Source organism: Cinclus cinclus, chromosome 2 (genome assembly GCF_963662255.1).
Source record: "Cinclus cinclus chromosome 2, bCinCin1.1, whole genome shotgun sequence".
Taxonomy (NCBI): domain Eukaryota; kingdom Metazoa; phylum Chordata; class Aves; order Passeriformes; family Cinclidae; genus Cinclus; species Cinclus cinclus.
In genome coordinates, this window is record NC_085047.1 from 27506657 (window position 1) to 27612808 (window position 106152).

At 43.0% G+C, this 106152-nt stretch overlaps 2 protein-coding genes across 2 annotated transcripts; both read left to right on the plus strand.

The window, feature by feature from the left end:
• Positions 1 to 3971: 3971 nt before the first annotated feature.
• SLC22A15 (solute carrier family 22 member 15) lies at positions 3972 to 34939 on the plus strand. Its single transcript, XM_062512846.1, has 12 exons — positions 3972 to 4058; positions 16580 to 16792; positions 19879 to 20011; positions 21017 to 21181; positions 22211 to 22340; positions 24055 to 24270; positions 25613 to 25753; positions 26502 to 26587; positions 28034 to 28154; positions 29039 to 29111; positions 31648 to 31836; positions 34853 to 34939. Exons 1-12 carry the CDS (start codon positions 3972 to 3974, stop codon positions 34937 to 34939), a joined length of 1641 nt encoding a protein of 546 aa, XP_062368830.1.
• A 17183-nt stretch (positions 34940 to 52122) lies between these two features.
• On the plus strand, positions 52123 to 67807 carry MAB21L3 (mab-21 like 3). The gene is made up of 6 exons (XM_062512860.1): positions 52123 to 52170; positions 56381 to 56521; positions 61105 to 61396; positions 63704 to 63885; positions 64614 to 64808; positions 67574 to 67807. Exons 1-6 carry the CDS (start codon positions 52123 to 52125, stop codon positions 67805 to 67807), a joined length of 1092 nt encoding a protein of 363 aa, XP_062368844.1.
• Positions 67808 to 106152: the final 38345 nt, after the last annotated feature.

Here is a 106152-nt window from a genome sequence, read left to right on the forward strand (position 1 = left end):
AAGAGCCATTTAGAAGTACAAGCACTCACCTTTATGTTCAGCATTTTTATCTCAATAATCACTCCCAATCACTGCTGGGGGGCCACAGAGGCGTATCTTGCTTCTTAAGACTACCCTGTTTTCTTCTTTTTCATTAATGTCTAATATTTTAGTATGTTTAAGCACAGAGGTGTGCTTCATAAACTCCTTTGCTCAACCTGAATCCCCTCACAGTGTTTGTGATGGAAGCAGAGCTCCCATCCCAGGATGGATACTGCAGGCAATGTCTAAATGATGGGAAACTGAGCAGAATTGAGAGTTACAGAGGCTGCTGGTCAAGAAGGTGTTGGACACAGATGTGCACTTTGGGACGTGACCAGGGGAGACATCCTGAGAGCAACTATCTACTGCCAGAGATACATGATATGTCAGCAAGCTCAGATTTCTCAGGAACTTGAACTGGATCTGTTTTGCAACAGACAACTGTCCATCTAGGAAGGGATAGAGAATCAGCCTTTAACATAATTCACAGTTCAGATAGAAATTCAGTATCCCCAAGCCTCATCTAAAATTGAAAAGTGCCTTCAAAGGAATTGTTTGTTGCTTTGTTTGCAGAAAGTGCAAACAACACATCAGAGAAGCAAAAATGCCTTGGTGGATTGTTTGGCTGCACACTTAGTCAGGGTATATTGTAATGAGCCATATGCTAGCTTTGCATAGTATTATGGGGTAAGCCAGCTGCAACGAGCAGCTGATTAGTCTGGCTGGAAAAAATCTTCATTTTCTGTAACAGGGGGCCAGCAAAGGCAAGCATTCTGGCAGATACTGTCAACCCTCTGACTGCTCCTGTCATCATGCTATGGACCAGATGAAGTTAAGAGATAAAGAGAACTTCTGCTTTATTTTCATCCTAAAGGAGGGACCCCTTCTTAGCCCTGGGCTTGTTTACTAGTAATAAGTTTTAGGAACCACGACCTTTTTATATTCTTGTGGAAGAGATTTCCACCACTCTTCCCACAGCTGCCATTCTCACTGCCACAGTCAGACCTCAGTCTTTTGCCATTCAGTGTTCAGCATTCAGTTCAGCTGATGTGATGGAAACTTCCTGTGAGGTAAGGGGATGGAGGCTACAAGGAAATGTGAACCTAATGAAGTGCAAGATCACAAAAGTGGCAACAGGACTACAAATGTCCTTTCTGGCCCAAATGTCATCTCTTGCTGTGGCCAAAAGCTAATGCCTACACAGGAGTATCACAAGAGAGGGTAAGTACTTCCTTCAGATACCAGCTTTGAACAATTTGTCTCCTGGGGACTTTTCAGAGTCAGAAGTGTTTCCTTTTTTAGATAAATCTCAGAGGAATTTTGTACTTGTTAGTACCTGTTGATCCTTCCCTTGAACCCACTTATCTTCTGTCATCTACAGTGGCCTGGCTACAGAGTTTCATATCTAACTCACAACAGCCACTCATGGATGACCTGAAACTTCCTCCATCAGGAACAGAGCTTCTTTCGATCTCATCTGTGCCAACTATTGAATCAACAATTTGTATGGATACCTTTGAATGGGTAAGAAATCCCCAGGCAGAACATGGGAATATCAAAAGTTCTTTTAAGGTCTTTTTAAAAACTACTATTGCTTGTGTTTACAAGGAAAAATTACCAGCCATTATCAGAATCTACTATAAATGAATATAGCAAATCTGGAAACACATCAGTGAAGCAGAATGAGTTGAATGAGTCTTTAGCTCTAAAGCTCTAAGATATAAAATTTCTTTTTTTAAAAAAAAAACGTGGCTTAGGGTTATCCCTTTGCATTTACATATACCTAGTACTTTGAATGCTCTAGGTCATCATTATGTAAAACCAGAAAAGGGCAGAATGTATCTGGAACTATTATTTCAGAAAGGCTGAGTAAGAAGCCTGATTTGCCCTCATTAAAAGAAAAATTCCCCACAAACAGGATTATTAAGAGTATTCTTATTTGACATGGTTATTAATGAGGAGGAGGAGGGAGAAGACTGTACATTAATGAACTTCACAGACAATAATTCTCTGGGAAGATCTGGGGGCTCCAGCAAGGACAGATCATTGGCTAAGTGGAGTGCAGTGGTATTGTTGACTGAAACTTCTAAACATTGCATCCAATCCTCTCCAAAACCACTGGCCTCATGGGACAGCGGTTTTTCATTGCCAGTGAGGTTTTTTTAAACTTGCTCCCATTGCCTCTTGTCCTGTTGGAAAGCAGCACTGAGAAGAGCCTGGGCTCCTCCTCTTCATTTCTCTCCATCAGGTTATTTACACACATTGTGAAGAGTCAAGGAGGACTAGGTGTTGATGGTGAAGATCTTTGTTGCTGGACAAGCTGGAATAAAGCTGTGTTTGCCACAGAGTGTGGCTGAACTGGCAAGAATGAGGGATGCAGGGGAGATGAGTGCAGAGCTCCCAAACACAAGGACATGTCCTCCACATCTCAGCTGAGCAATAAAATGAGACAAGTGCAGTTGGGTGAACAGCATAAAGGTCCTGACATTTCAGAAATCCTTTGCTGTTTTGCCTTTAATCAATCTGTACTAAGCCTCAAATATGAAAAGAAGTGCTTAGGGCAAAGGTGAATTTCATTTTAAGAGCAAATTACTTTGATGATTGTCGATTTGCCAAGATTTCTTCAGGAAAGAAATGGTATTATTTCCAAGCTCCTGGCATGGTCCTAAAGGTCACAGCTCACGACAACTCTCTTCCATTCTAATGTTCATACAATAAAAGCTAAAAGCATAAAGATGTTCCTGCTGCTTCTCAGTACCACTACATAAAAGTCTCAACAATTGAAGTTGTTTTGTGTTCCTGGAGCTTTATTGTAAAGGTGTAATGAAAATGGATCACGAAAAGCTCATTGCCATTTTGCAGGATGACCGTTTTACTTGTATTTATCTCCCTTCCCTTCTCTATGCAGTAGAGTTCATGCTCCTTCTCAAACCAGTCCCATCACTTCTAAGTGAGAACTTCTACCCCATGTTCACAATGAAGGCTCTCATAATTCTTCTCATAAAATACAGTACAACTAGAGTTTTGTGGAGACTGGTGTAATGGAGAGACGCATGTCCTCACCAGGCATTAAATCAAGAACAGTATGATTTGTGTGGGTCCAGAACTGACCTCCGGTGGCACCTACACAATAGCCTTATGTCAGATTCGGCTTTTTTTTTTTTCCCGACTATCGGCAAGTAGGCTACGAAGCATCATTACAGAATATTCCACAGCTGAGGTGTGTCATCATTTTGGGGTCCACCGTGAGCTGACAGATGCAGCGTGCACTGTTGTGGGCACAGCTCCCCGGGCATAGGGCTAGCCCTGATCAGTACGGTGCAAACCCGCTGAGCGCATACTGTTAACTCCACTGTGCTTCGCTGGATGAAACTGGGCGACGGGAGCCCAGCTGCTGGGTGGACAGTGCCATAAATCCCGGAACACTTCGCCAGCATGGACCCAGCGCAGCCTACTGGCCCATCCCGCAGGGCCGGCGCGCTGCCCTGCTCTAACCAACAGCCCAGAGGTAACAGCTCCGTGCCCTTCCCCTTCCCGAAGCTCTGCCCAGCTGTCACCTCAGCAGGCACATCGCCCCTGCACCTCGCACGCAGCTCCCCAGTGCCGAGCCCGATCACCGCGAGTGACCCGGACCGAGGCACCTCGGCGCCGCCTCCCTGACAGCGTTCTCACACAGCCCCTCATCCCGCACAGCTCCCATCCCAATCCACGGAATCCGGGCCGTGCGCCTGCGCTGAGGCCGCGCGCGTTTCCGCTTCCCCGGCGGCCGCTCGGGAAGGAGGGAGGCGGCGGGATCCCGGCTGCTCTCCCCGGAGCCTGCGCAGGAGCACCACATCGCGCCTCCCGTCCTCCTTCTCCTTCTGCTCCAGCTCCAGCTTCGCCAGTGCTCGACCGCCGCTCCGCTCCGCGCCCCGCCCCGGGGATGCGCTGCGCGGCGGGCGAGGAGCGGCATGGAGGTGGAGGAGGCGTTCCCGCTGGTGGGGCAGATGGGCCCTTACCAGGTGTACCTGTGCGTCCTGCTGGCCGTGCTCCTCCAGGTGAGAGGTCGCCCTTCCCGCCCGCTCTTGTCCCGAGGGGGAAGCAGTGCCGGGAGGGGAATGCTCTGGGTGCGGTGGACAGCTGTTCCCAAAGTGTTGGGTGCATGTTCCTTCGGTGAGTGCTGCACCGTGCGAAGGCTGGTGTGGGAGGGCTTCTGCTGGGGGCTGCTGGTGGCACTAACAAGTCTTCCCCTCTGGATCTGCCCTGTTGCGATGTGTTGCGGTCCTGGGACACAGGTGGCCTGTGCCCAAAGGCAGCGCTCAGTTCTGCAGAGTGAATGTGGGGCAAGCAGCTGATGCTCTCTGTGCCGTATTGCCTGAGCAGTTACACCTTGTGGCGCTGGTGGAGCAAATTAGGAGCTGGTCAGGTGAAGGGCTGAAGTTAAATTGAGGTTTCCGTGGCCTGGAAGATGTGGACTTCTGTAAGAGGCTGTGCTGGGAGTCCTCTGCAACCTAGAGTTTATGGGCTAGACTGGGAATTTCTAGGTTGCCTATGGCTTGATTATCACTAATAAAGTGGCAGGTGGCCACTGATACCTCAGTGTGCAGAAGCTCTCATGTAATCATCTGAAAGGAGGTGATTGCTTATGGTGCTTCGATTTGCCCTGACTTAACTCTTAGAATACAGGGGCAGTGTCACTCCATTAGGTATTTGGATGAGGCCCTATATTTTGAGTAGTCAGGTTTTTGAGATACGAAGCTGGAAACCTCTAAAACTTTGTGATAACAGTGGGGTCCAAATTAACAGTAGGGTGCGAGAAGAGAACACCCTTCTAGTGCTCTGGAAGAGACACACACTCTCTGGAGAGAGAGTTTCAGTGACTGCATGAGCAAGTGATGTGCTCTGCAGCCATTTTTGTCACCTTTCAATGTTGCTTCATCTTTGTGCATATCCTTGTGAAGGCAGGGAAGGAAGACAAGAATAATACGTGTACTCTCACAGTCAGGTGTAGGATTGAGGTATGGTTTGAATCTTGACAGAAGTCTGCTTTACCCCATGTTAGCATCAAAAACTTCATTGTCATGAATTCAACTAGGCTGACAAGTGCTGGGTTACTTCCACTGTGGAAATTTAATAGTTGCAGGAAGGAAGAGGGGAACTTAAATGTCCTCCCTCCTCTGTTGACCCATATTTTGTACTAAAGAACTTCCAGTCATGAGCTGTGAGACTGAAGATGTCTTCTCCTGGCAACCCCTGCTTCCCCTAGATTGGCTGAAATATTAAGAAGCTTTATGAGATGACCAGGGAAAATTCAGATGCCCAGTCCTGTTGGATGGGAGCTCTCCACTTGATTGTAAAGTTATGGTAATAAACAGCAAAAGCTTTCTAGGTTTCTATTTCCTTGCACTGGATTTTTTTTTATGCTGATGTAGCTAATTAATTCCTTAAATTTAGACATTGCTTGTTCTGCTGACCAGCTGGCTAGAAAATGTATATGTTCACTGAATATTAAGAATTAAGGTAGCAATAGTTATTTCTTCTTCCCGTGCTAGTCATGTTCTGGAATGAACTGCAAACTATGACAAGTTCTCTGAGCTTCCAGAGTTTTTAGTATGGGTCATTTGTTCTGTATTGTTTGTGTTCATTTGTTTTGTATTTAATGGATTGACTTGCATTTCTCATCAGAGAAGTAAGCAGAGAAATCTTTGCAAATCCTGGAACTAATTCAGAGTAACTAAAGAAGAAAAGATAGCAGGTTCGCAGGTCTGTTTTTTTTTGTCTCGTGTTATTTTTAGTTCTTGAACTTTACCAGTAAGTATCATCCTCTGACTGGTAGGGTTTTTTTTCACTTCAGATCATGCAGACACAGGAGTCTGTAAGGAGTTTAGATGTGAACCTTGTTGTCTTTCAGTTCATGAGTAGATGTGGACTTATCCAACTGGTTCCTAATTGGGTGGTTTTGTGTTCCTTTATTGGTGCCAAGTTACATAATGTGTCACTGGGATGTGCGAGAGCAAGACTGAAGGCAGGTTCCACAACTGGTGTTAGTCTTTTGTCTGATTTATCATCAACCTTTGGAGGATGGACTCAAGGTAAGTAATGTATCTTGTGTGTGTGATGTAGATCTAGGTAATCATGGGCTTCTGTAGTGAATTAGATGCAGCATATGGCAGCAGAATGAGAACTCCTGGTAGTCTGTATCACTGCTGTGCCATGATTATTTCATTTTATTGCTAATTTCCCTATCCCTTTCCATATGCTCCTGCAGTTGCCCTATATTTTTATGTTGGCCTGTTGGTATAAAAAATATTTTTACATTCTTAAAGGTAAGAATACCCAATGAGTGAAAAATATTTGTCTTGCTGTTTCAAGTCCCTTCATCTTTGTTGTCAATATCCAGATCTTAGACTCTGTGCTTTCCCTTTTTGGTAAGATTCCCAGCAGATGTACTTGCTTTCCTCGTAGGTTTTTATGCTTTTTCATCTCTGCATGTTGCTAATCCCTTTGAATTTCATACTTTATAAGTACTTTCCTTCATTTTACTGGTGGTTTTTTTTTAAAGTATGAATTTCTACAGTAAGCTACTTCTACCATGTAGCCTTAGTGATACACCAGTGTATCTGGTCTCTGAGTTCTAATTAGACATAGTTAGGCTCGTAGAACTTTTTTGAGTCAAGCTCTACCAAACACTTCTGTCTGTAGGGATGAGACTTTCCACATGTGTCAGTTTTCAGGTGGGCTTGAATGAACTGATACTTGATATGCAGAATGAGCTTGCTGACATTCTGGCAAAAACCTCCAGGTTGATTGTAATTCAAAAAATGTTCTTCTATGTTATCAGTGTAAAACTAGATTAAGTGTAAGTCTTGTGGGCTCCTTCTTTCACCTTCCCTGATTTCTGTTATTCCTCTGCTGCCATTACTCATTAACCTGCTGTATCAAGGCATGCCTAGCTTATTCACTACCAAGTTAATAGGAATTTGGAAGATTTTTAGTGTATTCTGTAGCAGTGGTTACTAACTTCATAATGGACTGACAACAGCTAATGTAGAGAAATGTTTTTTTCCAAATGACATGGAATTGCAGAAAGACCAGACTTACCTGAAGAATGTGAAGATTGACTAATGATGTGAAAATAAGACTGGATTAGTCTTGCATGTCTAGTATATCTTTAAGAAAGTGAGGAAGAAACAAAGGGAGCTGATAACTCTTAAAATACTTAGGACTTTATTTTGAGCTAAAAGTAAGTACTTGATACCTGTTGATTACCAGAAAAATTATTGCAACCTTTTGAAGAAATTACACTGAAGTATTATTAAAGAATCGTTTTTTGGTGTTTATTTAGTGTGTGTAGCAATATGAGACAAAATCCCACACCTTTATCAGATGCTTGAGAGCACACAAACATACTAAAAATGAAAAGTTTCTTTTGCTTTTGTGGTTCAACATATATGGTTGAACAAGTCTGACCTGTGCCAGTGATTTGGAGCTACAGGATTGCCCAAGCCCAGACTGGGAATGGAAATGTGCTTTTACTGTATCTCTACTGAAAGGCTTTAAAAAACACATTAAAATTTAAAGGGGAGTTCTTGTTTGCACAGCTGAAAAGTTAAGTTGAGTAATGTGCATTGCACAGTAATATGGATAACTACCAAGGGTGGTTCCCATCCATCTTAGGAGCTCTTTACTAACTGGAAGGAGGATGTAAAAGCAGTTAAGGTAGTTACATCAAGTTGCTTGAGATATGCCTTTGCCTTAAACTGTTTGTGATGCAGTGCAGCTGTAATGAGTGGTGTTGCAAACATCACTTTACTATTGACAACAATATCATGTACGACTTCTGTCATTACAATATCCCAGTGCAGAAATATGGTCTTTAATCATCCCATCTGCACAAGTGTTTTGAGGGGAAGCACATTCTGGAGCATGTGGCTTAAGTAATGCAGGCTCATTTCAAATCTCTAGAAATAATTCAGAAGAAATAGTGTCTGCCTTCAGTCAGGATGCAGATGTGATCCCCTATGTAGCCTTGCTTAACTGTTTCTTGACATTTCTTATCTATGCCCTGTACATACTCTACCTCTTTTAATGGCATGAGACATCACTTTGTAGTTGCAACGACAGTAATGAAGTATTTTGTCAGTGAATCTTCCTTTGCTTGAATCTTTTAAACTTTTCTTTGAACCTGTCAGAATTGATCATACATTGAACAACTTATTACCAGTCCTTCATGATGTGTACTATTTGGACTTTATGTGAATAGGAAGAGCAAAACAAACTAGAAATGTAATGAACAATTTAAAATTAAGAAAGGAGAGGGATATTTCACAAATTGCATTACAACTGTGGTGTAGTGTGCTGCAGTTGTTCCAGGGGCATGATGACAGGTATGAAGTTTACCCAAAATTACTTGCACTGTAACTTAGATACAGTTCAAGTACAAGTGTCTGTAAGGTAAGTGAGCAAGGTGGCAGATACAAAAAGGATTTTCAGAATTTCTGTTTAATCTTTTTGGAGTTTGATTCCTCAATGTTTGGTGTCTTTTTCTGCATGTGGGGAAAAATATAAGCTTTAAGTCTCTGTGATTCTCAATAAAGCAGTTGCAGAATGTGTGTTAGACACGTGCAGCCACTTCCGTGGAGGAGTTTTCAAATGTGGCACGAATATAAACATAAAAAGTGAGGACCCAAATGTTTTTCTTGAGGAAAACTTTCTATTCCTACATCTTTTTGTGCATTGTATCTTTCCATGTAAGTATAATGAAGGCTTTTGGAGTACTTGCATCACTGAACGTAAATCCTTGTTCTGGTATAACATACTCCTGTTTGGGAGGACAAATAAATGAGGTAGGTATAAGTATGTAAGGTATTGATGCATAAAAATGTTCTGCTACTCATTCAGCTAAGAATATTTCCATCTGAAAGTTGATGGAACTTTTAAGTGAAGACAAATCCTACCATTTGCTTTGATTGGGTGGGGGAAGTCTTTCAAGAAAAAAAGGTGGTACTTGGTTCACGTGTGACATTTGATTTCAGTGGTGCTAGCCAACAATCCTTGGTCTCTACATCCTTCTTTCAGATCCATAACTAACTTCCTTAAGAGAGACAATCACCTGCCTTTAATGATACTACATTTAAAACCTTAAAAACATGAATGCAGCTGATGCAGACATTGCGGTATTTTCTGCAGAAAACCTGAAATAACGGTGCTGGACTGTGACATGCCTTATTAGCAGTGGGGTCCTTAACTCTGAGATATATTGCAGAAGTCTGGATGCTAACAGTTGCTTCCTTACTAATTAATTTTAAAAATCTAACTTGCTTCTGTTTGTTTTTCTCAAAGAGAATCCCTAATGGAGGGAAGTTAGGAACAGGTGCCTACATCTTCATCTTTCCTTAAAGTTATGTTGTGTCTTAATCAAACCAGTGCATCATTCACATACATTTACCTGCTTTACATTTATCTGCAAGAGTATCATCAGAGCAAGCTTGAGGTAGAGAAGAAACGTGAGCTTTACCTTCAAGACCTTCCCTTCTTTAGCTGTGTCTGAACTATGTGAACTGCAAAGCATATGCAGCTGGGCTCTTATTTAGGTGTTTTTAAGTGCTGTTTACAGTTGCTGAATATTATTGCTCTTCTGATGGTCACAACATTCACTCTGACACTAAACCACATGTTCTAGAAGTGTATAAGCACCTCTACTCAGCTTCTGCAATTTAACTTACAAGGCTGGCTTCAGCTTCTGTGCAGTTCAGTGCAAAAAGATACCTGTTCAATGTGCTATTGTAAAGACCTTAACAGAACTACTGCTGATGGGCATAGCAAGAAACAGGAGTTTTGGGAGAGGCACAGAGCAGACATTCTGAAGGCTTACCAGCAGAGGGAAGGTAGAAGAGTGGTCTGCCTATTAAAAAAAAAAAAAGCAACCCCAAAAGCAAACTAAAACCCAACTTAAAAAAAAAAAACACAAAACAAAAAAAACCAACCAAAAAACAGAAAGGTGGCTACATGGTGTGTAAGGTGAAGTTGTCAGAAGGAACTCTCTCTGGGGCTCTTTACTGGAGCTGTGTCTGAATGCCTTGATTTTTGTGAAGTCTCTTTAACAACAGGGAATGGAAGGTGCATGCAGGCACTGTCAGTAGTAATCGTCATCTTTGTGTGGGCTGTGGGTGAAAGATATGGGGAGGTGTTTTCAGATTATTAATAATAAAGTAGTTATTACACAGAATATTTGGAGCAATGGGGTGGTATTTGGACTCAGTGGGAGCTGAAGCAATCCCATCTTCTGCTATTTGCCTTTCAGCTTTGCAAACTGCAATCCATCTAGCCAATCTGTCCTCTAAGCACCCTTGGAAGAGCAGCCTGGGAGTTAACAGGCATAATTCTGCTGGGTAGCAAACACCGTGAGTTCAAAATATTTGTATTATGATACATTATCTCCCCTTCCTTCTTTCCTGCCCTGGTGTACACAGAGTCGCTAACTTCTCATGTTTTATAGGCAATAGATTACCTGTGTTTTTCCACTAGCAATATCAAGGCACTCCTCACTGACACGTCTCCATTTTAGAGACTCTAAATTCCTTTTCTCTTGGGTGAGAGAATTAGTAGGTGTGTAATTGAACTCAGAATAGTTGTTTCCCATTTGGCATGAGATAGTTTCTCTTTATTTCTGACATAGATAAAGCTTTGTGTTCTCAAATGTCTTTGTTATTTTAACTGGAGTAGTTAATATAACTACTTCTTTAAGACAGTGTTTCTTGTGTACTGTTTGCATTAAACAATACCTCTTTGTTTTTTCCAAGTGTTAGCCCAGTGGGACTGGAGTCCCTCTGGAGCAATAACGTTTGTTTTCTAGATCTTGTCTGTTTACAGTATGATCTCTGACTAAGCTTGCAGTTTACCCTGGTTAAACATTGTATTCACCTGGTCATTTTTCTAGTTGTGGTGGGCTCAGGGTGAAAGGGTGTCAAGAATTTGCCTTGGAAGGCTCCATGAAGTTTTTGAGATCCTGGTATAAGGAAAGATGGAGACAGTTGTTCGTGTAGCTTGTAAAACTTTGTAGTGTGATGTTTAGTTACTGGTGTCTTAAAAACATAAAAATACCAGAGTTCTTTAATATCTTTCAATTTGTAGACCCCTGGCAGACTTCCTCCTGAAGAAGTTATGCCCTTTTACAGAGAATTTAAGAGTGCTGAAAAAGTTTTGTAATTTTTAATTACTTTTCTGTGCACTTTTAAGAAATAATTTAGAGAATTCTGAGGCCTCTAGGCTGTAAGCTGAAAATCAGTGGTTTAACAAGTTCCATGATGAAATCGGGAAAATGTATTTTTTTCAGTTCTGTAGCATCATGTTAGTCTGAAATAGTAGTAGACAGAAGACATTTTTCAGTTTAAAAAACCCCGTAATCAAAATACAAGTGGATTTAATTGCTTACCCTCAGGCAGGTCATTAAAATGAATAAATAAATGAAAGTAGCTTATACAAATGTCAGCATTGTCTTTTAGTCTGGATGCTTAAACATAAACTTTTGAAGTAATCAGTAAAATTACCAAGCTAAATGCTTTAGCCAAAAATATGCTTTTCTTATAGTCTTAGCAGAACTGCTTCTCTGAGACCAAGATGCTCACCCAGTATTCCTTGGCAGTGTCTTAAAACGTCATGCAAAGATGAGGACTTTGATCTCTTAAAATACTTCCTGTGACTCAGATAAGTTTGTAGCCAACACACGCTAGAAAGTGCAGAGAGAAAGAGGGGCAAACATGAAATGCAGACAAAAGAATAATCATGCCTGTGGAAGCAGGAGACTAAACCCTGCCTCATACTTGTCAGCCCACAGTTCCTGCTTTTTTTGCCAGCAGTTGCTGACTTTTTTCATGTTACCCTATAGTACCATTGGGATGGTACACTCCTGGGCTGCTTTGCATTATATTAATGAATTGGAATAAGAATTTACAGCACTTACTTGTTTTTTCTTTTCTAAGTCCTTTTCCTCAGGAAAGAGTGAAGTGGCACTTTGGATGTGATATGGACGAAACTATGTACCTGGTATTTGACTGAGGAGTTGTGGCACTTGATTGCACATTAACGTAATTTGATTTCCTTAAATATTCATGTTGAAGCAGAGGTAGTATTAATAGTGCTTTTTGTAATTTTGTTTCATTTGTATTGCATTGGTTCTTTAACTTACCAGTCTGTGAGCTTTCTTTTTGCCTTGAGTTTTTAGAGGCAGAAAAATAACACTTCCAACTTCATTATTCATGTTCAGAGACCTGTCAGCCTGTGCTGTGAGTGAGGGTGCTGTGTTCTCGTGGCCCGGTCAGGCAAAGGTGTGTACACAGGAGTCATTTGGACAGATGTTGCAGAAGGCTTGTACAGTGAAGGTATTTGCTCTTCAGATGCCAGTGTTTACCTGTGAGAAGTAAAGCAGCCCTTGTCTATGAATTGCAGCAGTCACCTGACTCCTGGGCACCCACGCTGAGCAGGAACAACAAACCCCTGCTGCTGCCACTGCCCACACAATAACACTGGGCATGAAACAGAGCTGAGAGGTGTGTGTTTAGATTATTTAGAACAGGAGGGAGAAGATAGAGGGGCATTTTCCATAAACCTGTAGGAGGCGAGGCTCTAACAGTTGTGGATTACTATGCAGTGTTTGTCTTCATTATAGATACTAAAGATTTCCTAGAATGAAGGTTTTTTTCTGTGGGTTCTGGAGGCCAGCAGCTTCAGGCTTAAAAACTAAACTGTGTAGGTTTTCTCTGTTTCTCTTCAGAAACCCTAAGTTCTTTGAAAATAAGTGTCCTTCCTGTCATTGATAAATAATGGGTAATAACCAACATTGGTTACATTCTGCATGGGAGGTAGTTCCTGTCAGAGTGGATGTGGGCTAGGTAAGTAACTGAGATGCCATGTTCTTCTGCACATGGTGATTCTTCGTTTTAACTGTAACAGCTTTTCCTTTTGCCTTGCAGTGTTCTCCCTCCTACTGTGCCAACAGGAGGGGAAGGATGCTTTCATGGAGGAATATGTTGTCAGCAGTAAATAATAACTTTGCAGCAAGAAGATGTTGCAGGGCTTTTCTACGTAGGAGTTATGGAGGATAAAACAATAATGTGAATTTAAAGCCAAATCACCCTTTGGAGATGACTTAGAGCAGATGAGATCATCAGATTTTCAAAAATTAGATTGCCCTCCAGCTTCTCAGCTGCTTGTCATGGGTTCAGAAGAAATTACTCTAATCCTGAACTGTACCCATCTCTTTAACAAAAGCTTCTACAACAGCAAGATCATTCATTGCTCTTCCTTAATTTCTGTCTTTCCTCAGGGTGCAGTTTTAATGTTTCTGTATTTAAAAGATCAGAAGCTACTGTCTTACTCATTATTTTGTTCTGCAATGAGTGCTTCAGCTGATACTTGTCTAAAATGACCAGGCTAGTTGGGAGTTGCTGATGAGATGACTAAAAAAGGTTGAAAGCTCCTCTTCTTAGAATTGAAGCCTTGCTTTTGTTTTTTCATTTGTGTTTCATAATGGGTAAATTATGAGGTCTAAAAGAGTTTCTTAAATTATTTTTGTGTTTATTTTCACTATACACAAATGAAACTTTAAATGAATTCTCCCCCTTCCTTGCTAGTCTTATAAATTCTACATCTTACTTGGATGTAATTTATTATGGAAATGAACATCTGGAAAGCTGGTCAAGACATGGCAGGGACTTCTATTGACGTTAATTTTATGTTAATTTCAGAATCTGTTAGTGAAATAGCTTTAACTGGCTAACTAAAATCCCTTCTACTTAGCAGGGAATGTGAAAGTTTACAGATTTTTAAGGCATTGACTTTTAATAAATTCTCTTCCACCACAGGCTTCTAATTTAGACAGACTATAAAATTTTAACCTAAAGAGAGTATTAGCAAACAGGAGAAACCTCACCTAACAGAACTCTGAGCATCTCATCATCAATGACTGGGAGCTGGTGCCTTGTCCCTCTGTGCTTGGAATTAATTAATACAGATCAGTGCTGGGAATTTGGTAGGGAACTGTTAACATCCATATAGAGCCAATGAAAATGTTTTAGGAGCAGGAACTATGCACTAAATGACATATATTTGACTTGGGTTATATTTCTATTTGATTTGTTACTGTTTTATGTTGTTCACTAGTCTGCACAACTGTGTTACTGTTAAGTGCAAGCATTTAGAATTCTTAAGGGAGGAATCTTCAGATTCATTAACACAACTCTTACTTAAATGAAAACTTTATTTTGTAATTAAGTCTAGGGTTTCCTTCATCATGTTTTTAAAATAATTTCTAGAAAATGTTTCTGACCTTCAGAATTATCAATGAATTTTGAGGGGTGTTTTGTGGGCTTTTTGTTTCCACAATGAAATTAATGGAGTTTACTGTACCTCTTACCCAAATTACAAGGCAGGTGCTCACTAGGAAGGAGAGTTTTGTGTCAGCAGTGACTCAGTGAACTTGAGTATAAAACAATACTATTTAATAATATCAAAACACATCTCCACCTTCATATGGTTTCCTGATTGCACAAATTAATTGAAAGTGTTTGTATCTTCGTGATATCCTTGGTTGCCGCACCCACTAGGATGCTGAAGGCTGATTGTTGGGGGTGTTTTTTATTGAAAAAACCCTATAGGGTTTCTCCATGTGCCTGCAATCACTTATTTTTCTATTCAGTTTTCTGTAGCTGGTTTTACCTGGTGCAGAAATGTAAAGTGTTATGTTTTCCTTCTTGAAACCAAATGCCTTGAGGATTTAATTTCTTGATCTACTTCAAAAGTATGTCTATTATTTCACAAAGCAAAAGCAAGGGTGTTATCACTTAGTCCTGACACGTAACTGTCTGAGTGAGTCAGAGGGATGCACCACACATCATAATTCACCTGTAATTCTCTTTTCTCAGTAATTTCAAGCTGTTCTTGAGAGTACTGTATCCACACATCCCTAGCAACATGGCCACTCAGCTTTTTAAAACCTCTTTTCTCATGTGATCTTAGTCATTGCCTTCTTTCCCATATGAGTTCTTTTACTTTTCATTGTTGTTGATCTAGAAGTTCTTTAGCTTAAATAATAAGTTAACTGTATTTTTCCAAATTTCTTCTGATATTTGATAATTTTAATGGAAAATAAAAAGAGAAGTATTTTTTTAAAAAAATATTTACCTCCTGCCGCTAAAGTAGCAGTTTATCATGTAGAATACAAAGAGGAGCTGATGTGAAAAATTGCTTTCAGGTAATAATTTGGGGCTCTGTTTTAGTTTAGTAATAATTCTTATTTAGATCTGGGTATAGCTCCAGCTGCTCAGCTGTTGTACAGAAGAGAGCACTAATGTCTGGTGTTGCTTGCATCAGAATTTGGAGGTCCTCAGGCTGCTTTTTTTTACCTATGGTTCTCCTAGTTTTGTGAATTATTTGTGATGTGGCCTTCTGAGAGAACACACAACCTATGGGTATATTCTTCCCAAGAACGTGGGGAGGAGATGCTGGGAGCAGAGCAAGGACTGTTCAGGGGATACCTAAGTAGGGTCTGAAGCATGGAGAGGCATGAATGAGGGTTTTTTATGGAGGAAGGGGTTTGTTTGTTTTGTTAGGAACCACTGTGCCGAGTTACAGTTCCTCAGTGAGGGCTTGAGATGAAGCTGTTTTATTTGGAGAGTGTGTGGGGTTATAACTAGCAATGCCTTTTGTCTCTCTGAAGACTTTATGATCCATCTTCTCTTGCAGGATTTGTGCCACTTCTGTGTTCATACAGGTCTCAAACAATGGGGTTTTAAGCTGTAGTTGTAATGTGACCTATGAATGTTCTTCTGAGCAAGCAGCAGCAATCCAGCTCTAGACCAGGCTTGAAATGTCCAGGTTTCCAGAAGTTTTATTTATTCTTTCCTAAACAAAAGCGGCTGTTGATCACTGTTTAGGCCTTGTGCCTATTTGTGTAGGCATATTGTGTAGGTATATTAAAAATACATGTGTGTGTGTAAACATGGTTGTCTCTGTCTCTAAGAGTAAAACAGGTCCAACAGAAGGTAGAAAGCCAGCAAAGAATTAATTTTGTCAGCACTGGGAAAGATTAGATATGAAACCATGAGGAGGTGATCTAGTCCAAATTACCAGATTAGAGGAGTGAACAACACAGGTGGGAGAGGACGTAAGAGTAGTATACTTACATTAAAGAAGAGGGGGTTTCTTCTCCTTAATACATCTAATAACTTTTCCTCCATCCATTATCTGTGCCTGCTATGGGTGTGAGTTTGAGGCTGTCTGACTGAGGGAAAGATGTTAAGAGGGGGACTTCTTTTCTCTCAAATATCCCTTGCATAAAAAGTGCAAGAACCACTTTGTTAAAGCTGCGGTTCTTCAGTGTGTGCTGTTTGGTAGACAGGGGCTACCAAATGAAAGCAGACATGTTGTGTAGACAAAATGTCATGTAGATGTGACATTTCATAGCGGTAGAAGGCAAATATAAAAATAGGGATATTTTTAATACTGATTTGATCTGGCTGTGGAGGAGACATTGCTTGGATTCAAGCTGAGCATCTCTGATGTTTTTTGTCTTTCATGCCAGCTCTATGTGGCCACTGAGGCCATCCTCATCGCATTGGTGGGTGCAACTCCTCCCTACCACTGGGATCTCCAAGGACTCTCAGCTAATCAGAGCCATGGCAACCATTCCGTGAGCGAGCAGAGAGCTTTTGGGGAATGGCTTCTGACTGCCAATGGCAGTGAGGTGCATAAGCACATACACTTCGGCAGCAGCTTCACATCCATAGTCTCTGAGGTAAATCTGAGATGTGTTTTGCAGCCTCGTGTGTGAGTAGTAAATCCTACTAAGATGGTTTTGGGGGTCTCCTTATACTGCTTTTTTCTTGCACAGTAGTGCATGTTTTGATTAGTAAATGAAATGTGCTGCTACAGTTACCACACAGGTGATGTGCTTGTGTCTTTACTGAGCTAGCTTTATATTTCTATGCAGATCTTGACCAATGTTCTGTTCCACCCACCATTTCCATGTGGAGGTTATATATTGCATCCTGCAGCCTGGTTCCACATTTGAGCTGGAACCATGACATTCATTTTACTAATTTGCTCAAAATCCTTTATGGACTCCAAGCTCTTTCTGGCCATCCCCTTGCTGAGCTCCAGTGCATGTAGCACATCCATCATGCAATTAGCAAGCACTGGAGGAAGTGACTCCTGCAGTCTTTGTGACTCTAGATGCAAGAAAATGGGCAGTGGGGGGGTCAGGTGGACAAAGCAGCTCACTCACATTCTATTCCAAAACAAGCTTTGGCTTTATTGGCATGGCCTCTGTTTTTAAAGTGACTTCTTTCATGGTCTAGCCACAGTCCCTGTAGGAATGATTCCAGACTCTGCACTGATGTGTGCAGCACCTGCCCTTCCTGGGTCTGTCAGTATCTGTTAATGTCAAATCGTTCTTTACAATGGCCCTGAGTGCATTGGTTACAAGGCCTGAATATAGAGCTGAACTGTGGAGTCAAGTGTAGTGCCCCTTGATAGTTCATGGCTATTGTCCAGAGATATTTATGCTATCTAAATTACTCATGTAAAGCAGTTTATTGGTTAGGAGCATGTTAATAACAATGGCCAGCTTTGGAGTAGTACCAAGCCGTTGTGTACAAAAGGCATTGCTTCTTATTCTGGCAATGAAGAGGATATAAGTACTTCTGATATAATTTAAATTAAAATTTTAATCTATAGTAGATTTCTTAAGCATTATTTAAAACTCAGTAAAGTTTTTTAATTTTCTCTGGGTTTTTTTGTTTGGCTGTTTTGTTTTGTTTTTAAACTTGCCCAATCTTTTACTCTCTTAAACATTCTTGTAGAGCCTAGCGTATGACATAGATTTTATACATATCTTTATACATTTTTGTTGCATAAATTAGTAGTGAGGTAAAAAATAAAACCTGCTTGAGCAATAAAATCCCTAAAAGCACTCCCAAACCAAAAAAAAAAAAAAGCAAAAATCACCAACCCCAAGGCAACTTGTGTAGATTCTGCTTTCTAATTCTTTAGTGTATGTTTCAGTAGAGGCCCATTTGGATAAAATCTTTTTCCCTCCTCTGTTTACCTCTATTAAAATGCAGTTTTCGTGAATCTGTTAGCTGAATGTTTGGCATAGTTGAAGGTTATGTGCTAAGCACAAACATTTTGAGAGAGAACATACATATCTGGAGAATATTTCACCACTAATTCATTATTAATCTAATCTCATGATTGATGGTAAAGATGTTTATTCCTACATTTAAAGAGGCTGTGTCAGTGCTTAACCTTGTGGCATCACTGATAACATGGCCATTACAAATTTACACTGAAAAATACTCTGTAAGAAGCTTGATTTGTGAATAAGCATATATGGAGCATGTTTTTACATAGAAGAGAAAAGCCTTGAGCTCTCTAAAGGGCTTAGAGGTTGAGATAAATGTTGAGAACAAATTTTACTTTGCAACCAAATTATTCCCTGATCACTGAATGATTCAGAAAGCATCTTATGTCAACAATTTTCATGTTGGCAGCTTTTAAAATTTTTATACCAAAAGTTAGGGCATGATTCGTGTAGCTATTATAAAACAAACTGACCCTGTTATTTCAGGATAAAATTAATCTTGTATTCAATTATTTTACAAATGTATTTTTCTGGGAACTATTTTTAAAGTCTGCAAAAGCTTCAAAGCTGATTTATGGTCATGTGGTTAGTTTCAGTTGAATTTTGTCAGTCTCTGCACTTTATGGACGTACTTCCTACTATTATCAGTAACCCTCTCCCTGTTAAAGTAACAATTCAAAATGAAGCAGATATAGAAAGTAAGCAAGTTATTTTCTTGGAGCTTATGAATGATGTTTTGTTAGCATCCTAATCTTTGGGAGGTTTAATTGCATGGCTCTATTCTCATGCTGAGGTAGTTTATAACTGAGCTTTGAAATAATGCAAGCTTTGCTAGAAAGGATATTTAATGAGATTTTGGTAGAGGAAGAAGAGATTACGAGGAGAAGATTAGAGAGTTATTGCAGGGATAATGACATAATCACCATCTTACCAGCACAGGATGAAAAGTTGGTTGTCATTAAAAGGAAACATTATCTCAAGGTGCAAAAGGAATAGAAAAAGAAAAGAACAGAAGATGTGAAGTGTTTAGAATGCAAAAGGAAATAATTTTTGAACACTCAGAGTGTGGCATATTTTCATTCTGCACTTGTGTGGGGCAAAGAATTTTGTCAGGTTCAACTTGAGACATTAAGTCTGTAGGAATCAAACATATCAAGATCAACTTTGTATTTGGGATTGAAAAGAACTGGAAATGATAAAGTACACTAAAAAAAATGAGATGTGCAGAAAACCTTACTAACCTGTCTAATGCTACCAAAGTATTGCTCAGGGACAAGACAGTTTATAAAGAGGGGCATGTGCAGGAGTATCTTCAGACATAAACCACAACTATTTTTTCAAAATGTGTGTTCTGCACACTGCAGTGACACAAGTCAGTAGGTAGAACCGAGTCTATTTAGGTTAACAGCTTTATGCGAAAGAAGGCAGAAAAAGGGAAAGTGGGAGAAAGCTGCAAAAATTAGAGTATTGTGGGGAATCTGGTTTTCATTTCAGAATCAAAGACTGCATTTGATTTGGGAGAACTGCAATTGTTAGTATCCTGCAGTGAGTTTGGGGGACAGCAGTGGGGACTGGTGATTTGCTGAATATGATGCTTTGGAGATTCATGAAGCATTTGATCTTCTTTAAAATATGTAACAACCCACCCAGCTATTAGCTGTTGGTGAACTGTTTGGATTCTGATTAATTTGCCTTTTTGCTGGTTTGTTGTTTCTGTTTTTGTCTTCCCCTCCATCCAGTGGTTTTTAATTGGCAATGCATCATACAAAGTCAATGCTGCCAGTTCTTTCTACTTCAGTGGTGTGTTTGTTGGAGCCATCTCCTTTGGCCAGCTGTCCGATCGCTTCGGGAGGAAGAAAGTCTATCTCACAGGTAACCCCTCAACAAAATGAATGACATGAAGATGTCATGTCCCTGAAGATCAGTGGCAACAGCCAAGTTTCTGCTGAGAGTTTGATACACAGCTGTAAATAATATGCTGTGCTTTTGTTTGGTTTGTTTTGGCATTCCAATATACTTGTGCTGTAGAAGTTGAGACAAGAAATTAATATTTCACTGTTTAGTCACCATTTGAATTTCTCGAGGTGTTCTGGGTTTGTGAGTCGTGTTTTAAAGGTTTTCACTCATGCAGCGTTGTGCTCATGGGATCTTTGCAAATTGCAATTAGTAGTAGTTCTGTAACAGCATTCTTACCTGTATAACCTGTTAGGAATTTGTGGCAACTTTTATCCCCTGTCTGCATGATTAAATTTTTATATATTTGTGATCCTCATACTGTTTTGAAGCTCATAAGCTTTCTAACTGTCCCTGGATCAAAAAACATTTTAAACTGCATGTTTTTGTATAAAGTTGTGTGTCAATGGATGTGCATGTGGAGTTTAAAGAAATGTTTTATGCTTTTTGTTTTTATTTTAAGGAGCAACACTTGTTGAAAGTACATAAAGGTGGTCTGCATGCAGACCCGCCATGTATTGTCCCCAGTGATATTTTTCTTCTCTGGTTTCTGTACACTGCTCTCTAAAAATGAGGAGAGATATTTTTTTGTATATTTAACCTGTGGCTTCTGTATCAGGGATTAATATAAAGCCATCTTTGACAGGAGTCAGACAATGGTTCTGAGTGTATAAAAAAATTGTCTGCTATGAACAGAATTTAAAGGTTCAAACTGCAAACTATGGATCAAAAAACCACTCCTTTTGTGTCTCCTCCTTTTTGATACTGGCTCTAGGTATTTAAATTTCTTTCCGAACTTCTTGTGGTGGTGTTGGTTGTGGTGGCTTAGGACAAATGCCAGTGGGCATCAAGTAAAGATACCAGTAAATGCTTCTGTTTCTTTAAGTACCCTTCTAAAATGAAACTTTTTGCCTTATTTTCCAGGTTTTGCACTTGACATCTTGTTTGCTGTTGCAAATGGATTCTCACCCTCGTATGAATTCTTCGCCATTTCCCGATTCTTGGTAGGGATGATGAATGGTGGGATGTCACTGGTAGCCTTTGTTCTACTGAATGAGTGTGTGGGTACAACCTACTGGGCATTAGCAGGTAAACTGCCTTTGTTGTCAGAATTCATAGATTTCAATCTCACACACCACTTGAGGCACACGAAGCAGTTGCAAATTTAGCTCCACTTGAGCATATCTGTGATCACAGTCTTTGAACTCTGCTTGTTTAATACAGACCTTAGAAAAGCAGGGTAGATGACTTGGGGGCCATTCAGATCTCTCCATCACTCAAGTTGACAAAGATCCATCTGAGACATTTCCCATGAATGTTACCTGCTAAATACTCATCCAACTTTGTCACAGCTAAGCTCTATTAATCAGAATGTTGGACTCTGCTAAACAGAGCCAAGCGTTCATATGTTAAATATAAATTCTTTCCTTCCTGCAAAGAAGGAAACTTCCTAGCAGTTCTTAAAAAGAGATCGAAAGTGCTTTTATATCATAGGAGGATGACAAAACTGTTGCTTATATGTTATTTAAAATGTTATCCCATTTAGTAATTATCCTTAGAATTTAGAAGATACAGACCCCCTTAACTGTCCTGATTGCTAGTGTTGGACCTATCCTTCAGAAATATGTGTAAACTGTACTGCTCCAGGGTCTGATTTACAAAGCCCAAGAAGTGCTGTGCTGAAACTGTTTTAAAATAGGGTGTCTCACAAATTATGTGAGCTGCATATGAATACTACACATTCCTAAAACTACCAGTTTTTCAATGTTTTGTAGTATTTTTTTTACACATACAAAGGTGCATACTTATTCTGCATACATACACATACTTATATTTGGAATTAAAAGACTTCATTGCTCACAGGGCTTTGTTTGGTGTGGAGGATGTAGAAGAGCACTTTTGAGGCTTTTATTGATCTTTTCAATTAGATGTAATACTTCTGGTCTGCATGAATGAAGGACAGGGTGTTCTTTGGTCAAAGAGCTGTGGTTCTGCCTGAATTGCTGAATGAATTTTTGCTAATGAAAAGTTAGTTCTTGTCTGATCACATTTGTTGAGATTTGCTAATGTTTCTTACAGAAGTGATAATGTTTTATTATGTTTTTAATTGTATGTTAGGTTCTATTGGTGGCTTGTTCTTTGCTGTGGGAATTGCCCAGTTTGCTTTGTTAGGGTATTTCATTCGTTCCTGGAGGACTCTGGCTGTTGTGGTTAATCTGGAAGGAGCGGTCATCTTTCTTCTCTCTCTGTAAGTTGTTTTTTAAACCAAGTTCCATAAAGAAAGATGTAAAAAAAAAAAATAAATCCAACAAACCAAGTACCCAAACTACTAAGTCAAGTTGCCTTTTTAGGGTGGCATGAAATTGTGTAAATAAGGTATTTCTCTCAACTTGTACACCCCCTTCCCTCCCCACATGATCTGTGGTTTCTTCAAATAGGAGTGCTGCAATGTTTGAGCCTCTAAGTCTACACTGTACTGTGTGTGCAGTATTACTGTAGATGGGAACAGTCTCTAGGGTGGTAGAGAAGCATATCCTGTTCTTTAGGTGTATGTAGATGACCTAAACTGGTGTGCTACAAGGCACTGTAAATATATGCTAAAAGATACAGGAATGGTTATTTATGTGGTGTCATGATGGTTCTCTTGTGTTTACGCAGAAGGAACAGCATCAAAATTGCTTGCCTGAGCAGTCTTAAAAGTGATATGCAAAAGAAAAAATGGGCAGCTCCCTTTAATTTTTCAAAAGTGATCTTTTTGGAGATAGTAGCGTCTTTGTGAATTTCAGCTCTGAAAGCTCTGCGATGCAGTGTGGTCATCTTTTCTTACATGTTTTCTGATATCTAAATCTCAGTAACTAAAAGAGCAAAATTACTTTAGCTGCTGTTTAAATTAGAGGTCTTTGCCTTTCCAACCTCTGTTTCACTTCAGTAACTCTTTGAATAAAGCTTTTGCTCCTCAAAAAATCCACACACCCATTCAAAGGAAGCATCAGAACTCAGGAAAGGGCCTTTGAGGCTGTTCATGTGGTGAAAGGCAGAGATGACACTTTGGGTATTTCAAAACCTTGTGGTGATAGGGACCCTTGGGAAAAAAAAATAACTTTCAGATTTATAGGTACAACTTTTTAAAGTGAGTTATGCTTGTGACTTCAGAGCTGTGCTCAAAAGCCTGTCTTTCTTGTAAGAAAAGAGGTTTTTTTTAAATTCCAAATTTAACACTGCCTCCCTGCCACATTGCTTTAAAATTACTCAATGTAAAAAATACTATCAGAATTTTATCCTTGGGAAGAAAATATGTTCCTTTCTAAGCTCTTTTTTTTTTTGGTGAAAACAGAATCACATTCTTTTAAACTTGGTGGGAAAATATAATTTTTAATCTGAGGAAAAAATCTTATAAAGCTTCTGGCAAAAGACTAAATTTAAAATTAGTTCTGGAAATCTGAAAATAATAGAAGATTTGTGTAATAGACACAAGCATTGGAGTTACAGACCTGTCAAGTGAACAGTGCACGTGAGGAGCATGAGTGTTTGCATAGTTTCTGCCTTGTCTACAGGACAGAATTTGGCAAAAAGCTGAAAAATGGGAAGTGGAAGTTGGTCTTGTGGAAAATAAGAAATGGAACTAGTGGGCCATACAAAAGCATCCTGTGCTACTTGTGTGCCTCCTTAATTCTGAATTTCCATAGATGGGATCCTAATCATACTGTAACTTGTAATGTTGTTCTTTCTATGTGTGTATATATATATGTAAACACTCAGTGTAATTTCTTGGTATCAAAATTATGTATGGCTTACATTTCCTTTCAACATGCTTTGTTTCTGTCTCAGTAGGTGAATTTTATGCCTGCAGGGCTGTTTGAAAACTCTTCATTATACTGAAGTGCATTTCAGCCTTATTCATTTAGACAAGTCCAGCCTCATCGAGAAGACAATCCCTAAAGGGCTGTGTGTGTGTGTTTCAGATTCATTCCTGAGTCCCCCCGCTGGCTGTATTCCCAGGGCCGTCTGAACGAGGCAGAAGATGCCCTCTACCTCATTGCAAAGAGGAACCGCAAGCAGAAATGCACTTTTTCATTAAAACTCCCAGCAGAGAGGAGCTCCAGAGAGGCTGGCAGCTTTCTGGACCTGTTCCGATACAGGATTCTCCTGGGACGCACCTTGATCATGATGTTCACCTGGTACTGGAAATACTTTGTAGGCCCAGCTGTGCTACTGTGACCTCTTTAAGTCTTTCAGAGAATGTGGTGCTGAGAATTGCCTCGTCCTACAGATTGTTGGGGACACTGTACCTAAAAAGGATCCTTTATGGTATTTAAGTATCTATTACAGTATTTCCTTAGTGCATTTCTAGCACAAAGCCATTTTTGCAGTCCAGTTCTGAGGTGTTGTATATCTGCATTTCTATCTTGTGTTTTGAGTCTCAAAACAGTGGAGAACTACCCCTTCAGTTCTGACCCACAAGGCTGCTGAGATTAGTCACAGTGTCCTCCTCTTAGGCCCAGAGCTGTCAGTATATCTTCACATGGATTATTCCTTGTTTTGTGTGTAAGGAGCCCATTACCAGGTGGGTGGCCTACCTTGTCTAATGAGTAGGCATCCTAGGCAACAGTTCTTAAGAGGAAGTTCTGGCTGTTGCTGTAGTGAGGAGCAGGAGCCTGTGATGCTCCCTCTAGTCACTAGCAGAAATTTAACTCCAAAAGTGCCTGGTTTGTTTTTTTTTTTTTCAGATACCTTGCTAGTCCTGAGGTCTTTCGCTGCTACTTCAAAAAACCTTATGTATGACATGATATGCAGGTCCTTGAGCATTGCTGCTCATATAGTTGCTTTTATAACCTGTATGTTTGGGAAAGATGTATCAGTTAAGAACAAAATAAATGTTTTTGGCAGCATACAGCACTGAGCTGTTTTTGTGTTGCTTTTCCAAGTGCTTACTGCAGAGTAAATAGTTTTTCTGTTCCTTAAATGAGAATTGCTGATATGCTGCAGAATGAATTAGCAGCCAATTTCTTTCCTCTCTGTAAAGACAATTCCCTTTACAGGGGTTAATATAAGGTTACAAAAGAAAAGTTGAACAGAGTTGGAGAATCAGTGAATAAAACCAGACCAGAGTGTAGAAACTAAAAGAAGGTCGAAATGTTGTTTGAACTGCTTGAGAAATTTGGTTTATAAACAATTGGAAAAACTGTGGATGAAAGTGTAACCTGATAAAAATGAAAGAGACAAAGACATTTCTGAAATTAAATAATATAATCATGATGGTGTTTTAACTTTATACTTTATGCACACTGTTTATAAGTGTAGTCTTAAATTTTACTCAGTAGTAAGTCAGGAATTGGGTCTTTGTGAAGACAAAATCATTTATTTGCCTAGAAGGCATCATATGATTACAGAGAAACATTTTAGACCTATCTGCTGAAATACTAAATATAGTTTTTAATGTGTTGTGCCAGAGCAGTGCTTTAGTTTGGCAGGCTAAGTGTCAGCTCTGATTTTACTTTTTTTCCCTCCTGTCTTTTGCAGGTTTGTCTGCAGCTTGGTTTACTACGGTCTTACCCTTAATGTGGGTGACTTAGGTGGAAGTATTTATGCCAATTTAGCCCTGTCAGGCTTGATAGAAATCCCAGCGTACCCAGTCTGTATTTACTTGATTAACCAAAAATGGTAAGTATGGAATTTATTAACCCATTCAGGATTTCCTTGTAGCTTTTTTCAAGTACAGGTTTTCTGCTATCACATCTCCTAGCTTGTATCTGTTGAGTGGGGCTTCCTACTTCAGTGTGAAAGTGTCATTGATTTCTCTCTATTTCCAGTAGCAGTTTAGCTTGTTTTGAGTCGCTCGCCTAGAGGTGAGCCGTCTCTCTGGCTTAGGTGGGGTGGATATAGCTCGGAGGAGCCTGCGCTGCCTCCAGGCTAACACTAGATAGCGTCCTTCCCACCGCTGCCCGGTGATCCCATCCTCGCTGCTGAGACAGAGCTATCCCGGCTCCACTCTGCTGGGGCTGTCGTGTGGTCTCCTGCAATAGCAGTACCCGTGTGAGCTGCTGTGTGAGCAGAACAGACATTCAGCCTTTGCCTGAACTACGATACTCTGGACAGAGCCTCTCAGTTCTTTTAGAATTTCTTCCCAGTCTCTCCTCTGTGTCTCCTGAGGAGGTTTACAAATGTCACACACAATGGGAAGCAACCCCAAATCCTGGAAATTGTCAGCTGCTGTATAAAGTTGGCGCTTGTTTTCTTAGGTGTGCATCAGAAGCTTGTTTAAAAATGGTGTGAGAGGAAGTGTTGGTGGAAGATGGTATTCAGAATTCCCAGCTGCAAATAAAGAGTCTGTGTGAATTCAGAGGATTCATTGCTTTGCAACCCACCAGCCTAATGCAGAATAGAAACCTTTGTTGTCTTTGCATATCAGGTTTGGTCGGAAGCGAACATTGAGTGCATTTCTGTTCCTGGGAGGATTAGCTTGTCTTATTGTCATGTTTCTGCCTAAGAAGAGGGGTAAGTATTTTTTTGTTTGTTTTTGGAGTATGTGGTCAGAATTGGTAAAAACAGCATCCTACAGCATAACAGTTTGAAGGCTGCTGGAAGATTAGGCTCATACCACACGTGAGTGAATTTTTGGAGCCAGAGAAGTCAAATCAATAAAAGAATAAGCGGTAATCTTCCTAAGACCTCAGAAAAAACTTGTTATTAAGGTTTTGATTTGAATTTTTGCCTTTGGGTTCTGCCTTTTACTTCTGTTCACATTAGTTACTACTTTCCAGTGTTTTTAACATAATCCAAATGAATGATATTTTTTGTGGTATCTCCAATAGCTAGATCATAGGTTAGTGTAAGTAGTACCCATGCAACTTGGATGTATCTCTCCAAGCAGAAGATCAATGTCAGAAGATCTGAAGAACTGAGTGATGGAGCAAGTTTCCATCTTTCCCATACTACTTTGTAATGTTCAAAAGTAGTGTGGTTGTGGTAATGGTAATGTGGCCACGTAACTTAGAGCTCAGAGAGCATTCTGATAAACTTCTGAACTGAGGAGGTCTTTAAGAAATGTGAAATTAAGCATCTTTTGTGTAAAGATGCACTAATTTTAATTTTCAGATCACATAATAATTTTTCTTTTCAAAACCGAATAGATAAATTCACCTTGCTTGTAAGATCTATGGATATATATTATCTTTCATAAAGTGAGAGAATGTTTCAAACACTTGAAGATTAATTCAAGAAATTAAATATATATGACAGTACAGAATTTGCTCTAGATGGCAGTGGGTCTAATAGATAAAACTTTTTTTAAAAGGGGTGCAACTCAAGTTTTCAGAATTATTCCAGGAGCTAGAGCATGGACACTTGGAAATACTCTGGTTTTGCTGGTACAAGTCATCAAGTATTTTTTGCATATCATTCCAAATGTAAGATGTGAAAAGAGAGGACAAAACTGTGAGACCCCAGGAAATCAGCTGGGTACTGAACTGCCCCAGTCAGGCACAGGTGAAGTGCCTTGAGAAGTGAATGGGCTCACTGGCCAGAAGGAGGTGCCTGTCTTCACTAGGCACAAGCTCTGATTTGCCTGTTATAAGCAAATAAGCACTGGCTGTTCTGACAAACTACACTGGATGGGAAATTTGGTATGATTCTTTACAGCATGTTCCTTTCAAAGTAATAATGTTAGAAGAATACTGTCATACTGTAGAAATGACAATGGATAGGACTCTTGTTAAAAAAAAGTGTGCTCACTTTTGGAAAATATGTTATACTCTTCTTCAACTTTCTGATAGAACTAATTTAGCATTTAATTAGTGGTAGACTAAAAATACTGAGTTATACCTTCAGCTTTTAGATTCTTTACTAGATTCCATTTCCCACCATACTGTTGTGTGATTGAAATGATCAGAGGTGTATTGGAGTGCCCAAAAAGCCTTACAAGGGTCACATTTTCTCTCTCAGATACAGGAGTGTTTGCAGTGGTGAATAGTCGCTCTCTGTCTTTGCTGGGAAAACTTGCAATCAGTGCTGCTTTTAACATTGTCTACATCTACACATCAGAACTTTATCCCACGGTCATAAGGTAACACAAGTTAATTTTAAGTCTTCATTTTTCTGTTTCTCTTACATAATCATCTTTTATGCTCTTATTTGTTTTCTATTCCCTGTAATTTTTAATATAAATTGTTCAGTTACATATAATGATTAGATGTAGTTTTACATCTGACATTTCTTCCCTTATCATCTTATCACTCCCTCTTCATCACATTTTCAGTGTTCTCTTCAGACTAACCATATTTTTATGTAACAGTAAAATAGACCTTTAGCTGCTTGGCCTGCTTACAACTCCCCTTTTACTATTGAGGATGGCTATAGCATTGCTGATATTTCTTTTAATGAGTGCTTTATAAAATCAGACAACTCGATCATCATACATGCTTAATCAGGAACATGGATGATGACTGATCAATAAGCTTTGTAAATGTAACTTGATGCTTCACAGGCTGTGTGTGAGCAACCAGTAAGGTTTCACTCGCTATCAGCAAAAATACCCCCTGCTTGTGCTGACAGAGCAGAAGGAAGCTTCTGGCATGTGGGTGCATATGATGGTCAGCTGCCAGTGAAACTATACTGTGGTTTTTTGGTTTTTTTTTTCATGAGTGAGTAAATCTGATTATAAGTAGGATTTGAATAAATGAATTCAGGCAGAGTTTCAGACAGAGGCAAGATGCATGAACTGGAAACACACTTGTTTTGCCTAAGTGTGTATGTAAAAATTCTGAATATAAAGGGGATTTTTGCTTTATTTTAATCTCAAAAACATGCTTCAATCCTATCTTGGGATGCTTTCAGTACATTTGACTCTTCTTTGCCAGTTAATGTACTCAGGGTCATGATTGATGAGTCTTTTTCCTTGTTCAATAACACTTTTCAAAAGAATTAATGATTTTTTTATTTTTTTCATAGGAATGTTGGAATGGGTGCCTGCTCCATGTTTTCTCGTGTCGGTGGAATCATTGCGCCTTTTGTCCCTTCATTGGTTTGTTTGAACTTCTGTTACGTATACTTCTGTTTTGTGGCTCTGGTGTATCAGAGGCTTACAGAGATGGGAATGTTTGGTAAAATTTTCGTATATAAATTAAGATACATAAATTGCCTAATAAATCTTAACAGTGTCATGGTAGGCCAAAGGCATTGTAGTATCATCTGTGTGATTAGACAAGACCTCAACATTATTTAATTTAGAAGGCATTTTAGCTCTGTAGGAATTGTGGGACCTAGCTAATGGACCTTAAAATATAATCATTTCAAATCACCAAGATGGTGATATCAAATTTTAAACCATGCACAAGCAACAGCAAAAGATCCATGTGTTTAAAAGAGCTACTGCATCAAAATTAAGCATATGGGCTCAATAACTCATATTTTTGAGAAAAAGTTTGTTTTACTGTCAGTGCACTTCATTAAATATCCATGGATTATAAATATCAGCAAAGCAGTTCATCTTTTAGTAAATGAAGGTGATGTGGAGATCTGATACACTGGCAAGGCAAGATTCTGAAAAACAAAATATAGGGATGATACCGTTATTTTCCTGAGCTTAGAGTGTTATGTGTATGCAGGTAAAACGTGCGCCAGTTCTTCCCAGCTGTTTGCTTAGGCCCAGTGACAATTCCTTTAATGTGACATTTCATCTCAGGTGATTTTCCTCTCTGCCATTTGCCATTTACATGTGAGGCAGAAGGTTAGCAAAAGGGCAGGTGAGCACAGGGAGCCTTTGAATCTGCAGAACAAAGTGCTGGGCAGGTGAGAGTGTGAGCACCTCTGGGAAGAACAGGCAAAGTCAAGACTGCTGCCAGTCTACCAGGTGGATTTAATAGGCAGCTTTTATGTAGCAGTTGGGGCATATATTATATTGTGTGTGCCAGACATTTGATACTGCATAAGATACAAGTCTTAGATCATAATGTTTGAAGGGATTCTATGAAAATGAAAGTAGTTCTGGTTAAATAACAAATGAACCCTGATTTGAGAAAACAATCAATTATTTTTGTATTTTATAATTTTTGCCAGTATTTTAACACATTTTCAGTGTCTTTTGTCTGGAGATCTCATAATAGTAAAAATGGGAGAAGTTAACTGCTGAGGTAAGAGGGGAAAGTTGGTATTTTATTTGATCACAGCCTGTTATTTTCCTCAATTTAGCATTGCTCTCTACAATGTGAGTTTTTGAAACAAACAGCTAAACTTGTTCCCATTTTTAAAATAAGCCTTCTTTACTGTGAAAACAGGGACAGGTATCAGAGGAGTATAAACATTGCTGTCACAGGTGATGCCAGGAATGTCAAAGCTCAGTTGAAGTTAAAACTAGCAAGGAGCTAGTTATATAATTCCTAGGTAGCTATAATCCCTGTAAATAGGGATTCTGTCAGCTGGAGGAAATTCAGTGAAAACACCTTTTGATGAATGGGATGGGCATAGAATAAGCTGAAATACTTGTGCTCAGTCTTGAGAGACAAAGCTTGACTAATAGGCCAGCAAACAGTAGGAGGAGCAATAGGTCCAAGAACACTTAGAGCTGAAAGCTTTCCATTCCATGGGGTAAGATTCCGTAAGAATGGTTTTGATAGTGAAGCAAGTGTTCATCATCGGTGATGAACCACTATTGTAGTGAAGGATCACTGGTAGCTGGGGAAGGAAAAAGGCTAATCCTTTGTCTCTTCAGTACCAGAAAGTAGAACCTGGGTATTACAGGCTGAGCACCTCTAACTCAGTCTGTGGGAGGATTGAGACATGGCCTCCCAGAGTCTGTTCATAAGCATGTAAAGGCAAGAAAGGTAATTGGGATCAGTGATCATGGATTTATTAAGGACCATTCCTTGTAGCCAACTTGATTTGATAGTCAGCCATTGATCGCAGAAGGCAATATTAATGAGGAAAGGGAGGAGAGCAAGGAAGGCTTTTGTAAGGCTTTTGGCACTATCCCACATTGTTAGCATATTTTTATCACAAGCTTTGGCTTGGGGGTTAGATAAAAAATTTAGAAAATAATGTTTTTGAGAGGCTTAATGCAGCCTGGAACAGTCTACTTGGAGGGGATATCACCATCCTTGGAGTTTCTTTGATATTTGATTATGTGAAGCAGTGATTGATCTGAACTAATTGAGGCTGTAATTGTGCTTAAAGTAGGTGATTGGCATAAATGATCTCAAGAGATATCCCAGCAGCATGTCTGTGTTTCTGGGTTATCTTTTCCCTACTACAAAGGGATGTTGCTTTTGTTAAAAAGAACGTATGTTAGAGGCAAGAATTGAGTTCAAATTCAGCAAGTGTTTCTTTTAATGTTCATGACAAAATCTGTGGGTTTCTAATAGTATTGACAAAATACAATTGACAATACTGGTAGAAAACCCAACTAACCAAACAAAAAAAACCACGGCAGAAGGGTCAGTGACTTTTGTGCTAAGTAGGAACACAAACAATGCCAGAGGGAATGGTTGTAAAGGCTAGACCCTTTAATATGCAACACGAACTACAAGGAACCAATCTCAACCTAACTCTGTTATTTTTTCCAGAAATCTGTACAGTGGTCTCTGCCTTACATTGTGTTTGGAGCAACTGGTCTGTTGTCTGGGCTCTTAAGTTTATTGTTGCCAGAGACCTTAAACAGCCCTTTGCTAGAAACTATTTCAGACCTGCAGGTGTGCTCCTACTGGAGGCTGGGTGATGAAGCTATGTCACTGCAAAGCCTAGATGGCTTACAGGTATACTAATTTTTTTCCCTAGTACTTTTTGTTATGTTTATTTCAGCTGTCAGCATGAATCTGCCACTCTATATAGATTAGGATAGTGATTCTTGGCCTGTGGGGGATAGACCCCAAGGAGAAGATAATGTAGCAACCCTACCATCATGTCTGAAATGTTTTCTGGAAATTCAGGCTGAAATATAGCTGGATTAATTCATCCCTTCAAGGCCACAAGCTTACAACATTTCCCTTTGGAATGAGGTGATGTCTGTGCATCTCTAATCTCTAAGACTGACTGCTGCAGTGTACTTCAGCCAAAGCTGGACACTGAAGCTTGAGAAGCCTTAGATGTTAACAAAACCAGAAGCCTGTTTGTGAAGGGATGCTCTCAAAGGCAAGACACTACTTCTGACTTGCCCCAGCTGTTCTGCAATGCCAGTTACCAGATCTGTCCTAAACAGGCTCTGAATGGGTTAACACCAGACTAAACTCTGAGATCTCTCCCACTGTTCACTCTGGGAAATGAGATTCATTGAAAACATTGGAACTACAAAACTCCCAGGTACAAGCATAAATAGATGGGGCAGCAGGATGTTTTTCAATTAGGTTTCCTTGAATTGTATTTTTCAGATCACTTTATTTTGTTAAAATCATGGATGCCTCTCTAGGTGTCTATATCTTCCAGTCATGTGGAGGTTTTTTTGACATGGTTACTCCTCTGTGAATGAAGTGGGATTAGAAAAAAGTAGCTAGAGAGCTGGAAGTGGGTGTTTGAATTTGGATAAGTTTTAAAGTTTAAATCCTGATCCCAAAACTTTTAAGTATCACGGGATTTACAGAAATGGAATAACCAGTCAGAAGACTTGAAGGGAAACTCGTAACAAAAAATGTTTATTGGCCCATTAGGCTGAGAGATGAGACAGGATACTTTTAACGCCTTTACTTTCATTTGAATAGTAGTTGGTTGAGCTCTCTGAGAATCACAGGTAGTCATACTTATTTTCACAGAAATCATGTACTTCTAGAATAGGGACATTTGCTTTCTATCAGAAACTTCAATATGTTGCCTTGTTTACCAAGTTTAGCTGTAATAGTTATTGATGGGACAGCACTGTTTAGTAACAAAAGCATCCTTGAAGAAAGGCTGAAAAAGGCAGCCCTGTAACCATTAATTTTATACTTTAGATACTTTACATGCTTATTTTATAAATATTTTCAACCATACTGGATAATATGTTATGGCACCACATTCTTGCTGACTCCACAAATCCATCATATACATTTACATCAGCTGTTATTTTGGTAATTACATGATTATTACATCTTAATTGTTCAGATGGTTTACCAACGAAAGCAATTTTTGCAAGCAGTGCAGGTATTACAGATTAGAGATGAGAAGTCACATTTTAATTTTCTTCTTTAACCAACTCCAGTCGGTATTACCCTTTGAGGTGACAAGTATTGTCTGATAGTATTTCCACAAATTGATTTGCTTATGTCAGTCAGTCCTCTCTGGTTTAAGTCTTCTTTGTTTGTGCCTCTGTAGGCTTCTTAAAATTCCCAGCCTGAACAGGACCCACGAGAGGGAATATTGTTCCGGATGTTCTTCAGGAATGTTTTGCCCAGATGGATTAAAATGAATCCAAATGAAAAAGTCATTGGTTCAGGCCTTAACAAGGCAATGAGAGGTCTTATGAAGCTGTTGTAAAAAAGATTTAGGATTTATTTGGCTATATATATATATAATTTATATATTTATATATAATTTATATAAATTCATAAATTATAATGTATACATTTTATTTATATAATTTGTATTATAATATATATAATATTATAATTTGGCTATTTATTTGGGCCTGAATTCCCCCTGTGTAATCCATTGTCCTTTTGTACCATTTTCAAGATAACTTATTCTGATTGCCCAGAATGGAGGTTTTGTTCCTGTTAACATACATGAATGTGATATTCAAGTTGGACAGCATCCAATGATAGCCTGACTTTCCTCAAATAGTTTTAGAAGTCTAGGAAAAAAAAGCCTAACATGATTCCCTTTACATCTTCTGACAGGTCGTAGTGCTCAAACTGCTTGAAATTCCTTTGCAGTTAGCACACATTGCTGTAGCAAATCTCCTCTGGAGAGAGATCTAAAGCTACAGATTTTGCTTGCATGGTACTGTCAGTCAGGAGCACTATTTCCATTTCTCTATTTTTCACCCTCTGTCTCACTATTCTTAGCATATGACTAGACAGGCAGAGGTCTTAGGATGAATGAAAAATCCTAAATAGTCCAACTAAATGGAATTTATACTAGCAGCAGAACATTTTTAACTGGAAGCATTTGTGTCAGTTCCATGGAAAAATTATACACTGGCCAAATAAAAATCAGTTAGCATAATCGCTGACCTTATTTTGGATATATGGTATAAATTATGTTGTGAGAAGGACTCTGGCTGGAGTAGGTGTGCTATAATAAGGATTTTGCCTTCTGAACATACAGCGTGGTAATGGTTTTTCCCTTTTCCATAACACTTTTATTTGGTATTGCAGGGGTATCGTTTTAATTCAACTTGCACATTAAAATATCTGTGCTACCCAAGGAAAAGTGTTAATTCTGGATGGAGAAGTTTACCTAAACAAGTAATGTGTGTGTTCTGAGCTGTGGTGAGCTATTGTGTTTCCAGTAATTCTCCACAGAGCAGGCACCTTAGACTAAGTTTAAGAAAGTTCAGTAGATTATCACTTCAGAACCACTCTAGCCAGTCTCTCCTACATATGTTCTCTAGTGTACTGGTGGAGCAGAAAAAAGTCTATCCGCTACAACCCCATGTCTCTTAAGGATACTTTGAAGAATGAAGAATTTAAATCTGAATTCACATAATGTTTTTTACAAAGTTTTAATGCAGTGATTTCCCCTGTGTTTTCTTACTTTTTCTATACCAGCATTCTGTAGAAGTGTAATGGTTCATGCTCATGTATGTTGAGATTGATTCAGTGGCTGCAGTCTAATGAACTGCTTCCCTTTTGCTTGTAGTCTGGGGACAAAGACAGCTCTACAGGGAGTGGAAGTGAAGATGAGGAATTCTATGATGCTGATGAAGAGACTCATATGATCAAGTAATGAAAAGAAGAAACACTGACCTATTTTATGCCTCTTCTTGCCCAGTCAGTCCAGCTGTATGACGAGTACTGTGGACCTTGGTTGCCAGGCAATGTAACTGGGCAAGTGCCTGTGTTTTTCCTTACTAGGAGAGGAATTTGAGTACTGTTCAGACTGATGACATCACTGATACTCTCCATACGAGGCAGCTGTTTCAATTCTTGTGATTCTGAATGACAGTGCATGGACTGCATTCCAAGTCAGGTGAGACAGCAAGAGTGTGATGATGTATTTCAGAAACCCAGGAAATAACCTAGGCTTAGACAGATTTGGACAGATCATCAGTGCACATGTGTTAGCATTTTATTTTCAAGGTGGTGGATTTTGTTTCAGTACAAATTGGTAAACTTGGCATAAGGGTGAAAGTGGTCAGAGAATGTGTTGTGTGCTACTCCAGTGGGAACAAATTGCTGAAATTGTATGTTAAAATGGCTTTTGGATATTTGGTAGAGAAAAGGCAGCTGTGAACAAAAGGTTTCTCTGTGTGCACACCTGTGCAGAGTTAGAGGTGCAGCGGGTTAGTCATGAGCTGGGCTTTAAGTTAGTGATAATGGAAGGCTGGGAGGAAGGACACAAAAGAGCAGCCACAAAGCCTGTGAACATAAGGAACATTACTGACTTTTTTCCTTCATTTCATACACAAAGCTTTTTCTTGGTCTGTCTTGTGCATATGTTTGCCACATGTTCCCCACATCTCAGCATGGCTGTTCATAGCTTCAGCTACTTTTACCTTGTCCTCACTTTGCCATAACTATTGAAGCTCAGCAACTTCTCTGTAGAGTGAAATCTGTGATGAATATCATTTCCTGGGTGTGATAAAAGTGAGGTATTTATCACATACCATGTGTGTGTGGTGTGTTAGAATGTATAGTTCACTTTTCTGGACCTATCTGGATCTTTGTTTCTGGAAAGACTTAACTCTTGAATGGTAAGAGGAGCTGTGGGGTGCTCTTATATTTTGGGTGTTGTCAGGAAGCTGCTAGTGTTTATTTTAAAATCTTGTATGTAACTATGGTTTTCCTTTAAAATGAAAGCAAATCTCTTTGGATCTTTTTGGTTATTTGATGTTTTTTAACCAGTGCTTGCTCAAGCACTTGGTTACGTCACCTTGTTAAGGAAAACAACTTCACTTTCCTGTTTTCACTGAACTTTCGGTAAGTGCTTCATTAGAGGGATATGGAATCCTAAAATATGAAACATGAACATTTCATATGTTCAAACTACAAACATGAGGCCTTACAAAGATTCCGTTTTCTTGATTACATTGTCATCTTCATCCTCTAATCTGTGGCTTTCTCTTTGTTAAGATTGGTTTCCATAAGATGTTAGTCTTCCAACTTCGAGTTCCTAGCAAAGTGCCGCACAATGGCAGCAAATATATTTTCAGGTTCACGAGCCATTTTTTGCAGAACTTGGAATTAAAAAAGGTGGGTCTAAAAATATCAAAAAGCTGTCTGCTGAATATTTCCTGGTTAAACTGAGAAGTTCTTTTACTCTGGAAAGAAGTGAAAGTAAACAGCATTTGAAGTTTGCAGCTAGCTGCTTGAACTTTGTTCACTGGGAAGTGTAATGCTGAGCAAGGTGCAGCTGCCCTGGTTGGTGCAGAGGTCAGCCCAGAGTCTGCAGTTTCACACATGCAGCAATCCAGTTGGATCTGAAAATGATCCAGGTGTTAACTGAGCAAAGTTGGGAACTTCAGTCTCTATGGACAGCCTATCAGTATTGTGGTTTTTGCCTGTATTGTGAGTGTCACTGGAAGAATTCTCACTCATGGTCTTTGCTTTTTTTTATTTCCTCCCCAGACTGATGAGTAGTTGTTGTAGATGTGACACTTTTAACCCAAATGGGTAGTCTTTCTGCCTTATTTTGCCCTTTTGTGTATAGGAGAATTTCACCAAATAGGGTACTCAGAAATAGTTGGAAAAGTTGAATCTATTCAAATATTTTAAAATTTTTTACTCACACTTTAATTTATGGACAGCTGGGAAAATAACTTTTTATTGCTGGTGCCAAACAACAGTAAGCCTGGCAGTACTAAAATGTTGCCAAGAGCCAACAGTTGTTTTTAGGTGTTTGTTGCCTCTGTCCCTCTTTGGGCGTTGGGTGGAATAAGTCAAGGAACTGTAATTTTCTTCTCCTGGCAACCCTGTGTAGTAGCCACAAGACTGTCAATACAATTTTCATTAACAGTAGAATGCTGCAGTGGTTCAGGTGGAGAAGATTACTCATTACATGACTTGATTTTGTTAGTCTTCAACTAAAAATTAAATTTACCTCTTCACTAATGCACTTTTAGTATCATTGGTATACATACGTAAAATTGCAAAAACAAGAGTGAAGACATAATTAGTGAATTGTTGGCATAGGAATTTCTGCTCTTTTTTTAACCTTAAATATGTCCCATGTTTTCACATTTGGAATTTTGAAGGGAATATTTAAAAAGAAATTTTAAGTCTTCCATTGTTACTTTCCCATATCAGTTAATTCAGAAAGTTTAGAGCAGAGAATTCCAGCAGGAGGAGCTCATTAATGTAGCATAAGACTTTTCTCTCCAACTTTGTGTTCTGAAGTTCAAATCCTTTAGGTCCATAAAATTTCTTTTCTGCAACTGTTCATTTTTAGTATGAGCTGGCCTTCTGGTACAGAAGCCTGTCGGATCAATTTTCTTCTTACCCCATGATATGTAATGCTTTACAGTATTGAGATAATTGTATCTTTGTGTCTGGGTAGTAAGTTTGCCATGAGGAGCTGTTGGAAAGCAGAGGATGATGCAGCACTGAATTACAGCACAGTTTACTGCATGTTGTAGTGCTAGGAGTCTGAGACCAAGGTTCTTGCTATAGTTTAGTGCAGTATAATATTCTTCTGCCATGTTTTTGCTCGAGTAGACAGTCCTGTTAGCTGTTTTCATGTTTTGCAGGCTCTAAGATATCACTTTTCCCAAGATGGAATTTCTTGTCTGGATTCCTTGGGCTGTGTTTTTTTTGTTTTTTTGTTTTTTTTCAGGTAGCCCACTTAGTGGGATTATGCTAGAGAGAAAAGAGCCTTTCCTGTGGTGCTGATTTAGTCAGGTCTCAGCAGAATCCCAAACATACCTCACCTACCTGGGGAGCTCAAAAGTGATAAGTAAATACAGCTAAGAGTGGAGGAGAGTGACAGGTCATGTGAGGCAGCACAGAGGAGAATGAGCTGGAAGAAGTAGGGAAAAAAAAAAAACCAACAAAACTCTGAGGATTCAACTGAAAGACTTTAGTGCAAAGGTAAATAAAGCACAAAGTAGCAGCTCTTGGACAGAAATAGCCTTCTTTCTCCTTGTCTTGACTTGAAGCTTTTGCTTTCAGAGCTAGTATTGGTTCCAGGATGTCATATTGAGGATATCGGTTTCATAATTTCCTTTTTAATGTCCACTGTGTCCAGCACTGCCTCTTCAGTGATTAAGCATTTATTTGGATCAAAATAAAACGTGGCCTGCCTCTTTTCTTTTGGACTCAGCTTCTTTATGAAATGGCATTGCACCAGAATAATTAAAATTGAAAATCCCTGTTTTGGAGATTGTTGTATTACTAGTCATTATGGCTTAATTTCCCAGCTTTCCTTTAGGATAGGAATGTTAGAATTATTTGTTGTGTTTGTCATACAACCTCTTGTGAAATTATGCTTCAGCCTTCTAAAAGGATTTTACTGCCTGGATCTTTTGGTAGGCTGAAGAGAATACAATATAAAAGTGATTAGACAAGTTTATGTTTTTTTAAATTTTCCTGAAAACAAAGCTAGTGCTCTGTGTTTAGGAATTGAGAAAGTGCTGTTCAGAGACCCCTGACATACCAGAAATTTAGAAGCCATGTGTTAAAGGAGAGCCAGACATGACTCTCTGTTCAAGTCAGTGTGCTGAGTGAAGAACCTCTCCAGAGACATGTGGAGAAGGTTGTAGTTTGTGTCCAGCGTAGTCATAGTTAAGGCTTAAAGGATGGGAGCCACATGCTCATCAGCTCAAAGTGTGCAGTCCATGCCAGTGTTTCCAAACTGTGTGGATGTTCTGAGGTTAGTAGGATATCATTTACAAAACCATGGCGGATGCAGCTGTGCCATACATTTTACAGTGTATTTCACCTAAGCATATAAAAACAGTTTGCAAGAGAATGTTTTTCTTGCACTGAGGAAAAGGGAAAAGTGATTAATTTTTTCATGAAGTGTGTTAAAGGGGGCATTTGAGCTATAACTCTTGTTCCTGAGTCTTCTGAATGCAGATAATAATCACTGAATGCAGATTGGGTTAATAGTATTTTGTTTTAGCTGAAGGTTGTTGTACTATTTATCATTTTTCCCACCCTGTGAGAGTTTCTCTGGTCATGCTCTTTGACACAGCTGAATCTGTGACTGCAAACTGTGAGCCTTGCAGTAAAGATGTCAGAAAAGCCCAAGAGCGGTGCTGTCATTTGATGGTGGGAGTTAGTCTGGCCTGACACAATGCTTGTATCAGAAATGTCTATATTCAGCTGTTTACCAAACCAGAGACTTAGGTTATAGCTATATTTTGAGTCTCACTCACTCGTTGTATCTTACTGCAAGATACGTGGTAGAAAGACACCTGTGTAAGAAAACCTCTCTGGCAGATCTAAATGTGGAATTGGAGGGTGAATAAATTTATACATTATTTTTCCATGCTGTGTATTTTAATGTATTTTTAATTTTGTCTAGTCTGTTGTAGCCTTCAGATTTTCTAGGTGCTACTGTTACTTAAAGCTAGTAGAGCTGGGTAAAACTTTTTCCCAGATAGCCTGAATTTACTGAACTTTCTTGTCTTAATTTTGGTACTATTTTCTGTTTCTGTCATTCTGAAAAATGCTCCTGTATTGCCTAATAGGGAACAGATTTTTTTTGGTTCTAATTTGAAGTGCCTGTTTTACAAAAGTAGTCTTTAATTTCCCCAGTCAGTTTTATATGGGACTATGTGTAAAGTAGCATCATAGAATTGGATTATGTAAGTGCCAAAGACAGTTTTTGCTGGAAAGCAATACTCCTAAACTAGTTCTAGCTGCCTAGATTTAGAATTTATCCATGCAGCCTGCCAGAACTGGTATTTACAAGCATCCCTGAGACTATAGGGACCTTTGTTTGCTTGTCTTTCATTGCTCAGTTCACTTAAGTAGCTTTTGTTTCTGAGTAACCAAAGAAATTAAATGAAGGATTAAAGTGCTTGTTCTGTAGAACATTCAGAATTTTATACCGTGTAGCCATTACAGAGAAATGGGCAGAACCTGTTTGATTCTGAGTTGCAAATGTCAAAGTTTACTCTAAGACTGATAAAACCTGGTCAAAAACTGCACACTGGAATTTGTTAGTTCATTCATCAGTCTTACAAATTAGCATTGCTAGTAAACAGTTTGCCTAGAGTTTCATGAAGTTTGCCATGAGTTTCATGGTCTAGCAGATTTTTATAAAATGCACACTCTGTTTAAAGCATTGCTAAATAATAATGTATGGATTTTAAACCCCTGTTACAACTAATATTCACTGCTAGTCAGCCTTGTCATCACTGCATGTTTGTCAGCAAAAAAGCAGGTGGGTAAAACTTTGTACAGCAAGGGCTGATTAGGCCCAGAAGAAAGATTATTTCTTTCAAGTCATTCTTTGCTATTCATACAGAATAAAGGGGGACCACAGGGTGTTTACAGCAAGACTGTAGGATAGAGTATATTTAAATACTTGCCCGTGCTCATTCACTAAAGGTTTCTAGAGGAAGTCTGTCTTCATCATGCATGTTACTGCTTCCCACCAACACACCTGAGGTACTCATATTATACCTGTTTTGTCAGGAGCCAGGCAAAAAGTACAGTGGTAAGAAAACCTTTGCCAGTATTGAAAGTTGTATTTACTTGAAAATATCCTGGGAGAGGTATCTGGTACATTTTTCAAACAAAATGTTTTTAAATTATGGAAGCCTGGTTGGGAGACACACATTTCTGATATTAGTCTGTAGGAAAAATCAGTTTTGCAGGTGCTGATGAAAATTGTTGCAGAGCAAACAACTGCTAGGTGATTTGTGATGAGAGTTGTGTATGCTGTGATTTCAAGTATGCACCTAAAATACTGGTTTCTAGTATTTGATCCCTTTCACTCCTCAAAATCCAACCCAAATTTTATTTTTTTCTTGTTAAAATTTGAGTAATGTGGAAATGGGAGGTATACTTTTCATATGAATGGTTTTATTGCATTACCTTTGCTTCCTGAATCAAATACTATTTTGATTTTGTAAGCTACCTCTTTATGTTGAGCTTTTTTTTTTGTTACTTTTGTATTTAATTGATTTCGGGGAAACTACAGAATAATTCCTTTTTTTTGTTTGTGTAGGAATCCATGACTTAAAGTACTCAAGTCATCCTTCTCTTTTAAAGGTTTTGTCAAAGGCCTCTTAAATTTAGTTAAAAGACTTAAAACTGCCAAGGAGCATCATAACTGCACACTTAGAACATGGTTTTTCTGTGTATATTATTTCCCTTTGAAAGGGACAGAAAGCCCTTAATTTTATACTATTGTCAGCTGAAGACATGACTTTTCAGGGGCAGTAAGTTTTGAGTCAGGAGACTTTAATCAGTTTAATTTATTGCTAGTTAGAGTTTTTTATTACTGCTTTGGTATTGGAATTAAAAATAATGAAAACACTTAGGGAAAATACTGCTGCTTTTCTCCAGACACCAGTCTTCCTTCTCTTTCCCCATGCCATCCTCCAATTCCTTGGCTGCTTGTCATGCTCAGTCCCTTCAGCAAGGCAACAGGCAGTGCAGGAGACTGTGATCAGTCTGTTCTGCTTCTGTTTATTCGCTGTTCTTTGTTTCTTGTTCTGCTCCTCTCCCCTGGGTTTCATCACCAGCCTCAGTATCTTTAGATTTGTAGCTCCTTTTGAGTCTACTCTCAGCCTCTGCTTGGGCTGATTTTTCTTTGGTTTTCTCCTGCTTAGCTGTGTCTCAGTTTCTCTTGTGCTGGCATGGGCTTATTCTTTTTCCTCGTCCTGTTGTAGCACTGTAATCTCTTTTTCTTGGCATTTACAGCCCTGTCTTAAAGATGCTTTTGTCCATGTGCCAGCAGCTCCTCTGGCAGTGTTGGAGTGCAGTGGGTCAGTGCTCACTGGCCCGAGAGGCAATGGGCTCTACCTGAAACACAGGAGGATCCATCTGAACATAGGGAAGCACCTTTTTAATGTCAGGGAGATGGAGCACTGGCACAGGTTGCCTGGAGAGGTTGTGGAGTCTCCATGTGTGCAGATAGTCTGGAGTCATGGGGGACGTGGTCCTAGGCAGTCTGCTTTACTAGGTGGCTCTACTTGAGCAGGGAGATTGATCCGGGTGAGCTCCAGAGGTGCCTTCCATCCTCAGCTATTCTGTGATTCCTGTGCTGGCTGCTGCTGAGCTGTCTGGGACCAGCACTGGCAGTCCCTGGCATCTCCCCTCACAAGACACCCTGCAGCCCCTCACTGCCGAAGCGCTGACAGCCGTGCTTGTACACCACTCTACAGGGTTTTCTTGCAAATCATATCCTGGGCTTGGGCTGACAGGTGGTTGGTACTGTGTTGCCTTTCTGTGTTGCCTTTGTGTTGCTGTTGTCTTAGGTCAAGTAACTGAAACTCCTAAGGACATAAATGGACATTTATAGCCAAGGTCTGTGTCTGTGTGCATTTACATCCTTGCTGATTTCAGAAGACAGAACTGAGACCTCCTCTTGACCAGAGGACCAGCCAAAGGGGTAAACTACTTTTTTTGCTGTTCCACATTTCATCATCATGAAAACGAATCTTTGTCTAGTCTCTATATCCTGTAGACTTTTGCACTGTTTTCTCATTCCTGTTTAATTTGAACTAACAATCAAAAGTCCTTGCCAGTTGGGAGTTGAGTAACAGGAGATTGGTAATGGGGGCAGGGGGAGCAGATTCAGTTCAAAAATGAAATTGTATAGAGTTGATGTGTGTACTGTTAAATATTTAGTTTGGATTAAAGGAATAGTGAGTGTTACAAGCCTTCCCATGTTAAAATGAGGACAGATATATTTCAGAAGTACTTTCTCTTCTTTAACTGTATTAGCATGCTGTTGTTAACTCAGAGCTGTACTGTTGGAAAGTCTGTTTTTGTAGAATACTTCATCTGAAAAGTCACAACTGAAGACAGCCTAAGATTTTCCACAGACCTTTTATGGTGATCTATTCATATGTTCTGTGTTCATATGTTCTGTTCTATTTTGGATCCATCTTTTTAAGATATTCTTCACCATAGGTGAGGGACCATAACAAATGTTGAAATATTCAGAATAATTGCACTTACTATTCTGTTTTCTTAATGTATTTCCTATTCATACTGCCTTACTTGTATGTATTGTACTTTATTGGAGGTATTAAAAGTAAATGTCAGGTTCATAATTTAATATGTTTTAATATGTTAATGAGTTTTTAAAATAATTCTGTAATACTAAATATTTTCCATATTCAATAATACTAAATATTATTCTCTGTCTACTAAGAGAGGGTGATAATGGGTAAGCCCAGGTAAATTTAGTCAAAAGTTAATATTGGTGGTCTTTACTTTCTCTTTTAATTTTGGAATTATTTCAGTAATTTTAAATACATATTTTAAGAATTTTGTAGTGGCTAACCTATGTTAGTAAGCCAACTTTTAGGTGATTTGTAACAACTCTGATACTGCCTCTGACTCATGCAGTTCATCCGATGTCTTTGTAACTTATTTTGTGCCTTTTCTTCCCCTGACACAAAATGTCTCAATAAAAACAAGTTCTTTTGCAACACCACAAATCTATTTTATTGTACTGATTTTTTTCACTTGTCTGACCCGTTTGTTTTGTTTTCTGGAGAGACATGAAGCTCTCAGAATAGAATAGATATTTCTAATGGACACTGCAGAAGAAAATTGACAAGGTGGAAAGCAGGTCATTTTGGAAAGGCAGTGCTACAAAGCGCCTGGGAAACTGGGACTGTCAGTACTAATCAATATATTCCACCATATCTATCACAAATCATTTCTAACAAAAACTGGCACCAGTGGAATGTGAGAATCAATTTACCACTGGCTTCAGTTGTGCTGATTGATGTTGAAAGACTGGAAACACTTTGGGGGCTTTAGCATAGCGAAATATTTGTGATGGTGTTACTAATGTGTACTGGGGCAGTTCCCATGAGCTGTGGTTGTCTCTTATACACCCTTTCTTAAAGTGGGATGCAAATTCACAAACATAATCCCTGTCCTCAGTGTTCCTCCCAAAACATCTCGTCAAGGAATGGCAGAATTTGAACATTTATCTTCGTTACCTGGCAATGAAGTGATAAATAGCTTGACTGCATTTCCTGTTCCCTGTCCAGTGGCAAAGAAACTACTGTCAGAATCTGGAAAAATTGACTGTGGGGAATAAGGATCTGTGCTCTCTTCTAAACTGCCATCTGGTTGTTTTCTCTGCCAGCCTTTGCTTTGTTAGAGGGCAGTTCATGGAGTCCCTGGTAGCATAAACTGAATAACGTGTGCTCCTGTGAATGTTGTTCTTCCCTCCTGATCCAAACTCTCCCTCTCCCACCAGATGACATTATTCACCTCATTTTCCATTTGAAGCACATCTGCCCTTTTCCCTCCTTCCACAAAAACCCAAGGAGCAGAGAGATGGCTTGCTCCTTCATGCCCTAGCCTGGCCAAGCAACTTGCTCTGCACATTGCCAGTGGTTTTATTCCACTATTTGTTTCTATTCCCCCACTACTGTTTTCAGTGCCCTTAATCTGCATTTAACTAATTCTAGCCCTGAGTATCTGTCCCGTGGCCTGTCACTGCCTGGAGCAGATGCAGCACAAACGATTGACCCTCTCCCTTTGGCAGTTTAGCTTTGACTGCACAAAACAGCCAATAAAGTGGAAAGGGCTGGGCAGATGATTATGGAAATTTGCTTGACGCTGTATAGTTTTATGGGTCTGAGATGAAGGAGGAAGTGTTTGCTTAAGAATTAAATTGCTTGCTTGCTTTTTCCTGCTGCCTGCTCTTGAGGATGACAAATTTTCAGAAGTTATAGAGTAAAAGAATGGCCTATGTATTAGCCAGACATAGCTTGGACTGGAGGCTGTTAACTCATCTTCTAGTGACTGAAGCTGGAGTGTGTAGCTATGGAGGTCATTATCTGATCTGTCCAGAAATTCTCTGAAAATACTTGACTGAAGTCTCTGTAGAGGTTCTGACAAGGCTTGTTCTCACTAGTTTGCTGATTATCTTGGTCTGCATTGTGGTTCGTACCTCATACTTCTAATAAAAAGCAAATTATTTCTCACCTCTGCTGCTGCTCTCATTGTACAGTAATTGTTCACTTGTGGCAATTGTTTCCCTCTGGGCCCATGCATTGCAGAGTCTCAGTGACTCTCCTCCCCTGCTTTTTTCCCACAAAAAGCATGTAGTTGTCTAGGCCTTCCCCCATGCTTTTCTTGAGGCACTTCTGCAGGTATATTGGCAAAATCTTCCTTTAATCCTGGTTGCCTCTTCAGCTTCTCCTTTCCATCCTCTCCACAGTGCCATGTTAGTCTTGGGACACCTCACAGTGTCGAAGTTGACATATCTTAAGGATCACCTTGGAATTTTGGTATCTTTGACCTTTGTGTGTAGAGTGGCAATCTTAGGAGTTTGATCAGACAGCTTTTATAGCAGATTAGCAATACTGCAAACCAAGATCATACAGAAACACATTTGCTTTTCATGCAGTTTAGACAGAATGTGTTTGTCAGCTGTCTTCACTTTGCTGGGGGCTTTTGCTGGGTTTTTGTTTGTTTTGGGTGGGACAGGATGGGGGTTTTTTGTTTCTTTTTTTGTTGTTGTTTTTGGGGTTTTTTTGTTGTCATTGTTTTCTTTTTTGATTTAGCTTTTTTTTTTTTTTAAATCTCATTCTCTTCCCACACAACTATTTCTTCCACCACTCTAAAATAGCTCCCAGGGACCAGACTGTTTTGGGCCTGGGGACCCTTCCCTGTTTCCTTGCTCAGGCTGACCTGTTTGTTCTGCAGTAATTGTGTTTTGATAAGAGAAGGCAATAGATCATACGGGTATGTAACTATTATTGGCCTGTGATATATGAGACCTAGTTTCTAGCTCTGGCTCCAGTGAACTCTTGTACATTTTTTTTTATTAGTCAGGGATTGGATGAAGCACATAAACAGGGATGCCAGTCTGAGTCGCTCTCTCCCTAGTGCGTTTGTGTTGGAGTGACTATTCTCACTTAGCACTGGTAATTTACTCAATTTGCTTCAAACTGTCATGGACTCAAGCAATAAGTTCTGAATCAGATCAATTTGGACACAACAGCAAAGTGTAAAAATAATAGAAGCTAGCATTGTGCTCTGAGAGCAGTCACAAAAAAAATGCCAGCTACTGGAAATGCAGTAATCCAATCTCATTCAGCCCCTCTTGTTGACAGAGCATCATTGCAAGCATACTTCTTGGTTTGGATCTTTTAAATCTTGGGCTTGGTCTGTCTGTCCCAAGTTACTGTGCCTCTAGATTTAAAGTCCTTTTCTTGACACCTGAAAATAACCAGAAAACCTATGCTGAGACCAAAAATGAGGCAGCTTTTTCTCACCTGAAAAGACTTCCAGTGCTAAAAGTTTTCCCAGTTGCTCTGTGCTCTGCCAAATATGTTTTATCCAGATGCTGTTTTTCTAACCGTGTGTTTAAATCGGTGGTATCAAGTATTTCCTTATGACATGCCAGCTTTTTACCTCAGCATATAGATAAAAGTGCTGCAGGATGTTGGCTGCAGGTAGATTTTCAAGATGGTGGGACATCCTGATTGAAACAGCAGAACAATAGCTGCAGTTTAGTGATGGATAAAACACAGAGGAAAAATATCCTTAGAAATGCTTGGAGATTATCTAATGGAATATTTTATGTTTAAATTATGATGCACGGGACTTACACTATTTCAGTAAACTTTCAGTACCTGAGTTCAGAACTCAAAATGCCAGTTTTCCTGCCCAATCTTAGTAAACTCTACTGGAAGCCTCAGAGCTGATGCTGCCAGGGCTCCCAGCTCCTGCCTTTCCTGCCGTCTTCTGAGCTGACCATTTTAAACTTGGAAACTTCCAGACCCTGAACACATCACCACACTGAGTCCCAGTGATGTTGGCAATACTAGAAGCACTGCTGTATGACTTGTGTTTGCTGCCCAGTGGCTTTATGCTTAACAGCAGCTGCAAAATGGACTGGATTCTGATGAATTTCCTAGTTGAGGCTGGTCGGTAGTTAGTAGCAGTATTATAATCTCAGCATTTTTCAGAATTTCCCACATCCTCATTTCTTTGGAAATACTACACTGCAGCCTGAAAATGTTCAGGTTGTAAATAATTTTGTGTTTCAAATTTCTTCCCAGGTTAAGAGAACTCATTTCTAGCAAAAGCTATCTTTTTACCAGCCTTTTTCTGATGTGTCAGAATGGACCACAAATGGAAAAAAGATACCAGGTTTTATAAACCGCCAGACCTGATCCAGTGCTGTGCTTAGTTTGGAAAGCATATAGACCTTTAACTTGCATGATATGAAGTGCATGCCCAAGACTAATGTGAGAACGTGTGGCAGTAAGAACAAGCAGCATAGGCATTCAGAGCATTTTTGAGCCTGCCAAGTATTGATTGGTAACGGAAGGGAATGAGTGGAAAAGCATTTCAGTTTGGCACCCATATGTGATTCTGGTACTGTCACAGTGAATTAGCAGGACTTTCTTTTCCCTGTAGCCAATCCCAGGCTTTTGTCATTGCAGTATTGCCTTTGCTCATATCAACTTGTTAAAAGACAAAAGTGGAAGAAAACCTAAATAAATTCCCAGAGCTTTTGCCCCCAAAAAGCCTGATTATGTTATGCTGCTGTCCTCTGAATGGAGGCTGAACAGTACTAACGTAGCATAAATGTTGCAGGGGATTCAAGCTACAATTACTCATTTTGCACAGTCACTTAATCCACTAATGGGGAGAAATGGGACAACAGTTTAAGAAGGCAAGAGAACTGTCAGAGATTATTAAATCTGTTGGGATCATTCGGTTTAGTAGTCTGTCTTGACCCAAGTACATGCTTCAGCTAATGCAACAGACTTAATGCCTCCGTTAATTAGAGCAAGAAGAGATGGGTCATCATTAGCAACTAGAAATTCAGAATTGTATTTCATCTGGAAGGCAGTGTCTTCAACAGGGCTTATTTGTTGCCACTGCAGGATCATCTGTGAGTCACAAGTGGTACATTGGACTGACTCATTTGTGTGATTTAGCAGAAGCTTTTTAATACATGCTCACTGTTCCATATGAATAGTTTTTCTAAATAGTTGCCCAGCTAAGAAAAAGGCACAATATTGGACAACCTTGTGCAGTTAATATTACTGCTCTTATTTACAAGATGTTGGTGATTTATTTATTGTTGTGCAGTTCACAGTTCAGGTTACTTTTGATTGTAGATGTGAAATGTCTTTGTCATATCTATGAAAGTGAAGAAAGGAAAGCCAAGCAAGCATGCAAAGCATCAATAATTGGCATCTTCAAAAGATACAAGACCCAGTCTAATACCATTCAACACATATACTCACAGAATACTTTTACAAGGGTTTCACAGATCCAAAATCATATTCAGTCCTGCATATTGCCAATAGCATGAATGAAAATGATACGCCACAGACTTAGTGTTTTTGAAAATACTATGAAATTTCTAAATCCTCTTCAAAGAGTACTGATAAGTAAATGAAGATGCAGTTACAAAGGAAATTAGCCGCAATCTAAACTCCCATTACCAGGTACTGTGAAGTGGGAATTGAAATAATATAAAGGATGTGATGTAGCTGAGTCATTTCATATGCTCTTATGCAGATCAGCAGTCAGGGAAGTGTGACTTGAGAAGACCAAAGTATTGAAGTGTGGCAAGAGAATGCTTGAGAGAAACTGTATAAATGAATGGATGCTCATCAAGCAGGATTTGGGTGCCTGTGGTTGGCTAGTTAGATATGTGATGCTGAAAACCTCCTCAGGGACACCACCAAAGAGGGAAGGAAAGTTGCAGTGCTTCAGCAAGAACTGTTTGGAGAAACTGTCTCTCAGAAATATGCCCAGACACCAGCAGGGGTTTAAGGCACTTCTAACAATCACAAGAAAAGAAAGAGATTCAGAGGTGTCAAAAAGATAGCCATTCTCAGTGTGGATGGGAATCTCCTTAAACAAGTATACTTGGGAGTTTAATTTGCCAAATTAATCAAATTCAAAAGTTCTCAAAAGTGCTCATGTCCATGATATCTGATGGATTGTGAGCTAACTAGAACTGAAGAGACCTGTGGTTTGTCTTCACATGGTTGTCTGGCTTCAGCAGAGTGCCTTTTATCTCCATGAAGCTGTTGTGAGCTTTTCACAAAAGAATGGGTCATCTGGTCCAACCTCCCTGCTCAGGCAGATTCATCCCAAAGCACATGGCACACGATTGCATACACACAGTTGTGGAATATTTCCAGTGAGGGGGATTCCACAGCCTCTCTAGGCAACCTGTTCCAGTGCTCAATCAGCTCCACATTTAAGAAGTTCTATCTCATATTCAGGTGGAACTTCCTGTGAATCCATTTCTGCCCATTGCCTCATGTCTCGATGCTTGAAACCACTGAGAAGAGCCTGGCTTCAACCTCTTGATGCCCTCCATCTCTGCTTTTTGAAGAGTGAGGAAAAAGATGTAGCCATTCTTCACTCCCTCTTGCTGGTGTGCCTGGGCAATTAAGCTGTTGTAGGCTCAGAGGAAATATTTTCTCAGGAGACTGTGTTTATCAGCCTTTGGAAATTGGATCCATCTCAGATTTTCTCCACCTTAGTCTTACTTTAAACAAGCAGTCATGGTAGAAGGTTCCTGAGAAGGACCAATCTGATGGCAGTTTCTCTGAAGTAACACTACATCAGCTCAGTAGACCTCACTGGAGAAGCCTGGATTCTTCCCACTTTGTGTCTACATGCTCTTTTATCTATGAAGATGTTCCAATTTCTGCACTGTTCTTTCTCTTTGCTCCTTCCTTCTGATGCAGGTTCTTCCAACAGTAACATTCCCTCTTCACACATGGCCATGTGCCTTTTCCTTTCTGCTGTGTTCTGTGCTGTCTGGTCCTCATGTGACAAACACAAGTTCTTGTTAGGTCAAGACTATCAAGACTGGCTGCTGCTTCCTATACCACTCTAATCTGTATTTTGCTGGTGGTGTAAAGGCCTTTATCAGTTGCAGTGTTTACCATCAGGCAAATAGTGCTCTTCCCATCCTATAGGTAGCATAATGTGTGCTACTTATAGAATGGACATAGTGGATGGATTATAATAATAAAGGTTATGAGCATAAGGTTTGTTATTATATAAAATAAAAATTACCAAAACCACTTCCTCTCTGCGAGCACCATGTCTCCGGACAGCTGTCATGAGGAGAGACCTTATAGGTGCAAGAAAGAGAGACCCTTAAATCTTTCCGTGCTACATAATAGATGTCTGAGGTTCTGAGTATTGAAGTAATGTGTGGTGGTGTCAAGAGTGTTAAGGAAATTGTCTGCTGTATGTGCAGCTGATGGTCTGAAGGGGCAAAAAGGACTTAATGTTTTAGACACATGCTTTTAATGGAAGCTGACCATTTGAAAGGCTAATTCTCCTCTCTTGTACACTCTGCTTGGATATAATCCCATCCAGCCTGCCCCTGCAAGTTCCATTCAAACCTGTTGTCCCACTTGCCTTCTTTCAGACCCTGCCTTTTTTTTGGCCTCCCTAGCAGAGCTCACATAAACCGCTGGCCCCTCAGGGGAAAGATAGCCAGTAAGTCTTGAAGTGAGCAAGAATGTGGTATGAGTCCCTAAACACTGGGGAACCAAGGAAAATATTTTCTAGTGCCCAACTCCAGTGGAAGCTGGTTTGAGAAGTAAATGCCTACACTATCTTTGGGAAGTAGTCCTTCAGCAAAAAGATGAAGGCAGTTGTCTGGCAGAAAAAGGTTTGCTTTGTAGGTGCTGGAGAAGCAGATGTCCTGCAGGTATTTGTGCTCCAGTTAATTACTTAAATTAATGTACTTTGTATTTGACTTAATGAAGGACATAATGAAGGACAGCTAGCAACAGTGCTTGTCCTGAGGTAGTATCCAGTGCCCACACAAATACTGCCTTTTGCCAGCTGCTGCAGAGGCAGTAAATCGGTCAATGGATGTCAAAGTTCATTTTCCAGGGGGAAATAGTGATTTTACTCAAAAGTTGAGTGTGCCTTCCTTAATAAGGAATGCTTATCAGCATGGGATTTCATCTCTGTCACTCCCTTCCATGTGCTGATGTACCCTTCTTTCTAAAAGCCACCAAGCTTCACTGGATCAATGAGGCCTGATCAATTGTTTTTGCCTCTGAATCATCCATATGGGGTTGTTAGCTGAGCTGCTGGCAGAAAATGAGTGGCAGCTTTCTGTCTGTTTACTGTAAAGAAAGCGAAGCAAGCTACAGGAGGGGACGGGCTGCACAATATTTACTGTCAATACAGCCAGAGAGAGAGAGGAGATAAAAGGAGAAGGGAGCAGGGGCTGCAGACTGCAGCCCTAGTCAATGACCTGAGTGTAAAAATACCCACGCATTTTCAGATGGAAAGAGAGTGGGTTAGTCAACAAGGAATAACTGAGAGCATTTAAGAAAGGGTGTAGTGAAGGTCTGGTGAGGCAGAGACGTACTAGTGGCATGCAGAGAATAATGCTGTGTATGAATGTACTGAAGCTGCACAGCAATCTGAAAAGCACTTCCAGATTTGCCCTGAGACAAAGCAATTGCTGGGATATTTTTGTGTATTCCTGCTTGCAAGATCCACCATTTAAAAGTAGTAAGATGAATAATAGCAATTGAATTGGAGAATAATAGTGTAGCTAATTTTCCGAATGAGCTGGATGTCACCATTGTTGCTCAGAGCAGAAAAAGAAAATTATTGAAAATAGGCATACTTCCTTGCTTCTCTCTCCTCTTATTCATCCACAGAGGTATTAGGTGACCTGAGCTTCACAGGGCAAGAAGGCTCTGAGCAGCTCTCTCTGAGTGTTCCTCTACTTCCAGAGGCAGGTGAACAAGTGAAGAGTGAATTTACACTTTAAAGAGCAGCAAAGACCATCTTGCCATGAAACCATTCACAGATGAAGATGTAGAAATCTACATCCAGAGCAAGGTAAGACTTTATCTGACCAGATTTTCTGTCTCCCACACTAGGTGTTGATTCTGAAGGGTGCCAAATTTGACAGTTAGTTGCTCGCCTGCTGTCTTCACTTCTGAGACAAGATTGGGTGAAGTTTCATGAGAACTGTATTTCTAATGAGATTTCTAGGTTTCTGTTGCAGAGCTTTATCTGCTGGTAGCCTAATTTTTCAAGGTGCTTGTCCTCTCCTTCTAGGTATCCTGAATTTTTGTTCCTGATCTGGAATCCCAGATGTGAGACTATCTGTAATTGCCAGCATTTAAATCTAAGGAAAGGTCCTTGCCTCTCTCCCTGTTTGGTGGTCTTGGCTTGACCGAAACAGGACAGATACCAGGCATTGTCTCTAAGAAAGATTCATGTAGGAACTGCAGAGACAGACTGATATTGTTAGAATTCAGTCATCAGTCTGTCACCTCATCTTAGGATACTTCTCTACATACCATGATTAAAATAACATGTCTCATTAGCACATGCAGACTGGAATCTCATTTTCTAAGATATTCCAGCACTCAATTTTTTCTCCCATTATGAAATGAAATAAAACAGAATAAAATCCTCTGTAAAACGATACTGTTTAATAAAAGCTCTAAGTGAGCCATAATATTTTTTGAAGCTGACATGTTTCATGGCAGTACTTAGCTAGATCTTGTTTTACGGTCTGCTTTCCCCAACAAAAAGCAAGATACCAAAGTGACAAATAATTTCAAAATCAGAAAGTGTAAGGCTTTATTTTCCATAAAGGATTACCTGTTCTAGTACAATGAAGGGGCTGGTAAGAAATTGTCTCTGCGGAAACGTTTTGGTGGCAAGTATGAAAGTTCTCACAGAAATATGCTTTCTTCAGGCGTGCAGTGTTGTGCACAGGAAAATGATTCCATGAGAATCTGTTCAGTGAGCTATAACAGTGAATGCTTCTCTTAAGATTTAAAAAGCAAAGTTACAAAAGGAGGGAACAGAGGGAAGCCATGCACAGGAAGATACTCATATGACAGCCATAGGTACAAGGAACAGAAGCAGACTGTAGTTAAGTGAGGCTCATAGTTGCTGGTAATTTAGGTTATACTGAAAGTCAGTTTTCTAGCAGCCCTCCAGCTCTGGTAGACTCTTAGTTTCTGCCTGCTCCCAAGCCTCTTGTCCAAGTGATGCTGCCTAACCTTCAGGCAGTTCAGGGCAGTTCTTGTCAAATGCTGGCTGTTTTTGAAAATAGGTCCACCACCTGGTGCAATGAATCTCAATAATACCAGAGATTTCATCCTTAAGCCTCTCATCAAAGGAAAAATTTGAATGCATATGGAATGCGGCTGGGTAAATAAGAAAAAACCCAAATGTTCTTAACAGTTCCTAATAAATCCCAATCCTGCTTCCTTCCCCCTTAATAAAACCTTAATTGACATTGTTATTCAGGTTTTGTGCATTTGTTTTGGCACAATTCCCCAAGTTAAGACCTGGTAAGAGGAATGCCAGACCGAAATGACTGTCCAACAAAGACCTTACAATGTCTCTTCTCCTAGTCTGTCTGTGCTGGTACTAGAAGTATCTGATGCCTTGGCTCTTCAGACTCATGTTCTGTTTTCTGGTTTTTTTGCCCTCTCTTTTATAGGAAGGTTATATTTTCCAACAGGATGATTAGGGAGTTAATTATGGTTAGCTAATTGTAGTGAGCACTCTCTGTCAGTCACATGCCCATTGTTCTTCTATCCTTGCTCCAGTGATGGGGAGTACACACTGAAAGTGGTGTTTAATGGTACTCCCTCAGCTGTTTTTTTGAGTGTGTACTCTTATAAAGAATTCATGACAACTGCTGTAGCCTAGTCAGTAGTTGATGAAATGAGGCCAGGCTGGGTTGAATTATTCTCCCTGGATACTGGAGGTGGCAAAAAATGTTTCCAGCAGGTGCTCCTTAGAGAGAGCAGAGCATGAGCAATGCATACAGAGGGCCCTCTAGGTCTCTGTTTGAGCTGACCCACTGTGAGATTGTATATTTTTTATACTTTTCCATTTTAAAAAGACTATTTTTTTTGTCTAAAAGCTCTTAGAGATGGACAACTTTCTTTGCCACTCACCATTCGCTTGCTGGAGAAACCATTAGGTATCTTGTTGAGCAAGACAAGCTTACTGGACTGTTCTAAAGGGTTGTTCTGGATGAACAAAAATAAGGTGGAGAAAATAGCTACACTATAGTACACCTAAAATCTTTCAGTGTTTTGGGGTTTTTTAAGTACATGTAAGTAGTTAAAACAACTCTTAGAGAAAAAGACTAATTGGAATGAGGAGGATGGTGAATTACTAGGGAAATTAAAGGTCATTATATAAACAACAAGGACTAGGTGGAGTTAAGATAGCAAAGAAACAGGATGTCAAGGGTGGATGAGAACCCAGTGAAGGGAATATGATGCTGCTGTCTGACATATTTCCCACTTCCAAAGCTATTCAGGCTTAGTAAAAGTACTGTTTACTTCATTGTCTGAAGGAGGAATGTATTCAAACTCTGCTTATCTTCAAGTTCAGTACTAGTCAATTGCTGTTCACTGGTCAGTGAATGTGAGGCAAGCCCTAATCCACTTTAGAGCATTGAATGGTTTCTTGTTATGAAGAAGTGAATCTATTTGACCCCTTCCAAGGCCTGGGGACACATTTCAACACACTTGAGTGTTTTTTGGCTGATAGTTCAACATTTGACATAAAGGTATCAAAAAAGACTTTTGAAAAAGTACTTGTCAATTATATTTTTTTAAAGAGAAAAGAGCATTGTTTGGATGATGAGTAAACAGGACACAGGAATTTTAGAAAGCCATAGGCTCATTTGGGTTGGAATGCCCTTTTAAAGATCATATAGTGCAATTTCCGTGCCATGGACTGTGACACCTTCTACTAGACTGGGCTCAAAGCTCCATCCAGCCTAGCCTTGAATACTTGCAGCAATGGGGCATCCACAGCTTCTCTGGGCAACCTGTGGAAGGGCCTCACCACCCTCACAGTACAGAATTTTTTACTTGCTTTTGCTTCCTTTTGGTGTTTGATAATAACAAAAGACTGTAGCAATTATGTTTGACTGTGGCGATTATGCTTTATCATTCACTTTAGCCAAGTGATGAACTCTGTTTCTGGTTTCTTTTTTTCTTGCCTGCAAACAGTAAGATTTAGTAGAATATGGTGAGGAAAAAGAAGAATCAAGAAGAAAGCAAAAGCTGCAACCAAATGAGATGAAGGATAGGATCCAAAAAAGAACAGTAGACAGTCTTAATATTTCACTTTGCATAAGTAGTACTGGTTGTATAAGGAATGACAAATATGTTCATGAACTTCATTAACAGTAGCTGAATCTCCTCACTTTGGTAAATGTGTAAGGATATTTGGGAAACATTAAATGTCCTTTACATGGTTCCTTCATGTCCCTCCTGTTGAATCTCCTTGTTCAGATTGTGACAGTCCCTTTATGCTCCCTTCATTTTTAGTCATAAGTGAATCTTCAGGTTCATCTTATATTTTTCTGAGTTGTCCACTCCTCACCTCAGTCTTTCTAAGACTCAAACATTTCACTGAAATAATTTTCAATAATTCATTATACTACTACTTCTTGAATTGAAGAACCACCCTTTAAGCCACATAAACATCTACTTCCCAATGGGACCAGCTTTGGAAAGATGCTTTCTCACTATCTAGGAGTAGAGTCTCATCTGTACTTCAGCCATAAAGAGAGTGTAGATACATTCAGAGTATAAGGTAGGCATCTAAATGATGCCACATACATCTACCACCTGACTAATGGACAGATCTGTAACTCTTGATGTCCTGTCAGTTCTTGGAATGAAACGTATTCTGGCTTTGAGAATGGCTACCACATGCAGGGGAGTAACTGGTATTCTGCATCAAATGGATAAAGAATTGGGACTGTAGCTGTAGTTGATAACAAATTTATCTGTGTTATGAACTCCTTTCCTTCCATCCAAAGGTGTTGGCATGGAAATATCAATTAATGCTCAATAGTCTTGAATATTGACCCTTTGGTGTTCACAGCTCTGTCTCATGGTAAATTGGTTGCAATACACAGGGAAAAATTTTTATTCCCAGTGCAGCACAGATGCAAATGCTTCAGGATGCTTTAAGTTAATTTGTCTGCTTCCCACTGGACACAAAGACTGCAATTACCTGTAACTTGAAGTATCTTTCCTGGAACTGACAGGTGGAACGGCGGCATTACCTGGTTTCCAAAGCAGTGGAGGAGGTGCAGAAAATCATTCAGCAGCTGACTGCAGAAATCAGCTACAAGGCAGTGCGATTTCAGGCTATCTCCAACTCTGGCATTCACAATGAGAACATTAAGGTATGAACAAGAGCTCTAATGCACTCTCTGGCAGCCTGTAGGCAACCAGAAAGTGATTTCTCCATTATGTAAGTGTTTGTATGGGCAGGTGCCTCACTCAAAACACCATAGCGATATATTGACACTTCACTGTGGAGTTCTAGTGACTGGGTCATTGGCACTCACTCATGGACATCTCACAGCCAGAGGAGCATCAAAGAGAGATGGGTAAATCAGGCAGAGCATCTTCTTAGAGCTGCTGTGTTTACAAAGAGCACCTATCGCCAGAGCTGTCAATCCACAAGCAGGAAACAAAGCTCTTTGGGAGACAGAAAGAAAAACTTATGCAGCAATAATGTAAGAAAAAATGCTCATGCCTTCATGAGCTGTGACTCATATTTTTCACAGGTGCAAAAGCTGTCAACTCACTAGAAAAAAAGATAGAAAAATTAGAAGTCCCTCTGCTATGAACATTAGAAAGCTCCTTCCGAAAAAGCTATTCTTTTGTTTTTTTCTTTGTCATGGACTGGAATTTCTTTTTTATTGGGAAAAAAAATGCTTATTAGTGGGAGAAGTGAAATACCTCCCCATTTTAGACCTTCAGATGTGAAAATAATAATGCCCTGTCCCAGCTGTGACAGTAGAAGGCTGATTATTTCTTGTGACTCCATTAAACAAAAGTAACTAACTAGTAAAGACACAAACAATCACAGCAATGACAACTTCAGATGAAAACAATATTTTTCCTCTGAACTAGTAGAAATACTAATGTCAACTGTTATCCTAAACCACAGCCATTTACAGATCAAAACACAGCAAATATGTAAAAGCATGAGGCAACTTTTGCAGCTCTTTGGGACTGAAAGGGAAGAAGTCTTTGTATGAAGCTGCTGGAAGGTTATGGAGGTGGAGGCAAAATATAATCACCAAGTCTGAAATGTGACTATTGGCCTGGGGACAAAGACATCCAGATTCATAGCTTTTCTGGAATTTTTTGTATCCCAGAGCATGTGGTCTTGCCAATAAGTATGGCCACAGTGACGTAAAGCAGGGCCACATCCTGGTCCACAAGTTCCTTAGTGCCAGAGTCTGCCAGCCACCTCTTGTGCTGGAACAAATCTGCTTGGCTAATGAGGTCTGACAGGACCAGGGTCAGGATGAAATTGGTGCTCTGGAAAGCAAAGCAGAACAAAACCACCAAGGCAATCAATTATGAGCAGGAACTTGGTGTTATAGTATGCAGATCTGAACAAGTTCTGCTTGAAAAAATCCTCAAAATTATTTTCTTAAAAGCGGCAGATCTGTTGTTCATGCTTAACTGAACCCAGTGGTACAAATCTGTGGACGTAACACTAGGAGGACCTGACTAACTGTTCTGTATGTATGAGATATGAAAGAATGGGTCGGTGAGAAATTATTTTGGTTTGTGCTGTCTACTTCCAAAAATTGGAAACTTTAATACCATTGCTGACATACTTCAACATAGAGGACACTTGTGTCCGAGGAAAGTCAATATATTCACTATTCTATGTTTAATTTTGCAACATCTTTTTTTTCTGTCAGTTAAATCTACAGTGATTTTTCAGAACTTTCAGCTTCTGGCTAAAATGAATCAATTTAACATGGTGAGGGATCTATATCTTGAGAAACCTCAAGCTCCCTTCTAAATATGAAGGGCTGAGTGGAGAATAGTTAAGAAAAGTCTTTAGATACTCAGTGTTTTCCAGTGACCCCTGTAGCAAAAAGTCATGTTTTAATGAAAAACCTGAATTAAAATTCAGATTAATGATACAGATTATTTAATTTTTAGAAGTTCTAAGTGGTTTTTTTTTTATTGTGGCTTACCATTTTTGGAGCTGTCAACGGTGCAGGGCTGATGCAAAAGCTGTGGAGGCTTCAGTAAAGTTATAATGAAGAGGTCTAGACTAATCACTGGTACTGCACTGCCCAATGGCATTGCTAAGTGTTTAATCAAGGTGGGGGCAATGGGGGGGATTTTCCTTTTACAAACTCTGAGCATCTAAAGAAGCTTGCAGCTTTGCTCTTTGAATGAATGACCTAGCACATACTTTCTCCCTGTTCTGTGTACTTCTTGTTTTCCTTTCTGCTTCTCTCAGGATCAACCAGCTTTACTGGCCAAGTGGTCAGCTATGCTTCGGAGGAAGCGCCCATTCCACCCATCCATCCAGGTACAAAGCCTTCCTGGTGCCTGAGAATCCCTGTGCTTGCTTCCTCCTCACATACCCTCTTCTCCAGATGACTTCAACCAGCAGACTGATCCTTTCATGACTGTTTTGTTCTCTGCACAAGAGACCTGCTCTTTTTTTTTTCTCTCAAAGCATAATAATTTTCTTTCTAACCTAATGCTTCTGCCTCCCTGGAACAGCCAAGCCAGGTTCACAAGAATTAGGTTGTATTTAATTTGCCCAGTGTACTCTAGACAGGATTTTAATACAGCAGAACTGGCCACAAGTTTGACACCCCAGAACTGGAGACTCTTGGTCAAGCCTGTGACTTTCTGGGGCCCACAGCCTGCACATAGTGTGTGAGACCATCGTGTGGCAGAGCACAGGTGGGACTGGGGTTTGTTTAGGCCAAAAAGACACCAACTGCCTAGCTTTACAGTGCTATTTCCAGCCTTGTGTATTCTGTTGTTTTCTGGTAAGCCCTAGGTGGAGGACCCTTGTGACTTGCCTTTGCAGGCACTCACATAACTTGTGCAGCTCTTCCCTTTACGATCTATTGGATGCTAGTGCATACAATACAACATTTTGGTATGGTGGGGAATGGTTGTTTACCTGCAAATGTGGCTGAGGCAGTGAGAAGAGCAGTAACTGCATGACAGCCATTGTATTTTTTCCTTATGGAGCCTACTATGTTTATGAACAGCCCACAGGATTTCTCAGCCCCACCAAACCTGATGTGTGCAGGTCAGCTTGATCTGCAGTGTCATCCTTTCAGCATCCTCCTGCCTTTATGGTTTATATTTGACAAAAGAGCAGCTTCCTGGTGTTTTCGTTGCTATTTCTGTTCTTCTGGCTGGCCATCTTTTGTTTTCCAAATCAGAGAAGACCAGCTGCTCCCTGTGAGAGAGAGAGAGAGAGAGAGAGAGAGAGAGAGAGAGAGAGAGAGAGACAGGAGGTGAGCGTAGCAAGGCAGCCCCTGTCCTATGGTCCCTGAGTGAGATAGACACAAGGAGGGCAGCTGGGTCAGCCAAGAGTCTGGATCCTCAGGAAAGTCTGCGGCTAAGTCCAGTCTGAGGTCAAGCCATTCTCCCACTCACTGGAGCCCAGGGCTAACCTGAAATGGGTGTCCCAGACCCATGGGCAGAAGGTGTGGGTAGAAGTTCCAGAAAGACTTCTTAGGGACAATAAAGCCTGTTAGTGCCCTCAGGACCCTGGCACCTCTGTGGTAATACTTTAAATCAGCTGAGCTGAGCTGAGCTGAGCTGAGGAAGGCTACTAGAGTGTTTTGGATTATTATAGGAGAGTGACAAGTGTGTTTTGTTCACCATGGATGTAACCACCTCACAGCAGTAGCTGTCACTTCACATCCTGCTCATGCCACAGCTTCACCTTACTAATGCCAGTGTAAGTTAGGCTTGGTAGCAAGTGGACTTGAAAAGCTTCTAAGCCAACATGGTAAATATCTGAAGGAATTTGAACACCCCTTCTGGAGCCACAACTGCCAGATGCTTCCAAAGCACTTTGACATGTCTGGCTATGCCCAGGGCCAGACAGATAGTGTTTTGTGGTGTTTGAGTCATCTTATTCTTTCCTTGCAAATACTGTCTCAGAATTGGCTTTTATTGGAAAATGGTTGTTCCCCAAGTGAGACAAATTAACTGGCTTGCAAACAAGCCTGTTTAAGGCTTCCTTGTCCATTGGTTGCTGCCTCCATCCTTACACTGTTTCTGTCATGCTTATCAGGACATGCAGTTCCATGCATGACAGCTTACCAAGACCTGGATTTATTTCTGAGGGTGACACTGCCTCTGTAGGTTCAGGCCTATTTGCCTTATGTCTCTGTCCCTTTAAAGGCCTGTCAAGCAGAGTGAAACACTTGTAAAATTAATGGGTCATAGCCTTATTTTGCTAATGTCTGTAGTGGACTTTGAAAGAGATCAGGAAGGTGCATTTTTTGCCATAGTTATTACTAGTATTGGACTCTGGGCTTATCTCAAGTAACAGTTCTGAGATAACAACTAGCACTATTTGGGTTTCCCTTCACTGGATCTCAAAACATATTCTTTCATGTGTTCCTGCTCCTTGGAAGCTTCTGGTTATTATACCTCATGCAATTGCAGACTTGAAATATCAAGAAAAGGGGGAAAGCATGGCAAGTGTGGTGGCAAATCAGCCAGTGAGCTCTTATCTTCTAAGAGCTTCACATCAGACACCTAAGATAATTTCCTCGTAGTCTGCATGCCTCCAAAGTAACTCTTAGACAGGTCCTGGCTGTGTTCAGTTAGTCCCATCATACCGTGGTTTCTCCTTCTTTTCAAAGCCCCCAGTTTTACCTAGTACTTCCTCAACCCTGTTTTCCTTACTTTAGTTCATGGATCTGCCCTTGTCTCCTCTCTCAACCTCTGTGAACTCTCCTAGGTCTTAGCACCCAGCCAATTCCTCATCACAGTTCCTCTGCGTGGCCTGACCGGTTACAGGGAATCCCAGGTACGTCACTGGCGCTATTACACCGTGAATGGAGCCAAGCTCCTCTCCTCCGTGCGGGACCCTGAGGAATTGCATCAGTGGCTGGAGGTGGAACAGTTCTCAAAAAGCCTTCAGCAGTGGCATGAAGAGGATGTGAACATCGAAGGTGATCTGGTTCCAGCGAAAGTCCTTGTTGTCTTCCGGGAGCTGGTGGAGAAGTCGATCGTCTCCTGTAACCTTTCCAGTGAGTTTGGTGGGGACAGGTGTAAGGGAAACCATCACGCTCACAAAGTGTTTGGCTTATGTGGTCAGAAGCTGAGCAAAACCCTTCAAAACCAGGAAGCCTTCAAGCGACTGCAATGATGTAAACAGACCTGCACTGAAGATAGAATTCAGTAGTTCTTGGGCTCTTTGTACTCAAGATGTTACTCCTTTCTTAGGAATTTGGGTAGGGTCTCCAACAACATCACCCTCACAGTTCAACTAAGCGGCCATCCAGATTTTTAGAACATTTAGGAGTTTGTTTGGGAAAAAAAAAAATCTTTCTCTAATACAGCACCTGCAGTATGTTTAGATTATCAAGGAAGGTAGTATAAGAAAATTGGATACCAGAAAGATGCATAAGTCTGAGGAGAATATGTTTGAAGATATTTATAGGGCAGATAATACTCTGGGAAAACCTTAGCTGCCCTCAGCTTTCCACCATGGAATGGTGGGAACTATGTAGAATTCCTACTGAAGCAAAGTATGTTGGACAAGTGCTCTTTCCCCAGTGTCCAGGCTACTCCTGTGGTGTCTCTTCCCATAGCATGTTTCCGGGATTACTTTATTCATCAGTAGCCTAATGGGTCTTCTGTATTTCTGAGCAATAGAAGCTATTTCCACTCAACTGATCTCACATGTTAAAGTCAAGTTCTGCTAGATAATGGCATTTTTTTCAGGAATTACTTGTTATTATAGGAATGGAAAGGTGGATAGGAATGAAATTTCACCACAGAGGTTCAAAAGAAGGGCCAGCTGGAACAGCCTTGCTTCTGAGGCTTTACTTATGTGGAAGTTATTGTGTTGGGCAGCAGTCACATCAAGGTATTGAGTGAAAGTTGAGTGTTGCAGGAAAGGTACTTGCTAGGACCCCAGAGAGTGATGTTTGGGTTGATGATTCTGATGCCCTTTTTGTAAGGTCCACTGGAAGGAAATGAGCTAAGATGAAGTCAGGAGAAGCAATGGCCATTTTTATTTGTTTCTCTGAAGAATGGGCTTCCCTTCATCCCCACAGTATGGCTAAAGTTACAGAAAAACTTCAGTGATTTTTTTGCTTCACTGTTTTTTTAATTCTTTCAGAACCAGCAAAATCAGTTTTTGAGGTGTCTCACTTTTCATTAGTGGAAAAATAGGTATAAGCATTGCCAATGCTTTTGGAAATCCCATGAACATACTTACATGCTGATACAGTGGTTGCTCTAATATTTTTCAGCTGCTAGGGTTCCTTGTAGGGAGCTTGGAAACAACAGTTCCTGTTTTGATGCTAGGCTTGGCTCAGCAAGGAAATAGCACATAGATTTTCTGAAGTTTATGAAGTTCTTCTTGGGATGGACTCTACTCTTTGCAAGATAATTCACCTCATGAATTGCTCCTTGACCCATGCCAATCAAAATGAGGTGGTAACACACTGCTCTTTAAACTGCTTCTGTTCATCTGGACAGGCTTTCACTTCAGTGGGTCAGAGGATGAACACACAATTGGCTCAGATGGCAGAGCTGAAGGGACAGTTATCCTGCCAGAGTGACTGGGACAGAAACTTCTTCTATGAACTCAACTGGACCTACAGGAAACATCCCACAAAGTCCATTAGTTGCAGCTTTCCTTTCCTGTACTCTTAGAGTGTGTTATTCCTGGAGAGGACCCACTCTTCTTTCACACTGAGGAAATTTCTTTCTTCCAAATTATCTTGGAACTAACTCTTCTTAACACTCAGCATTTGCAGTGATGTAGCAGTTAGCCTTTTCTGTGTGACTGCTCTGCACAACAGACTATAAATCCTGGTATGGTCTTCTGTACAAGTGCATCTCCAGAAACAAACCTTACAGATACCCCACAAAACATTCTGAATGACTGGCAGTGGTAAGTGTGATCTGCAAGGGTCTGATCTCAGGTTCTCTGAAGGAAGAAGAACATCTTTAGATAGGATGTGTTCATCTGGTCCTCTCCAATAGTGAGGAGATCTCCTTGTAGCATACCATTAGAAATGTTAGGTTGCACCAGTTATCTAGCTTTATTTTTAAGAAGCTGATCCCAGGGTTTAAGAGGACCAACAAAGGAGGGGAAAAGTGTGAAAATTGAGTGTAAAGTTAAGAACTTTGTTCTTTCATCTTTCTGTTCTCATCCCCCAGGATAGACTTACATAGATTTAGGTTTCTCTTATATTCTTCGTGTGTTACTGAAGAGAAAGTGTTAAGATAGACGAATAGAACTGCAGGGTCCTTGACACCCTCTTACTTGGCTTGTGAAAAAGGACCTTTTATTTATATTTTCTTCTCTTCTTCTTTCACAGGTAAAGTGACAGTGCTGGAGAGTTTCAGCTCAGTGATCCGGTTGGCTGTGGAGACGTCAGAATCCCAGGTAGAGGTGGAGCTGGTCCCTACTGTGGAGATTCCAACTTGCTGGCCCGAGAAAGCTCGGTGGCCTCGTTGCCTTAAGCGCTGGCCTTCTAAGGAAAAAGTGCAATGCATCAAGGTAAACAGTGTAAAAAACGCCCTTAACTCTGGAATGGAATTTTCCTCTCAGGTGTCTGATGGCGTTTTCCCAAAGGAAGAACTGCATGGTGATGGCAGCAGGGTTAGAATATGTATTCTCTAAAAGAGTGAAGCAGTGCTTCAAAATATTCTGTAAGATTTTATTTGGATTTTATTTCCCCTCCCTTACAGCGGTGAATTCTATAAAAAAATCTGAGTTAACTTTTTATTGTGTGATGTTGATGTGCATCATTCTTGTTCTGCCTCATGTATGACTTCAGCAAATGCACTTCTGTCTTTCAGTTTTCCCTCCAGCTCAATCCCATCTTTCCATGGCTAGATTCTGGCACTTCATCTGAGCCCCAGCTGTCATGTTCCTGCAGGTCCCATTCCACCTTCCAGTCCTGCTCCCCTTTAATGCACAACCTGCTCCACAGGAAATTGATTGCAGAGCTGCACCTCTGCTTTAGTGGCACTGCTGGTACTGTGCCTTATGGCTCTAGAACAGGATCTCTCTGCAGTAGCTGATACCAGAACACAAGGAAACAATGCAAAATGCATTGTTTCAACTAAGAATTAAGATGGGAGCACACCTCATGTTTGCTGCCTTTGCTAACCATGTATAGAATAGGTTTCAAGAGATGTCACACATGCTTTTGTAACCTCTCTGTGCATTGCTGGGAGAAGTTTGCCTCTGAACTGCTGTCACGCTTCCCTTGTTGTTCACAGTCGCTGGGTTTTGACCTCCTGGCCCGCTCTAATTATCACTGGCAGCTGTGCTTCTCCCGTGCTGAGCACATCCTCATGGAGGGACTTGATGAAGATGGTGGCTGTCGCATGAAGTGCTTCAGGGTCATGAGGCAGATGAAGGAAGACGTCTGGTGTGCTGGAAATAAGCCTGTCATCACAGCTTATCACCTTCAGGTAGGCATCACCCTGATACCAACATACAGCCGTGGGATCTGTTGCAGTGGCTTCCATCCAGTAATGTCAGAATGTTCTTGTGTAAATCAGTGTAGCATCTGTATAACTTCTAAGGTAAGTGTCAAAACTGCCCTACCTTTTCATTGCTTTATGGTGGCAAGGAGTTCACTAAATTTGTGTTCCAAACTTCAATAAGAAACTAAGGCCTGTAGGAACATTATGATTGCAGCAACATAAATAGAGCCTTTGCTCTGTTTTGGCTTCACATTGTAATGTTGTCTGTAATCCACACTTACTTCCTGCTTCTTGACTGTCCCAGCCGTCTATATCCATCTGTCTCTCTGGTGGAAGATAGGTGCCTTTTTTCTTTGTGGATATGCACCTAACAAAACTGTCGCAAGTGAGCATTATTAACGAATTAGGTGCAAACTACAGTTCTGGTGGTGTTTCACCTGGGGTAGGAAGGGAAGAAAGGGTTAAAGGGGTGGTGGCATCCATCCTCCCTGCACCTATTTCAGGCTTCAAAATGGTTTCAAACAAGATTTATGAAGAAGAGAGAGAAGACTCTGCTGTGACTGTGTCCCCACCTCTGACAGCTGCAGACACCGATGGGCCACAGACAACACCATTTGTTAGATTATAGATGAAAAATCCAGCTTTCTGGGACTCCATCCTCCTGGAGTAGCCAGAGAGAGGCTGTATTTTCTCACCTTGAAGCCTCAAGCCATTAGGTTCCTACAGTAGTTACTGACTGATCTTTTGGTGTCCAAAACCAGATGTAATGCTAAGATTTCTCCTAAAGAAAAAGCTGGTGACCATCAAATGCTGTTACAGTCATGGCACTACTGTAAGTAAAGATGGAATTAAAAAAAAAAATGGTGAGGCTGATTATAGCTTATCTGAATGCAAAACTCCTCAGTGCCTGTAAGAACAACCTGGTGGGAAAAGTGTCATATGTAAGACAAAGTGGAAAACTGTTTAACCATTAGGAACAATGCTTTTCCCCTGGCTGAAGGAGCAGATGTGCAAGAAGTGCTGTTGCACGGACTCTTGATCAAAGTAAGGAACTATTTAGAAGCGCTTCAGTTCTTTACTGTAATTGTACTTCCAGCTTTTACAGCAAGAGGGGATTGGTTTACCAGATAGAAAGAATTTTTCAAAATTACTTACATTAAAAAGAAAAACAGGAAAAAAAAGAAAAATGAGATAAACAGTCAGTGGGTAAACCACCAGTGAAACAGAGGCTTAGTGGTGGGTTTCTTCACATTCTCAGGTTCCCCCTGTCAGAGGTACCCAACAATCAGGATTAGACAAGATCCTCTGTGGCAGAGGAAATCTGCATCCCAGAAGCTCTGAAAGCCAGAGATGACCACATAACTGCCCTTTTGCTTACCTGCATAGGAATGAAATTCAAGACCTGGAATTTCAAAAATATCTAGGTACATTCTGAAAGCCAACTCTATGCTGTTGGTAGAGAGCTGGCAGTTAGGGACATAAATGCTGGGGATAAATTAACTGTTTGGGCACCTGACTGAAAAAGCAGCACTGTTTTCCTTGCCTCCAGAAATTTTCATTGCAACTGCTGCCTGCTGAAGTAATTCTAGTGTGTCAGAAGGTAACTGCTTTGCAAGTCTTCAAGGAGCAGCTCTCAGTTATAGCTTGAATTCCTCACTATGGCTTTGTTCCCTGGTGACATTCAAGAAAAGGCTTTATGGTTACTGCAGCTGTGGACAATATATTTTTCACATTTGAAAAACTATTTGTGAGAAATTTGTCAGCAGTACAACTATAGATTAAATTCTACCTCTGTAGAAACAGACAAGTTGAAGGCTATGGTTCTGCCACCTCTCACAGTGTCTGTGAGTCTCTATTTGGGTAGCTGAATTTGCAAAATAAAATTGGTATTCAGAGAACTTAGCAGAACTGTTGAACACAGAATAGGTGATTTCATATTTTAAAAAGTTATTTCAGGCTAACCAAGGCAACCAATATGACGTTTTTGGTACAGTAGGTCTAAGTTCCTTGAGAAAATTATTCTCAGTTATGGGAGGGTCTGAGAAAATGCAGCATGGGCAGTGTAAAAATAATACTGTAAGAGCAATAATCATATGCATTTTGTTATTTTAACTATGTATTTCTCAAATGTTAAATTACAAAAAATAATTTTGGAGGAATATAACATGAGACAAGCCATAAGTATCACATGTCAGAAAAAAAACAGGCAGCATTCGACCAGAAAGCAAGCCTTGCACCTGCAATAGCTTCTTGGGATCTCAAAATGTTTATGATGCAGATCTTTGTGTATCTTCAGCACAAATACAGCTGAAGCTTACAGATAATTATGTTGATCTCATTATGCTCTGTCCCTCCTTGCATCTACTGACTTCTACCCTTGCAAAATAGGTCATTTTCTACAGCCTAAAATGCCTGGCATTTCTACAGAGGCTCCTGCTGGAGAATGGCAAATAGGCCAAGGTTATTTTAGCAAGATCATTTTCCTTGGGCTCCTGGCTCAGTCAGTGGAGAGTGGCTCCTCTGGGGAGAGATCCTAACCAGACACCTCCGAGCTGCTCTCCCTGGTCCCCAGGGGAGATTTTAGTTGGGATCCCTCCATTGCAGAAATGTTAACACAGGGAGAAAGCAGTGCAAGTCTCTGTGATTTCCAAGGCTGTCAGCCATTTACCAGCACTAAAAGTGCCTTAGTAAGCTGTGTGAGCCCTCCACAGAACCTCTAACACATCTTCTCTCCCATCTGCTTCTTGCAGACAGTGCTATTCTGGACGTGTGAAAAATACCCACGCACCAAGGATTGGCGCTGCTTCCCTGAAGCCTTTCTGAGGCTGGTACAGAAGCTGCACAAGTGTGTAAGCCAGCACTTCCTCAAGCATTACTTTCTCAAGAACACCAATCTGCTCAAATATGCCAACACCAGTGACCTGGACCTAGTGGCCAGCAAGCTCACAGTCTTCTTGGAGAAACCTGTTTTCTGCCTGGACTAAGGCAGGCGTAGGTCTTGCTCCAGCCCTAAGTCAATTCCCCAGCTTCTCTCCCCACCTGTGGTTGCTGTCCATGTCCTTCCAGTAGATGTTGCAGCTGGCTCTGTGAGACAGTTGGCACATGCAGCGCAAAAAAAAAGTGTCAAGCTGGCAGCGGTGGGCGGTGAAAACTGATGGGAGGTATCACTTGATGCCCAGCTGATCTAATTTGCTTTCAACAGTGACAGCCTGCCTGGAAGCTACAGCTAGTGAAACGCAACTTTCTGAGTCAGTCAGAGCAGGCAACTGCCTTGTTCTGTGTCTCCAGTCTTGTGGCACCGAAGCTGAAAGACAGCAAAGGAGTCTCGCTCTTCTGCCTGTGTAACCTAGGACATGTATTGCTGCTGCACTCGCCTTTCTCACAAGGACAGCGGGTTTAATTGCCTGCTTACCTCACAGGCCAGCTCTGCAGAGGGACAGAGGAACACTTATGAGGTGTTTTGAAGCTGGAAGCTTTCTCAGAGGAAATTCAGTTCAGTGAGATCCTGCTCCAGTAGGATCCAGTAGGAATTTAACCACGCTGCTAGTGTTGAAAAGCTCAATGGAAGCAAGAAGAACAGTGGGTTTTGCCTCTTCATTTTTCTCTCCTCCACTTACATTTTAATTCCAGTTGCTTCAAAGATGCCTTTTTCATGTTTGCCTTTGCAAGTTGTGTTAGTGCCATGCAATCATACAATTAGGCTTTGGCAGGGCAGATTTCACTCCCATCCCTGGCTCTATCCAGCAGACTGGACGAGGAGCAGGTCTTTCCCTAGTTATTAACACCCACGTATTTTTGGGTGCTGTGCAGAAGGAGAATATTTTTCAAAGGCTCTTAGCTCCAAGACCCCCATGTGGATGTTTCAAAAGAAAATGGATTTTAGTATCTCAAAAGAACAGGGCTTTAGAATTAATATAAAGAACGCTGGGTTTGATGTTATTAAATTGCTGAAACTAAACCAAGATAGAGGGGATTTTGGGTTTGGTTTGGTTCGGTTTGGTGGGTTTTTTTGTCATATCTGTGCAGGAAAGTATATAAGTCCTTTGCCAAGGCAGGTGGCAGAGGTGGGATTTGCATGCTGTGCTCCAGGGAGCTGCACGAGGCACATCCGTGGTGCGGCATCTCCCCGTTGTGGCAAGCTGCAGTACAACCACGCATCTCCAGCGCAGCCTCTGCCTCTGGAGTAAGCTGTCTTCTGCGGTTTTTGAGCAGAGTAGACGTGGGTCAGAAAGGATCCCAGCTGTGTGGTCCTGGTCTGGTCATAGTCCTGTGTCTCCCGCATCAGATCTCACCACGTATAGACCTGATCCAACCATGTAAACTGGCACTCTATTTGCTCGGATCCTCAGAATACTTTCCAAGTCGCCTTTCCATATGGGCAACTGCGTTGTAAACCAGTTTAAACAGTAAACTTCTCTTGCTAAACCTTTGTTCTCCAGGCTCCCTAAATGGGACACAAGTGTCACCTCCTGTTCAAGTGTGGCTTTCCTGTTTCCTGTGAGCTAAGCCGTTTCAGTAAAGTGCAAGGAGATGCCAGTCTGCCTGGCAGAGTCAGGCAGCTGTGGCAATGAAGTGATGTCTCCTGTTTCATCTTGGTTTTGTCTTGTGGTTGAAGGGCTGGCTTCTGAAGTTAGAGAAGGGCAAAAACAGTTCAAACTGTTAGAGGACAGTGCAAAATATTCAGAGTTGTTAATCCCAAATTTGATATTTACTGCTCTGATGTATGGTCCTTTTGGGATTTAGTTGTGGCTGTTGAAGAATTTAGCTCCCTTTATAGCTAAGTGAAAAAAAAAATGTTTTGGTGGTGATACCTTAACTTGGATGTAGCTGTGTATCAGTCCTCAGCTGCTGGGGTTCACAGCAAAACCATGGGCATGCACCCTGTGCTGCACAGCCATGACATGGAATGTTGCACTGTTCTGCCAGAGTGGCAGCCTCTTACAGCCAGGAATGACTCAGCAAAGCCAGGAAATAATAACAGAATTATGGACCCCTGCTTTGAGACAAGAATGATCCATTTCTGCTCTATTTTATTCTTGCTTACACAAGCAAATGCATCAGCTAGCATATGCTGCTGCCAAAAGTATCCTTGTCACCACTGGAACATGGAAGGTACATTTCTGTTGACCTCAAAGACACAGGAACAATCCTGCAGCTTTTTCTCCAGAAGAGCAAGATGTGACACAGCTGGCCACTGGCAAAGGGAAAAGGCTATCAGGAAAGCACTAACATGTTCATGGAAGTAGTTGAATACAAGAATTAATTCCTTTCAGAGACATCTTTGAGATACTATCTTATCTTGTGCAGATCTGCTTGGGTGTGTAGGGTTTTGTTGTGAGGCAGGTTTTTGTGGCTGTGGGAGAGTTGTGCAGGAGGTCTCTTATTAAAAAAAAAACAAACTCACCAAATATATTTATCTTATTTCTTACCACAGTAAGCTTTCTGCAAATAGCTGTTCACTCATACACCAAGCCTAATCACAAAATCATGGCCTCATCCCAAGATTTTCCTCCAAAAAGAGATACTACATTGTGTTTTGGCTACAGAATATGTTTTATATTTCATATTTATATTTCTTCTTTTTTAAAAGTGAGCATCTGGACAAATACAGACTTTCTTGAAAAAGGTTTAATCAAAAGTTCTTTGTTCAGAACATCTAGAAGGAATGTGATTACCCTCTCCCTCTTTTTCATTGCTTTCAGGAGTATTTGCTGCATTCTCAGCCCTCACCACAGTCAGCATCACTCCATCTGTCAGAAATTTGAATTGAATGTGTTGCTCTGCTCTTTAAAACAGTACAAAATTCACGTTTTTAGTCTTCTTACACAGCCTACCTTCTAGTCACTAGAGGGCGATGTCTCCCTGAAGCACAAACACCGATCCAGGATCTTGCTCTTAAAATCAGCATCTTATTATCATCGAGCTGAGACAAATGAGCTCGATTAATTTAATGCTGAATTCTGTTCCAAAAATGATATAAGAGACCATGGCAATATAGCAATACTTGGGTAAAAAGTCTCTAAACTCTGGAAGCCACTCTTAGACAGAATATGGATTTACTGTTTCTGATGGTCTTGCAGTAATTCCCAACAGCCTTCGACTGGGAAACCACCAACAAGCAAAGTACAGGCAGGGTTCTGGGAAGGAGGGAACTTGCAGGAACAACCACTGCCCAGCTCCATTAGGGTCCTGCCCTCTTTTCGTGGGGCTAGGCCATGACTCCCACTTGTGCCTACCCTTCAGGCTCCTCTGTCTCCCTCTTTTTTCTCTATCCTCCAGAAAAAAAATAAATAAATTCTTGGAACAAGTTTTCTGATGCCACTCCTTTGGCTCTGGTAGGAATGGTCATTTTTCAATGCACATCAATTCTCTTTTAGTTCATGGGACTCAGGTGTACACAGAGGCCATTATGGACCATCTACTCACCCTCACTCACACTCCATCTTTCGTTTGAAATGGTGCCCAGCAATGAAGTTAGATCACCTTGCAAACTATGTTCCCAGTGGGAGCAGCCTGGCCTCTGAGAAAAGCTGGGATGTGGACAGTGATAGGCAGGATAATTCTGCCTTTACACTAAATATTTTTCTGCTTACCAATGCTAGAATTTCTGGTTTTGAGGAGAAACATATTTTTTTATTATTATATCCCACCCCCAATACTCATCTGAGGGCCTTGCAATGTCACGTGAGATAGTGACACAGCAGCCAGTGCTCAAATCATGGTAAGAGATCCCACTCACTCTACCAGGCCAACCTGTGCCATTACTGTAGGAGGCTGTGGTGCCCTTGACCTCCTTGGGATCTGACTTCTCTGGCTGGAATAACATGCTCAATTTCAAAGGAAATTAAACAGCTCCAGGTACCAAATGTGTTTGAGTCTGTTCTGGCCTAAAACATTGCAGCACAAAGAAATGGACAACAATTTCATCATGTCACAGGTTCTGCTCCAAGCAACATCTTTGAATTAAAAGAAAGCACAGGATCAGCACCTGGCTTTGAAAGCATCTCCTGGATGGGTGATGAAGAATGCACAGATGCCACCAGAGACCAAGCTATGGAGAGTACAGAATGTATTTTTCACAGGAAAGATTGTCTAATTTACCATTAGCATCTTCACAAGTACAAATTACAAGGAAATACATTAAGGAAAGAATTAATCAGATTGAAAGGCTTTGTAGTAATCAGAAAAAAGAATGGCATCTTCCTAGGCTCCCCTGGGTGGTGATAATTACCAGCTGCACAACTGTGGCTTGTGCCACTTAAAGATTTCTGGATTAAAATCTTAGTATAATTTTGTTTCCATTCTTAGGGAAGCCACTCTTGGAATCAGGCAGCAACACAGGCCAGCAGCTCCGAGAAGCATGAACTGAACCTGTTTCACCCTGGGAGGGCACCACTTTACATGCAGGGTAGTCCAGAGCCTGATCCCAAGCCATGGCTTAGTTGCATCTGGCCCAGCACATTTTTCCTGTTGCCTTGGAGGAGATGGGTACCATTTGTTATCCAGCAACTTGGATAGCCTAACCTCTTCTTCCACAAGTGCAGGCAGCCTTACACCCATCTGCTTCTGCAGTACATCCCAGCAGCAGAGGGCAGGCCATAACCCCTTCTGGTGACAGTATTGTCACCAATGCAGTTGGGAGACCTGAAGGGCAAGGCTGCATGCATTGCAAGTCCAGGGGACTAGCTAATGCATTCCAGGGAAAAAGTTTGATTAATTCAGGAGAGCTTAAGAAAGTCCGGTTTCAAGCTAGTAGTGAACCAAAACAAAAGTACAGCTCAGAGGAAATTTTTTAAAATCCATTGTGAAAATTGCTAAGGAGATGAACATCAGTGTTGAATTCCTGGGATCCCATTTTAAAAGGGTGAGGACATGGAGCTGGGAGGAATGTCATCAGCCACTGAATCCATCTGCTGCTCTTCCTGGTCCCTTCCCCCAAATTAAGAGAGCAGTTTCAAAGGTAGGTAGATACTTTGCTGGCTCCTGAGGCAGGCAGATTATTTCAGACCCACACAGATCATTAGGATCTTTCTTTGAACTTTCAGCCCAGATGTGTTCACAGCCAGTGCAGTCTGGTTTGTACCAGTACATATCAAGCTGCTACTCACCCTCCATGGGGTTTGCTGTCCACGCAACTATCACAAGTTCCCTTGCCTTTAGCTGAGTGTGATTAGATGTGCCAAAGTGTGGTCTCTTTTCCTCTGATAAAACCTCTGTTCCAGTCCTGCTCTGTACTGAGTGTAATTCATCTCTGAACAGATAACCAGGCTGGTTTGCAGCCTTCCAGATGAAGTCACGTCAGTATGTGCTGTAATGGCATGTCACATTGATAACACTAATCCATGCAGTATGTCACCTGTGCTGAAGAGGAAAGAACGCACAGAGGTCAAGTTCCCTTAAAAAACAACTGCAGCTTCAAAGAAAGAGTGACTGTCATCAGTGATTTCCTTGGCAAACCAGGTTAGGCTGGTTGAAAGGCTTGCCGTGGTCTAGTTGTCTTGGAAGTGAACTGAGGCCGTGGGCCAACAGCTTCATCATCTCCATAAGATCTGAGCTGAGGCCAGAATCAATGAGTCTGCTTCCCTGTTTCTCTTTGCCTTCCCCAGGCAACCACCAGCTCTGGCCTGTAATTCCCCCACACTTCTTCCCCTTGAGTTAATGGTAGACACCATTCCTCTTTGTAACACATATCCAACTTTTATCACTAAGCTGAAGAGTTTGGCTGTTTTCTAGCTGTGTCATTAGAATGCCATAGACTGGACAGGCAACAGGTCAGTGACTCGAGCTAATAGCAGCAAAAAGGATTAAATGAACAATGGATCTTGAGTGTAATTTATGAATGCCATTAGCCACTGAGAAGGAATTATGTTTTGGCTGCAGTTCTGAGGGGGAAGGGTGGGTCTTATCTAGGCAGGAAGAAAAAAGTGTCTGATTGCATTTGGATTAACAAACAACTATATTGATTTGCCATGTGATACATCTTGGGCTTTTATGTTTAGAGCAGATGTAATAACATCTGACCAAAGACAAACTGTATTTTCTCTGTTTTATATTCAGACTGTTGTGGCCAGACAACGTTGTGGTTACGTCTCACAGCTGCCAGTCACATAGCATCTGCCACCCTGCCTGATAGAGCACAGTCCTCCATCAAAACTCTTGCAGCAAGTCAGGTGCTCTCCTCTTAGAGAAGAGATTTAACATTAGTTTCAAGAATGTTTCCTTGTAGCCCATGCCCCACATCCTGGGGATGGGACTCAATGCCTTTGTCTGCAGTGTTTCTTCTGCCTTTCATTTGATAACTGACACATATCTCATTAAACCGCTTAGCTTGGCAGCTGGGGGCATTTGTTATGCGATATGGAGGATCATAATCACATTAAACCTCAGGATCATATTGTGGAGACAGAGATTAGACTGGATAATAAAGAGAAAGTTTAATTTTGTGTGACAGTGGGGAGTTGCCTCTGCTTGGGGTGGTGAGGAGGGTTAAAAGTTATTTTGGAGGCTAGAGCCTGAGGGGATTTGGTCTCCCTGCTCAGTTTTGAGCAGAAGGGTTTTAGCACCCACTTTGAAATAGGGAGTAGATCTACTGCTTTCTACCCCTCACTGCTTTCCTTGCCCAAATGAGAGCCTGAAGAGGGGGCTTGCATGGGAAAGGAAAGCTCAGCAGGTATAAATTATGCCAGAAGCCAAAGATGTTTGTGCACTGAAGTGTGGTACTTCTGGGAGGAGGTTGCCCTTTGGCAATAGCGACTTAGTTATCATTATCTCTGTGCTGGAGGCCCAGGTCCTTAACTTGAACTCCTGTTCCCTGGCTCCTTCCTGTTCCAGTGCATTTAGCACAGCATCCTATGAGTCCTCCAGCAATCCGGGGACAGGAGGCACCCTCCAAAAGTCACCAGGAGCCCCACAGTGAGAATTTATATTTAGGATGTCTTCTTATAATCTCTTCTGAGCTGGTTTGGCTAGTATTAGAAGTAGCAGTAAGAGAAAAGTTGGCAGGTTGGGAAAGGCAGCATACAGATGGATTTCTGTCATCTGTGCCATCAGAGAGAAATGACCGCAGGTCAGAGCAGCTCAGCCTCTGTTATGAGCCCATTTAATAGACAAATCTCAGGAAAGACCCCATCTACCACCAGCTTTAGAACTAAACCTCTGCAGCTCTCTCCATGGACATTATCTACTCACATGATCACATGCACATCCCATCATGAACTGTGAAAACAGTAGGAACATATAAATACACGCATTTTCAAAAATGGTAGCTAGGCCTAGTCCTATCCTAAATGAAGTAAACAGATGTCAAAAAAGAGGAGAGAAAATGGGTATATAATTTTTTTACAACTGTACCTAAGACCACTGTAAGTTCTGTTCCCACACTCCATCTGTTACTTGTTCTGGAGATATACTTAATGAATAATATATTCTCTCACTGGCTTGATTTTTTTGTTCAGATATTGTACCTTCTTTCTTCTCTTTTGTCTACCCTCTTTTCCCTGGAGACTAAGTGCTTTAAGGCAGGAGCCTGGCATACAAAGATCTTCAGTTTCTTTGTGCTTCCTGAAACTTAACACAATGCAAACCCTTAGCAAAACCTCAGAATAACAAAGGAGATGCTGATCTGAACAGCTGGAAAGACAACAGAGCCTTTCCAGCCACCCAAGATATGTCCTGGAGTGTTAAGGAGGTACTTAGGGAGGAGCAGATGGATGAGTGCTCCTTGCAGTGGCACAGCCATGCAAATCACTAATGACATCCCCTGGTTTAGGATGATGAAGTGGCAGCATTCAGGGCATGGCAGTGCTACATGCTCGGTATATGGCTTCAGGGAAATCACACCGGATATTAACAACCTAACAACCAAAAAAAGACGACAGCAGACTGTCTTCCCCTCCTGGTGCCTGGCAGAGACTGCAGGAGGACACTCGCACAGTGGGAAAGCACACACCTAGCTGTGACACTTCTCAGCCTTGCAGCTGGGTGGAGAGATTCTCTCTGCTTCCTCCGGGGCAGACGTAGTCCTGGTCTGTTCCCGAGACTTCTGCACAGCATGGTGACTTTGGACAAGTACCTGGACCCATGAGGGGCCAGGGAAGCTGCTCAGGGAAGAGCATTTTGGCGACACTCCGAGAATTTCTGCTCAGCCTACAGCCGTGGTGGGAGTGGGGCAGGGATAGAAATCCTGCTCTGGCTCGCCAAGCCCACCTTGGGTGTAGTGGCAGCTTGAGACCGTGTTGTACAGGATGGCAGCAACTGTGGGCCCCCGGAAGCTGCTCCCCCTCTGGCTCCACACACTCCCAAAAGCATCTCTGATGATGGAAGAGGCTGCTTCCAGCAATGGCACCTCGAGTCTTGATGAAGATTTTAATAAGTGGTGATGATCATATGCAATATGCATGCAACAAATATTCTATAATGTATGCCCCAATCTAGCCAGACCTGGGCTGTATTTTCCTGCATCACTCTCTAGAGAACTATCAGTTTGGGGCAGAGCCCAAACTCTCTCTGGCTGTGCTTCAAGCTGGAACTGAAGGCAGCTGCCACTGTAAGTAAAGTGCAAAATGAGCTGCTCAGAGGAGCAGACTGGTTAAATGTTGTCGTCCTGTCACCCTGGTGACTGTGTCAGCTAAGGTAGCCTGTGCTCAGGTGCTGTCCTTGTGTTAAAGGCTCCTAAATGCAGCTCCCCCATACAGGGGGGGGGGCGGTCCTTATAGTGCCTCTTGGAGCTGCTGTAACTTAAGAACTGATTTGGAAGTTTTTTCAATTGGGTTCCTCCAGGCACTGAGAGACAGCAATCTGAAGCACAGTGGTGAGACATCAGAGTTGACAAAGTCAAGCCACATGTTACATATGGATTTGGGACCTATAGCAAGAGAACACCTAAAAACATGGGTATCAACCCTCTGGCAAATTGAAATACTTCAAGAGCTGTTAAAGAAACCTCAAAACATGATCAAAGACCTAAGATGATCATTGCTCTTCCTGCTGCATGTGAAACAGCCACATGGCAAGCTGGACTGATGGAGGTTGGGATGTGACAGAGGTCAGGATGTGGGGATGGCTGAGATTTGGAGGTGAGAGCAGCCTGATCATGAAGCCTGCGCAAAGTGCCTTAATGTGATCCCAGCATAGAGAGGCTGAAGCAACTGGTGGCTTTCGTTTGCTAGGATTTAACAAGAAGGAAGTTTTTCCATTTAAAGTGGAGGACCACTTCCCTGTTTGTGTTCCAGTACTTAACATCCCCCTTCTGCTTAGGAAGCCACAGCAAAGGCTACTTTTGGTGTTCTAAAATTTAATCTCTTTGAACCTTCAACCTACAGTCAAAACAAGAAAATAGAAAGCATTTCAACAAATAGTTACTGTTTACATCCAAAAGAGATGTAATTTATTTAAAACATGCTAGCATCCAAACCCAGTGTTTGCTTCCTGAGCTCTTAGTAGCACCTGGTTCGTGAATAGGAGGGCTCTGGGGGTTGGGGGTGTTTTTCTAAATAGGTAACATATTAGAAAACAAAACTTTTGGCGATACTCAGTAGTTGTTAAAATACAGCCTAAGGCAGCCTGGGAGAGTCCTAATACTAATTTCTGTTTTATCTAGGGCACTTCAGGCATAGGTCCTTTAGAGGTTACCCACAAACTTGCTATGCTAAACTTTCACTGAAATTTCACACAAAACTTGTGGGTGTGAACAGGGGCATCCCTTAGTTCACACAGAGACTGATCTGGTCTGTGATAAAGAATATCTAGTCTATAATAAAGGATAACTGTAATATGTGCCCCAGTCTAAGGCTTAGCAGGGTGAAGTACCAATGTCAGCCCAGCAAGCATCTTATAATGCTGACAGCAAGGCTATGTGGGAACAATACAATCGTTCTTACCTACACACACTGGACAACAGCTCAATCTAAACCTCATTGTATTAGAGGCTGCAGTTCAAGCTTAGCTTTTATTGATTTTTTTTTTCCAGTGGCCTGCTCTTACAAGCTGGAAAAACCTGGTCAAATGAAGTGCAGGTGCTGGGGTCTCTATTTGAAACACTTGCAAGACAAACACATGGCAGTGCTTTGAAAGATGACCATTAAAATCAACTCCCTCTTTTTCTTCATTCAGTTATCCCTACAACATCTTCAAAACAATCTTCAGACCCTCTCCCTGGCCTGGGCAAGACATGAATAGAACTCACATCAGCCCATCTTGAGAAACTGGAAGAAGAAGGTAAAACTTCAGCTGGAATTAGCAGGATTTTTAAGGTGAAGGATCTAAACTTTTCCTCCCAAGTATGACATTTGGCACAGGTAGAAATGTGCACTATTTTGGGAGGAGGGAGGGAGGTGTGATTGTGGTGGTGCATATTTCAGGCTTCTCCTTACTTGTATTGGTGCCTAGGGCAAAAGGATGGCCTGTGACTTATCCAAGGTGATGCAGCAGAGGGTGGTACACAGACCTGGACCCAGCTCTCCCAGCCTTCTGGCCTGACTCCTTAATGTGTGCTGAGCTGTGAAAGTCATCTGTGACTGCCTGGGTGCTCTGTAGGTGGAAAAGCTGCTGCTACTGCTAGTGAGGCTGTGTAGTTTTTCTCTCTGTTGATATTTGATATCATTAATGGTATGGTTTCCTTTCTGTTTGTTTGCTTGTTTAAATCCTTCTTGGTGATTATAGAGCCATCTCTTGCCAAATTACAATGCTATATCTGCACATCTTTTCTGCCTTGGATGTAAATATTATTTACAGTAGTTTCTGGATGTAAATGCAGGATTTGTCTTGAGAAAAGCATTTTTTATGCCACTGCCTTGGCCTCTGTTTCGAAAATTGTTTCCTGCAACAGGGCAGGACTGACTGGCAAGGTCATCCTCCTCAGACTGACCAGAAATAGCAGTATTTGCAGTAATTCTGTTCCTCTGGCTTGGGCAAAAAAATTAATCCACAAACACAAGAGATTTTTGTCAAAAAAGGAGACATAAAATATAAATGGGTTCTCTGGCACCTGATACTCATTCATTAGGATTCCAAGTGGCTGGTCCATAGTGTTGTATGATTTGTTCAGGTGGTCATTCCTCTTCACCCCACTTTTGGGTGCTCCTTCCAGCCAGGGATACATCCATTGACCACTTTTCTCTAATTAGATTATCATATACCTTGATTCCCCACTGATTTCTCTGAACTTGTGGTAGTAGAAAGAACAATGGCCTAATATACCCCACGTAACATATCCCTGACCAGTTGGGGGTAACCTGCAGTAAGCATATTGGCCACAAATCCAGTAATATGCCCCTTTAAAGACCAGGTCCCGTTGGCAAAGGGACCTTCCTAATTTTTATCATCAGTTGGTGGGTCAAAATACAGCTTGCTTCCTGGACCTAGTGGTCCCCCAGCCTAGCTGACAATATAAAGGTAAGATTATTAAGAGAAACATTCTAATGGTGCAGTCTAATTTTTTTACTTAGTTTTCACTTTCACATTGTCTTCCGTACCACCTGTGGTGAGTGAAGGCACAGAAACAGCTTAAAAAAAGAAAACCATGAAAGCAAGGGTTGGCCCCCAATGATTGGAGATCCACACAAACTATTTCATCAAGCAGTCTGTGGGAGGCACACAGGGTTTCCCCCAGTGTCCACGAACTGGCTACTGCTCCAGTCCACTCCTGCAGAGTGTCAGTTGCTGCTTCCCATCCTTATCCTCCAGCTGAGATGTCCAAATCTCTGGGGTCTTAGAGACCATCCTTCTCCTCCAGCTGAGATGTCCAAATCTCTGGAGCCTTAGAGACCTTGACACGAGTGTGGTGTGTCCACCCGTGTTCGGCTGTCTTGACGCCTGTTTCTGTGGTCAGCAACAATTGGAAAGGTCTATGCCACTTAGCCACCAGTGGTGCTTCTTTCCACTCCTTAACTAGGACCCAATTTCCTGGTTGGATGTTGTGAACAGCGAAGTCCAATGGCAGGGTCTGTGCCAGCTGAGCTTCCTGTGAAGAGATTTCACAAGAGACAGTATCCCGGCCACATATTGTTTCAAGTATACATCACTAATCTCTAACCCCACCCCCCCCCCCCCCCCCCCCCACTAGGCTGAGAATTACAAGGATAAAGAATTCCAAACATCAATTCAAAGGGAGATAATTGAGTATCTCCCCTGGGTCTGGCCCTCATTCTTGCCAAAGCCAGGGGCAGGAGCCATACCCACAGTATCTTAGTTTCTATCACCAGCTCCAGAAGGCGTTTCTTTATTTCTCCATTCATCCTCTCAACATGACATGAACTCTGGGGATGCCAGGAAGTATGGAAGTTCCATTGTATCCCTAAAGCAATTATAACTCCTTGAAGAATTTTTCCTTTAAAGCAAGTTCCCTTTCTGAGTCTGTTGCTTCCACAATCCCATCTTGGAATTATTTCTTCCAAAAATACTTTAACAACTGATCCTGTAGTTGCTGAAACGGCTGGAAATGCTTCTGGCTACCCTGTTAATTGGCATACTATTACCAGAAGATATTTAAATCTTGCCACTCTGAGCATTTCAGTAAAATCCCCTTGTCATCTCTGGAAGGGATGTACAGCCCAACGCCTCCCTCCCCTGGCAAGTTTCTTTGTTATTGGTTTCAAATCTAACAACCCTTAATAGCTCTCTTTGCCAGAGTAAAAAGACCCACAGCAGCATACATTTTGAGGAAGGCTTCTGCCAGTTCTCGGGAGCCCCAATGACTCCCTTCATGAAGTTGTTTTAACAATTGTAAGGCCAGAGCTTTTGGTATCCACTGCCTCCCATCCCTTGTAAACCAATTATCTCTTTCCTCTGCCCCACTATTTTTAATTATCTCAAGTTCCTCTGGTGGAAAAGACAGTTTCTCTGGCAACGGTGCAGTTACTGGGAGTAAGGGGAGGATCTTAGAGATTTCTAGCGACAGTGCAGCTTTCTGAGCTCCTTCATCAGCCAGTCAGTTTCCTATTGCCTCCTCCGAGAAGCCTGCCTGGTGCCCCTCAGTGTGGATTATTGACACCCTTTTTTGGTAAATTCACCACCTCCGATAGGCGAGAGATTAAGTTCTTATGAGCAAACATCTTTAATAAACCTCTTTCTTCCCACAGTTTCCCAAATGCATGTATCACCCCATATGCATATTTAGAATCAGCAAAAACATCCACTGTCTCGTTCCAGTATAATTCACAGGCTCTCACAAGCCCAGGCCGCTCTGCTGTCTGAGCTGACCAGGTGGGCAGTAATGTCCCCCCTTATTTTAATTGCTTCCCATTCACGATAGAATATCCTGTAAATCGTTTCCCTTCTACCACCCTTGAAGACCCATCAATGAACTCATTCTCTCCCTCAGGCCAGGGAGTATCTCCTCGTAAATCTTCCCTAGCTCATGTCTGGAGATCTGTATCACCTGAATACAGTCATGGGTTTCTTCCTGGACCCCCCTTTCTTCAGGGCCGTTCAAGCAGGAGGCTGTATTACAATCTTCTCCACTTTTAAATTCTAAATCCTCCTGCTCCATTAAACAAGATTCATAATGTAATAACCAAGCGCTTGTCATCCACTTAGATGCTCTCTCAGTTAACAAAGCTTTCATCTGATGTGAAACTTTAAGAATCAGATACCCTCCCCTTGTCAGCTTTCCGGCCTCAGCCACCATCAGAGCTGTGGCTGCACAGTTCTGTAGACAATGGAGCCAGCCTCTGGCCACTGGGTCTAACAACTTAGAAAAATAGGCAACAGGCCTCCTTGCTCCCCCATGCTCTCGCACCAAAATTCCTTTAGCACGACCGTGTTTGTTTAACATTCACATATAGCTGAAATTCCTTTTCTTCGTCTTGAAGAGCTAAGACTAGGGCATTAACCAATTTGTCTTTAATTTTCTACACCTTTGGTCTCCTTCTGGTGTCCATACCACGACATTAGGACTGTCTTGGGTTAAAAAGTTATATAAGGGTCTGGCCACAACAGAAAAATCCTTGATCCATGTTCTGCAGTACCCTGCCAACCCTAAAAACTGGCCAAACTTCTTTTTAGTCTGGGGTAATGGTACTTGTAAAATCTCTTGTATTCTTTCTGGATCAATACACCGTAACCCTTTGGTCAGAATGTGTCCCAAATATTTGACCTTCCTTTCTACTAGCTGCGCTTTCTTTCTGGACACCCTTAAGTCCTTTTTCTTTTAGCAAGAAAATTAAGCAGCTTTACGGTAGCCTCTTCCACCACCTTTTCCTGTTCTCCTGATAAGAGCAAATCATCCACATACTGCATCAAGTTAACTCCTGAGGGTGGTGTAAACTCAATATTTTCTGCAAAGCTTGCCCCAACAAAACTGGTGACTCTGTATATCCGTGAGGGAAAACTGTCCATGTCAATTGTTTTATTATTTTCCCTCCTTCCTCCTGTTCCCACTCAAAGGCAAAATACTGTTTACTATCTTCTGTAATCGGACACCCCCATAAAGCATCCTTCAAATCCAAATACTGATGTGAATAAATACTGATTCAAATACTTCAAATACTGATGTGAAGAAGTAATCTGATTCAGGATTGTATAGGGATCCGGAGCTGTGGGATGCCTTAATTTGACGATTTCATTTATTATTCTTAAATCCTGAACCATTCTGTAGGTTCCATCTGGTTTCTTAACCGGCAGGATAGGGGTGTTGCAGGGAGACACACACGGCTCCAAAAGACCTGCCTTGAGCAGGGATTCAATAACAGGCTGTAACCCCTTCTTTCCCTCCCTTGAAAGAGGGTATTGCCTTTTAGACACCAGTTGTCCAGGCCGCCTCAGAATATCGTGGAGAGGCTCCATATGCAGTTTTCCATATTCCCCTGGGTGTGCCCACACCTCTGGGTTCACTCCAGCATTCACAACAGTGTTAGCCTTCCCATTAGTCCCCCACAACACCAACTCGCATTCCCAACTCCAGCCATCAAATCCCCTCCCAGCAAACCACAATCACAACTAGGAATAATCAGAAACTGATGCTTTTCAAACCCGTCTCACACATTTGGCAAACTCTCACGGCCTTCCCCGTGATACTTTTATTTTCCAGCAAAACTCACAAAATCCTTAAAAGACAATCCTAATCTATTCACGTACAGTCTGCATTTCCCGGACATTCCTTCGTCCTTGTTCTCCCTCTCTCAATCGCACGACCGTATCCCCGTGGCAGTCCAAACACGGCTTCTCCCCCCGCGGTGCTCCCAGCGGGCACGGCCGGCAGCATCACAGGTCCCACAGCTTCCCGGGGACCAGCAGCCACTGCCCCCTGCTCGGGGGCGGCGGGATCAGACACTGCCCGGCGCTGAGTCCCAGCGGCCCCACAGCCCCCACAGGCCCCGGCTCCCTGCTCCCGGTCCTGCCGCTCCTTGCCTCACCCCTATCACTCCACGCTCCCCTTCAACCGATTCCGTTCCAAGACGCAAACACTCTCCCTGTCCATCCGCTGTGCTCCAGACCCCTTCTCGACTCCCCTTGTTGCCCCCTCGGGGCATGGATTGTGGAGACTCCTTCTCCACTCCCTTTGTTGTCCCCTTTGGGCATCTATATCCTTAATTATCTCTGGGAGAATGTGTAAACCAACTCCACATTCTTCCAGAGATTCCAAGAGATATTTCGGGATCGTCATCCCTTTTGCCGGGGCCCCTTCCTGGTTTTACCCTTGCTGCCCTCCATGGGTGCCCTCCCAGGTTCGCTCCCCGAAGATCCCATTTTACTCACCGGTGGACTCTTCACAAAACCCCCTGGTCCGCATCTCGTGTGTCTCCTGGACAATCTCAGGAACCCAATCGATCGCCCGGTGCCAGCTGGCACCAAGGGGAGCTGATCACTAAAACAGGGTGAGGCGCGCCTTCAGCTCCACTCACTGCCCACCGCCCCGATGGTGGAAATACCCCGGATGAGAGCCCCCGGAATTGTCAGGAAAATTTCTCCACAAACACCAGAGATTTATGTCCAAAAAGGAGACGGAGGAGTCCTTTTTGCTCTATTCGAATAAAGGGAGAGGCCATGGGACATTCCCCTGGGATCTCTCAAATTTTTGGAGGATGCAGCCTCTTTTCCCGGTCGCATTTCCCTCTCTCTTTCCCCATTGGCTGAGGTACTTTAGAGGCACAGAGCTCCTGGAACGCCTGATACCTGAGATTCCCCTCTAATATATAACCCTCCCTTTTAATTTTTAACTCTTATAGAATTCACAGTTTTCTCCCATTACTTCTTTTATCTTTCAATATCTAATTTCATTTATTAGCAAACCTACCGTTTGTTTGTAAAGACAAATATCTTTTTTTTTTCCATTCATCAATCAGTGGAATCCATCCCATTGTTTCTTTTATCTCTCTGTGCTAGTCTTATCTACCAGCAGATCCACGGCTTGTTTGTAAAGACAAATCCAACATTCCTCTCAGCAGGAAGCTGTGCAAGTATCTGAATTGCTGTCAGGATCTGTCCAGAAACACGGGGCAGTGTGTGAGTGGGTGCTATCCTACTATCCTGCTGCAGGGAGGCGACACTTCTCTACCCTCCTTTTTGCTGCCCGATCCAGCCAGCTCAGGTGGGAGCCCTTTGTGGTTTGCCTGTGTCACAGCTCCACAAAAAAGCCAGCTGTATTTGAGAACAGTTTCTGCACTGCAGCTGCACCTCCAGGTGAAGGGGGCATCACTCCGGCCCTGCTGCTGACAGCTGGGTGCTCTGGTGCCCATCAGGGTGACACTGGGTGCACAGCTTCAAGCTCTGTTCACAGCCTTCCAGGGAGAGCCCTTCCTGCTCTCCTCCCATGCTCCTGAGCTTGTAGAGTCTGGTGTGTGCGAGCTGGCGAGGGCATAACTCATGCCTTACATCCAATGCATGCCAGCTGGTCCCCTCTAGAGTGTCAGAGTGCCATCCGCCTGCTTCTTCCCCTGGAAAAGCTTCGAGCACTGGGAAGAAGGGGCTGGGAGCATCCAGGTTGCCTTGGTTGTGTTCTCCCTTGTGCTCCGTGTCTCTTTGGTGCCGCCAAGGGTCCTGCTCTCTTTATCATTTTACTCATGTGTTTCTGTAGCTGCAAGCAGCCCCTAGCTCCCTAAACCCCGTGGCACGGTCCTCATGCAAGCTCTTCCTCTGGCTGCAATGTTTTTGGAGGAAGGCTGGGACACAGGGATAACGGGAGGCACTAAAGTGGCTGTAATACTCGGCTTTGTGACAGAGAGGCGCTGGGGGGGGCTTGGAGCTGTCGCGGTGGGAAGGCTGAAGGCGGTCTGAGGGATGTGGAGGGAGCCCGAGCCTTTTCCCACCAGGAATTCCGCTTGCGGGTGCTCGGCGGCCGCTGGGGTGCAGTGCAGCCCCGCCATCCGCCCGCGGGCACCCCCTGGGTCCCCACTCGGTCCCGGCTCGGGCCCCCACTCTGAAACCATCGAGGTGGCCGAGGGCTGCTTGAGAATAGCAGTCCGGGCAGGTACAAGCCTCCTCCTTTCCCCCAAAACTCTGATGTGGGGAGCGTGGTCCTCTGTGAAGCATGCTTTGGGAACAAGCCCCACTCGTGGAGTGTGGCAGAAGGATCTGGGACAGGTGGAGCTAATCCTCCAACCCATTTTAAGCAGGGGGCTCCTGGATTTGGGACAGTCCAGCACCAGAGCCATCCCTGGCAAGGCAGTAGGTACTTGCCCTTCCTAGGCAGAAGCCAGGGGTGATCATGTCTGCACCCCTGGGCTGAGTTTGTTCTCACAGCCAGTAGTGCAGGGCATTGCTTCAGACATGGGCACCTCCTTATGAAATTTCCTAAGTTTCTCATGCAATTTAATTTCATCTGAAGGTGCACAGGTTTGGTGTTTTTGTTCTAACGTGCTCTGATCCAAGCCTAAATTTTTCTCTGCATTATCTATGTCAGCATGACTGAGCAGGCTCTCTCCTGGGCAGCAAATCTGCCCATTGCTCCATTGCCTGCCCTGTGTCCCTCCTTGGCCCTAGCCTGGGCCAAGAACATTATGTACCTGCTGGTGGGTGATGCTGTTCCTCAAGCCAACACCAAAAGTTGTCAATTTTCTTTTTTTTTTTCTTTTTTTTCCCCTTTTAAATGAATGCACTAGATTTGTTGAGTAATGGAAACTTTCCATTCCAAATGACTCAAGTTACACTGGAAACTGAAATATTTAAATATTTCTCATCAGGCCTTTACACAGCTCCTCATGTTCCTTCTCTCTGGAAGGGCTTTCAAACACATGGATGAGCTGAGACCACTCACTGCCCCCTGCTTCACCAGACCACAGTGCAGACTCCAGGCTGCTGAGCACAGCATCCCCCCTTGCTGGGATTGAGGTGACCTCAGGCAGCACGGGGTCCAGATGTAGCCAGGCACTTTGGATGCAGTCCCTAGTCCTAAAACCAGACTTTCAGCCTGCGATGACTGCATGTACCTCCTTAACAGTGCTGGCAATCAGATCCACTGAGTCCAAATTCCTTCCCACCCGCCCAGATACCAGCCCATGAAGGCAGTGGGTGCTGTGCCAGCCCAAAGGAAAGTCCAGGCATGTGGGTAGCTGGTGTGGGGTGTTGGGGGTGTCCTTTTAATCGCTTAGCATGGTGCTTCTACCCTCCCTCTCTGCTTTGGGGCACCTCATGGCTCCCCTGGCTCACACACAGCAGTCCAAGAAAGTTGGGATGATGCTGTGTGGAAACTGTAGGCAATACCTTGGATCTGCTTTGAGCTTTATGCATCTCAAAAAGCTTGTCTCTAAATCGAGTTATTTCAGACTAGAGAAAAAGCATTCACACTTCATACCACACACAGTGTTACTTAGGCAGAATAGTTATCATGCAAAATTACTTGCACACCAGCAAATTAATTTCAGGGCAAGGGCATGCCCTGTGTCAGCAAGTCATCTCTACCCTGGGTTATGTGATTTTTGAAGACACAGCTTCCTGGGACAAGAAGCCAGGGCACAAAGAGGATTGGGTTGTTGGTGTGACTCCCTGCTGGCACTCAGCACAGCTTGGCTCAGCCCTGGGAACAGCACCTGTGCCCTGTCAGCACTCCCCCTTCCTGCCACCATCCCCAAACCTGCAGCAGCCCCTGGGTGCAGCTGGAAAGGGGTGGCCCCAACAGGGATACCTCTCCCCCTGCATACCCTCACAGCACAGCAGCCAGCCCTGCCCAGTGTGTAAGGGGATGGGGTGTGGGAAATAGGATGCCAAGGGAGCCTGGCCCCTACAAGTGCCTCCCAGACAAAAGACTCACACTAAAAATCATGCTCCCCTGCTTTGGAGAGGACTTATTGTGAGCATGATGGTGTGCCCTGGTACACACATCTTCTGTCCCACAAGGCAGATTTCCAGAACCTAAAGAAGGCCTACAGGAAAGAAGAAGAGAACTATTTGCAAGGGCACATAGTGATAGGACCAGGGGGAATAGCTTCAAACTGAAACAGGGTAGGTTGAGATTAGATATTAGGAAGAAATTCTTTACTTTGATGGTGGTGGGGCACTGGAACAGGTTGCCCAGAGAAATTGTGGATTGCTCATCCCTGGAAATGTTCAAGGCCAGTCTGGACAAGGTTTTGAGCAAACTGGTGTAGTAGAAGGTGTCCCTGGCCATGGCAGGGGTCTTGGAACAAGATGAACTTTAAGGTGCCTTCCAACCCAAACTATTGTATGATTCTGTGTGTCCCCATGTCATGGGTAGCTGCTTTTGGCTGCAGCCCTGAGGACCACAGAGGATAAGCATGGCCCCATCACAGCCAGCGGGCTGAGGATCGTCCATACAGCTGAGCCAGCTGTGGAGAGCCCAAAGTTGCCTTGTCCTGGTGTGACCAGATGACTCATGTCACCCTGGTTTTCTGAGGAATAACACGGGGCATTGGGCAGCCAGGGTGAGGCTGAATCATTGTGAGCAGAGCAGCTGTATGTAAAGTACAGCAGGCCATCTCTCGGGTCCCTTCACAGCAGGAGTGCTGCTGCAGTCAAATCCCTAGGGCCATGGGCTGGGTGGGAGCAGGAGCAGGGGCTGGAGCTGTGCCGCAGCAGGAACAGCATCAGAGCAGCGTGCTGCCTGTTGCAGCACGGCTGGAGACTTGGCTCTGCCCGAGAGGTTAAAACAATCCCTCCCTGTCCTTCACGGGGGTTGGATTTCCACTGTGAGAAACGTCGGCTTGGACAGGAGATTTCTGACCCAAGTGCTGCTTTGCATAGGCGATGAAGAGAGCAAATCATGATGATTTATTTCCTAACCCCCCCCTTCTGAGCCCAGGCTCTGTGTATGCCATTTACTGACTTCCCCTTACTCTGCACCCAGACCTTCTTCTGCATCCTGCTGGGGTTTTATTTGCATTACGTACAGGGCAGCATTTAAATCTGGGTAGTTTCCCTCTTGATAGTAATAGTTTAAAAAGACAAAACAACCCAAAACTCTTCCATTTCAGCTGTTTAGTACATCAAACATGTATCAACCATTACAGTTATTTGTAAATCACTTCTAGGGTTTTCATAATAAATATTACCTCTCAAAGCCTGAAAGAGAGGATGAAAGACCCTGCTCTTCATCTTAAATGTAATAGAAACCTTGAGTTTTCTGCGCAAGTGGCTGCATTGGGCAGCACTGAAGAACACCCACAGTTACTAGTTATTCCTGTACAGTTCCATATTTTCTTTTAAAAATAATAAAGTAACTTTCCAGGCCTGGGCTGTGTGTGGGGGAAAGTGTGAAAAATGAACCTCCAAGCCTCACATTTTTCATACTAAGCAGCAAATAAACCCCCTACAGATTAATTCTAAAATAAAATCTCAACTTTTTTTAAACCCACCTTCATGACACTTTAAAACTTCACATATGGGGATTTTTTATTAGTTATTTTTCTCCTTCCTGCCTCCACCCCACCCTGAAAGCTGGGGAGCTGGCAATAAAAGGCAGCCATTAATCCACCCATCAAGTGATTCTAAAAATGTGACCTGTGGCCATGTAGCTGAGATGGATGGTGGTGCCAGGCTGGCTGTGTACATAGCAAAGGAAGAGCCTTCTATATTTAAAAGGCTCATATGGTGGTCAGAACAGAAAATAAGATGAGTCTGTTAATTAGGAATATAAAGCCTCAGTCCCTGCAGCTCTGGTGTACATCACATTTTGCTCTAGCCCTTGACTTCCACTCCACCCTGGCTGTTCCACCTTTCTTGTTTGTCTTATATTTGATTATGAGGTCTTGGAACAAAGGCTTCCCTGTGGCAGCAGAGCAGAGTAGTCTGCTGTAATGGCCTTTTCTACTCCTCAGGTCACCTAAAGAATTACTCAGTGCTTGATTCCTGACTTGTGTGGATAGACAACTAAAGAAGAGTGTCCTGAAAGCTCTGGTCAGTTCCTCTGTCCCTAAGGGCAGTTTCCCAGGGGATCTCATCCATTAATTTTTTTAAGAGATAGAAGTTCACTCTGCTCCCCACAAGACCCATGTTCCTCAAGATCATGGACTCAGCCAGGGCCTGGCTGCTACAGTCCAGACAGCCTCCACTTAACTTCTCTGATGCGTTCATCAGTACACGTGAGCACCAGGTCCAGCAACACTTCTCTGGCAGGTTTATCCAACACCTGGACCAGTTGGTTGTCATCTAGGCACTCCAGGAGTCTCCTGGATTGCTGTCAGCCAGCTGTGCTGCTTTCCCAGCAGATGTCTGGATGGATGAAAGTCTCCATCTGCATGAAAATGTGTGGGTATGAGGCTTCTGTAGCTGAAGCAAGAAGCCTTGTCAACCAGTCAGGCACCTGGAGCAGACCCCACCCACAAACTGTCCTTTGGTGATCCCATCCTCGATTTTCAACCACAAGTTCTCAACCTGTCTATGGGTGTTTCTCAGAGGCAATTCTCCACAATCCATTCCTTAACCTAGAGCACAAAAATCCTCCCTCATTCCCAGCCTGTCTCTTCTGGAAAGCTTGTAGCCCTCAGTTGTAGTGTTCCAGTTGTGCTACTCATCCCACCATGTTTCTGGGATAGCAACCAGCTCCCTCTTTCCAGCTCCTCTTGCTTGCTTCCCATTCTGTGTGCATTGGTATAGAGACACTTCAGCTGGATTATCACCCTCCTTACCTTTTGGGAAGAACCCTCTCTAACTCCTTTGGGATGATTGACAGGTATTTCCCTGCTGCTTCCTAAAGTGTTGGTGTTTCATGTTTCCTCTCTGACACTCCGATAAACTAATTTTGTAATTTGTGGCTCCATGTGAGACTTTAAAAAAGAGTCATATTAAAATTTGGGACAGCAAGCATTGCTGTGTTGTGTTTGGCCTGGTATTCAAAGCAGGAAGTGCCCGAGGTCTAAGGAACCCAGTTTCCACAAATCCAGCCTAATTTTGGCAAATTCAGGACACTTAGAAACAAGCAGCTCTTATATGACCTTAATCACATGTAAGTGTGCCCTGGTGAGAGAGGGAAAGGCTGACTTGGGCTCATCCAGAAAAAAACAGGCTGGATTGTGAATATTCTCGGAGAACAGAGTGGGAGGGAGTATCTCTTCTTCATAGGCTCATTTCAATGCTCCAAAACGCTGCAAAGTACTACCAAACCCAGTCATTCCCTGGGGCTATAATGGTCTGTACCACACTCGCTCCAGCTGTTTGGGTTTGCTCCACAGCTGAGAAACCATTCTGTGGCAATCAGGTGGTTTTCCATTAGAGGTCCATTACATTTAATATCATCCATCAATAAAGCTCTCTGCTTCACCTGCAGCCTTAAGAGATCTCTTTAATAATTCAGTGCCTTTAGATACACACAGTAACAATTTGGCTCTTTTCCGTGGGGATTTTACCTCCCAAGCAGCAAGCCGAGGTTGCTCAGCGTGGTAATGCTGCCCTTTTCCCTCCGGGATTGGCTTCCCTCAGCAGATACTGGCGGCAGAAATGCAGCTTTCCCTTGGTGCTGGAGAGCTGCCATGCCCATCTGCCTTCCTGGAAAAGCCAATTTTAGCAAAGCTGTAGCACTCCAAAATTGCTGTCTTGTTGTGATGGCTGGACATCCCAAGGCTTCCCAACAACAGCTGATAGGGGGCTGTGCCATTAGCCTGGGCTTGCTATGGCTGGTGGTGCTTAGCTGATTTATCAGCTGTTGTTCCCTGTGTCTCACAACTGCTCCTGGCTGTGCCAGGGCCTGGAGTGAAAGAGCCTGTTGTTCCCCACAAGGGGTACAGTCTTGCCAGGTATACACGTCCTCATTAAGGGAGGGCTGCTTATCTCCTAACCTGCAGTGGCGATTGCAGTGTTCTCTTTGTTACATCTCCTTTACAAAGCAGCCAGGGACAGAGCCTGGGCGCAGGGTACAACACACCCCCACTCCTTCCCTGTGGCTAGCCAAGGACTGGGAGACCTGCACACCCCCCACACCAGCCTTCTGCACTGAAACACAGTCATCTGAGGAAATTTAATTAGATAGCAAGGAACAAGCGGAAGGCATGAGGAGTTAAATGGGTAGTTGAGGGAAAGAAAAGTAATGAGATACTTTTTTTTTTTAGCCTTCTTCCATGGGCAGTGAAGATGTCCCCTCCTGCTGCTGTATCTGAGAGCACTGGCAGCTGCACGCATCCTTCTCTAGACCTTTAGCTGTGGGTGCACTGAATTTTATAAAATTTCTCTTAAATTAACTGCTATATATATGCCATGCCCCAGCAGAAGGAAGTCAAGAGGGTGAGAAGGGGTAGAGTTGTCTCTGCCCAAGGTCTCATAGCACTTCTTTGCAAGGTAACTTGGAGTCAGACCACTTGACCCAGAAAACATCACACACCTATGTCAGGGACATCCACCTGCAGCCCCCATTTTCATTTCAGTTAAAGTTTTGGAGGGGAGTCTCTTTGTCAAGAACATTCCTGGGAGTTCACTTCTGCAGGTGGGGTTTACTCGTGGTCTGGTGGCCAGGCCTCGCTCAGCTGGGTGGTAGGGATGAAGCCTGAGCTTGCTGGTGGGTGATGTGGCTCTGGTTGCTGTGACATCATGGGGGATATGTCACAATGGGAGAAGTCACCAGGGGCATCAGTAGGCAGCCCCACCACAGGTGCACTCATGTAGGACTTAGGTGTTGGTGAGTGCTCATGCAGGGAGAAGGCTGGGCTGGAAGGAGAACAGGGCAGATGCCAGAGGGTTCTGAAACAGAGCTGAGCCCCTCAGGACAGGGCACTACTGCCCTTGGGTCTGGGGCCAGAGAGGCTTGGGGCTCCCAGAGATCATAGGCGCCTAGAGAGACTTCGGGAATGTGCTGGGTGTCCCCAGCTCCCCACTCTCTCCCACAGACCCTTTCTTCCTGCCTCCTCCAGGTCATGGCTGCAGCAAATTCTCTCCTCCTAGCTGCAGTGGCCAGAGAGATCATCCGGCCTGGCCAGAAGAAGCATCACCACATCAGCAGAGCCATGGCCAAACAGATGCTGGAGCGTGAGGTGTATCTGCACCAGGAGTTGATTAATTTGCTGCAGGAGATTGAGAAGACCAAGAATGCAGAAGAAACCTGGCTCTTTTCTGGGTGGCTGTTTTGGACTGCTGCAGTTGCCCTGGTCCTGCTTGCTGTCATCTGCTGGCTGGCCAGGCGAAGAAGGAAGCGTCAGGCATCTCCTCAATCACTTAGAGTCTTCTGTCCTGATCTCCCGGAAGACATTGATGAGATTGAAATTGGATTAAGTGTTTATGATGCCAATCGCACAAGGCGCAACAACTTGACCTTGGATTTTCCAAGTTCTTAAGTTTGCCCAGGTTGTCTGGATGGCATCCCTTGCTTCCGTTGTGTCAATTGCTTCATTAAGGTTTCTTTGGTTCCACATAGGACTAAAAGAGTCATATTAAAATTTTGGAAAGCAAGCGCTGCTGTGTTGGTTTTGGCCCTGTATTCAAAGCAGGACTTGTGTTGGTAACTTCTGCTGCAGTAGTTTTCCATTGAGGCTGGGTATTTTCCAGAAAGTGAGACAGAAATGTTGACAGCTTCCAGGACCCCCCCTAGTCATCAGCTGGTACAGATGACTCATCCTGTGCCTGCCTCTGTGCTCTTCCTGTCTCCCTACCCCTGAATCTCTCTGCACACGTGTACACTGCCAGCACTGCCAGTGCTCCAGGGTGGTTCTGACCACTTGTGTGGCATGTGCCATGCAAGAAGCAAGAGCCAACCTGCTCCATTCCTCCTCCCAGCTATATGGTTTCTCACCTGACCTCTCTGCTTGTAATTGGGCCCATCAGGGTCCTCTGCACTCTTCAAAACCCACAACAGCCACAGTTCCCCTGTTCTTTCCAAATTCTCTTTTGGAAAGTCTCAACATGCCCCTGCTGCAGCATCCTCCCCCCTGTACCACCACATCTGTGGGCACAGCACAGAAGCTCCTCATGCAGGTGGCAGTTCTTCTGGTGTGTGATGTGATGATGTGATGTGATGTGATGTGATGTGATGTGATGTGATGTGATGTGATGTGATGGCCAGTATGTAGGGATCAATTTTTTAAGCAAGGCTCTGAGCAGGTATTTCCAAGCTATGTCACGCAGGGCCAGCAGCCCTTTCTCTGAGGGAGGGGTGTAATGTTACTCCTATTTTAAACAGCCTTAGTTGCACAACCTGCATTTTTCTGAAATTGGAGGATTTTTGCCTCCAGTCTGCCATTTCCAACTGCCTTGCAGCCCTCCCCTTTTGCCTGAGCTCTGATGTGCACCACCATTGACCTCCAATAGCCCAAGAGGCAGCTTCCTTGGTTCATACTCATCCTTTCTTGTCTTGGAGGATGAAGGAGAGCTTCTCTTCACCTCCAGCTTGGTGGCTTGCAGGCACTAGGTCATTATCATAGTGAGCGGGCTTATCTGAGGATCTTTTCCATGAGAGCAGTGCAAAGGCAACAAGAAGCTGGGTTGTCCCCTAGGCCTTTTCCAATAGCCCTTTCACTCCCCTTCACTTCCCAGTCCCTCCTCCTCTTCCCTGTCCTTTGTCTTGGCTCTCAGCCAATGCAATTCCAGCCAACTTAGGCACACGGGCCTTTGATGCACGTGCCTGTCCCATTTACTAGGATAAAAAGGGCCAGTGGAGGGAGATGCAAGCAGAGACAAAGGCAGGTGCTGGAGGCAGACGCGGGAGAGTCACACAAGCGTAACTGAGAAGTAAAACACAGATGGACATGGATGTGCAGGCAGCCCCGGGCAACCTGAGCCTTTACTGAGAGCAAGACACGCAGACAGGGCTGGACGTGCAGGCAGGCACATGGGGACAGGACACAGGCACATGCCGAGGAGGAGATGGATGAGCAGACAAGCAGAGAACTACCAGGCAGGTAATGAGGGACCAGGACAGGAAGAGTTGCAGAGGCCTGTGGTGAGGGGAAACATCAGGAGCTGCTGTGCAGGGCATGTGCCCTGGTGTGTGCCACAGCCCCTCTTCCCACGAGAAGGGCTGAACAGCAGGATGAGTCTGGCCTCTCTCCTCTCTCCTCTCTGGCTGGATCCAGACCGTAGACAGCTGCTTTCAGTGCTGGGACCCCACCCGCAGCAGTTGCCCTCATTTATAGACAAGTTTCCTGCCTCACAGACTTGCAGGGAAAATGACAGTGAAGGAAGTTTCTTGAATGTTGAATGCTGACCTGCACAAGGCCAAAACCCAACAGCCCAGAAATGTGAGCTCATTAATGCCACTGTGCATAATGAGCAGAGAAAGTAAAATCGTTTCTCAGTCAGGAAATTTTGAGATTGTCTCCTGGCTGGAATAGTTGCTTGACAGTTCCAACCTCTTGCTATAGAGTTGACATGAATAATCCTATTCCTCTTGGCTCCTTGATCTTGCTGACCTGTCTCCCCTCCCTCCACCAAGGAGAACAATAAAGTCCCAGTCTCCAACAAGATGGTGTATGGAACCCCGTTGCAGCAGGGGCTCCAGACCATGTGAGAGGTGTGAGGAGGGTTACCCAGAGATGTCCTACCCAGAGCCTGCTTCACACACCTCGTCCTTCCTCCTCTTGCTGCTCTGGCACTGCAGCTGGGAAACCAAATCCCTGTCACTTGCTCTGAGCCACCAGAGTCTGCTGCAGGTCACTTCCTGGAGACAATGCCTTTATTCCTTGGACCACTGAACAGCTTTTGGCATGGGAGCCAAATCAGTGAATGGAAATCTCCTCCCTGCGAGCTGCAGTGACATCCTGCTATTGTTGGCACCCCTTGGCAGGTTTGTTCAGCTGCTTTGTACCAGTTGACATCTCCGGGCTTTCATCAGTGCGTCAGCATCACCCTAAGGCACATGGGCTTCCTGACCTAGTGCCCAAGGAAAACCCTCTTCTCCTGTTTACAGTCAGGATGCTAAAGTAAAGGAAGCTGAAATGCTACTCAGGAATCCACTCCAGGCTTTAATCACCACTGTCACTGCTAGAAGACGTGGGGAATGTTGAAAAATAATAACCATGCTGTGTAATAGGATGCAGATGTTCAGGTTGTGATCTCTGCAGACACTGTGACCTCCTGGCTACTGGAAGACAAGCCCTAATCAAAACTCTGGAACTGAAGAAAAGATTTCCTGCAACCTTCCAAGAAATCTGGAAGACCTTTGTGTGTGATCAGTAGATGAATAATGGCTCTGAACACAACTTTGGTTAGACTAGGACAGATCTCTCTGTTGACAACACAAGAGAGCAGCATAGGGCAGACAGGGTTAACTGTGTCTGGAGCTGGTTTGGAAAGGCCCTTGCCAGGCAAGAAAATTAAAATGACTATTGTCTTGTAAGCTGTAGGGTATTAAGGTACATATACACATGTATGCATACAATATGCATGCACTCACACCTCCCTGGGGAGGACTGTGGGCTGATGAAGTCCTTTCTGTTCCTGGCTAGCCACGTTTGGCCCATGCTGCTCTTTCCCATACAGGAACTGGCTGTCTGGGAGTTGCCAGGGCAGTTTTGGGAATAGCAGAGCAAGTAAATTGCCTTGTCTTATGGAGCACCACAGTCCCACCAAGCCCCTGGGAGGCAAAATTATGCAGACCTCCTTCAGTTGTCATGATAAATTTTCCTGTAGCTACAAGAGTGCTGGCATGGGAGAAGACGTCCAACTGCAGCCAGTTGTGCCATCCATCCCAGTCTCCTTCTCCCCTCTCCTCCATCCCTCAGCACTTCCAGAGGTATCTACAGTGGGGAGTGCTGAGCCACTCGGGGCATCAATGCTCTCAGAAGAGGAAGAGGAGGCAGAGAGATGAGGGGATCAGAACTGTATCTTCCTGCAGTACCCAGGTTCCCAGAAATGAGCTCTGCACTGGCCAAAAATATCAGCCAAGCAGCACAGATGCTCTCCCTTCCACACACACCTCATTGGTGCAGATAGTTACGGCAAATCCTAAAATAGCAGAGTTAGATAAATACAGAGAAAAGGGTTTACAAATTTCCAAGAGGGTGACAAACAGTGGTGCTCGCTAAGGAGGGGAGCTCTTTTTAACTCAAGGGCTTTTTCTTTCTGAAGATCCTTTCCCCACATAAAATAAAAGATAAGCTACTTTTCAAGCAAAGTGCCTAGTAACTTGAAGACTGACTGATAGGAAGTTATGCTGGAGGCTGCACTGAAGCAGAGAGGAAGTTTTTGGCAAATACATGCTTGCAAGATAGAATAGCCTGAGCCTCAAGTTTTCTTTTTCACAGCTCCAATGCTTTCTGTCTGCTTAAAGCCTGAGAAAGTAGCTATTTAGGAAACATGTAGGAAAATAAGTATGTGATGTAACTGCATCTGGGAACCAAGTTTTTTCACTCAGCTCTGCTGAATGCTTCCTGCATTGCCTAGCTTCAATGTACTTGCATGGATACAGATCATGGTACCAATTTCACTGAAGTCTGTGAAGGATGTTCACATGCCATTTAAAGGGCGGCAGCTCATGAAAAACCTTCCCACGCTGCAAATGACCTATTTTAAAATCAGAAAATTTTTTATCATATCTGCTCCTCATGCCATACCTGATGAAGATGAGGAGAGCCTATAGTACTACGTTGCCTGCTGGGGGTGCCACTGAGGTTGGGGTGAGGGGTGAAAGGGACTGGACACCATCCTCATTTTACTGATAAAATAGGCACTGGGTGCTTGTGAACACCCCAGCAGAGAAACCAACACTTCTTCCTGAGCTCCTGCACTTCCCGTGGCGGGGCACAGGGAAAGCAGCTGCTGCAATGTGTAGAGGGCAGCTCGGGGGATGCTCACCCGGCTGAGCTGCAGCTGGGCTTTCAAACTGACTGGGAGCACTGGGAGTAACGGAGACCCTGCCGGTGCCCCTTTCTGAAAGGAGCATTGTTATTCCACGGAAATGACCTTTGGAGCCCAAATGTCTTTATTTAAAATGAAACAAAACCAAACCAAACTGCTCTTTAGGCAAAAACAAATTAGCTGTTATTGCCGCACAGCTTTAAATACGCTGTGGTGATCTTGCACACTTCTTTGTGTCTGCCTGGTCAGTGAATACACTGTGATGCCTTAACACCCAGCTCCTGCCGCTCCCACGAAGGTGAGAATGGCAGGAAAACTGTCAGGTCTCCTCCCGTGCCTGGTATTTAATTTCACCTCGCTGAAAAGATCTTAAAATGACCAGGAAAAGAGGAAGGCAATTGGGTTGGCTTAAAACTGTTGATCAGGAAGCAAAAACCACTGCAAATCTGAAGTATATTATTTTATATTATTATATTTTTAAAAAACCACAGTTCACCAGGGCTCTCCTCTTTCTTCTATCCCTGCCAGGAGTTGATGGCTTTTTCAAGCAACTCACTTTGCTGTCACTTTAACAAAAGTTTGCAGGAGCTCTGCTTCATCTGTCTCTTGTCTGGGTGATGAAAATGAGCCATAAAAAGCAAATTTGGAAATCAGTTCCTCTGGCTGCATGACCCGTTTGTTTTTTTTTTTTAAAGCACCAAACTCTTTTCTTGGACCTTCATGTTCAGAGGGAGTGAAGCACAGAGAGTTTCTCAGCCAAGTTTGAAGTAGCAAAAATGGCGTGTGCTCATATTCCTCTTCTACCTCCCTCCTCTTTTACAGCCCCAGCCAAACATGGCTTTTGCTAAGTTTGTGACCCTTGCATGGTATTTTCTGAGCCTTTTCAAGCCAAACCCAGAGACTGTTTCCAAACAAACTTGAATTTTCCATTGGGAGCTAGATAATCGCAGTGCAGAGGAGGACACTAAAACCAGAGCTTGTGCTCTGGAGTTGCCTATTTTCATTGTATCCTTCATCCAGGAAAATTCCAGAAACCTAGTGAAGGGTGCTTGCACCCTTGTGAGAGGTGAGCAGTCAAGCCACCTGCTTGTCTGGGGGACATTGCTATTTGATCAGCTGGTTTAGGAGGCAGGAGGGGGCTGCCAAGGGCAGCCAGGGGAGGAGGGCTGACCCAGGGAGGGGGCCCTGGTATTACTATGCCACTGCAGTGCGAGCACCAAACAACCCAGACATCTTGTGCCAGCACTGGGGAGCAAAGCCCCTGCACCTTGGAGCCACAGGTACTGCCAGTGTCTGTCCTTGGGGCTTCTGCCCCCCTTGGGGTGCCACTTGAAGGGCAAAGGGCAGCTGTGTGCAGGGGGCACAGAGCAGGCAGGGAATTTCTGCCCCAGCCCCTGCACTACCCTGTGTCCATGGCAGGAGACTTCCCAGCCTGGGCAGACATGCTGTCTCCTCTCTCTAATTGCAGCCTTGTGCTTGTTCCAGAGTGGGAGCTGGCTCCTTCCCCTCCATAGCATTGTCTCTTCCCACAGCCCAGCTCCCACGGGGCTCACGACTTTTCCTCTCCGGCTCCCAGCCCAGCTCTGCCTCACTGGCTCTGTCTTACCCCTCACATCTCAGAGTCATCTGCTCTGCCTTCCCCCTGCTATTCAATCAGATTTTCCTTTTTTTAGCCACCACCTTACTGTGCTCCCTTGTATCATCTTTTGCACAGAAGTTCAAAAAAGCAGTGGGGCTGCAATGTGGAGATACAAAGGTGGGCTGCTTGCTCCAGAGGCTTCCATCTATCCCCTTCACCTTGTTATCTGTGTTGCTGGGCTGTAGAGGTCCTGGCTGTGCCTGCCTAGTGGGGATGAGAGAGCCCAGAGCCCAGCTGGACAATGGCAGCACTGTGCTGGAGAAAGCAGCTCTGTCTGGCTGCCACTGCGGTCTGCATCCGCTGAGCACAGAGGAGGGGAATGCTGCGCCCCTTCATGCACCTCACTAGGCAAAATCAGGGAGAAGATGGAGAGATTGATGCCTGAGAGCAGTGTCACCCCACTGCTCCATGCACTGTGCAGGCTGATGCAGGGACTAGGGTGGCTCAGCTTTCAGGCACTGGCTGGGTCACACAGGGCTTGGAGCTTTGCTCTGCTGCAAACTCCCAGGGAAACCTTGGAAACTTTTGGTCCACGCTGGTGCTTTGTGATCCCTGCAGAGCATGGAGGCTGCCTGGGCCAGCTGCACAGCTGGGTCCCTGCACCTCCACACTGGATGTGTGGGCTGGGAACCCAAGCATGGAGCCGCAGCAGCATGTCCCCAGTCCTGGACCAGCACTGCACACAGGGCCATGAAATGCACCAGCTCAGGTATTAGAGGCAGTCCCTCAGACACCCAACATCACCCACACCCAACACTGTGTGAGTTGGGAAGACCCACATATGCTCCCTGTGTCCCTTGCCCAGGTGGCACCAGGGGGAACAGTAGCACAGCTCTGCTTATGGGAGCCATCAGACATACCTTCTTCAGATCCTGGATGCACTTCTGGCATTACTGCTGGGCTGCTGTAAAGAGTGACTTTCTCATTCCTATCCTAATCCATCAGCAGCACCTTTCAAAGCATTGAGTTACCAAAAAAATGAGTGATTGCAGCATCAAAATAATCTTGCTGCCACTGGCAAAGCTGTGGTGGTACACAACACCCCCGAAGAGGGCAGGAAGAGGGAGCTCCAGCTGGAGGCCAGAGAGGAAACCTTCTAGTCACAATGTGGTGGCATTAGGGGCTGGCTGCTTTGCTCTGGGGCCTCCCTGAAGCCCTGAGAGGGACAGGAGTGGGGAGCAATGCCCACATGAAGGCACTGCTATATGCCCCCTAGAGAAAGAAAATGCAGCTCTTTCCAAGCTTACCAGTGAACTGCCTGACAGCATCAGTGGGGAAGAAATCACAGCTTGCTTCCTCCTGAGCTGTCTCTAGTGTAGTTTATGCTGAGACAGATGCAACTTTGAACAGAGACTTTCCCATTAGACCTATAAACCCCCTTTGAACCCTGGCTTGGAAAACACACATTTCTGTTTCTTTCTCTAAGGTTGTCACCATAAAAAGAACCACAAAGAGATCTGCAAGCCCATGACAAGAATGAAGGGCCTCTTTGGGTTTCCTTTCATGCCACAATTCCTTCCATGCACATTTGTGTACATACATGCCATGGGCAACATCCCTATTAGAAAGCCTCCCTGCAAGACTTTTAGCTCTTAGAGAAATCGAACATTTCCTTTGCTCCAATTCATGCACTGAGTTGAAACTGGCCCTTCCTGCTTCTGCCCTGCAGGGATTAGAAGATCAGGCTGGGAGTTAGGGACCAGGAGGAAGTTGAGGATCCTGGGTGTTCCATCCTATCCATGGGGGCTGTGGTGGAGCCATCCCCTTGCAGCTGCAGGGATGCAGGGAAGCTCCCTCATGCAGGGTGAGCACAGCTCATACTGGGACATTCCAGGGCCACTTCTTCCTTTGGCCTCATCAAAATGGGTGCAAATCCAGTTGGCTTCCCAGCAGCAGAGCTAGGAAAGGCCTGAGCAAGTGTCAGGCTGAAAGCCAATCACTTTGTGATGGGGACACCTGAAAAGCCTGGTTCCTCAGCTCCTCTGTCTGGGACAAAAGCCCTAAAACAATAGTCTGGCTTCCCAGCAGCCTGTGACCCAAAGGATGCCGTGTGCTGAGGTCACCAAGCCCACAAGGATTAATGACAGCTAGAGGAAACCGCTCTCCAGACGCCTTGCTGTGGGATTTGGCAATACAATAGCCAGAAGGAGCATGCAGGCTCCTTTACTTTTTCTCAGGGCCTAGGTAAATAATCCCTTTCCATGGGATATGTATGGATTCCCATAAGGCTGAATAATAGAAGCAGTTCCCAGGCCTATGGTTAACAATAATTTTTTCCAGACCACATAATTATTATTTTGAGAGTCAGGAATCTGGGAGAGAATGCACAGACAGTATTTTCCCAATCAGCTCACAGTGAGCAATTTGATTTCACTTAGAAAGAGATAGCTGTGAAACAGTAAGTACCCCTTGACCCTCAGGAAAGGAGCACAGTAGGTTCCCTCATGCTTGTGGACCCACCACCCCTGCCCTAGCCAGGACTCAGAGCTGAGAGCACATGACAGAAACCACATCTCCACAGCTCATGAATTTGTCTGCGGGTCTTGGATGCCACAAAAATGCTTTGGAAATTGCTGCAGGGCAGAGCAAAGAAGGCAGAGAGGAAGGAATGTGCTTAATCAGGCAGGGGAAAGCAAGGCAGATTCTTGCAGGAGAAAGCAAGACAGTTTCTTGCAAGGTTTAGAAAGGAGCAGGGTGCAAGACCTTCTGCAGGCAAAATCGAAATATTTTGCATTGCTCATGCAGGAGAATGCAGCAAGAAACTGGTGGACATTTGTTCACAGCTGAACTGGCAGCATTGGAAGCCAGGTCTCTGGCTGAGGGTGGGAGGGCAGTTCCATGGAGCTGGCAACCTGGGGAGGAGGGAGGGAGGACAGCAATACCAGCAACTCCAACACAGGTAGGTGGTGCAGAGCACTGATTAAATCCCGCTTCTTGGTTAATTCCAAATTAATTTGCATGGCTGGAGAAAAACATGCTGTGGGCAAAATCCTGCCGTTACAGGTTGGAGCAGCTGCCCCGGCAGCAGGGGTGGGATCAGCCTTAGACTTCACCTGAGGAGACAGGACGGCTCGAACCTGTACAGCCCCACCACACAGCGCAGCACATGCCAGTGCAAGGAAACAGGATCCATGACCTGCTGCTCACATGTGCCAGAGTCAATCTGCCTCAGCCAATCTCCCCTTGGGAGCAGCGGGGCCCGGGCTGGCAGCGGAACCAGGCATGGCATGGCATGGCATGGCATGGCATGGCATGGCATGGCATGGCATGGCATGGCATGGCATACTTACCAGGGCAATAGGTGGTGGGCTGCACCCTGTGGGAGTGCCCAGCACCTTCCCAGCTCTGCCTCAGCAGCCTCCTGTGTTTGCATGCTCCAGGGTAGCATTGGAAGAGGGAAGGCAAGATAAAATTCAGTGAACATGTGGCTGACCTGACAGATTTGAAGACAAAAAGGTGACACTTGAAACACGTTCACATGGGTGAACAGCATCTGCACAAGCCTCCTGTCTATTGGCTTTTCAGATTCAGACTGCTGTTTTTTTCCAGCAGTGTCTTCCCCTTGTAGCCCACATCTGTCTACCCTTCATGGCAGAAATGGTCTGGGAGAACAACAGCAAGGAGAGACAGTCACTGGAGAGGGGGGTGGAACTAGATGATCTTTAAGGCCCCTTCCAATCCAAACCATTCTATGATTCGCTGACATTTATATCTCCTCTCTCCCAGTCTTCTTGTGGGACATGGTGTTCACCTCAGCCACTGGAACCTCCCACTTGTATCTCCTTTCACGTGCCCCTGCCAGGAGGGTTTTACCTCCTGCATATTGCATAACTGCTTTCCAGTGCCAGCACCAATTTTTCTGCTCAGGTTACAGGAGGTTTGCAAGAGCCATATGAAATACAGGAGCAGCAATTAAAGGGCCCAGGCCACAGCTCCAGAGGGTCTACTTGCCCAGCTAAATGTGGATACTGGTGTGTACTTGTTTTGCAGAGAAATTCATGCTCTTTGACAGTAAAAGCAAGAGCAGGAAAGGTTACTTTTAGCAGGTTTGAAGTGCAGGAAACCAAGGCAGTGCCTTGCCTGTGGCTACACTCAGAGGCAGGGCATATAGGCAGCCTCCTCCCTGGCATTAGGAAGAGTGTCCTGACTTCGGGAGCCTGCTTTTGGTTGCTGTCTGGTTTCAAGGAAGTTCATGGTACCGATGCTTCTCAGAGACATGCTGTGAAGAAATGTTGGCTTTTCTGTTTCCAGGTCTGAGTAAAGGATCCTCCATCTTCAAAACTTTTCTTGCAAGCAAGCACATGATTGCTCTGTGGCTCTGGGAGCTGCGATTCCCTTAGCCACTGCAGCTCTGCTAGTGAAGAGGGAGCTGAGTTCAGGGGTTTGCCTTGTGCCTATTGCCAGTCAAATGCAAAAAAAAAAATAAGTACCTTTTCCCTGTATTCAGTTCTAGGACATAGCAGTTGTCATGGGTCCTGTGGGTGAGATTGTGGTTTAAAAGGGAATCTTCTCTACGTAGACCTTCTCCAGGGACTTTCCTGGCATTTTGCCCTCTGGAAACCTTCCTCTGCAGCCCGTGACACTGTCATGGAAATGGGCAATTGGAGTTGCCAGACTGTTGGTGTGGAGCATGGATAACCCTTGTCCTCTGGCTCTCCTGCTGCCTGGGGATGGATAGAGGCAGGTGGTGCAGGAGACATGCCAGTAGGGAAAGGTGAAGCAGATTTCCTGAGGGACACATGGTATCCCTGAACCCAACACTGCATGCTTTGCCTTGGAGAGGTAGGACACAGCCCAGAGGGTGGCAGAACAACCCTTCCCCATACCAGTTCCTTTGCAGGACAGGACCTCCCTAGACCACTCACTCCTTGGACATTCAGCTGAACCAGCCAGAAGAGGGGCTACGTTGGACCAGGTGGCAAGGGCCAAATTTCTGTAGGGGAGGGAGATGCCAATGAGATTGATCCTCTGCCAGAGGTGGTTTGGAGGTGGTGCTGCAGGGGGCCAGCACCCTCTACACAGTTTGAGCTTTGAGCTCAATACTTCACCAGGACACTCAGCTCCTCTGAGCAGCAAGAGGCTGCTCCCAGTAGCTCGGATGACAATGGTATTCTCGTCACCTTCAATTTAGCCATTGTATCTTTTGAGGATATGCTGTGGGGAGAGCTGAGGTGCTCTCAAAAATGTCTTTTTAGAGACAGTCTGTGAGTGATATAACTCCTTGGTACCCTGTCAAAGCACCAGCACAAGAATCAGCTCAGCACCCTGAGAGGGAGTGGTGGTGGGATGGAGAGAAAGTAAGACAGGGAGGGAAAAGACAGAGCAGGATGTGAGTGTAAGGATGGAGACTATAACCCAGACCTTTTTGCTTTCATCTCTTCAACAATGCTCCCCTGCTGTAGCACTTACAGTGAGAGAACCCATTTATATTTTGTTTCTGTTCTATTTCTCTCTTTGGGCTTGACAGAAGGAAAAAAAATAAAAAAAATAAGCAGATGCAATGGAAAAATGAAGTGAGAACAGCAATCCTCCCAGGTCACCCTCTTTTTCCTTTCCACTGTGCTTGCCAAGCACCACCCATTTCAGTCTCTGCTGACAATGCTCTGTGCTGCAATATGGTGTGTTCCAGCCCTCTGGGGCATGAACTGAAAGAGAAATGCCTGGCAGTCCCCAGGAAGTGCAGCAGTGAGGGACTCTTATAACCTCCACAAGGCTCCTACCCTGCTACAAAAGCTGTGCGGTGTCACTGTCCTGAGATGTGTGTGTCAGGGAACTTCGTGAGAGGTGCAGATGGCCTAGGAAGACACCATGTCCCGTGTCTGAGCAAAGGCCCAGCAAATTCCCGGAGTGCATGAGAAATGGCAGGGCAGCCTGTGATGAGGTTACTGACAAGCCCCGGGGGGATTACTGACCAAACTGTCACGGTTAATCAAAAAGACTTCTTTTTTCCCTCTGCCTATGCACAGCCCCCTTGACTCTGAACTGCTTGTTTTTAGGTCTGTCCCAAAGAAGAGCTCCAAAATATCAAATGCTCCCTGGAAGCATAATCTAAGGCAGAACCCCAGGCAATTCCATGCTCAGATGCCTGATCCCTTGCACTTGGTTTTGAAGAGCCTAACTCTGCATTTTCTTCAGCGAAGTGCCCTTTGACGCATGGCCTGCAGACCCTCTATTCTGAAAGGTAATTAAGGAGAGCAAGCCTTTTGCTGGTCACTTTAAATTCACTGTATGGGGCCTGCATCTTCAAAGGGAGAAAATCATGTGACTAGCTATAATCAGAGAAGTTGAAAGTCACCAGTCCAAGAAACTGGAGGCACTTACAGGAGAGATTGCTGTGCTGGCTTATGTGCTGGTTTATCTTTCTGTTCCCACAGGACAAGTTTTGCCTGCATTTAGAAAGCACTGCAGGACCTGGTTTCTCTCACAGTTCTCCCTTAAGCATTGGCTATGGAATAAATAGAGTATGTTTTCCTTCCCTGAAAATATATTTCCTTCCAAAATAGACCATGGGCGAGTCTGTTTGGGGTTTGAATTTTTGTTTTGTTTTTGGTTTTAGGTTTTTTAATGGAAGAAACACAAATCAATAGGGACTGTACAAAGCTTTTAATAGCTGTTTTTGGTTCCTCAGTACCATGAGGAATGGGGAAATCACTGAACATAGAGTAAGACCTTGGGATCAGCTAACTCACTCCCCTTTCCAAAGCAGGATTAACTAAACCTAGCCCATGCCTGACAGTTTTTGACATGTATTTAACAGCCCTACAACCCTCCAGCGTACTCAGGAAGTGATACACTCACCTTATTATTTAGAGAATGTTAAGTGGGATTGATGTGGGTCTTCTTAGTGTGTTTAAAGCATACTAAGAGTTTGTTTTTTCCCCAGTAGGAAAAGAGAACAGGTTCTTCCCCCCCCCCGCCTTTTGCAGTGCAGACCTTTCACCTGATTGAAGCCTGTTGCAGTGGCTCCTCAGAGTCTCCTTCAGGTTGGATGAAAACACAGCCCATGCTTTCTCACCTCCCATCACAGTCAGAGTGGGGGAGGCAGCTGAGCAACCCTTTGTGCAATTCTTTCACTGTCTGTGATGGTGGTGATACAGAGGGAGTGGATAAAACCAGAATTGGTCAAATGCCATTCATGATCCCTACTCAGAGCTCAGTTGAGAGCAGTTCACATGCATCAGCACCAAGGTGCCTTCTTCAAACCATCCAAAGGCCTGAAACTGTGATTCTGCAAAACTGCCCTCATCCTCATGAGTCACTGGACAAAGGAGCAGCTGGATTTGGACTCTGTTACCTGGTCTGAACCTTCTGCTGATAGGAACCCTGGGATCTCTTCTGCTCTGACTCTTAACCTCTTAACCTGAGCTTCCAGGAAAAGCTTGGACTGAGACCCAAACACCCATTTTGTGTGGGCAAGTTCAGTGACAGATTTTTGCAAGCCAGTCTTTGGTTCACCCATGGACAATTTTCATTTGGATGGTTTTCCTCCAGCCCCATCTGTTGTTGTGGCCTCACAGATACAGTTCATGGCTTGTTCTTGCCTCCTACTCCTTGGCCTGCCGAAGTCCCATCCCTGTTGCAAATTCC

What these genes read in the sequence shown, in the direction of transcription:
- MAB21L3 (XM_062512860.1), top strand. Translation starts at nt 52,123, where the DNA reads ATGAAACCATTCACAGATGAAGATGTAGAAATCTACATCCAGAGCAAG. An exon ending in TTCACAATGAGAACATTAAG is followed by an intron (nt 56,522 to 61,104) that starts GTATGAACAAGA and finishes GAACTCTCCTAG; the next exon opens with GTCTTAGCACCCAGCCAATT. An exon ending in CGTCTCCTGTAACCTTTCCA is followed by an intron (nt 61,397 to 63,703) that starts GTGAGTTTGGTG and finishes CTTCTTTCACAG; the next exon opens with GTAAAGTGACAGTGCTGGAG.
- SLC22A15 (XM_062512846.1), top strand. Translation starts at nt 3,972, where the DNA reads ATGGAGGTGGAGGAGGCGTTCCCGCTGGTGGGGCAGATGGGCCCTTAC. An exon ending in TCACATCCATAGTCTCTGAG is followed by an intron (nt 16,793 to 19,878) that starts GTAAATCTGAGA and finishes CCCTCCATCCAG; the next exon opens with TGGTTTTTAATTGGCAATGC. An exon ending in TTGATCATGATGTTCACCTG is followed by an intron (nt 24,271 to 25,612) that starts GTACTGGAAATA and finishes TGTCTTTTGCAG; the next exon opens with GTTTGTCTGCAGCTTGGTTT.